Source organism: Candoia aspera, chromosome 4 (assembly GCF_035149785.1).
Source record: "Candoia aspera isolate rCanAsp1 chromosome 4, rCanAsp1.hap2, whole genome shotgun sequence".
Classification (NCBI taxonomy): Eukaryota; Metazoa; Chordata; class Lepidosauria; order Squamata; family Boidae; genus Candoia; species Candoia aspera.
Window position 1 is genome coordinate 3,238,193 of NC_086156.1, and position 119,244 is coordinate 3,357,436.

Below are 119,244 nucleotides of genomic sequence, written 5' to 3' on the forward strand. Positions count from 1 at the left end.
TCTGCAGATCGCACCCTTGTGGCTTATTCATCAAACCACTGCTAAACCCCGGTTTAAAAAGATGCAAGGACGCGGTCACATGCCGGGTCCAGGCCCCTCTAGCGACCAGGCGTCAGCCTGCTGGAGATGCCAGGCAAAGCCAAGGGGACCCCACTGGCACATCAACCCGATATCCAGGGCAAATGCCCAGTCAGACCCAACCCCGGCTGACATCAGGCCCTCCAAATCCCTTTTTCCTCTTCAAATCTCTAGGCTGCCCAGTGGGTTGCCACTGTGTTCTCTAGGAGGGTGTTTTGACCTTCCAGTCTGGTCTATACCCTTGAGATCTCCTAGTGGCCTCCCATCCAAGTACTTGCCCAGACTGCTTTGTTTTAGGACAGTGTTTCTCAGACTTGGCAACTTGAAGATGTGTGGACTTCAACTCCCAGAATTCCCAGCCATGGGCATTCCCATTTTTTGAGGGATGTGCAAAGATTGGATTTGGCAAATCAGCTTTCAGTTGGATTGTCCCAAATTGGAAGTGAACCATCAGGCTGAATTGGTTACCTGTGAATAAATTTGATGCATGCATGGAAACTTTTTTTCCCTGAATTAATTGGACTTTCTGAATCCATTCAATGCAACTATCAATTAGAATCTCCGGTTTAATTTGGATCCATGAATTAATTCAACTTGGATTATTTCAACAGTCTATTAAGCTGACCTTTTGAATTGTTCGGAGTTGCATGTTCCTGCACTTTTTTAACTTAACAAGACCAATATTACAACATCACTGGAATGAGACAGGATTCGTATTCAGCTCCTAAGGTGCCATTTTTCTTCTGACTCATGTTAAGGATTTTATTATTATTTTTTTGCTCCTGGTCAGTTTTTGTAGTGGTTTCCCTTTTGGAAAATCTTTGCAAGGTTAAGACCTTCATGTAGATGTGCAGTGCAATGGGATCTTATTTAAATACCTAAAGGTATAATGTGTACATTTCAAGTTCACAGCAAATTCCATCTTTGTTGATTGGAGGTTTCTGGCCAGGAGGGGAAGGAATCCATAAGCTTTTCCTTAAAGATTGGGAAAAATCCCTGTGGTGCTTCAGATAGGAAATAGGAAATATATGGGCTGTGCAAAACTTTGATTTGGAGATTTGATTCAAAAGCAATTTGATCAACTTTCCCAATTATCTGGACTTGAATAAAATATGTCTTTATCAGTCTAAACAGTTGGGAAATGTCTGGCAGCATTTAAACATGATTTTTCCATCCCACTAAAAGGACTTCTAATTGAGTCTCTTCCATGCTTCTTATATCTGATTTTCTCAACTGAATCAAGATTTTCTTGAATCAAGAAAAAGCTGAATAAGATTTTGCTTGATTATACATGTTGCTCTCTGGTTATAAATAATCCATCAGTTTAAATCCAGCCCCATTGTCTTCTTTCAAGAAATACTCTTGAAACATAAGCCCAAACCTGGGTTGTTTGTTTTGAACCACAAGCCACATTATGTGGTTCAGACGCCACACTAAATCAAAAATAAACCACATCATGGCTTAGCAAAGTGTACAGCTCAGGCCATGTAGCTTGTTGGATTCAACAGCTGGTTACATGCAGCAGGAGAAAGACACCCACAAGTAACTAGGTTTAATTTTAATGTTAACAAGGGTTAATTTTACTCCACCCAGGCCAGAGTTCTAGGTCACTGAGCATCACCTCCTTTCATCCAGCAATGCTTTCTCCGAAATGTGCTTGATGTGAATCTCCAACAGAAGAGAACTGGGAATGATGTGAAGGGGGAATTGTGTGTGGCTTGACTTTTTTCCTTACTGATGAACGTTAAACAAATGTTGGTTTGAATACAGGTCTCGGGATTGCACCGCCTTGACTGGGAGCACGCAAACATTTTAAGTCCGTCAATAAAGCTGAAGAAGAGGATCTAAGCAGATCTCAAGTAACGTTAGAAATGTGCTCTGCAAATGCCCGGGAACACATTTGTCGTCCACTTGTCACCAGGGGTGTTGCCTTGGGAACGAAATGGCTGGGGTCACACCCCACGGACAGCCAGGGGTTTTGAAGGAGGGCTAGCTCATATACACAACTGGGTAAGGGTGGCTGAGTTTGTTTGCTTCCTGTTGCGGCTTGCCATGTGACAGTGTTTCTCAACCTTGGCCGCTTTAAGAGGCCTGGACTTCAACTCCCAGAATTCCCCAGCCAGCTGGGAGTTGAAGTCCAGGCCTCTTAAAGCAGCCAAGGTTGAGAAACACTGCTATATGGTATGAATCCAACCTGTTTCTATTGTGCCCAGGAAAGATGGGATTAATCCAAAAAAGCTGGTTAAGCATGTTGTGTGAACGTTCCTTGCAAACTCAGAGCGAAGTGGAGAGCTATAAATGTAGTTGTGGTCATCATCACCATCATTGTCCGGGAAATAAAATGGACATTTATTTTGGCAACAGATTCTCTTTAATGCTCAGCGGGAACTTCATGGTCCTCTTTTGCATCTGTAAGAAGACTGTGCAGTGGGCTGAGTTTTCACGTAACAGGCTGTTCCTAAAAGCCAGTGAATAAAGTGGGCCATCTTGAGATTGAAACCCAATTAATTATGAAAGCTGTGTTCAAAAATGTCCTCATATTACAGGTAGTCCTCACTTAATGACCATTCATTTAGTGACAGTTTGGACTTACTTCGGTGCTGGAAAAAAAGAACATACGACCGGTCCTCACACTTATGACTATGTCCCCACAGTCGCATGATCATGATGTGGGCGCTTGGCAACTGGTTCTATTTTCAACCTTCCCGGCTGGCTTCTGTCAAGCAAAATCAATGGGGAACCACATGATTCACTTAACGACCGTCGCAAAAAGGTTGTAAAATTGGGTCGGATTCGCTTAGCAACCAAAATTCTGGTCCCAATTGTGGTCGTTAAGCTAGGACTACCTGTAGTCAAACTCAGCTTTCCTCAATGGGTTTCTCTGAAGTCATAATTGTATTGTAAACCGCCCAGAGTCCCTCTGGTCGGAGGAGATGGGCGGTGACAAACTTGATAAATAAATAAATAAATAAATAATAATTGGATTTCAGCTGCTCTTCTCTGTGGCTGGCTGGGGATGGTAGGAGATAATGCCCAAGATCTTAGTTTTACAGCAGGTGGCATTCAAAGAAAAGGAATCTTGCTTCGGTTTGGTGTGTTTAGGGCCCTTCTGCATAATTCAGTTTGAAAGTATGAATTGATTTCACTCCAGGATTGCTTTCAGCAGTCAATGATTAACCCGGCCTGGCTGGGCCATTCCAATCCATCCCACTTCTCCAAGATCATTTCAGCAGACCTGCCTGCGCCAGTTCCCTTTGGGTGAACTGAATCAGATCGAGCCAGACCGCAGCACGGTCCAGTTCCAGATGCCACCAAGGGCCAGACTCCATCACTGTCCGTCTTGGCTCCTTGCCCAGCCAACCTTGGCGATTCCAATCCAGTCTCACGAGGGAGACACTTCCAAATCAGACTAAGCCCAGCAGCCAGTGAGAAGCCCCGATCCGGTTTCCATGAGTCACAGTTCTGGCCCCTTCTACCTGCCTGTGGCATGCCAGGAATCCGTTGGCTCTGGTTGAGATGGAACAGCAGGGCACCCGCGTTAAATTGGCATCGGCTGCCCCGGGAAGGGAAGAGACATCGTCTTCTAAGCCACACATTACGCTTACGTGAAATTTGCAAAAGATACTGAAGGTGCTGCTTGTAAAGATGCGCAAGGCGGAGCCACTTTGGAGCCCAGATGGCCAGCATGCCCACTGCTGGGGCATTCTGAGCAGCGCATCAGTGCGCAGGTCCCAGGAATGTCTCAGAATTGGGCTTTGCAAAGGTTCAGATGAGAACGCTTTACAACGATTTGGAACGTAAAGATTAAAAAAAAACTGGGTTAGAGCCACAGATCGGCGGGAGGCCAGGTGTCAAAGAAAAAGTTCAAGCGCTCCTAAATTACCTCGACACTTTGGAAACAAAGAATCCTAGTGTTAGAGAGGGGGTCCACCTTGAGGTCATCTAGTCCAGCCCTGCTCAGTGCAGGAAATAAATTAAAGACTCCTAGACAGATGGCTCTGTAGCCTGCCCTTGAACCTATCCAGGGATGGGGAACACAACACCCTCTCTTGGTCATTAGTTCTTCTCTTGAGCAGTTTTTACCCTTGGGAATTTTTCCTTAATATTCAATTGGATTCTGTCTTCCTGTTAATGGAAAGCCATTTTCCTGTATCCTGCACCCTGGAATGAGAGGGAATGTTCTTCGGGGGGTGGGGGCATCTTTTCAAGGAAATGGAAGAGGGATTTCTTATCTCGCCTCAGTGTTCCCAAAGCTAAACATTCCCATTTCTTTCCCCCTAGTACAAGTAGTCCTCGCTTAACAAGCATTTGTTTAGTGACAGTTCAGACTTACAGTACAACAGTGCTGGAAAAAACAACTTACGACCTGTCCTCACACTTACGACCATCGCAACGTCCCCGCAGTCATGTGATCATGATTCGGGCGCTTGGCAACCGCTTTGCATTTATGACCATGACAGCATCCCATGGTCACGCAATCGCCATTTTTTATTTTCCCGGCCAGCTTCTGGAAAGCAAAATCAATGGGGAACCTCATGTTTCACTTAACAACCACTGCAAAAAAGGTCGTAAAATCGGGTTGGATTCACTTAATGACCGCTTTGCTTAGCAACTGAAATGCCAGTCCCAATTGTGGTTGTTAAGCAAGGACCACCTGTATTTGATTCCTTGATCTGGTTTTGATTTCTCTTTCTTACGACTTGGAGACTCCGTTTCTGCTGGCGCAGCCCCTGTGACATTTCCCCTTCTGGCAGGGCGGCGCCTTCTGCTGCTACAATCTTTGTGTGCAAATTTAGGTGTGAGCTTGGGGTGTGAGGCCCACACATGGAGCTTGGGCTTGTGAAAATACAATCCACTCGGTTGCAAGAGTGGAACTGAATCTAAGGCTAGATTTGATTGGGGAGAAAGAGGGGTGGGGTCTCAACCCACTTCAGCTCCACCTTTGGCCCGAAGCCTTATGAGGGGACCTGGCAATCTGCTGGTTCAGGGTCTCTTCCTTCACCACAGCCATCCAAGCTCCAGACGGAAGAGCAGTTATCTACACTGCAGGGCCGTTGTGGGTATTCTCTCGGCCGAGGCTACACCATGAGAATAACTGCAACGGATAACGCCGCCGGTCGTGGCCTCCCGACTCTGATTCAGACCAGCACTAAGCCGCAACGCATACATTGGGTGCTTTCTGCAAAATGGTTCCCACACTTTGGTGGAGGGGAAAAGGACAACCAAGAGGGCACCCATCCCTTTCACTTTCCTGCCATTTTGTTTCCTTCTGAAAAAAGCAGCAAGTGCGTTTGCAGTCATAAAAATGAGCAGGCCAAATAGTTCTGCCAAGCTCTTAAAGAAGAGGGTCTTCTCCTTCTTGTCCATTTATTCCCCACCCCGTATTCCCTGCTGAGAAGCAGAACAAGCAGAAACAAACAAGGGTTGTGCTTGCAGCAAGCATCCCAGGTAAGCGAGATCTGCTCTGTCTGGCTGTAAAAGTCCCTCCCTGTGAGTTTTCTGCCCGTCCGGGCCGTCATCCGCATCTCTGCAAGCCAGATCTAGCGGCTCAGTCTCTCCCCTTTTGCAAATGCTCCCGGGTGTGGAAGGGAAGGAGGGAGGGAGGGAGGGAAAAGGAAGGAAGGAAGGAAAAGGAAGGAAGGAAGGAAGGAAGGAAGGAAGGAAGGAAGGAAGGAAGGAAGGAAGGAAGGAAGGAAGGAAGGAAGGAAGGGGAGGAGGAGGAGGGGAGGAGAGAGGAAGGGAGAAGGGAGGGAAAAGGAAGGAAGGGAGGGAGGGAGGGTAGGAGGAGGAGGAGAGGAGAGAGGAAGGAAGGCAGGCAGGCAGGAAGGAAGGAAAGCAGGCAGGAAGGGGAGGAGGAGGCAGAGAGGAGAGAGGAAGGAAGGAAGGAAGGAAGGAAGGAAGGAAGGAAGGAAGGAAGGAAGGAAGGAAGGAAGGAAGGGGAGGAGGAGGAGGGGAGGAGAGAGGAAGGGAGAAGGGAGGGAAAAGAAAGGGAGGGAGGGAGGGAGGGTGGGAGGAGGAAAGGAGAGAGGAAGGAAGGCAGGCAGGCAGGAAGGCAGGCAGGAAGGGGAGGAGGAGGAGAGGAGGAAGGAAGGAAGGAAGGGAGGAGGAGAGGAGAGAGGGAGGGAGGAAGGGAGGGAGGGAGGGAGGAAATAAGGGAGGGAGGGAGGGAGGGAGTTTCATCGCTACAAAATAGCCAGCAACAAACAGAGCAAAAATATTTTTCCAGGTAGAAGGTCCAACCCACCCCCTGAACGACCGAAGGGATTTTCCAGGAAAATGCTGGAAACAAGGAAGACTTTTCTTTTTGTTCTCTCTAGCGAGTAAAAGTCCAGACGGTCATCTTCTGCAAGGTTTCCTTGCTAAGATTCGCTAGAGTGGTTTTTCTCAACCTCAGCACCGTTAAGATGTGTGGACTTCTTAAAACCTCTCCCCTCAACCAGACCCTCCAACTTCCCTTTTATCCTTCATCTTCTCACTTTCTGAAGCCCCAAATGTGGAACCCAAGCAGGGAGTCCCCTGCGAGCAGCCACATGTGTCCGGCTTGCCATAAAGGGTTTCCCCACCTTCCTTCCAGGTACTTTGACGTTTAACACCGTCTACCACGTTGGCCTGGGCTTCAAAACAGGGCCACCTTCTCTAAGATGAATTTGCTCCGGATTTAAAGTCTGCGTCAACGGCCTTCTGCCGATGAGGTCGGTCACACCAAGATGGGACTGAATCCACCTACCAGGAAGAGCTAACGGTGCTCCTGTCAGTTCCGAGATATTTTCTCCCTGAATAATCCAAAAATGCCATACTGTATGTTTCCCTTGGACACAGATTTCATGATATTTACATCGACAGAGTATTACCACTGATTCTCCTTAATTTAGCAATGTTTAAATATTGTTGAATATTTCCCCTTATGGACTTTTTGCGTCAAAATGAAAAAAATGAACTTGTGATTTCTGGTTTTGATGATTAGACAGGATGGATTATGGAAAGAAGAGAGTCACGATGTAACTTTAGGGAGAGAAGTTAAAATATCATGGTACTTATAACTGCTTTGAAGATATCAGACACCGCTTCTTTATATCTTTCTTTCCTTTCTATTTTTTTCTTTAACTTTTTTCTTGCACCTTTTGCTTTCTCTTTGATCCTTTTTCTCTTCTCTGTTTTATATTAGTTCTCATTATTTTCATTGATGTTGATTGTTTCTTTTTTAAAAGTTTTAATAAAAATTATATGTACAGTATAAAAAATAAATATTGTTTAATTTTTAATGGATAGGTGAGAGGGTTAGATAGTTTGTCAACCCTTTAAGATGGGTGGACTTCAACTCCCAGAATTCCCCAGCCAGCCATGCTGGCTGGGGAATTCTGGGAGTTGAAGTCCACCCATCTTAAAGTTGCCCAGGTTGAGAAACACTGCAATAAATAATTAAGCAAAAGTGTTGTGTTCACACACCTGCTAAGACACACAAAAGTTGCAGCTGTTTCTCACCTGATGGGATGCTTCCAGGTCCAAGCTGTGGCTGGTCCTTTCCCTGACAGAACATCATCTGGTGCTTTATGTGTTTGCAGCTTTCTTGAACTATGTGGGTGGATGATTAACCATTAAAGCAATAGATGGTGCTCACCTATTAACCCTAACTTGCAAAAAATGAATACAGCTTGGAGGTGATCCGTATTATGCTGCCGGCTGGATTCCTTTCTAGCTTAGTTCCTGGACCGCAGATGGGAATCTTTTCTTTCTTTTCTTCTGTTCCTCTGGTCTGCTCTAGAGGGATCCAAGTTGTTTTCATCACGGAAAAGGGGTAGATGTTCTTCCTTTGCTTCCCACATCCAGCTGAGCCCTTTTCTTGAGCACGCCGTTAAAGCTGCTCATACACCGGGGCAAGAGAACTGCCAGCTTCGAAAAGATGCTTGCAATTTGCAAAAATGCAAATTGTTGATAATCGTCCTTGGAGGAACAGAGAAGGACATCAGAGGGGAGAAGGGAAGGGGTCAGATAAGCCAATTGCATTCTTCCACTGCGTTTTTTCCCTGGACTGTAGAAGTGTGACACTCATCACAACCGCCTCCTGGGGAGTCAAAGCCCCCTCCTTGCCCTGCAAAGTCCATGACTAACCACGGCCTCCCATTCGCCTGCGCCAGGTAGCAGAGCCGCTGAGTTTCAAGCAGGGAAGGCACCCGGTGTCAATCATTTCAAGAGGCGGCCCCGGAGTCCAGAGGTCAGACCCTAAAGGATGAACTACCATCACACCAGCAAGTCTGGGACCTCTGGTACAGGAGCGTGAATCATCATCTGTTTCTTTAGGAAATGGAGACAGGGATTGGAAGGCCAGAATTCAGCAGACTTTGGGCTCCGGGATCGGAGCTAATGGCAGGTTGGACAACTGAAACCATAAGCCACGTCTCCTTGGCAGTGCCTGATTGGAAGATCTTCTCTAGAGCTGGCCGGTGTCTAAAGAATACTTCCAGCACAAGTTTTATTTATTTATTTATTTATTCAATATATATTGCCTCCCAACTCAAACTAGTGACTTCTCTAATCAAGAAGGAAAAATGTCCTTCTTGGATGGTCTGGGTGAGTCCAGATGGACGAGCAAAGATTATAAATTTGTTTTGGGTCCTTTCCACAGTGGAGACCTTTTCTTCCTTGATTCCTGAATTGTGCCTTTTTTTTTTTTCAGTCTTGCCTATTATATTGAACCGTAAGCTAACCGAACATGTGACCTTGCAGAATGCTTTATGCCACAAAAGAATAAACCAGGGTTAACATTAACCAAGTTTAGCAGGTTCACAAATGCTCTCTAATCTGTTTGGGCCCAGGAATGCAAAATTTTTCTCCTTATGTAATCAATCCTAATAAAATGTATCTTCACTGAGGGTGGTAGTCCCTAGCTGGCCTCAAAATTAAGTCAGACTTAATTAGTACTTGGATGAGAGACCACCAGGAAAAGCCCCAGGCTGTTGGACCAGGCTGGGACATCGAAGAAACATACTGGAACAAAAGAAGGACAAACCATCAGCATACACCTGTTGAGAAAAATGTCTACAAAGAAAAATCTATAAGTCACCAGGACTTTACATTCATGTTTATTAATGTAGAGTCACTGTTTCGTGAGATGGGCAGCCATATAAATTGGATGGATGGATGGATGGATGGCTGAATGAATATTTTTAGGCTCCTGTTTAGTCATCTATTTTATTTTTTTTCTTTGATTTATATGCTGTTTTTTTTTAATTAACACTCAAAGTGACAGTTTTCTCCACCATGGTAAAGAAGAGGTCAACTCACTCTCTCTCCCTCTCTCTCTCCCTCTCTCTCTCCCTCTCTCTCTCTCTCTAATCCAGTGTTTCTCAACCGTGATAACTTTAAGCTGTGTGGACTTCAACTCCCAGAATTCCCCAGCCAGCATGGCTGGCTGGGGAATTCTGGGAGTTGAAGTCCACACAGCTTAAAGTTGCTGAGGTTGAGAAACGCTGCTCTAATTCATGGGTATTTATCGCCCTCTTGTGGCAATAAATCATCACTGCAAATCTTATTCTCTATACTGTAGATACTATACAGCTTTTCACAAATAACCCAAATAAATTGGTTGCAGTGATGGTGGTGGTAGTAATAGTAAGAAGATTCATTTCTTCTTGCTGGCATTGTCTGCAAATATTATCGGGTGATATAACTCAGTGTTTCCCAACCTGGGCAGCGTTAAGGCATGTGGACTTCAACTCCCATTGGCTGGGGAATTCTGGGAGTTGAAGTCCACATGCCTTAAAGCTGCCCAGGTTGGGAAACACTGATATAACTGAACGTCTTTAATGTTTAGGCTTGTCCAATCCGTTGCTCCCTCCTCCCCACATACTGGGTAACCTCTCCCTCAAATTAACCTTGATTCCTGGTCATTTCATGGATACCACCCCTCTACTTTTCTTGGAAGCAGTTCCCCACTCTCTTCTCCCAGAGGAGAAAGTCATGTTTCTTTCCTGGTGGTCTCCCATCCAAGCATTAAGCCAACCCAGTCCTGTTTACCTTTTTGAGATCACCATAAATTGGCATGGTGTATTTGTTCCTCCAAGGTAGCAGTGTGTCTCCATGAGGGAGCTGTCCAAAAATCGCAAGCAGTTATATGATCTCATGGTGGTCTCCCATCCGAGCCATAGTCAAATTCAACTCTGCTTAGCTTGAGAGCTCAGCTAGGCCTGCCAATTGCTGAGAATGGAAAGTCAAATTCTTTCTCAAGCAGAACTCAGTGCCTAGTGAGTACATGGACACGTTTGCACAGTTTTCTTTATAACTGTATGAAAGTAGTAACAGTCTGCCTTTACCTTCTTCTGGGATTTTAAAAAAAAAAAATGTATTTAATAATTTCCAATTTCTCTGCAAACTGGAGACAGCATTCACCATGGGTTCTGATCAACGCAGGCCAGAATGGCACTATTTTCATTATTTGCGAATTCTATTTCTATTAAGGCAGCTTCAGCTTTTGTGTTTTTAGCAGCCTGCACAAATTAGATGGATATTTACTTTTGGATGGACCACAACCCAAAGATGCTTTCCTCCATTGCCAAGCCAGATCAGCTGTAACTCTGCACTTAATTTCCTAACTAATTTGCATTGATTAACTGTCACCTGGTTCTCCGAACAATCCAGATCCATTTTATGTTCTCCTTCTGTTTTCTTGGGTGATCAGGTGTTTGCAAAATCTGCAAATTGGATGTGCCTCTTATTTTCCAGTCCTTCAGTAAAAACATCGAAGAGTCACCAGCCACCTAAATAGCAACATGAAAAAACAGATAAAGATCTAGCTAAAGATCTGTTTCACAATGTGTTGGATTGACTCTCCTAATCCCAAACCAGGACATGTTACCTCCTAGGATTAGAGCCAGATATTGGCTCCAAAATCAGGGAAAAAATGCTGGAGACTTTTAACCAGGAGGTGGCAGACTGGTTTCATATATGTGTCTTTGCCGGCCCTTATTTGTAACTGGGAATCAGATGACTCGCTTTGCCCTGAGCAATAATTTGCTTTCTGCTATCCCATCAGTGATTCTTCCCCCAACCCCCTTGAAAGTGCTAGGATTTGAACCTGGAGCAGGCTGTAATCAGCTGTACGTGCAATAGCAAAAAAGATTGCTTTAAATCCTAAAGGATCCGTCCAGGATATCAGTCTGATGGACAGCAGGGAAGAAACTGAGATTGTGCGTTTTGCTAGCCCTTACATCTTGGGTTTGTCTGCCTGGGAAGCTAGCCAGCTTAGGAGCCCTCCTCAAAACTGCATCTTTGGGGAGGACCTTCTAAAACAGTGTTTTTCAACCTTGGCCACTTCAAGAGGCGTGGACTTCAACTCCCAGAATTCTGGGAATTCTGCTGGCTGGGGAATACTGGGAGTTGAAGTCCACGCCTCTTGAAGTGGCCAAGGTTGAAAAACACTGTTCTAAAGTTTGTAAAAAAAAAAAAAAATGCCCCAGACTTTTGGGTCTTCTTTGTCCTACCCTAACCCACACCAGGACTCTTGGCAGCCTGAAAATTCTGCAAACATGGAATACAGTATGGAAAAGGGGATCTGGGCAAAGCAGTCTGCCACAGGAAAATATCTGGCTCGATTTAAAAATGAAAACACAAAAGAATGTTAAGTTCCTAGTCCTGTTTAAACCCAAAACTTGAAAGGCTATGGAATAAGGAGGAATAAGATGTCCCTGGGAGATATATCTGTATCCTTGACCTCTGATATTCAGATTACTTTAAAAGCAAACCTCCTCCTTTTTTGCTGCTGAATGTTTATTTGGATTTATATCTTACTTTTATTTGGGAGTTCGAGATGGTATGCATGGCATTCCCTCCTATTTTTCCCACCACTCTGGGCTGAGAAAAAGTGTCTGGCCCAAAGTCACCTGGGAAGATTTGATGGCTGGTGGTGGATTTGAACCCGGGTCTCCCCACGCCTAGTCTAGCACCTCAGTTCCTTCACCATCCTGCATATTTGGGTCATTCACCTGCATGGCCATCCAGGTTGGGATTTGGGGAGCTGGGCAGCGAGGCCAGAATGCACTAAGCTAGGATGAATTGCATTGTTGGGGCACCTTTCTTCCAAGGACTTGAATACAGAATTCGGCCACAACACAACGACCCTGCGAGGTGGGCCCTTGAAAGGCTGTCCTTGGTGCAGCTGCATGAACCTTTGATGGAAAATGAATACGTCAAACAGCACAGCGTGAAGCAGCATGGCCCACACCTTTAGCTGAATGGGGTCCAAACTATTGCCAAGAAAAACAGAACTAAGGGCATATCAAATAAAAATTATTTAATATTATCATGAACCCAGACACTTAGGTTAGCTTACAATTGGGTGGTGTGTGAAAGGTGAAAGCTCCCCTGTGCAATTTGGGTAGCATTCTGCAAACTCCCCAAATGAGTTTTCGTGTTAACAAAGCCTTGTTTTAAGAATTAAGGTGCACAACAGATATCTCAGCCTCTAAGACTCAGCCTTCCCCATTCTTGGATTTCTGAGATCCTAAAGATGGCAAAGTTTGAACTTTGAACTAAGAAAAGACTTGACAAACGCAAGTCAACCAAATTCAAAGATGCACTAAAAAGGACTAACTGCAAAAAATACTGTATGCCACAGTGGAACAATCTAGTTACAGGGAATCCTTGACTTACGACCATTCGTTTAGCAACTGTTCGAAGATACAATGGCACTGAAGAAGGTGACTTACAACTGGTCCTCACACTTACAACCATTGCAGCATCCCCACAGTCACATGATCAAAATTCGGGTGCTTGGCCACCGGCATATGTATTTACGATTGTTACAGCATCCCGGGGTCACATGATCGCCATTTGCGACTTTCCCAGCGGGCTTCTGACAAGCAAAGTCAATGGGGGAAGTGGGATTTGCTTAACAAATGCATGATTCGCTTAACGACTGCAGCAAAAAAGTTTGTAAAATCGGGCATGACTCACTTAATGACCACAGCACTTAGTAATGGATGTTCTGGCCCCAATTGTGGTCGTAAGTCGAGGACTACCTGTACAGAGGTTGTGGGCTCTCCGTCTGTGGACAGCCACCTCTCAGGAATGGTCCGATTGCTTTTCCTGCACACTGCAGAGGGTTGATGATGCTTGGGGTCCTTCCAGGTCTGCAGTTCCGTGGGTCTATGATTCTATGACTGCAAGGAAATCAACGGTGAAAAAATTTCAGCTTCCAGATCTGGACCGCCAAACTCCAGATTACCAGCAGGGAGCAGCAAATGGTTAGGGTTTTCCATCTCTATTGCTGCCCCTAGTGGACATCCCAAAATGTGCAGGACAGGTCTGGTAGCCTTGGCAAAGATCCACCCCGATGGGCTTCTGCTTGGGAACAAGGATTCTTGGGAACTTTCCACTGAAGGCCGGATTGCTTCGACTCCTGTGACGGTTTGGGAAAGAACCACCGATTAGCAGCTGGCGCTCTCCAGTTGGACTCAAACTCTCCCATTCGGAGGTTAGAACATTCTGGCATTGCCAGAATCAGATGCTTTGGGTACAAAACTTTGCAGCTTCAAAACATTCTGGATTCCTTTGGACCTTTCCCAAATTTATACATCATTTTCTTTTTAAATTATTTATTTATTTATAAATTCCTTCTGTCTTTTCTCTTTCCAGTAGAAGGAGAAGATGGAGAAGATGAAGGAGAAGGAGAAGGGGAAGGGGGGGGGGGGGTACAGAAATTTAGAAAGGGATAAATGCATAATCAGAATAGTGATGCTTCCCTCAACACAAACTCAATTTTTGGTCACTTCATGGACATATCCAAGTAATTTCCTTGATAAGGACATACAAACTGCTTTGTTGTTGCCTGTTTTACATGCAGGGATTTTTTGGTTTTTCCATTTGTCCATCTGCCCTAAAGTCCTGGGTTGTCCTGACGGCCTCCCAGCCAAGTTTTAACCAGCCCAGACCCTGCTTAACTTCCAATCCCAGGCAGGTTATTGAGAAGCTGCTCCTAGCTGAGAACACATAGTTATAGTAACCCAAAATGCACAGCTTCTCTGATCCCAGCATACTTTCTGCCTCAGGAAGTGCTTCCAAACTTCAGAGGCTTAAAAAGAAAAAAGGAAAAAAGGGGAAGGAAAAATAGAAAAAGAAATCCACAAGAGAAAAACTATGCAAAAAGCCTTACGTCTGGGTCGGGCAAAAAACTTGCTGTTAGGAATCAACCTTGGGCTGCCCAGTAGGATTTCTAAAATCTGGGTCTGCTTTGGGTCCACTCTGTAGCAAAAGCTTCATCAAACTCGCCACAAGGAGGAAGCATCTGGACTCAGAAATGCCAGGGTTGAGAAATAGCAGTTTAAAAAACCCCAAAATATCCCAGCCAGCACGGGCACAGAGGATGCTTGTGAATACACTTTACAAAAAATACAAAACTCAGGTGTTTAGGAAAAATGAAAACTTGGTTGGGAAGGTGGAGAGTTGTCAGGCAATACATCTGATGGAGCCGCCCTGCAGAAAGCTGTTATAAAAACTTCTCAGATTGAAGCCCCTTTGAGTTTGAATTTAAAATCCGTAAATGGGCTTCATTTCTGGCACTCCAAATATTTCACAGTGCCAGTTGGATACTCATCCTGTTTGCCCAGTAATATTCTCAAACTGTGAGCTTTGCATAGCTTAGTGACCCTGTTCAGTAACTCTGCTGGGAGATGTTTTGAAAGAAGTATCATAGAACCAACCTGGTTGGTTGATTGGCATATTTGAACAGGAGGTCTCTGCTGCAACCCTTCATTGCAGACCTCTCATGCTGTCCCTTCCATCCTACCTTAACCACCCCCACAAAAACATAGGACAAATTCTATCTTGCCATCAGATTAAATTGCATCTTAAAGGTATCAGCTCCTTCTGCTTTAATCGGCTGGCAAATTCAAATGGGTCTTGCCTTCTTCTCGGGAAGAATGCCGATGGAAGGGGATTCCCAAGGCTTTGCTACAAGCTGTTCTCCAAATTATTATATCTCCCAGGATGAATTATTATATCTCCCAGGATAGCATTGCTGCGTCTTCCAAGCTGCAAACAGTGGCAGGTGGGCGATAAAAGCACAGCTTAATGCCATCAGGGTAAAGATTCAATCAGGGGTGGCATTCAGAGCAGGATGTTAGGCAACAGGCGTTTTCAAGAAGCAGATCAGAGCTGAAAAATCTCAGGAAAGAGCCAGCTGGCCAGCAAAGTCTGGGGAACACCTCCATAATTAAGTGGGGGGCATCACCAAGAAGAAGCTGCCCCTTCCGGGGCGTTTCTCTGTGGCTGAGTCGGAGGGCTTCACCCATCCTTGGCTCTGCAGAGCAAGACATGAAATGTGCCATTCTTAATGCCTCTTCTGCTTCTATTCTGCTGCTCCCAGGCCGCCACCCCCAAATAACGTGGGGCACAGCCTAGGAGTTTTTACACACTTCAAGGCTGCCCTTGGACGGCACAGAAATAAGCAGGGAAATGCATCTTTAAGACTTAAGGCCACCTCGCTTGCAGGCTAGGGCCAAGATGGATGAGGCGAACTCTTGGTGGTGCATCAGAATTTAAAACATAGTTGGCACTATCCCGGCCACAAGTGACGAGAGGCCCACTTGCTTCCTAAGCAGGATAGTGCCTGGTGCAAGGCCCAACGAGGTCGCTTGCGCCCCATCATGCATTCTGATGTCATCCCAGCTGTGATATCACTTGACACCCAGGGCCACAGATGCCCTGGCAATAGAGTTCCTTTTGGTACCTCTGGTGAAGGCAAGGAAGAGGTTCTCACTTATTCTGAGAAGGCCTCCGTTGAGGTTGGCAGAAGAAATTCACATTCTCTTTTCTTGAATATTGATGTCAGCCTTCCCAGGTAGGTAAAGGTAAAGGTTTCCCTTGACATGAAGTCCAGTCGTGTCCGACTCTAGGGGGCGGTGCTCATCTCCGTTTCAAAGCCGAAGAGCCGGCGTTTGTCCGTAGACACTTCCTCCGTGGTCATGTGGCCGGCATGACTAAACGGAACGCCGTTACCTGCCCGCCGAAGCGGTACCTATTCATCTACTCACATTTGCATGTTTTCGAACTGCTAGGTTGGCAGGAGCTGGGACTAGCAACGGGAGCTCGCCCCGTCACGCGGATTTGAACCACCGACCTTCCAATCGGCAAGCCCAGCAGCTCAGCGGTTTAACCTGCAGCGCCACTGCATCCCACGTAGACCAGACAGGAATCCCAACAGGATGAGCTAATTCCCCTTTATTCTAAAGCTACATTGACAGAATCTTGCAAGTCTGAAAGTACCAATCTCCCACCGTCTCCTTACAGCCCGAGAAACTGGGGAGGGTCCCTCCTGAGCCTCTTTCTCCTCCTGTTACGCAGCCGCGGGCTAAGCCCTCCCTTATCTGACCCTTCCCTGGGCAGCATCTCTTTGCCCTGTCTCCCAAGGTCTTTCCCACATGCCATTACAACTGAAGCCCGTTTTGCTAGCTATCCAATAATTTCACCTGCCTTGGAAATTGAAGGAACATTTTCACCACACGGGGCACCCAGCAGAAAGATCTTTCTCAGGGTGGAGGCATCATTTAATATCAGTAGGAAGTCGGTTCTTTCAAAACATCTGAAACCATTAGGCTCCTGACGCAGCACTTTTAGCACTAATTGAATGACTGGGGGCTATTTCGTTCAAGTCGATGAAGGTGTCTTCATTTTTGCCCACCTCCCGCCTGAAGTAATTTCCTGATTCTAAGTGGATTGTGTTTTGAAGGGACTTCTGAGTTTATACAGAGTTCTTCAACATGGAGTAATCACGGCTAGAGTTAAGCCACCCTTGGGCTGTTGTCGTGCCATAAATGTCATGGTTTAAGGCACCAGGCTAGAAACCAGGAGACTGTGAGTTCTAGTCCTGCCTGAGGCACAAAGCCAGCTGGGTGACTTTGGGCCAGTCCCTCTGGGAAGAAGACAGAGGTGAACCGCTTCCAAAAAAACTTGCCAGGAAAACTGCAGGGACTTGTCCGGGCAGTCACCAGGAATCAAGACTGACCCGAAGGTATGCACACACACATAGACTCTCACCCAAAATTGTCTAAGTATTTCATGTGAAAAGTGATAAGAAACGTTTTGCTTTTATCTCAGGGGAAGCCCAGCCTGGAATATAAATAATTGAGGATGGCTCACTCGTTCTTCCTGGCCCTGAAAAACCGGATTCCCACTTTCTTGCAGATTCTTGTGCATCCTATCTTTTAGATTGTAAGCCTAAGGGCAGGGCGGGGCTGGCCTCTCTCTCTCTCTCCTCTCTCTTTTTGTAATTCCCACCTTCTTGGGGAGACAATAATTGTCCCGGGAGTGGGGGGGCAGAGATGGGGTAAAGAGATGCAACAGATAAATAAGGAAATGGGGATCGACCACATGTAGCCGGGATAAGCTGCAATGTCTTCCCTGTCTCCGGATGTCCGTCCTGGCCTCGGTTTTGGAATTGCACATCCTGGGTATTGTGGGTCATTGGCGCAGGGGTGTCCTGACCCAGCTGAGGTCATTTGCCCAGCCCTGCCTCAACATCAGCACCGACCCAGCTGCCCCTGATGTTATCTCCCACCCCCATAATCCGTTGGGAGGTTGAGGAAGGGGATGTGGATCCAGGGTTAAACACCCACTTGCTTCTCCAGCCCCACAGCTCTGACTTTCCAAGAAGGGAGGGCTCTAAATGGGCCAGAGGAGAGGGGGTGGGGGGGATCCAATCATTCCATTGAAAAGTCCCCCCCCCCCGCAGACAAGAGGAGAAGAAGGGTGAAACGAGGTCAGCCCCCCTAGATCGGAAGGACAGCCTTGACCCACATCTGCGGTTCCTCCCCTACCCCGGGGTTGAACCCCACGCTTCCATACAGACTGAGTTTGCACAACACCCAAAGCCACACACACACCCCTCACCATGAAAACTAAGGTGTGCATTTGTGTAAAGGCAGCCCCAGGGTGCTCACCCAGCCTTGGCCCAGCATGTTGCAGGTACACACAAGGGCCACCCTGGGGGTGAGTGCTGGGAATTGTAGTTGTAACCCTGGCGTTCCCAAGTAAGGCAGAGTTTCTTTTTTTCTTTTCTCTTTTAAAGGGGAAGCACACACACACACACACACACACAGCATTCCCATAAGAGTTTGCCTGGTTTTCAGGGGAAGGGAAGGGAAGGGAAGGGAAGGGAAAGAGAAAGAGAAAAGGGACAAGGGAGGGGAGGAGAGGGGAAGGGAAGGGAAAAAGGGAGGGGTGGGGAGGGGAGGGGAGGGGAGGGGAGAGAAAGCTCTCAAGGGCCCGAAAAGAAGGGAAGGGGGAACACGCCCCCCCCCCCAAACTCCTGTCCCGGGACCAGCCAGCCAACTCAGGGCCTGCCTTTTGGCTCTTAGGGTGGACGCGTGTTTGGGTGTGCGCGGTCCAGGCTGGGAAAGGAGTGATTTCCCGTGCAAAGGCGGTGGAAATTCCTGGGCCTTTGAAAGCGGAGGCGCTCGCTCCGCGCGCTGTAATGCCGTAATTGCTCAGGATTTGCAGTAATGCCGGCGAAGCGTCCTCCGAAGCGGGCCTGCTCCGTCTCCCTCCGAGCCGTTTTCCCCTCTCCGCCGCCGGCAGAGGCGGAGGGGGCCCCTCTGAACCGCCAGCTGTCGCCGATGGGCTTTGTAGTCCCGCGCCTCTGGAGTATAGGGCGGCGCGCGGAGGCCGCTGGGTCCACCCCACCTGCGGCACCCGCCTCCACAAGACGCCCCCCCGGGGGGGCTCTGTGTTCACCAGCCAAGCCAGCCAACCTCCTGGAGGCTGCACGCGATGGCTGCTTTCCCACAACAGTTTAAACCTAACCCTGGGTTGAGAAATAGTACAGGGACGGGCTCTGCTGAAGAGAGAATAGCAGTTTCACGGGACAGCCTGGTTCTCCGGAGGCGAGAAGCCACGAACCGGGATGCCCGGCCCCGCGAAAGCCCCGGCTCCTTTCTAGCGGGTTGTGCGGACGCAACCAGTTTCTCTAGGCGACCCGACTGCCCTTTTAATGGCCCACCTTTTTCAAAAGGCGCCCTAAAAGGCAGAGTGGGGAAGGGGAGGCTTTCAGAATGAAACCAGATTGAATCCGAATCTGGACTGCGGTGCAAATTAAACCTCCGGACTTTGGCACCGAGCGCTGGACACACTGGCGAGGGGGGGACAGTGAGAATCAGCGCTGCCGGACAAAGACTCGCGGAGTTCAGCCGGGTTTCAGAGGGACTGTCGCTCCGGAGCCCGGACCGGAACCGGGAGCGAAACAAATCATAGAGGAAGGGAGGGAGGGAGGGAGGGAGGAAACAGAAAGAGGAAGAAGGAAGGAAGGAGGAAGGGAGGAAGGGAGGAAGGGAGGAAGGGAGGAAGGGAGGAAGGGAGGGAGGGAGGAAGGAAGGAAGGAAGGAAGGAAGGAAGGAAGGAAGGAAGGAAGGAAGGAAGGAAGGAAGGAAGGGCTGTAGCTGGGGGTGAAACCTTCAGCAGGCCGCGGATCGAAATCGAAAATGCTGGAAGAAAGACATCTCTCCCCTCCAGACATCTCCCCCCCCCCAAAAAAAAGAAGGAGGAAGACTGAAACGGAGTTGGGGCGGTATATTTCCCTATCCAGACAAGATCCTGACCCTTGAATGGAGCAAAAGATTTGAGAAAGTGAAATTCGAGTTGAGCCCGATAGATATTTCCGTGTGTGCATAGAGACACTCGTGTTTCTGCATGGGGGCCTCTAGACACGCGCGTGCATATATACGCGCCTAGGCATCAACACGTGTACCTAGATCTCTGCGCACACGCACACGCGTGGGTATATATTTATGCAGCTGTGCACACCCACCTCTTTTTCATTTCTTTCCCAAAACGCCGGTGATTTTCATGGGTCTCTTTTCTCCATGTGTGTATCTGTGCACGTGTATTTGTATGAACGTGTATTTGTATGAACGCCAGTCACGGGCCTTTGCAAGGTCGTGTGAAGTGGATTTTCTCCCGGGCCGGACAATTCTGTGCGGATTTGCAGGATCGCCCGGGGACTTTACTCCTATCCAGTGGTGTAGAGAACCTAGGATCACCCTTCCCATCATCCCAGCCGGAAAACCGGATTCAGGAGGAAAATGGGGTGGGGTGTCTGTGTGTCCCAGTTCTAACTTCGAAGCGTCTGATTCCACATTCTTCCAAGGAAACCTGCGGGTTCGGGGCAACAAGCTCACGACCGCTCCCCGCTTCGTAAGCAAACCGCATCTCTAACATCTGCCCGCGGGCCTCCCCCCCCCAACCCCGCCGTCCTCGTCCCCGCCCAATCCAGAGCAACCTTCCTCCTGTTTGGTTCAAAGAACTTAAAAGGGGCTCGATTCGGGTTCTAAGGGGAAGGCGGGGCTGAAAATAGAGTTTCCAGAGCCTTACTCCCAAATAAGAAAAGAATGGAGTCGGGGGGGGGGGCGGGTTGAACGACACCTCTCCGGCTCGGCTCGGCCCCGTTCGGAAGGAATCGAATCAAGTTGGGTGTTTCTGGCGGGTTGTGAAGAAAACTCGCTCAGCCCCGAACGCAAAGATTAACCGCCGCATCCAGTTCCGACCCCTTTCCGTAGTCAAAGCAGAGCAAAGCTAAGCGCGAGCGGGTTCGCCCCAGTCGGTTCTCCCAGGCCGGTAAAGCCCTCCTCCCCGCGGACTGCATTCACACGACCTGCTCAACCTGCTCCTTACTGAATTCGGGAAAAATAGTTTTGCCTCCTTTCTTTCCGGGAGCGCCAAGAGATTTAGGATTCTGGGCCTGGGGCGCCCCCAGAAGCTGCGTCCGTTCCCTGACCGGCTTCAGCGTTTCGTGCGAACGCAGCGCCCGAGCCGGCCGGGAGTGTAAAACGCGGGGAGCGGGCGACAAAGATCGTCTCCCGCCCGGAATGTCTCGCTTGGGCTGAGAACTTCCGGAATTTTGTTGAAATGTAAATATAAACATCCAGGAGGGGAGGAGGGTTAAAAACAAACAATCCCCCCCCCCCGATTTTAGCCACCGCTCTCTATGAACAGAGATGGACCTGCGGAAAAGAACGGAGGTGACTGGGGGGGTCTGGGGTTTTTAAAACCAGCCAGCCTTAAAATGACCCCCATTTTATAGATAGATGGCTAGTATATAGACTCCCCCCCCCAAGTATTTTAGTGGCTCCATCATCGCCTTCTTCACATTCTCGAAAACCTACTGAACACTCTATTTTTTCCTTCCTTTTAACCCCTTTCTTTCATTTTCTCCTCTATCTCCCCCCCTCTTTTTTCGCACCCTGCTCAGCTCCCACCCCCACCCCGGCTTGTGGGCCAACATGTCTTTAATTGGGTATTAAAACAGCATCTCCTCGGAAGTAGCTCATTCGCTCTTCTGCATTCTGGACGGAGGCAGCCTCGACGCTTCTCCCCTATCTGCTGATTGGTCTTCTCTCCTAACCTTTCTGAAAACTTTTTCCCCTCCCCCCCTTTTGCCCCCTGTTAAATATCTGCTTGGCTGCGACCAGAAAGATTCCCTCTCCCCCCCCCCCGCCAAAAAAAGGGGTTGATTTATTTCTCTACTCTTTCGCGTGAAAATTGAAGAAGAGAGAGAAACGCTCCGAGGAAGAATCCAAGGGGCGAGACGGAGAAAGAGAGAGGGGAAAATAGCTACCTGTTGGGGCATATTTTATTTTTATTTATTTGCAGGGGGTGCATTATTTTCTCCGCTACCCCCTTTCCTTCTCGGGCGTTGAAGGAGAGAAAATTGCTGGAAACCCCGTATTATTATTATTATTATTATTGTTATTATTATTATTATTATTATTATTATCACCATCACCATCACCATCACCATCTTGATCCTCCCCAAACTTGCAACTTTTTGAAACCAACTTTTCCAGGCGAAATGCTCTTTTTAGGATATCTCCTGTTTATTGGCGGAATGACTCGAGTGCTTTCGAGTTATCCCATCTGGTGGTAAGTCATCTTTTTTATTCCTTAATATTTCCGGGCGGGGGCGGCGGGAGGAACCGGGTAACCTCCTTTCCGACGAGGCTCGCCTTCCCAAGGAAAGGTGGGCTTCGCCGCTTCTCGTTTCTAACACGTAGTGGGGATCTGGGTATCACTTGGCGGCGGGAATTATGGTTCCTAAGAGGAGCTTTAGGAGCTGGCGTTTTTTTGCGTCTTCCATTTCTCTGACTCGCTGTTTATTTTGACTGGGCTGGCTCTGAGCTAAAAAAGGAAGGAAGAAAGAAAGAAACCTGAAAAGGTGGGGAAGGGGATGAGCGGCAGACGAGATGAGAGCTGGTTTTTAAAGGAAGCCTGCTTTGATGCTGCCTTTGCCAAGAACAAAAGGCACTGAGTGAATTAAATAGATAAAGATAAAAAGCCAACGCGAGCTGCTTTTTTAAATTTTTAAGGTGATTTTAAGTTAGTCGTTTGGAAGGAAAAGAGGGGGAGGAAAATTCTTTCTTTTCTCTGCCCCCCCACTCCGCAAGATTATTTCTCTTTATAGAAGCAAAACCGAAGGTGTAGAATAATGTGGCTTTTGGAAGGAGGGGAAATCAGAAGTGGAAAAATGGAAAAGATGCCCCCCAAAATGACCGAGCTTCTGCGCCTCTTTTCCCTCCCCTCTTTACGAGATTATCTTTTGGTTTCTAATGTGCGCCGAGTCCTTCTCACCCTCTCCCGCCCCCCGCAAAAAAAAAACAGAAAACAGAAAACCCAGCAGGGGAATGCAGGATCTTCTTGAAAATGGCTTTGCACTTCCTTGGTAAAATGTTGAGAATAAGCGGCGCCCGGGCTTGTTTTTCTGCCTCCTGGCTTATAACTGCAAATAGATGGGGGGGTGCGGGGCGGGGGGGGGGACGGTGGAGAGAAAGCCAAAGGACGTGCGGCTTTGGTTGAGAGCTTTATATTACTCGCTGTAAACGGGGCGCAAAGCGGTTCTCCCTCCCTCGGAGACGGAATTCCTGCTTTAAAGCTTCCTTCTTGCGATCCAGGGGAGTTTCGATCGTCCTCGCTCTCGGGGCTTGGAGGAAAAGATGCGGGGAGGGGGGGGGGGCTTCTCTATGCCCCTCCCACCCGCCTGGGTCTGACCCCAACCGCTTTCAGCTTGGACCCCGGGCTCCGCGCAGCTCTCCAATCCGGTTCCGTCCAACCTGTCGGGCAGCTTGCTTTAGCTTGCCACCCTGGCCGGAATTCTGCCCGAGACTTTCTTCCCTACCCCGGCGCGGCGTCGGGGCGTTTGCCAGGCTGGGAAGCCGCCCCTCCGCGCCCCTGCCCGCCTGGCAAATTGGCGGCGGCGAAGGCGAGCGAAATTGGCCTGGCGGGGCGGGCGGCTGCGCTGCGACAGAGAAACCGGGTCTCTCGGCCTCTCTGCAGCCCGGGAGGGGAGCAATCCCGGTGCAGCTCCGGAGGACCTTCTCAGGCTGGGGTCGGGCGGCAGAGCCCGCTCCCTCCCGGCGTCCAGCCTGCGCGCTTCCCTCCTTCCCTCCCTCCCTCCCTCCGACGACTCGCTTGCCCGGCTCAGGCTCCGAAGGTTGCCGCCTCGCTCCCTTCGCAGGACGAACCGGGCGAGGCAGAGGCAGGCTTGCGCCCGCGCGGGTGGGGGCTGGCTGGCTGGCTGGCTGGCGGGGCGGGCAAGTTGCTGCAAATCGGTCGGTCGGCGGTAATTACAGACTTCAGGGAGCCGAGATGAGAAAGGGAAGGGAGGCGAGCTCGCTCCGGCTAGCTGCAGCCTGGCGGGGGAGCCCCAAGCCAGCGGCGCCCTGCCAATCTCACCCCCCCACCACCCATAAAGCCGGGCCTTTCTAAGGACCTCGCTTCCTGGGGTCAGGGAATGGGCGGCAGGAACGTGAAAATCCCACCTCCGCAAACACGTGTCTCCAAAGGTACTTCTCCAAGAAGCTCGCAGACACAGCGAGGCTGGATCGGTTGCAAGGAGCAGCCGGGTCAAATAATGTAGCTCGTCTGGACTGGACCACTTTCGTTTGCGTGGGGGAGGGGGAAGGGGAAGAGCACAGAGAAAAGGTGAACCGCACCTTTTTTCTTGCGCGCGACCAAATCGCCTTTCGAGGTAGAGATAAAAGTGGGGAAAAACCCCTCCGAATTTCCCCCCCCCCTTTCCAGCTTCCTGAAATGGTACAGTCCGGCCATAGCTTGGCCACTTGATAGGGCGGCATATAGAGCCGGGGGTGACCGTGTAAAATTCACCTGCCTCCTCTTTTATCTTTAGATATACTTAGGTGAGCTTTGTATCAGTGTTTTTCAACCTAAGCCACTTAGACTCCCAGAATTCCCCAGCCAGCATGCTGGGAGTTGAAGTCCTCATATATTAAATTTTTTAAAAATGCTTCATATCTAAGGCTTACTTGCTTTCCCAGCGCGCCACCCTGTTTCCTACCTGATTGGGCCCTGTTCTGGTTCAAACATTAATGGTGACCTGCAGGCGCGTTTCAACTTAACCCACTGGTTATTTTAAAGGGCTGTTGACTAAAGCATTCACACGTTAGGGCACAATCAACTCAAGTTAGCCGCCCAATGTGCCAGAAAGGGAGAAGCGCCTTCCTTCTATTCTTCAACGGCCTCCCAGAAATGATACACGTGTTTTCACATCTTTAGGTATAAGAGGCATAAGAATAACAGTTCAAACACACACTCACACCCATTTATGAGAAAAAAGGTGGCTTGGGTTATGTGCACGCTGATAAGAACAATTTTTTTGTGAATGATGCGTTTGCACAATTAAAATACAGGCGGTTGCACCTTTCCGGATAGGACGATGGAGAAAAAATATAAAATTCATGCGTAGGGGGAATTTAAGTGTTAAACTTTGCACACTCGCAGAAACCCGTCGTGAACCCTAGGTTTCAAAATCCGTAATCATCTTTTTACCCTTTTTAAAAGTGTTCCCCTTAAGCCACTTGCTATTTAAAGTGTCCGCACCAGGCCGCCTTAAAGAGAATCCTTGGAGACGAATTCGGGTTAAACACACCCAGACGGAACAAATGGAAGCAAACAGGAGCGAATCGCAGAGCTTTTAAACTATCCTGGCGGCGCGGGGAGCGGGGGGAGGCTAATAACCGGGCATTTTCCGCCCGGCTTTGCAGATCTTGCACGCTAAGGGTCGACAAACGCCGGATTTAAGTGCCCCTCCTTTTGAAAGCAGAAGCAGTTCAGCTTCTTTGCAGCTAAAGGGGTAGAACAGGAGTTTCGGAGAAAACAGGTTAACATACTGTATTTGGATTTATTTGCTTTTGTCGGGGGCACCTGCTTTCGTCCATCGCAGGTGCCCGCTGCTTCGGACCTGTTGCTAAGGCTGTCAGAGAACGGCAGACCCTGGGTGTGCAAGATGAGTGTGCAATTAAATATACTTTCCATCTGAAGATCAAGATACACCTCTCAAATTTTTACTGGCTCACACACACACACAAACACACACAGCAGTTCTGTTTTGAAACACACACCCCGACCTCCGTCCCATAATTCATATGTTGGCTGCAGGTTTAATTCAGGGGGCGTCACTGGCCTCAATGGGACCTAAGTGAGGATGGCCTTCAATGGGTCCACTCCAAGGATTACAGTTGGATCCAACCTGTTGTTTAATAATTGGGGGGAGGGGGGAGGGGGGAGGGAGGGGATGAAGCCTGGAGAAAGGCAATTCCAAGATGAGAAGGACCCCCCCCCTTCCAATCTCGGTTTCTTCCCATCTGGGTGGACTTCAGATGGGTGGACTTCAACTCCCAGAATTCCCCAGCCAGCCATGCTGGCTGGGGAATTCTGGGAGTTGAAGTCCGCCCATCTTCAAGTGGCCCAGGTTGAGAAACACTGGTCTAAACAAACAGATGTTGGCTTCACCTAACACCTGTTCATCCTACATGAGAACTGATCCCTGGCCATCAACTGCAGGCAGAACTATGGATGCCCCCACCCCAGCTGAACCTGGACTAACCTGTTGTGCAAATCTAGCCACCCTGCTGAGACTTGTAAACCCAGTGTGTGCCACACAATCCAGGAAACTTAAGGTTAGGGTTTTGCTTTCTTTTAAACACACTTGCTGTCTTTGTATAACCTCCGATGCCCGCAGCCAGTGGTGCTCCTCCGTCTTGGGGGCTTCGCGGGGTGGCCTGGTTCACTCCAGTGGTTTTGAGAATGGCTGAGTCTGGCCCCATCGGCTGGCCTCCCCCTCCCCACCCCAAAGGAAATCAATTCAAGCCCCCTGCCCTGGATGGCCATCCAGCTCTGGGCTTCCAGTCGCTCTCCTGGATCCAACTCACGCTCCAGATTTAAACTAGCTTATGCCATCCATTGAAGGAGAAAGAAGGATAGGCTGGATGTGAAATATCTCAGCTCCTGGACACTATTTGTCTCCATTATATATTTACATACATAAATATATTTAGGCCCCGATTCTACTTATATGTTCCCTCTCTCTGATTCTATCCACCTAAATATAGTACATTCACATATATTATTTATTTCAACTTGGGTTCTGGTTTGATTCAAACATATTTCAACCTCAGTTCCTATTCATATATACTTTATATATATCCATGTTATTTATTCCAGCTTTCTCATCATAGTAGCCCTTTAACCTCACAGAGCTTTAATTATAAATAATCACTAGTTCACACAAGACATTTAACCTAGTTACTTAATGCATGTAATGTTTTATGTGCTCACAACCTGGTAACCCAGTCAAGAACAGCCTTTCAGGTGCACTGGTTTATAACAGCACCCTTTTTTTTTCATTGATTGATTGGTTGATATCTTGCCTTTATTTTGCACAACTCACGGTGGTGTATGTAATCTTCCCTCCTCCTATTTCCCTAATACAACAACCCTGTGAGGTGGGTTGGGCTGAGCAAGAGTCATCTGGGTGGCTCCGGGCATGCGTGTGTTGTGAGAAGGGGGAAATAGGCTCAGCTGGTGAATCTTTTATTTTATTTTATTTTATTTTATTTATTTATTTATTAGTTAAATTTATATTACTGCTTATATTATTGCTTTACACTTTTTTTGACTGTTGTGTGTTGATTGAAGTTTATCCCCCCGGACAATGGGATCAAAACTTCGGGAAACTTCCCATCTAAATCTCCCTGCGAAGTGATCCGTAAGCCAAACGGATTGGGTATTCAGACAGGATAAAGGCATGATTTTTCAGCGCGGTTCTCATTATGATCCACTCAGAAGTGAATCTGATTCGAATCCAGTCCAGTTCATATCCAGATTGCACCCTGGTGGGGCTCCTTGGTCAAGTAAACCTGCATTGTTAACTGGCCACGAATAAGCTGGTCTTTGGATGGATTTGTTTCAGATGACGAGCTAGGTTGATTTTGAAGCCGCAGTTCTGGCCGGCCCTTTGGGAAAAATGGCTCCCTCGGGCCTCGGTGCGACTTACTTCCAGGTAAAACCGCATCGGATCCGGACGGTGTAGAGTTTGATTCAAGGCTGAATTTATCCCATAATCCTCAGCCCCGATTTACTGGCCTCCAGGTGTACTGGACCAACGCTCCTCATGACCAAACAGATGTTAACCAGCCTGATGGGCCGAGGATGATGGGAGCTGAAGTCCAGTCTGGGTAGAAGGTGGTTAGCCCCTGAAAGGTTGGGCGAAGAGGCGTTTGCTCAAACGGCCGTCTGCAGGCGGCATGCATTGGGGTCCCCGATACCGTTGACACGACCCGTAAGTCGCTGATTTTTTTGACACTCCGCTGCGCGGTGACGTCATCGAGCGCGTGACGTCACTTGGCCCCGCTCGCCTTTGCGATCGACCCGCTAGCTAAACCCCACAAGGCGCTAGACCACGGGATCCACCCCCGTCGAGCTAAGTGTGTCGTGGGAAAGCGGGGCGTAGCGCTCTCCCCAAGCTGAGCCTGGGAGTCGTGTGAACGCACAGCCGTTGCGGGCAAACTGGGATTCACTCGGCAGGAAAGGGCCAACAAGCCCTCCGGGTGCCCGAAGGGTTGTTGGACTACCCCACTTTCGTTCCCCGTGCTCCACAAGAGCTGCATTGGCCAGGACCGGGCGTTTGCTGCCTTGCCAATCAAGTTTTAACCAAAGGGCATGGGTGCGTTGTTTTAATTTCATTGACTTTAATCGGAAGGGGAGAAAAAATTCAAACCATTCAGGGCTGAGCCCCAACGGACCGTCCAACCAAGCGCGAAGCCTCTTTAATCCGGATTTAGACGCGGCCGCCTTCCACCGCGCCCGAAAGAAAGGGGGACCACTCGGTTTCGCCGGCCTCTTCGCCCCTTTCCATCACTCTCCTCTGCCGCCCCCCCCTTCCATTCTTTGAACGAAGGAGGAGAGGCATCCGGAGTCATGCCTCTTTGGCCTTATCCCAGCTTTAGTTTCCCGGTGGGGGGGGTGTCATCCTCCCAGCGTTTGAATCGAGCTTTGGACCCCAGGAAGGCCCTACCGATGTGCCCGTTTCTGGGCGCTTGGGGGCCTTTAAGTAGCATTTGGCGGAGCATAAAGGCCGCCCCAGACGGGGCTGAAAATCTGGCTTGCTTGAAAGTATGCTAAACCCCTCCCCGCCCCCCCCGCAGGAGTGAGGAGGCTACAACCCCCCATCGTCCCCAGCCAGGGGGTAGAGATGATGGGAATGGTTTCTGGGTTGCAGGAAACTTTTTTTCAGACGTGAGGGCTGCCCCCCCCCCCCATTGAGACAGCTTCAGAAGTAAGCATCCGCAGCAATTGATGGTTAATGTGCATCAGCTTTGGAATGAAAGCTCTGTTTTGCACATAGATTGTAAATAATGTGGGAACGTTTTGCAGGGTTGTTGTCTTTTTTGTTTTTCTCCCTTCTCCCTCTTCCTTCTGCTTTTTATTTTCTTTTTAACGTTGATGCCGAGGCATTCTCAATACAGATATATCTAGGTGATTTCCCCCCCCCCTACAATTTAGATTTTTAAAAAAAACCCACATCTAGCTGGCCCCCACTAATGTCAAGTCTGCCTTAATCCCTCGCAATTGGTCATTTTGCCTCAGTGAGGGCTAGAGGCTTATGAACAAATATTCCCGGAAAAGGCAATGGCGACTGTCTTCTGTCTTGCTACCGAGAAAGGACAGGGATATCTCGTGAAGTCTCCAGGAACTGAGTTGAGGGTGTTTGTGTGTGTATGTGTGTCCTTTGTGTAGGTATGCAGCAACACTTATCCAACCAAGGCTGAGATTCCAAAGCTAAGCAGGGTCACACCTAATTAGAACTCGGATGGGAGACCACAAGGAGATTTCAGAGTTGTAAGGCTGGGAAGCAGGGAGTCCACAAGGTATGGTCAGGAAAGTTAAGATGGTGGCCGTGACTGTGGGACCAAAGCTCCACCCATTTTTTTATGGCTACCTCTGAGCTTCAGTCAGACCATTATGGCCCCCATCTTGACATTCCTGCTGAGAAGCCGCCTCCCCACTCCAAAAAAATCAGCAGGAGTCAAGCTCAACTAAAAGAAGATGTTATTTTACTACGTTGATTCCAGCCTTGCATTGCAGCCTGGATATAAGTGTGCCGGGCAAAAGCCACAATCTGAAATGCAACATGTCTTGCGCATGGGTGGCCAGAGACCACATCACTGCAAAGCGCAAGGGGACGGGGGTGCCTGAAGCCCGAGCAGTCCATTTCTACCAAATGATTTAAACCCGGATGGGAAAAGAATTTAGTGTAGGAAACCTGTCCCTGGCGGAGTGGAATTCCGGAATGCTCACCCACCTCAGTGGGCAGCTATGCAAGTTGGGAATAAAAGATCTTTTCCCCATTTCTAGAGCTGCAAACGTCAGTGAAACAGGACAGGAGAATTGGAATGACAGGACATTGACCTTTCTGGTTTGAGGAACCAAGTTAATGAGTTATTGACCGAGGCCCAGGGATTCTGTGCAGGACTGGAATAACCCCGGGAGAAAGCTACAGGGGAAAAAATGCTGGACTTAAAGAGTCGAGTGGGATCTTGGAAAATTCAGCTCCTCGCAGGATTTTCTGGTAAATCTGGAGAAAGAGCCCACAACCTGACCCCCCCCCCCAACATAGGAAAGGGTGGATTCCAAGTGTCAACTGCAGGCACCTCTAGGCACAGTTCCGGGTCCAGTCCAACATGTCATTGTCCAGTTTACCATTTTTGTAAAATAATAAAAGTGCATGACAGTCCCTAGTGCCTGGAAGAGAAACAGACAGATTAGTGGGGGGGGGGAGGTGGAGGAATGGAGAGATGGAGGAAGGGAAGAAGAGGGAGATGAGGGAGGGAGGGAGGGGGAGATGATGGATGGATGGATGGATGGATGGGAAGATGAGGATGCAGAGATGAATTGCGGGAGAAGGATATGGAGGGAGGGAGCAAAGAAGGGGTGGGTGGGTGGGGGTGGGTGGGTGGGGGGGGGTGGATGGAGAGATGAAGGAAGGAAGGGGGAGGTGGATGGAAGGATGGAGGGAGGGAGAAATGGAGGGATGGACGGGTTGAAGGAGGAAGAGGGAGATGGTTGGATGGATGGATGGATGGATGGAGAGATGAAGAAGGAGATAAGAACAATCTTAGCTGTAAAAGATACCTAGACAAAACACAGAAAACAGTAGCAACACAACTACAGCGAATATAAAAATTATGCAAATACAATACCCTGAAAGCTACAACCCTTACAGAGGGGAAGAGAGAAAGAATGGCGTCTTGATGACATCTGTTGGCAAGAAAGCTGGACAGATGTTATGCTGACCAGGCATCTTTATTTTGTTGACTTCTTCCCCAAATGCTGAGAACTAGAGCCCTGAATTGACCAAGAATATGTCTTTAATTACCTTGAACAAAACCTTTAGATGTTTCCTACCAGAATCTGCTCCAGCAGGACCAGGAAGGATATTTTGCTCCTCAAAAGCAAAAGATGACCCCACTTCCCATTCTTCCACACTGGCAATGGGGCACTGCAACTTGTGGTTGTTCCCCAATGCTTTGCTGCCACCTGATTGCCTTCTTCTGCCTGATGGTAGGGCTGGCCTTCAATTCAGCATAATAACTTGAAGTCCTTTGGTGTCATGACTCTTCATAGGCTTTGCCTTCTCAGCCGATTATAGAATTATGGTAGAAATCTTTCTAAGATGTCCATGCAATTTTCTCTGGTGGCATCCAATCATGGATCACAAGACCAGAAACTATTAGATTCAACCCCATTTGCATACAGTAGGGGAAAAAAGTAGGATTCTGTTCAAGAAAAGGTTGGCCTAAACTAGATTTCTCAATCAGGATTCTTGCCAAATGCTTCCTAAGCTAAAAGCTTCTCTGAAAGAAGAACGCAGCAGAGCTGGAGGGGTTTCTGAAGACTCTGATCTGGGCTGAGGTGTGAGGAAAAGGGGTTGTTTCCTGATGACTCAGGTTCCTTCAGTGCTATCAGTGAAATATTCAGAAGCAAACAGTGTTTGCTGAGATGATTTAGCCACAGATGTTCCCAGGGGAGCTAACAAAATGTCAAATAGGGAAAGTGTCCTGTACTTCTTTCTTAGGCTGTTTCAGCTTCTGTACCTACGTTTAGAGTGCAGTTCAAACTTGTGTCAAATAACTGGGAGCGTGTGTCACAAAGGGAAGATCGTTTGCAATGTTGTGGTTGCATAATTGAAGTTTCTACTTCAACTGGCAGACAGGCTCTGCAGGACAGGAAAGAACCTTCTATGGTCTGGCCACAGATCCCAGGGAAAGGGTTTTGAATCTTTGGGGTCTGCCATTCGTCAGTAGGCTAAGCCAATGTGATAAATACATTCACTAAGATTGTGCAGGAGAAGAACCAGCTGTGGTACTCGCAGAGGAGGGACAGATGTTCTCTTCCTCTAGGACAGTGTTTCTCAACCTTGGGAACTTTAAGACGGGTGGACTTCAACTCCCAGAATTCCCCAGCCAGCCATGTTGAAGTTGAAGCCCACCCATCTTAAAGTTGCCAAGGTTGAGAAACTCTGCTCTAGGAACCGGCCTCCACTAGAGTCCAGATTTGATCCACTTTCTTTAAATGGACTTGGTTATCTCGCAGAGCAATTCACCAGATCCTTAAAGAAGGTTTAGAGGCTTTGAAAGGATCAACCACAGATTAGGTTTTACTTTTGGGGGTGGGGGGGTGTCTACCATGGTGGAGAAAGGAAATGAGTCCTTTAGGAAAGCTTTGAAGACCTGGATGTTCCCCCAGGCATTGGGAGCAGGATGTTAGATGAGGTCATCCAGCTAGGTGTTGCTGTGTCCTGATTGTGTATCTCATTGTGATCTGTGGTCGTTTATTGTATTTTTTTATTTATTGCTGTATGCTGCCTGGAATCACAGCCATCTAAATCCAATGAATCCAATGAATTAATGAATAAGAGGGAACCATGATTGTCCTGTCTCACCCTGGGAAGATAGAAGAAGTCTATTAGGGTGCTTCATCTGAACTTACATTTCCCAGATGGCAGCACTGGGCCAATCTTGGCTGACCTCTAAAAAGCTAAATAGGATTAGACATGGTTGGTACTTGACTGTAGCGTTGTGGGCTAGGCTAAGGAGTTGAAAAAGATCCCTGAGGAAGGTAACAGCACACCATGTCCATATTGTTGCAAGAAAGCAAGTGGCCATGTCCGTGTATCGCCCGGGGCTGAGCTCAGTTCGAAAGAGGCTTTACCCTTAACTAAGTTGGCTGCCCATAGGAGACCTTTTCTTCTGGAGAACGTCAGGCTCTGCTTCTGGGAGGAGGAGTAGGGTCTTCCCAGGAGTAGGGGCTCCGATCAAAATCCAAATGCACGTTCATTTCCCCCTCTGGATATCTGGCTGTGTTTCAGAGTTCAGTTCAGCCTATAGAAGTAGACCAATATTAATGAATTGTTATTGGCCTGGTTATCGTTATATGGGTATTTCACGGAGAAGAGCAGGAGGAGGAGACTAGCTGGGGAGCAAATGCAATCTGAAAGACATTTAGGATGTAGTTTTTAGGCAATTTAGACATTATGGTGTATCGTTAGCAACTCGGAGTGTCCACACGGCGTGTTGGTGGATCTATCTACTGGGGAACAGTTAGCTAGTCTTGCTATGTGTCTGAAAAATGGGGATAGCCACATTCTCCTTAAGAAGGCTATTGCATGTCCTTGTTTATCTGAGGGACCCCTAGCAGAACCATCCATCCATTGGCTGATCTAGAGGAACCACATTAAGCACTGAAACTCCCAGCAAGGACAAGGCAGTTTGGATCACGAAGGAGGGCCTCAACCTTTTTCCGTGCTCTCTGTGGTCCTGGTTGATGTTGTCCTTCAACTGGGGAGAAGGAACGTGGGCTTTTCCAAAAATATGCCACTAAACTGGACAGTAATACCCCTGATCAAGCACCCTGACTGGAGAGGGTATGATGTAGAGGCTCAACGTTGCATCCCCTGCCCTTCACCCTGATGGCCATTTCATAACCGTCAGGGAAAGCTTCTCAAGGTGAACTTGCAGAGATGAGATGGAGATGGAGGGTGGATGAGCTTTTTCTTGACACTGAAGAGGGGGAGAGTTTTCATCCTCCGCCAGTGGGAATGTAAAGTAGTTAATAGCTGTCTTCAGTTGATGTTGGCAAGCCGACAGAATGGGCCACCTTCATTGCTATTATACCAGCTTAACTCTAATAAAGTCGTATTAAGTTGCAGCCAGGAGGGGTTCTGTGCCAAGCAACCAGCTTCCGATCTATGCCAGTCTTCTGTGGTTTCCCTCAAATTCCAGCACTGCTGGGACCTGGGGATCTCAAGGAAAAACAAGAATGAGCAAGAGGTCCCACCTTTTTCAAGCAGTCAAACATCACGCAGGTCCTTTGTGGAGACCCAGCCTGGCCATTTCTGTGTGAGCATGGTGATGCTAAGGGTGAGAGGGTGCAGGGACTGTCACAGGATGAACTAAAGGGGTAGAACTTGCCTGGTAAGTGAGCAACTCTGCTTTTGTCTTTTTTTGGACCAAAGTGTCAGGTCCCATGGATGCCTCAGCAGAAACACTATCCAGGTCTATGCCCTGAAGTCATCTGTGTTTATCTTTCGTGCATGGCCATCAAAAATACACCCCCTCGTATTTGAGGAACTGGGGGTCTTCTTGACTTAATAACACACTTTTCCCACTTGGGCGCTCTCTAGTTGCAACTTGGAGTATACTGCTAAGTTGAGAAGACTTGGGTGGGGGCTGAGTGCTTGGAGAAACACAGATATCATTGACCGCAGAGATCCAGGTGCTTAGCATGAGGGCCCAGCGCTGTGGATTGCATCAGTCTTTTAAATTAATGGGTGCATGCAGTGAGTAAGGAAGATTACCTTGATGCAAATGTGCAAAAAAGGGGCTGAAACATTTTTTAAGTCCGGAAGACTGAGATAACATTCAGAAGCGGCTCAGGTGACACCTCCCTTATTCACAAGAGTATAAGAAGGGGGAGGAGGCGCAGCACAGTCAGACTTGCAAAATTCAGTTTTTCTGGCCAATCTCAATCAAAGTACGTTTAGCCTTCCTGTGGAGTTGATTTCCTGGTCTGGTTTGCCAGTGAAGTTGATAGGGAAGTTGGCTTCAAGGAATAGAGTCTGGAAAGCAAGCTCAGTCCTGCAGAAATGAAGCTTCCTTTATGGACTTAGGCAAAGAGTTGCATTAAGGCAAGTTTACTTCCTTGGGCTGTAGTTGTCCTGTCTACAGGAACACACACACACACACTTAGGGATATCATGACCAGAGCCAGATGCAACATTCATAGCTTGATCTTAGAGAGGTTCAGGGTCTCTCCCAAACATCTCCAGTTGGCCAGAATGCTGGCCTAAGGGTTCCCATCTATCCAGATGGATGTCTGTGGGGGCTTCCCTTTGGAACAGCCTCCCCACTCCCCACCAAGGAGAAGGGGCCTCTCGTTCTTAAGTCCTTCCAGAAGCTGGTTAAAAACCTGGCAGTTCTGGAAGCCTTTGGGGAATGGACTCTGGTGTCATCAGCACCAGGATTAGTTTTAGTAAATTAAGACTGACTGTTTGTATTGAGTGGAATTTTGTATAACATGTTATGGTTTGATTTAGTGTTGATTGATTGATGGATTAAGTGCCATCAAGATTTCACGTTCGTAGCTGCAAATTGCCTTGGATCCTTTAAAGCCGTGTTTCTCAACCTTGTTTGGCCTGTGGCCCCCTTCCCACCTTTTTTTTCTCCTGTGGCCCCCCTGTCCAGGTCCCATGACCAGACAGACATGGGACACTAACTAGTGCATTTTCTGGTGTCACAAGACAGTATTTGTGGCTGGCTGGGGAATTCTGGGAGTTGAAGTCCACGCCTCTTAAAGTTGCCAAGGTTGAGAAACCCTGGTCTAGATAATTTCGGTCTTTCACCCAAAGTGTAACTCGTCCCTTGTGCTGTTGGAAATTGGAAACCGCTGTCACAGATATGCAAATGACCAACTTCCATTTGCCTTCAGTGACAAAGGGGAAGAAATGGTTTTTACTGTAGTGGGGGCTCTTGAAAGACAATGATGCTGTAAAAGCTGTCCATGAAAAATAGAAAACTTTATAATCTGCTGTGGGTAGACATTTGGTTTCTGGGCATCTTTTATTTCCGCATTGTGTGCGTCCGCGTGTTTTTTTTTAATCCGTTCAATTGTTTCTGATTCTCAGAGACTGCCTGGACACGTCCCTGCAGGTTTCTTGGCAAGATTTCAGAAGTGATTTGCCCTTGCCTTCTTCCTGGGGCTGAGAGAGAGGGGCTGGCCCAGGGTCACCCAGCTGGCTTTGTGCCTAAGGTGGGACTAGAACTCACGGTCTCCTGGTTTCCAAACTGGTGCCTTAACCATGACACCAAACTCCTTCTCATGTATATGTATATGAATATGTATATAAAACAATTTGTATGCTGCCTTGGGTGTCTGTGGGAGTTGCAAAGTTTCAAATGATGTCACATGTAGCATGACATTTGCACTGGTTGTTGTGAAGCACATAATTCTTATGCTTTGCACAATGATGTTGTGATATGTGGGACACAATTGCACCAATGCCTATGCACGCCATTCCATCTTCAAATTTAGACGACTTACAATACATGGGACATAATCATCATAACTGCTGCAAAGAACAAATGGCCATGTAGAGCATCGGTCTCGTTTTCAAGCACAATGCACAAAACCTTGGAATGACATCGTTTTGTCAGCTGCCAGTCTCAGATGGTCTTCACCAGCCTTGTTGCTGTTAACAGGAATCAGTGGGTCTGGATATCCAGAGTTGGAGATGAATGACAGCAAATACTATGCCAACCCAACTGGAATTTTGCCCATTTACGCAAATTAATCGATGCACACTTATCTGTGACAATCAAAACTTTAGAGCAGACTTTTTGGAAAACAGAGAACAGCCTTATCCTCTACGTACAACAGACAATTTCCACCCTATAGCCAGGGTGGTGTAATGGCAAAGGGGCTGGATCAGAAGTGGGAAGACCTGGGTTCTAGTCCCCATTCCTGGGGGATTTTGCGACATTCAGCCCAGCCTACTTCACAGGGTTGTTGCAGAAAATGAATGGGAAAAGGGTGTGCTGCAGGTGCTGCCTTGAGGCTCCTGAAAGCAAGATTCAAATCTAACCAATAAAACAACTCAAAAGAATTGTTAATCTGGTTAGCAACCAGACAGATAAACGATACATAGATAGATAGACAGACAGACATGCACACATAAATTGGGTTAAAGCTAGAGTGTCACACAAGGTCATGATTAAGCATGGGAGATGTCCTTTGCATGGTGACACATGGCATTGTTGTGGTTTCTAACAGTTGTGGTTTCTAACAGACGTCTGTCAGGTTTCAGTGGGGGCTGTGCAAAGGTACAGCCACCATATTCAACCATTTCTAGCATGAGGGCTAGAAACCTGTGCTTTTTTTCAAAGGGAAATGGAAATATCTCCTTCCTTCCTTCCTTCCTTCCTTCCTTCCTTCCTTCCTTCCTTCCTTCCTTCCTTCCTTCCCTTTTCTTCCTCCTCCTCTCTCCTTCCTTCCTTCCTTCCTTCCCTTTTTTTCCTCCTCCTCTCTCCTTTCTTCTTCCTTCCCTCCTTCCCTCCTTCCTCTGCCCAATTCACCCAGCTCCATTTGCAAAGACCATCTCTGTAGATAAGCGGAGTCTGCCGGGATGGGCTGCGGCATCCTCTCGTACTGCAGAGAAAATTTCAACGGAGGCAAGTCCTTTCTTATCCCGAATTGTGATGGCTGCTGGTGCGATGGCTTGGCCCAGCTACACAGGCTTTGCTCTCTCCTCCAGCCTTGCTTCAGAGCTTTGAACTCTCTCCAGTTCTCGTCTGCAGCTTTCTGGCAACGGCACAGACGTGGAAGCGAACACTAGCAATCCCAGGTGCAAATGTGCAACACTTTTCCTCCAAACTACTCCAGGGCCTGTATCTACAAAGGGGCTCCGGGGGTTACGAGAGGGGCACTGATGTCTATTGCATATGGCAGAAGAATCCAGGCCCAGGGGTTTCATCAAGATGGTCTTTCTCCTACTTGTGTGTCCTTCTCCGGCCACCTACCTATTCATTCATGCTGGCTGGGGAATTCTGGGAGTCGAAGTCCACACGTCTTAAAGATACCAAGGTTGAGGAACCCTGCTTTAGAGAAACTGGGATTGTTTCAGAGGAGGGAACAAGGATGACCAGAGGACTAGAAAATCAACCTGATGAAGAGAGGTCGAAGGAACTGGGCATTGGGGGGATATGATAGGACTCCTTAAATCCCCCCAGGGAGATCCCACGGAAGATGATGTCCCAGAGAAAAGGACAAATAATGGATTCAAGTTGCAGGAACACAGGTTCTACTTGAATATTAGGAACAAATAAAGATAAGATCAGTTCAACAGTAGAACCAGTGACTCAGAGAGGAGATGGGCTCTTCTTCACTGGAAAGGCTCAGGTAGACAGGGCCACAACTGGGGGGGGGGGCAAGTGGGGCATGTGCCCCAGGCGCCGCGCTGGGGAGCACCAAAATGAGCGTGGAATCCATGTTTGCCCCAGGTGACACAGACCCTAGTTGCGGCCCTGCAGGTAGAGGCTGGCAACCATCTGCCCAGGATACTTAATTTGGGTTCCTCCACCAAGCAGGGGGTGGACTGGATGGCTTCAAAGATCCCTTTCAGCTCAGTGAGTCCCTGATTCAAGATGGTGGTTCAGCTGAACAGCTTGATCCCAAGCAACGGACATCCAGATCTCCCCATTTTCCATCTCTATCTCTCTTATTTTCCCAACCTTTTTCCTTACCCCATAGAATTACCCCAACGTCATGAGTGTGGCATCAGAGGAGGATTTGTAGGATGGGGAAGGCAAGTGTTTTCAATGCCAACTCCCCTCCTTCTATCTGGTTCTACTCTTGAATACAACTTATCCTTGAATCTACAGTAGTTGGTATAAATTACAAGTAATGTGGGATAGTAGCTAAACCAGTGTTTCTCAACCTTAGCAACTTTAAAGGGATGCAGTGGCGCTGCGGGTTAAACCGCTGAGCTGCTGGGCTTGCCGATTGGAAGGTCGGTGGTTCAAATCCGCGTGACGGGGCGAGCTCCCGTGGCTAGTCCCAGCTCCTGCCAACCTAGCAGTTCGAAAACATGCCAATGTGAGTAGATGAATAGGTACCGCTTCTGTGGGCAGGTAACGGCGCTCCGTTTAGTCATGCCGGCCACATGACCACAGAGGAAGTGTCTTCGGACAAACGCCGGCTCTTCGGCTTTGAAACGGAGATGAGCACCGCCCCCTAGAGTCAGACATGACTGGACTTCATGTCAAGGGAAACCTTTACCTTTACCTTAATGTGGGATAGTAGCCAAACCAGTGTTTCTCAACCTTAGCAACTTTAAGAGAGGTGGACGTCAACTCCCAGAATTCCCCAGCCAGCACAGCTGGCTGGGGAATTCTGGGAGTTGACGTCCACCTCTCTTAAAGTTGCTAAGGTTGAGAAACACTGAGCTATCTGTTGGAACTGGATGAGAAAAACCCAGGTTTGTATCTATGATGGAAACAACCTAGAATATGTGACTTTGGGCCAAACCTACTTCACAGGATTGTGTAGAAAACGGGGGGTGGGGGGAAGGATGCTACCTTCAGCTGCAGGAGGAAAACTGAGGAATTTAACCTCAGGGTTCCAGTAAAATCCTGAGCGTATCTCACAAGCTGGACTCACAACCGAACGAATGAGGTTCATTCGGCAGACTTGATTTGGCTTGAAAAATAAAACCTACAATCTCATGGTTGTACTGGAGCCGAGAATAAATTTTTCCTGCGTTTGGGCAACAGGGGATTGCTTCCTGTTTATTTGATGTTCACAGTCAGGGCTCCTAGGAAAAAACTTGAATTTCAGGAATTCCAGTGGCAAGCAGCGAATAATATGGAGGGGGCGAAATTGTACAATCAGGCTGTCCATCATGAACCCACCTTGGGAAAGCTACCACAGTGTGTGGTCACAGCACAAAAAGGGTTTCACAAGAGCTTCTCTGGAAATTTCCAGCCCCACGTTGAAAACACCCAGAAACCTGGTTTCTCAGGAAAGCATCTAAATGGGGGATGCTTATCTCCAAGTGCCCCAAACTTTGTATACTTCCATCATTATCAGGTCTTTCAAGAAGGACCCAAAGGGAGAAATAGCTGTGTTGACAAGATCATGATGGATGGCAAGGTCTTTGCTTGAGGCTGTTTCCACCTCTTTCTGAAATCAGCTAGATAGCAATAAAGAATTTGTATTTTACTTAGTTATCAAGATCCAGGAGTCATCTCAGGAAGATAAGAACTGGTGTCTTGTATTTGATTTGGGATGCAATGCTGTTGCATTAGAAGCTGGCAGATGTGGTTCACGTCTCAAGATGGATTGACAAAACTCCTGATCTTCCTTGGGTCTTGGTTTAAGAATCCCTGGTCAGAAGGTTGCAAACCTCACCAGCAGTCAACTGCAGAAATAGCCTAGGATCCTTGGGAGAACATCTCCGGAACATGTTGAGATGTCCACCATCTTCAATCTTCATCTGAATTCAAGTACATTTAGTCTATGGGATCGAATGAGAAGAGGACTTTGAAATGCATCTTTTCGGGAATCTCTTTCTGGAAACACTGAAGCATCTGGTTGGACAGATAAGGCCTTCACATTTACCAGTGGCTCTTTGCTTATTGGTCAAGAGGTTTGATCAAGGTGGGTTAGAAGACAGGAGGCAGAGCCTGAAAAGATCTCAGGAAGCTGGCAAATTAGAGGTGGAGCCTGAATCAAAATCTTCCAGAATTGATTATTTGCTAAATGTGACATCTGTCTAATCTCTGGATTAGAGACTCACAGGAAATCTCAGGGCTAGACAGGAAACTGGACAAAACATTCCTGGAGAAGACAATAGCAAAGCACTTCCAACTTGCCAAGAAAGATACACACACATGTCCATGTAATACCCAGGAGTCAAGATCAACATAAGGGAGACTTTATGGGTCCATCGCAGGTTGGGGAACCTAGCCAATCTTGGCTGATCTCAAAATACTAAGCAGAATCAGACAGAATAGACCTGGATGGGAGGCCACCAGAGAACCTGGGGGTGATATACCAGCCTAAGAAGCAAAAAGAAAGAAAGAACAACAACCCAAGCAGTAGAAGGCCCATGGCCAAGTTCTTCCATTCTAGTGCCAATGAAATTACCAGAATCTGAGCAAAAAAATTTAACCATTTCTAGGAGTGGCACTTCAGATACATGCAGGAGAACCTGGAAGGTGTAAGGATCCTAATAAGCAGGTTCCCTTCTACTGGGATTCTTGGGGTTGATATGGAAGTGCAGGAAGCCAGGAGTCTGCAGAACCTGGGGGAGATAGGAAGCCTAGACCTCGGTTTCTTGCTTTAACCAAGTTTGGAACACTTACTGATATATCAGCAGAGCAGCCCCGTGGGAGGCTTCCGAGAGCGATGATGAAAAACTGTGGCTTAGCTTAGAAAAGCGGAGATGGAACCAGCACTTCAGATGACTTCTGCTTTGGATTTGATTTCACATTCCATAAATGGGAGTCTTGATGGTTGAAATCAATTCTGTAGTCAAATATCAGCTCTTTCCTCCCTTCCTCCTCCTCCTCCCCTTCCTTCCTTCCTTCCTTCCTTCCTTCCTTCCTTCCTTCCTTCCTTCCTTCCTTCCTTCCTTCCTTCCTTCCTATTCCCTTCTCCACCCTTTCCTTCCTTCCTTCTTCCATCTATATTCCTTCCTTCTTCTTTCTTCTTTCTTCTTTCTTCCTTCTTCCTTCTCCCTTTTCCTTCCTTCCTTCCCATTCCCCTCTCCACCCTTTTCCTCCTTCCTTCCCTCTTCCCTCTCCTCCCTCCCTCCCTCTATATTCTTCCCCTCTTCCCCTTCCTTCCTTCCCTCCCCCCTCTTCCCTCTCCTTCCTTCCCTCTTCCCTCTCCTCCCTCCCTCCCTTCCTTCTTTCCTTCCTCTCCCCATTATTTTCCCCAGGCAGTTTTCAGAAGCAGCCACCTCACCAACCCCGTTGACAGGCAGTCCTAAGGAAGCAGCGTCCACATAGCAGGAAGGCTTAGCTGACCACAAGCTGTGGGGAGTGGCAGGGGCTGGGGGCATTGTCTTCTTCTGCTCTCCCAGGCAGCTCTTTATGGCTGGGCCCGCTCAGCAGATTGCCCCTTCGATCTTGAATCCACTCAGTCCCCCCCAGGGATGTTTTGCAGCGGCAAGGTCCTGGCGCTTGGGCCCTGATCTCTTTGGTGGGGGGCGGGGGGTTTAAAAACAGGTTTTTGGGTTATGGGGGTGGGAGGAGGGGAGAGGTATGGGCTCAGGAGAAAGTAGGAAGATGAGGTATGTTGAACGAGAAGGATTTCTGATTGCATCAGAAATGATCTGACGCAAAGCAACTTTCAGAAATGCAGGAAACAGCCCAGGGTCTGCACCAGGCAAGCCTAAGCAAAATAAATGGGTATGTTGTTTGTGTGATGGATTTTATCTGCATTCAGCAGTTGGGTGAATAATTTGATTAGTGTCTCAGGCAGTGTTCACACAATGTGTTCAGTGTTCACACAATGTGTTTAACCTGATCAGAGGTTAGGGAAGGGGGGGGCGGGAAGGCGGAGGAGGCGAAAAAGAAAGAATTGAACACTCTTTTCCCATAAGATACCAATCAAGGCTAATTTAAACCTGGTTTAGGTTTTTGTACATTCATGTGTTATGTAAATCCAGCCCTTGGGTTCCCTTGTGGTTCCGTACGTTGTGCTAGCCCAGAAAGCTGGGTCATCCAGGAACTAGGGTCAGCATATTGTGGGAATGCAACCATAGAGTTGGATGGTTTCCCAAGGGACATCTAGTCTACCCCCATGGCAAGGCAGAAAACTTCTGAAACAGCCTCCCACATAGATGGATGTTGGGCCTCTAATACAAGATCATCCTTTGCTTCCCAGTCAGTTGTGTGAAGCAATATGTGTCATCTGGATATTATTCTTGACATGGACTCAAAATCCTTCTTTCTCGCAATTAGAATCCGTTGGCTGGTATCTTGCTGATGAGCTCTGGACCAACTCAAGTTCAAAACTTCAAAAGCAATCTGGTTGCCCCTTTTCCGATGCAACAATAATTAGATTATTAGAAGGATTATCAACCAAAGGATTCCTCAGGTTTCTCAATCATTTCTTCTTCAGGATTAAAACAATACCTTTTTCCAGAGGCTGAGCTTTACCCCATGGTCTTCCTTCCCTGGACTTATTTGCCAATAACTTAGAGAGGGGCACTGGGCTCCAGCTGAAAAGAGAAAGAAACAGAAGAGAATTACATTTTGAGCTCTGCAACAAATCAGGGGTTTGATCATCCCTTTTCTGAGGCCCAAATTTGATTCAAAGGCAGAAGCTTTCGTGAAAGACCAGATTTCATGACCAGATTACTTTTGAAGTTTTGAAGTTGAGTAGGTCCATAGCTCATCAGCAAATGCATTCCCCATTTTGAATCCACTGCACACCGTTAGCTCACCCATCTCTTGCATCACACCCATCCACTAACCAGATGGTGGATTTCATTATAATAAAATGGGACCAATCACCAGAAACACAACTGAGGAGTCTTTTTAATGCCGCTGAAGGAATGCACCGTGGCCTATCGTTTTTGTTTACTTGAAACTTTTCCCCTGAGATGCTAGTCTTCTATATGCAGGGATTTTCCCCAATGTATGGCGCAACCCATTCTCAGCTGCCTTTCTCTTTGGTGATGGCTCGGCTGGTTCTTGGTTTATTAGTCTGTTTGCTGGATTATGCCCCAAGCTCTCTTGTTATCAAAGTCTGCGCCAGGGGCAGCTAGGGTTCCTCAAATGCTGAAGAAAGAGGATTTCAGTAATTAGGGGCAAATTTCTGGTTTGCCCTGAATTCCATCCACCCACATCCTGGGAGAATGTTGAAGGCCTCCAGAGCTATGCATTCAAACAGGATTAGTCTGACAAAGCACTCCATATAAATCAAAATTATGTTCCTTGAATTGCATAGCTTACGATTTAGATATGGCGAATTCTCCCTATTATCAGGGAAATGGCGCTTTCCATCACCAGTGTCCGGGTTGTGAGTGCAGTCCTTACGAACGGTGCGTTCTCTGCGGGAGTTATCAGCAGGCTTGGAAAAAACGTGGAAGTTTGTAAATCTACAAAAAGCAGTTGAAGGGGACCCCACAATACCACAAGGGGATGAAATGTTAGCAACTGGGTTCAGCCCTGCTGACCACTGGCCTGTTGCTTCAATAAATCTCCCAGAGGGCAATATGTGAGCAGAAAAACAGTGTACAGGTAGTCCTCACTTAAAAACCATTCATTTAGTGATGGTTCAAACTTACGACGGTACTGAAAAACCCTACTTACGACTGGTCCTCACACAACCGTCTGAGCTTCCCCATGGTCACATGATACAATTTGGGTGCTTGGCAACCAGTTTGCATTTTTGACCGTCACAGCTTTCCACGGTCATGTGATCGCCATTTTCGACCTTCCCAGCCAGCTTCTGGCAAGCAAAATCAGTGGGGGACCCTGTGGTTCGCTTAATGACCACCTGGTTCACTTAACACTCACAGTGATTCGCTTAACAACCACCGCAAAAAGGTCATAAAATTGGGTCAGATTTGCTTAATGACCACTCCGCTTAGCAACCAGAATTCCAGGCCCAATTGTGGTCATTAAGTGAGGACTACCTGTATTGTAGGAAACAGGTTCAGAGATAGTTCGTATTCTCACTTGAAACACAGAATTATAGCCTGAGTATTATCACCAGCCTCTTTTTTGCCATTCTATTTGCAAGGGGGAGATCTTAGGAGATAAATTTTTAAAAGTTGAATATGCCCTGACTCAATATGCTGGTTGGGCAGTAGGGTGAATCTGAGGGTCGCTGAACTTCTCACCAAGGAAGTCTGCAAAAACTGTAGAATGTTTTAGTTAACACAGAAGTCAAAAGACTTACATGGGTCTATAAAACAATGTAAAGCATCGAGAAGATAAAAGAATTTTCCCCTCCTTTCTTGTAATGCTCACACCCACAATGAAACTGGGAGTAAATCTGGAGCGGAGCAAACCAGAGGCCTCCAACATTTTTCATAGAGTTCATAATAACTCCCTGGGGAAATTTGCTGTTTCATCAATGAGCATTGGCTTAGACAATTTAAAAAAAAAGATTCGACAAATCATGGAAGTGCAGAAAAGGTGTCTCAGCAATCATTAACCTCAAGATAGAACCTCAAGGTTCAGGGGCACTCTATCTCGGATACCTGGACCGGATGTGTTGGATAAAGAACGAGGGAAACTGTTACCTTTAGAATAGACCCTGCTTCTAAGCAAGAGTGCAGTGTTTCTCAACCTTAGCAACTTTAAGATACGTGGACTTCAACTCCCAGAATTCCCCAGCCAGCCATGCTGGCTGGGGAATTCTGGGAGTTGAAGTCCACGTATCTTAAAGTTGCTAAGGTTGAGAAACACTGCAATCGTGTGCGGGCGAACAGTGCAGCAACAGAAAGACAGGCTCAGTGGACCAGGGTTTTCTCCAGCAAGTTTCTCCAAAGCGCCGGCATTCCTCAGCCGAGCCTTGAAACCAGGGTCTGCTTCTCCACGCATTCCACAGCAGGTAACCATGGTTCCATCCCTGGGAAATGCATGCCTTAAAAGGCCCTCTGGAGTCTAGCGGCGTCTTGCAGATCACAGCAGGGTATAAATGCAATCCGTGCACGGCCAAATAAATCTCAGGCCACCCCATTCGCGGGGGGCTCCCCAGCAGGAAGAGGGAGCGACCCCCTCGACGGCTTTGCCTCTGTGTGCATCTCTCCTTCTCTGTCTCTTTCGTTCACCCTGGCTTTTTCCTGCATGTTGCAGAAAAATAGCTCGGGGTGAAGGCCTGCTCTTGTACATTCTTTATTAAGCAGAAAAATGTTGTCAAAGTATGGAGGCAAAATGCGTGGCCCGAGGCATCGTGTGTAAAGGAAAGCGTCTTCAATCCTTTGCACGGGCTTGTTTGAAATCTGTGGCAGCCACGGATGGAGGTTTAGCATTCAGCTTGGAAGAGGGGAGGCTGTAAATCATCTCCAGTTTGGTCAAGCAAGTGAGACAGTGTGGAATTGGGCAGGGGGGAGGGAGAATCCTGCAGGGGCCCAGTCTTTATCCCTGGTCTTTGGCAGAATGCTCTTCCAGGGAGATAAATATATGCACATCCAAGCACCCAAAAACCTAAGCACCGATATTGCATTAAGGACCCTGTGTTTGTTCCTGCAGGAAAAAGAGCCAAGGGTTCTGTGGCCCCTTCAAGACTAGCAAAAAGTCTTTGCATCACATGGAAACCTGGGTTACTCGCCAACAGTTTTCTGGAGGGCACGTGGCACGCCAAGCAATCGATTTAAGTACTTGGGCTGGGCAGGGTCTGTACGAGATAGCTGATGAAGAGGTGATTGGCTAGTCCGTGGCTCGGTGTGGTGGGCAGATCCTCCACAGTGCTAATACTTTCCTGTGCTTCATAGATGATGGTCACCAAGCCTGAAGTTAGGTTGATCATGTTAACAAGGCCAGAATCAGGATTCGGGGTTGGAAGGAAAATCAAAGGGAGGGTGGCTCGTGGAAAGGTTCGCCCTCAACTGTCTAAGCCCGGGCTTCCATAACCTAAGATGAAATCAAGACCAGTTTGAGACATGATGCCCACAGAAGGCAGACTTTGCAGGCTGATGTCCCTCTTTAAACGTCCTTGAACAAAACAGAGCAATGACATAAAGTCTTGCAAGAAGCATCCCGTTTCTTCCTTACAATCCAAGCATCGTGCAGCTGCCAGGACAAAATTAGGCAGATCAGAATTAGGTGTTGTGGCTGCAGATCTGCAGATCCTTCCCTTGGGACTTCCAAACCCCCGTCCCACCTGACCTGATTTCCAGCTTTTTTTCAATGAACTGGGAAGCAGACCTGTTGCAAAGCAGCGTTCTGATCTCAACAGCTTCTGTATTTCCAAGACATGCCTTTGGGGTTGCATTTGGGCCCCATAGATATTCTTGGGAAAAAGAAAGAGTGGGGAAGCTGGGATCCACTGCTTTGTCTGAGAACGTGTCCATCTTCCAAGGAAAGAAAGACCATGGGCAACCAGGGATGGGCAACAACAATCCAAAATTGTAGGTGAGCAGGACATGCCAGGGCCATACCGGCTAAACCATAAATTACCCAACTGTGTTTTAGCACAAAGTGTTAATGTTTCAGGGTGTCATGCAAGGCAGAAAGTTGAATAAATTGAATAAATCATCATTAAATGAAGGGTGCGTGCCTTTGCTGTGCCATTACAACCACAGAGTGGGCAATGGCAGGCTGAGAAGTAGCTGCTGGGGCATCTGAAGGACGCTGCCTAGGTAGAACTGGCAGAAAATAGGAAAAGGTAAGATAGGACTCAGAATCTGATTGCAGAAAAATGATGTCAAACTGACCCGGTTTGAACTTTATATATAGCGAAATGAAGTACTATACAGGTAGTCCTCGACTTACAACCACAATTGGGACCAGAACTTCCATCGCTAAGCAATGCAGTCATTAAGTGAGTCACCCCCAGTTTTACGACCTTTTTGCCACAGTCGTTAAGTGAATCATGCAATCATTAAGTGAATCTGGCTTCCCCCATTGACTTTGCTTGTTGGAAGCCCCCTGGGAAGGTCGCAAATGGTGATCATGTGACCCTGGGATGCTGCAACCATTGTAAATATATGCTGGTTGCCAAGTGCCCAAATTTTGATCACATGACTGCAGGGAAACTACGACAGTCATAAGTGCGAGGACCGGTCATAAGTCACTTTTTTCAGTACTGTCATAACTCTGAATGGTTGTTAAACGAACAGTCATAAGTCGAGGACTACCTGTAAAGGTACGTGAGAATGACCTTGGGCAAAGAAGGAAGAGCAACAGACTGGACAACTGGTGTGTAAAAGGTATCTCAGCCCACTGAAGGAAGGAGGGCGTGGGAAGTGTTTCAGAAGGGACCCTCTCTAATTTTCTGGAGAGTAAAAGGAGAGGAGGGGAGAAATACTTTCAGTCTTGCAAGATTCTTTTAATGGAACCTTATGATAAAGACAGAACTAGTACCCCTGGGTGTGCTTCTGGTCTGGACTACCTCGCAGGGCTAACAGCTACTTGGATCACATCACTTTTGACCCCGAGGGTGGAATCTGCTTTGAAATGCTTCCTGTCTTTTTTAAAAAGTCCTTTAAATAGAAAACTGGTAAAATACACCCTCTCCCAATTGCTTGTATGTCCCAATTGCTGTATGAAATCCTGGGCTTTTTAGCCGGGTTTCAAAATGACAGCTCCTTCTAGGGTGTGCTGTCTGGGCTGCAAAGAGCCAGATGAGCAGTAGATGGCAGCAAAGAGACAAAAAGAATTGTCATCTCTCTGGTCCCATCTTGTGGCCATTCCTGGTGAATATTCAAATGCTGTGATGTGTCTATACCTACAAAGATCAGAATCATGCAAGCCATGGATTTCCCTGTGACACTTGATGGAAGGGAACGTTGGACTCTGAAGAAGCAGGAAAGGAAGACTATGGACGCTTTCGAACTTGGGTGTTGGAGAAGGCTCCTGAGAATACTGTGGACAGCCAAGGAAACAAACCAGTGGATCATCAGACAAAGCAACCCCGAGTTTGAACTTGAGGCACAGATGACCAGACTCAAATTATCCTACTTTGGACACATTATGGGAAGACCCAGCTCTCTGGAGAAGGCTCTGATGCTGGGAAAGGTGGAAGGAAAGAAAAGAAGAGGACGGTGATTCACCAGCAGAAGGTGAATGGACTCAGTCGTAGTGGTGATGGGGGCACCCTTGGAAGACCTGAAGGACCAAGATTGTCATGGAGAAGATCTATCTATGTGGTCGCTAGGAGGCAAAAACAATTTGATGACACGTAATCAATCCAGCCAGCCAGCCAGCCATCCATCAGTGGTCATTCCTAGTTTTGCAGCCTAGATATGTTTTTTTTAAAATTATTATTGTATGGAGTAGCAGTTCTGCTATGTGGGGCTGCTGGACCTCACAAGGATTTCCCAGCAAAAAAAAAAAAAAAAAGCAGCACGAACACCTAGATATGGTAGCAGGACCTCTTATTCTTCCGTCTTCTTCCATAACTGCAGATGTCCTCTGGGCCCAAACCAGACATCATTTCAGAGAAGTTTATAGAGATACAGACACGGAGATATAAAAATGGGAGGAGAGCTTTCAGGATCTGTAAACCGCACTGCTGTCTGTCTACTCATGGATGCAACTCACTTAGCCTCCTAATATTGCTTGTGTATGCCCACCACCATTGCTGGTTTGATTTGCCCCCCCACCCCATGAATGCCCCTGCTCACAACTACTTTAAATTTGCTCATGACCCACTGTTTGAGATACTCTAGCTTCCTATGTAATGCAAAGCCAGCCAATTTTGGGTTACAGGTAATTCTTGCTTAACGACCACAATTGGGACCAGAATTTTGGTTGCTAAGCGAAGTGGTCATTAACCGAATCCGACCTGATTTTACAATCTTTTTTGCAACAGTTGTTAAGCAAATCACCATGAGCGTTAAGCGAACCATGTGATCGTTAAGCAAATCACACAGTTCCCCCTTGATTTTGCTTGCCAGAAGCCAGCTCAGAAGGTCAAAAATGGCAATCATATGACCACAGGACACTGCCACGGTCATAAATGTGAACTGGTTGCCAAGTGCCCAAATTGTGATCACGTGACCATGGGGACACTGTGACGGTCGTAAGTGTGAGGACAGGTTGTAAGTCAGTTTTTCAGCACCGTCGTAAGTCCAAACTGTCACTAAATAAATGGTTGTTAAGTGAGGATTACCTGTATTCAATAACCCCCTCTCTTTTTTGAAGAAAAATGGGTTAGGGCGACGTGCAAGCCCAGTGGGAATTTAGGTCCGCCAAGAAGAACGTGGCAGTCCACATTGGAGTTTAGCAATCTTGGATGTTTTTAAAGTATCTCTTGAGAATGCAAAGTCCTCAACCTCACCCAGTGCTAGCTTAACAGCTGTCCATTTGGCACCGGATCAAATATTTGGAGGCAGGGAACGGGCACGGATGCCTGCCATTTATTTTGGTGTGAATCAGAATTTGCATTAGCTATGGACTCCTGAAAGCCACCCGCAAGTTCTCCTGTGTGACCCAGCTTGAAGGAATGGTCAGCATCTTTGCACACTTAAGTGGGAATTTCCTTCCTGTTGCAGAAGAGAGATCTCCTCTCACTCTGCCAGAGTTTGAGAGAAAAACAGGCCAGCCAGGTTCAGACAAAATGCTAGTCTGAACTAGTTTAGGGTTGTGTTTTGCTAAACCAAGCTTAGAGTTTAGCATCTTGTGCAATCCCAGTTCATCGTTGTTTATGGGATCTTGCATTATTATCTTATCTGTAGTTTTGTCAGCTTTCCTAGGTAGACCAGACAGGAAAGACGACCAGGCAATTCTACTTTATTGTAAGGCTAAATTAACAGAATCCTGCAAGTCTGAAAGGACAAATCTCCCCCCACCCTGTCCCCTTTACAGCCCGAGAAGCTAGGGAGGGTTCCTCCTGAGCCTTTTGCCCCATCCATTATGCAGCTGAGGGCTATGCTCCCTCTTATCTGACCGTTCCTTAGGCAACGTCTCTTTCCCCCATCTCCTTTACAGCCCAAGAAACCAGGGAGGGTCCCTTCTGAGCCTCTTGTCCCGTCCTCTATCCAGCTGCAGGCTATGCCATCTCTTATCTGACTGTGCCTTAGGCAGCATCTCTTCACCCTGTCTCCTGCGGTCATCCCCACATACCATTACAAGTTTGCATTCAAAAGCTCGTACCCGTCTTTCTTCCCTGAAAGCGAGCCCAAGAGCACAAACCGATTCAGCAATGTCAAATGCCATTTTTTTAAAAACCGAGCAGACAAGCAAGCAACAAATGCATGTTTAAAGTCAATTTAAAATCCCATCCTTCAACCTTAAGGCAAAAGGTCTAAATATGTTCAAGGGCTGTTACTGTTTCGCCGAATCCAAGTGCCAGGTTTTTATACCATGGCCAAAAAGTTTTTATCCCTTTGCTGCTCAGCATTGGTCAACAGGAGAAATGGCCCAGAAACCTAGTCAAAGAATAACCGGTGAAAAGTACCATGTTGGGCCCATCCACTTGCCAGTGGCAGAGATTGTCACATAGCTCCTCAATCAAAGGAACATAATGTAACAGGAGAAAGCCATCCTTAAGCCAAGTCTTAAGCCAAGTCTTAAACTGTAAGTCACACACAAATTAATGTTTGGAAACAAATCGCTGCCCAATGAAGCTGAATTGAAAGGGTCCAAATGAATACCTCCTACTGCATTTTGCACCCCTGAAACTTTCCTGGTATTTGTTTTCCTTTAAAGCAGCAGGACTGATGTGTATTACAGTAACTTAATCTGGCTGCTCCTGCAGGAGGAAGAAACGTGGCAAATGCATTCTTGCCTGGGAGAGTTGCAACTGGCAAACCAGCCGAAATTAGAAAATTTACGGCATCCAATTTATTTATTTGTTTGTTTGTTTTTCAAATTTCTATCACCGCCCGTCTCTCCCGGAAAGGGGAGTTAAGCTGCTCATTTCATTTTAAATCAGATTGCTCACCCATCTGCAATGCTGCTGTCTTATCAGTTTAAGAAAGCCTTCCGTTTAAAACTTTTCATCACTTTTACCCAAAGAATGGAGGTGTCTAAGATATTCCCAGTGTAGTTTTACTCTGCCTTGGTCTGCCTTCCTCTTCCTGAAGGAGCCACTGAATCTGACGCTCAGCCATTAAGCAAGTGTTTTCTCAACCTAGGCAACTTGAAGATGTGTAGACTTCAACTCCCAGAATTCCCCAGCCAGCTAGGTTGAGAAACACTACATTAAGTCACAGTGAGACCAGATAGTTATGAAGCCAGGAAGAACAATTTGTTTCTTTCAGGTGAAACTCAGGTTGAATATGCATAACACACTTAACTAGGTTAAAAACTGCAGCACTCATAAAATGCTACATGAGGTTAGAGTTACCTTTCATGGGTAGGCAGTGCTGGCTTAGCATGACAAGCAAATCTAGCTTGGTTGGTTTATGGTTCAGTGTTGTCATAAAATCACAGACTTGGAAGGGACATTAGGGGTCATCTTTCCAACCCCTGTGAATTTAGAAACCTGGTTAGATATGTTATGTGGATCCCCAGCTATAATGCAGGCTCATTTTAGCTTAATGTGTCAAATAGACCAAACCACCCGCATTGGTGAATCCTGGTGTATAGCTACATGTGTTACAGGTACCCAGCCAGTTGTGACTTCATTTAACAAACCAAGTTTAAGCACCCCATGGCTCGAGATAGGGGAACCTAGCCAATGTGTTTAGGTTGTGGTTCTGAAAGGCAGTAAAGTCCTTCCAGATCTTGGGTTGACTGGCCATTGACCCCTCCTGGATAGGAAGGATCATAAACTTCTGAATGCAACTTAACTTTAGTAGACCTTCAAGTGTCTCTTGATTCCTGGCATGATCTTCCTTACCTTGTTCCTGCCTTCTGCTTTTCCTAAAGTGTTCTGGGTCCTAATATCTCCTGGCTGTCTCTCACCACTCCTGATTCCCTGCTCCTGCTTCACCATTGGTTTGGGTCAGCTGATTTTTAGGTTGAAGAACTATATAGACAACGTGCCCCTGACTTCCTAGTGCAGTGTTTCTCAACCTTGGCCACTTTCAGATGGGTGGACACCCATCTGAAAGTGGCCAAGGTTGAAAAACACTGTTCTAATGGGTGATGGGCACAGGAAATGGGAGGCAGATCTTCTAGACCCTGAGTAGAAAGCAAGAAAGAAAGGTCAGAGGCTATGTTGAAGTCAACTCATACCTTCTCAGAGGAGATGGCTCCACCTTCATTGAAGAGAGTAGAGTCCATCTTTAATTATCCTTCTTCTTATTCTCTAAGGAACCTGGTTGTAAAGCTTCTTACATAATCTTCCAGAGGGGGCCATGATTCCCTCAGACCAAAGAGATGGTCCCATCTGTCAAACTGAATGCCCCAGTAGCTTTGACTGAAGGAGAAGGAAGCTGGAGGGGAGGGGGGTTGTTTCTTCTTTCCAAAATAAACACACACAGGGATCTTGGCACAACAAGTGTGACGACCCACCACTTCTCTTTCTGCAAGTCAAAGCTGGTGTCTCCACACATTGTGAACGAGCAGCTGTGTACTAATGGATCAACAAATGGCAGGGAGCCAGGGGCTTTGGGGAAAAATCATTAATTGATGTTGTGCTGATGAGATGTTTTGGGGGTCTACATGTCCTTTAATCCAGGTTCTCAAATGCAATCTTCCCACCCCTCTCTTGCATGCGTTTATGGAGGCCTTTGCTGCAAAAGAATATGCTTAGCTTCATCCTGATGTCTTGGGCCAGGCTTCCATTCCTCCATGTCTGGGCCTACTAAATATGGGGTTACTTATCAAAATAGGGAAAGGGGATTATTGGTGGTTGTCTATTTGGCTGTCCCACTATTGACTATTCCCCCTTCCAAAATCTCCTTGGAGAACTTCTATTAAGGGATGAAATTTGTGGAGACCACCATAACTGTAAAGAAAATCTTCTCCCAACCAAAGATGCTATGGAGAACTTCTATTAAGGGATGAAATGTGTGGAGTTCATCCTGGTCCTAAAGAAAATTCTCCCCCACTGAACTCTGGGATAGAAAGCTTCCATTAAGGAACTAAAATAATGGAGGCCACCATGATCCAGTCATGTCCCAAGGAGAACTTTCTCCCACCGAAAAAAGGTTCATCTTTTTTTGGTGGGAGAAAGTTTGGTGGAAGTCCTCTTCATGGGTAGTCTAGCAGAAGAGGAAAGGTCACTCATGTCCCACCTCATGAAAGGTCTTAACATTAATTGATAATTTTCTAGTTAGTGATGTTGGTGGGATCCTCCAGTCCTGGTACACCATGAGGAAGAGGATGAGGAAGAGACAGGACACTGATTTGGGGGTGCCTCCCAGCGAGCATCATCATATCTTCCACTAAAATAAGAAGAATCACACAAAATTTCTCCCAAAGACGCATTTTTTTAGCATGACCCGGCATTTAGCCATTAGTTTCTGGACCCGTTCCATATTAATTTTGAGCTACTCATGGTTTGCCATAAAACTTCCCTGGGAGTATTTTTTTTTGGAATGAACATTCCCATGTGCTTCAGTCATCCTTAGTTCTCCACTAAGGGCTTTCCCCACTGGTATCTCACCACAGGGCAAACATGTCCTGGCATATGTCTTTTTTTCTGATGCATCTCGTAACCCATGAGGGAGAGGCTGAGGTTCTCCTTAACCTGTTTTGATGTTAAAGGAAGTTGGGAGTTTTTTTCCTCCGTTCTCCCAACCAAGCCTCAAAGGTTAGAAAATCTGCAAGGCTTGGTCCTCCATTATCTTGGGGGGAGACAAGACTGGGAGGGGTGGGGAAGCGAGGCAAGAGAAGATCAAGGAACAGGGAGGGCACAATTTGTGCCAGGATGGTTTCCTACCAACACAAGGGTGGGTGGAGGGCTCTGCAAGTCTGCCATGAGAAAAGGCCCTGACTGAATCCTTTCCAGCTGCAGATTAAAGTCTTTGCAGGCAGCAGAAGGAGGCCTGGTGGGGTTGTTGTTGTTGTTTTGTTTTTGGTGCCACTGCTGCTGCGGGAAACAGCTGCCAACAAATCCTTGGGTTTGAATTTAGAGAACTTCCAAGGGATCCTGAGAATTTGGTGGGAGGAGAGCTAAGATTCAGGGGTATCCTCAGGTGAGGTGGAAAAAGTCAAGACGTTGCGATGCACATGAAAAAGGGGTGGGGCTTTGTTGGTGCCATCTGGGCTTTTTAAACCACACTCGGGGGTCACCCATGGGATGGGAGCCCTTTCACTTTCCAGATGTTGTCCAAGGACTCAGCAATTCCAAGGAGTTTATAATATTGGAGAGTATCGCATGTACCGGGCCTATCTCCCCTGGGGAGTCTGTAATCCAAGATCATAATAAATGTCTGTCTGTCTGTCCATCCGTCTATCTGTCTATTCATCCTTCTATCTTATCTGTCCATCCATCTTCTTTCCTTCCTCCTTCCATTACCTACCTTCCTTCCTTCCGTCTTTATTTCTCTGTTCCCTCCCTCCCTTCCTTCTTCCTTCCTTCCTTCTTCTCCTTTTCCCTCCCTCCCTCCCTCCCTCCCTCCCTCCCTTCTTCTCATTTTCCTTCCCTTCCTTCCTTCTCTATTTCTCTGTTCCCTCCCTCCCTCCCTCCCTCCCTTATTCCTTCCTTCCACTCTCCTCCATTCCTTCTTCCCTCCCTCCCTTTTGGTGATTGTATGGATAGATCCATGCAGTTTTATTGACATTGTAGGAGCTGTGTTCTTTTATGTTGTGGTGGCAAAAAATCAGAAGGAACCCAGTTGCACCTTTGCTGACTGACAATTTTTATTAAGACCTCAAAGCGACTGTTTTGGGAAAAAACAGGACTTTAATAGCCGTATTGAGCAAGAGGTTGCCATTCTCAACTGCCTCCAAAGGATTCAGGCTATCTCTGAAGGCCTTAACCAACACAATGGGGTTTTAACACATTATAATGGTTCTTTGATAAGGCGTCTGGGGCAATCTGCCTCACATGGAACCTGCATCTGCAAGCTTTCTCCCCCTCCCTTCGTCTCCACCTCCTTCTCCCCCCACTTTAAATCCTACACCAGTCTGGCCCCTCCACGCATCTGATGAAATGAGCTGTGGATCACGGAAAATGATGCCTTGTAATGAAATTTGTGACTCGGAAAAGGGGCTCCCCCACTCCTGATTCAGTACAGAAGGAATTTCCCACTGCTTTCCTCTAGGATTTCTTTTTGACTTCCCAGCCTAGTTTATAATTTAAAATTTCCTGGTGGTCTCCCATCCAGACTAAGTAAGTCTAACTTTGTTTAGCTTTTCAAGATCAACTGAGGCATTAATTGCCACAATTCTTGCAGCCACTTTTTTTACATTAAGAGACTTGATTAACTAAGAAATAGATCAGTGGGAAATGAGAGAAAGGTAGACCATGTTCTCACAACACATAATTTCTGAATTACTGTAATGAGCTTTGCACGTTATCTATTTACTAACCATAATCAATGAACCATAAACTGACTGAGCAAGCTGAGTTTGCATAACACACTAACCAACCCATAAAAAAAAATCCAACAAGGTTAAACTTACAGTAGTTTAATATGCTGAATGATGTAGCCGTTAAGTTTGCAACTCAGTGGTTAAGCCTATTGTGGGAATACCACATGGTTCTCACATTATTAGCTGGATCAGGGTCTGCCTTACTTAAAACCCTAGTATTTTTTGGAAAAAAATAGGGCTTTTCTCCCAAAAGATGGTTGTATTATTTAGCTTGGCTGGTTACTAACAGAAAAAGATAAATCTTCATTTCAGCTTCTCTCATTTTTAAAACCTTTGTTTTCTCGTTTGCTTTAACCTATCCCTGCACCAATTTCAGAACTGATTTTAAAAGATTGAAAATACGTAGGGGTTTTTTTTTTTTGGTGTATAGCCACCCACTCTATTCTGCACTATATGATTTTGGCTTTAAATGCAGATGATCTGTAGGTTTCGCTATAACGTGATGCCTTTGGAACATTGCTTTCACTGAAGCATGGCTTGTGCATGCATTTCATTAATTGGGACATCCTTGAACATGTTTTTGGATGGGAAACCTGCAACATTTAAATTCCGAGGTGGACAAAGGAAACAATGTCAGCCACCTTTGAAAAAGGCAAACCGGAGATAAATTTGCATTAAAATGCCAATTACATTATTTGCCCTCTTGTCTCTAATCTAGCCTTCCATTTGTTGGGCTATATTTTTTGAAGTTTCAATTTTTCCGTTTTTATCTGTTGGCGATTTAGGTTTTATTGGGGCGGTGGCTTATTTTATTTGCTGCCAGTTTTTTTTACTTTTTTCCTAACTCTTTTCCTTTCAATGCATTTCTTCTGGCCCTTTGCACCATTGGTAGGCAAGACTACCCTTTGTGGAAAGACGTGCTTGGAGCAATTTTTTTCCAAGGCAGATTATCACTAACTTACTGTTTCTCAACCTTGGCAACTTGAAGATGCGTGGACTTCAACTCCCAGAATTCCCCAGCCAGCTGGGGAATTCTGGGAGTTGAAGTCCACGCATCTTCAAGTTGCCAAGGTTGAGAAACACTGCGCTAGATCAAATCCTGAACTTGACTTACAAGTTCCTTTGAAAAATTTGGGGAAGCACCCGACAATTCTCTTCCACTTTTAAGATTCAAGTGCCTTCAATTTGATCTTCGGGACCATCGTTCTGTTTTGGAAAACACTGGTGCTTTATTGAAACGAAGATCCCTTTAATCCGCTTGAAATCCTGGAGTGATGAAAGCTGAAGCTGGTTCTCTGCCACCGAGTCACCCAGACAAAGCAATGTAGGAGGAGTGCCATGTTAGAGTCTGGTGGCCGAGTGTCTCGGAAGCTTTTAGTACAATCTGTTCTTTGGGAAAGGGCCATCAAACTCCTCTCGATTTATCACCATGTGAACCTCTCCTGCAGTTGGGGAAGGAAAAGAAAAAGATAAATCCCAGGAACAGGAGGGTTCTCAAGGGACTAGAAAGCTCCCCCCCCCACCACATTTATTTGATTTGATTTGATTGATTTGATTTCATTTATGGCAAGGGGGGATGTCTTCTCTCCTCAGGCCACCATAAAGCCTTTGGAACGTCCTCCGTGTCTTATAATCTTCAAGGGGAACCACATTTCTTCCTCTGAAGTCAGCCAAGTCAGCCATTCCTTTTTGGGAAGGACATTGTCCACCCAGAAGAGAAATTAAGGGGTCTGGAAGGAAAAACTAATGGTGGGGGACAAATGGAGGGGTTGGATATGTTTAGCCTAGAGAAAAGAAGGTCGCAGGGAGAATCTCTGAAGTTTGTCCTGTGGAATATGGGGCAGAGTTGGCCAGAGCTGTTAGAGAAGGCAGGACAAGGGATGATGGGTTTACATTCTGGATGGACATCAAGAAAGTTTTCCTAACCATAGGAGCAGCGCACCAGTGGAACTCACTGCCTCAGGAAGTGATGGACTTCCCTTCCCTGGAGGGGTTTCAAGAGAGGTGGAATAGCCGTCAGCCAGGGGATTCTTTCACTGATCGGGGGGCTGGTCTAGATGATCTTCCAGGTCCTTTTCAACCCTAAATTCTATTCTTGTACATCTGGAAGAATGTCCTAATACAAAAACTGTTTCAGCAAAGGAACAGTCTATGTAGGAGGTCATGGACTGTCCTTCACTGGGGGAGTTTAAATAAAGGCTGGGTGGCCATCTGTTGAGGGGGCTATAGTGGTGGATTCCTCTGCTGGGAAGGGGTTGGACTAGATGATCTCCAAGGCCCCTTCCCACTATAACCTTCTATGAGTCTTATAATTCCTTTTTGGCCTCAGTTCACCCTTCAAGCTAAGCCACAGGGATTTATTTGGATATTGAATGAGCACAGATGTTGAATGAGCACGAATCCCAGCTTGTTGTTAACCGTCTGACTCCAACCCAGTTTGTTTGGCCTTGCATTTATAACATTTAATTGACAAAGAGTAAAGAAATTGTGGTGTTCGTAGATCACATCAAGAGCCCTCCAAATCCTTCAGGGCTCTGCTGCTCACACCAGCTGAGAGGCTGGAGTGAATAATTACAATTTCAAAAGCAGGAGAGGAAGATATTAGCTTGAGAACTTTCTTCCCACAATGTGTTAAAACCCACGGACATCAGAAGGTTGCAAAAAGAAAAAAGATTTTTAGCATTTCCCCCAAAGAGCAGAACTGCTAAAGAATTTGGGATTTACGCTTCAGCAATATCCAGACAATTGAGGTTCCCCCTCCCAGCTGTACAAGAAGAGAAGATGCTTTCCTATTTCAAGGGACCCAAACAGGCAAACCAACGAACAAAAATTACATCCAGACAGACTGAAAGCCAAACACGGCCCAGATGAAGTGTGTCTGTTCTGGCAGGGGTGCAGCTTTGCAGGGATTTGCGAGAAAAAAGGGAAGTGGTGTGATAAATCTGGGCGGCCGCAGGGCGTTTGAAGCAAACGGTGACTTAAGTTTATCCTTTAAAGTGCCTGCAAACTCCTTTTTGTTGGGATCTGGTTAGGTGAACACTTTCATCTAAGACTTCAATGGAGATGTTGGACAACTGGAAAATTAAGACGCTCCCAAAATTGCAGGTACCACCAAGGTCTGTGTTAAAACTGATGCCTTTGGAGTCCTACAAAGAATTGGTGGACTTTGGTAGGTCACCTTCAAGCCCAAATGGCTTGAGTCCTGCAGGCAGAGACGTCTGGCTGTGTTGGATGTCTGGGGTTGTTCTTTGTTGCAAGCGTTTATACCCATAAATATTATACGGGCATCTGCAAATTATTCGTCCTAGGAATAACAAAACGCCACCATCACCATTCATTTTTCTGGATGTTGAACGGAATTGGGGGGGCGGTTTTCTTCCTGATGCCAACTGCCCCCAACTTGCCCCTGTGCAGAGCCGATCCTCCGAACCCAGTCCTCCACCACCAGCGTCCTCAGCCAGCTGCACTGGTTGTGGATGATGGGAGTTGCAGTCCAAACCATCCAGAGGATCCCAGTCACATGCTCTGAAAGAGCTGCTGTTCGACTTCCTAGCAAACTCCCACTAGGGAGCTAAGCCAGATCAAGGGAGGTGATGATGATGGGTCCTGCAAAGCAGTCAGAAGAAATTGTTCTGCCTGGCCCTGGTCTGTCTTCTCCAGACCTGTCTGCTCTTTGGTTGAGATTTCAAGAGGGATGGACATTTCATGGCTCAGTTCATCTCACAAGGTTAGCCAGGATAGAGAAAGACCTAGCTAAGACCTTGTAAAATAAACTAAGTTTGGCTGGTGGTGATCCCTATTTCTGTAGTGGTTTAACATTTGGTGCCAACCCAGGCTGTTCGCTTAGCAGCTGGGGCTGTGCATTGAGCAAGCCCAGAAATGGGTTATTATTTTATCTATTTATTTGTCATATTTTATTGCATTTATTGCATTATTATTGCATTAAGCTATTCGTTCTTTTATTCATTCATCTAATTTACTAACTAGTTCCCTTTCAGCTGTCATCCCAAGGGGTCAAAATAGCACAAGCGGGTTTCCCTTCTGCATTTTACTGTCACAACAACCTTGCGAGATAGGTTAAGGTCAGGTATTCCAATGTGCTGAGTGGCGGGCTGAGGTGCAGAACTACAGTTTTCCCAAAGTTAGTCTGAGGCTAACCATTATTTCCACTATTTTGGGGCCCCTAAATTCCCTGGGGGAGCTGGGGGTGTCGACGACCGACAGGAAGCTCTGGCGTGGGCTGGTCCACGAAGTCACGAAGAGTCGGAAGCGACTGGACGAATAAACAACAACAAATTCCCGGCCCAATTAATCTTCGGTTGGTGTCCGTTGTGACACTGCCCAACACTGAAACTGGTATAGTCTTCAGGTGTGTTGAGGAATGATGTAAACATGCCTGTCATTCCCTGGAAATGCCAGCTCACCCTGATTTTATCTCTGACAGCCAGGAATTGCCCCAGGCTAGAAGGAACATCGTTTCCAGCGGCAGGATGTTGACTTCAGTGTTGAATTGCCAATATTTTGTGGATGCAACCCCGCTATATCCTTTCTTCCTCTTTGCATTGCTTCGGAAAATCATGAATCAGCAAATTACTCATTAGCCACTCACATTGCTTTTGGGAATGGGGCTGAAAAATAGAGGATCTGCCCATTTTAAGGTGTGTTCCACTTAGTCTGTTTTATTTCTGGGCTTTCTACTTATTTAAGCTAATACAAACCTCCTCTACAAGTTCAACAATTTCCAAAGCACTGTAGAAAAACTAAAATAAAGCCAAGTACCATAATAATAACAAAAAATAAAAAATCATTTCCCCATATCGTGGCACCAGAGAGATGGGGTGCTCACAGGCATTGTAGTCCAATTCATGTGGATGGCACCAGTTTGGGGTTTGCAGGTGGCAGCTGCTAGTTAGGCCTGCTTAGAATTTGGCGGCAGACCACTAGGAAATTTCAGGACTGAGAATGGACTAGAAGTTGAGAAAACATCGCAGAAGAAGGCAGTGGAAACATTTCCATATTGTTGCCAAAAAAACTGGATGGATGTTTTCGTGAAGTCACCGGAAAATGACTTTGTTCTGAATGGGTGTTTTCTAATAGAAATCGATAGTCATCAGAAGGACAAAGAAATGGTATAATGCATTCACAGGCTTTTATAATAAAGAGGGGGGAAAGGGTCCCAATCTTGAAAAGCGTGGGAAGGAAAAAGGCTGCAGTGTTCGAACTGGCTGAAACCAGTGACAACATAAGAACATCAGCCGTGCCCTGCTGGACTGGACTGGACACCTGGCCCATCTAGTCCAGCTGTCTGTTCTCCCAGTGGCCCCCAACGGCCCAACGAAGCCCACAACTTTCCCAACGGATGGCCTCCACCGGCCAACCCACCGCCATCACAGCCAAGAGCCATTGATCGCCACGATGTCCATGAATTGGTCAACTCTTCTTTGAAGCCAGCCGAGCTAGTGGCCAGCCCCACATCTCGTGGTACTGAATTCCTAAGTTTGATTACATATTGTTTATTTATAAAGCCCTTTTGCCTGTCTGGATTCTTCTCGAATCCAATTTCGTTGGGTGACCTCTGGTTCTAGCATCTGAGGAAGGGAAAAGAGCTTCTCTTTGTCCATTGGATCCACACCCTGCATAGTTAAGAAGTCTTTCATGAGTTGCAAGCAACAACAGGAAATGGCACACAGAGCATTGTGATCCTTTCCGGGATCAGATCTCCAAACAAACCTCCAAGTATATTTTAATGCCTTCAGGTTGAATTGTGGAGCTTGAAATAAGGAAGGACATATTTTCGAGCTGACAAGGAAAAGAAAGATAGACACAGAGCCCTTTTGACAGAGGAGAGTATTTTATTTCAAGAAGGCCTTGCTCTGAAGGGGAGACTGATCCAAATCCAGTGCAAAGGGGAAAAAAGTCGTACATCTTGGACAATCAGGGTTTGATTCATCCCTTGGCTGTTGAATTGCAGATATTTAGATCACTTGTGCTCAAGATTTCCCTCCCTGTAGCGCTTCTCAACCTCGGCCACTTTAAGATGTGGGGACTTCAACTCCCAGAATTCCCCAGCCAAGGCTGGCTGGGGAATTCTGGGAGTTGAAGTCCACACATCTTAAAGTGGCCGAGGTTGAGAAGCACTGCTCCAGTGTATAAAATTTCTGTTCAAACTATCATGACTTTAAACGTGCCTTCAGGCAACTTGAATGCAAATGTGGGCCTATTTTGCCTTGTTTATTGGGGGCAGGAATTGATCGTGCATTTCCTTTGGGGGGAGGGGACAAATGTAATTGCCATCACCACCCCACTGATAAATATATAGATACATTGATGTATAGATGTATATATAACCATTCTTGGGGGTGGCTCGCACCCCAGAGTCCCTCCCACCAGCTTGGAATTTTATAGCCTCTTGGATTTTATATGTATTTATTGCATTTTATAATCATTGCAATGTGTCTGATTTTTATGAGATTTTAATGTTTATGGCCGTGGTTTGATTTTATTGTAAACTGCCCAGAATCCCTCTTTTGGGGGAGATGGGTGGTAATTAAATCTGAATACTAAATAAAATAAATAAATATATTGATGTATAGATGCATAGTATATTCCATTTGCCACGTCATAAATGGCTTGCCCTGAGTTTTTTTTTTTTTTAAAGGAACCCAAACTCATTGATCTTGCTAGGAGTTGTCAAAACACCTTTCGCCCCCTCACCATGAGCCTCTGATTCACCCCTTCTGAATGCACAGCTGGTTGCTCTGAGTTCAGCATTTCGTGTTATGAAATACCGTCCTCGTTTTCTTCCATGATTGGGTTCTTTCAAGCCTTTCGTTATCACCGGAGGGAGAGGGAGTGGGGGACGGTTCGGTGTTGCTGAAGTGTCCCTGAGATGGCTCATCATTTTTTTTTTTAAAGAGACACCAAACCCTCAATGGATATAATCATTTTTTAAAGTCCCCCCCCCGCGAAACAATCACAAGTTAGCCTCATGAGAGATGAAGTCTCTCAATAAATTAAGTGAATAAATGAAGCGATATTCCCTGCCCAGTGAAAGAGAAACAGCATCTCTTCCCTTAGCAAGCTGGTCCCCAAACGAATGACCAAACTTGGACATGATGTCCAGGCAAATATTGTGGTTTAAAGCATTGGTCCACCCAACACCCTAAGGCAAGGTCTGCTTCCCCACAATATGCAGTGTCACAAATGACCTGGTCCTCTTTTCGGCCTCACCTAATGTGTTGGTGGCCCTCAAATCCTCCATGTGCCAGGAGGTCACATGAGTCCAGAGTAAATTCTATCAGGCCCCTGTACAGGTAGCCCTTGCTTAACAACTGCACTTGAGCCCGGAATTTTGGTTGCTAAGCAAAGCAGTCATTAAGCAAATTTGACCCGATTTTATTATCTTTTTTGTGGTGGTCGTTAAGCAAATCACGTGGTTCCCCATTAATTTTGCTTGCCAGAAGCTGGCCAGGAAGGTAAAAAATGGCAATCACGTGACCGTTGGATGCTGTGGTGGTCATAAATGCAAACTGGTTGCCAAGTGCCCAAATCCTGATCATGTGACCATAGGGACACTGCAATGGTCATAAGTGTGAGGACCGGTTGTAAGTTGTTTTTTTCAGCACCGTCATAAGTCTGAACCATCACTAAATGAATGGTTGTTAGGTGAGGACTACCTGTATCTCAGAAGCAAGTCCTTGATCACAAGGTTGGACAGGAGACTCCAACAAGCCCTCAACAACTTAAGGTTCTTCTTGTGGTGGCCATCAGATGGGGACTTCTTCTGGGGAACCGGTTTCCCACTCTGTCCTTTTCTCTTCTTTTTAAGGTCCTTGGCTATCGGCCATCAGTATTCCTCTCTGGGAACCCAGCCCATCCTCTGTGGTAGCATTCCTGGTCTAGTGCCCAAGCAGCTTCGGTTCTGCCGGAACTACGTGGAGATCATGCCCAGCGTAGCCGAAGGGGTGAAGATTGGCATCCAAGAATGCCAGCACCAGTTTCGTGGAAGGAGGTGGAACTGTACCACAGTAAATGACAGTTTGGCCATCTTTGGACCTGTGTTAGATAAAGGTGAGTGTCTAATTTGGGAGTAAGAGTCACTGGCTTTCCAAAAGAAGGAGGGATAATGCAAGTAGGATCTCAGGGTGGGCAGGAAAAGTGGTCTTCGTAGAAATACATGTCTTCATCAGCAGGGAAGGTGGTGGTAGAAGATGCCTCTTGTTCCTTGGATCGTATTGCTCTGCAGCTCCATGGAAAAGTTTTGGCTGAAGCTGTGTGACCTTCTGGAGTGTTCATAAGCATCGTCACTGCTTAGATATAATCGGATACGTAGAAGTTTCTGGCAAAGGGTGCGTCTGGTGAGACCAACAGAGGCCACCTTAAGCATTTCAGGAAAAGGAATTAAGATCTGTGGGTCTTAGACAGAAGGCACCATCACCAAGACCCAAAGGTAAAGAGGCTGAGGGCCAGGGGGGTCCAGACAGGGTGACGGGACATCACGAGAACTTTAATTCTCTATAGATTTTGAAAACCACCAGCCCAAATAAAGTTCAGGGCTTCATTTAGTCAGCTTTGCAGACTATATACCCCACCTCACCCACCCAAAAGGGACCAGTTTCCATCTCTTTTTTCTTTTTACGTTTTTCCCCAAGTTAAAGTTTGTGGTGAATGTCTGGTGAAACCATGCACTGCATATCTAAGCTATAATGTCTGTTCTGAAGATTGGGCGAACCAAGTTATGATTGTTTATGGGTGCAGGAAAGGCCAGGGAGGTTCAAATCATGGGGAAAGGTTAGTGCATGAGGTCTGTGCCAGGGAAAAAAACTCGGAAGGTGTTTTTTAAAACAATAAATTAAACTATCAGTGTGCTCTACTTAAAATATTAGGATACATAAATCCTAATCTAAATGTATTGTCACCTCAAAGAATGCCCTAATGTAAACCTTTAGAACGGAACTATCCGACTTAGTGAATATTCAGAAACCTTCAACAAGAATTAGGGATGCGACTCAAAAGTAAACATCATGTACAGTTAAGGTAATCCATCATTCTGAAATATGTATCAAAAAGGCAGAATGGAAGCCGTTCCCTTTCAGGACTGGGCAAGGGATGGTCCCAAATTTTTGGTACATGCCAATCCCTTAGGCTGCCCCACGTGTGCTTTGGATTCTATCAGGCCTGATTTCTTTTTAAATGTTGAGGTCAGGAGCCACCATCCTGCAAAAAGAATAACCCATCACTTCAGAATGAAAGATTGCCCACCTTCAAGAGAACTTCTGGTTTTGTCTGGCCCAAACGGTAGCCTTTTAGAGTGTAAATCCTTCCCTCCTTCTCCTCCTTGTCTATCTTCTCCTTCTCCTTCTCCTCTCCCCTCTCCCCTTCTCCTTCTCCATCTTCTCCTCCTTGTCTGTCTTCTCCTTCTCCTTCTCCTTCTCCTTCTCCTTTTCCTTCTTCTCCTCCTCCTCCTCCTCCTCCTCCTCCTCCTCTGTCTACTGCTTCTGCTTCTTCATCTCCTTCTTGTCCTCCTCCTCCTCGTCTATCTTCTCCTTCTCCTTCTCCTTCTCCTTCTCCTTCTCCTTCTGGTTCTCCTTCTGGTTCTGCTTCTCCTTCTGCTTCTGCTTCTGCTTCTGCTTCTCCTTCTCCTTCTGCTTCTGCTTCTCCTTCTGCTTCTCCTCCTTCTCCTTCTCCTTCTGGTTCTCCTTCTCCTTCTCCTTCTCCTTCTCCTTCTGGTTCTCCTTCTGCTTCTGCTTCTCCTTCTGCTTCTCCTTCTCCTTCTCTTTCTCCTTCTCCTTCTCCTTCTCCTTCTCCTTCTGGTTCTCCTTCTGCTTCTGCTTCTGCTTCTCCTTCTTGTCCTTCTCTTCCTCCTCCTCGTCTATCTTCTGCTTCTGCTTCTGCTTCTCCTCCTCCTCCTCCTCCTCCTCTTTTTCCCAAAGTAGTCAAGCAAAATGTATAGTGACGGGAGGCCTGTTAGGGGTGGGGGGTGATGCTATTTCATAACTGAGGAATGTTGTCCCTTGAGGGAGAATACAGGCCTCCTCCAGGTCTCCTTCACCCACAGCAGCAGTGGGCTGAGCAGGGGGGACGGTGAACAAGGATTAAACATCTCAGGCACATTCTCCACAGTGCCCTCGGGGGGGAAAACATATTTCTGCTCACAAGGAAAGGGCTGGATTTCAGCAATGCCAGCCTTCATCCCCAACTCCCGCATGTCCTATCAACCATGTTCAAAACTGAACAAAGGAGAGCTTCTTCCTTGCACACTCCCCCACACACAGACCCAGAGAGAGGTGCCTTTGGCTTCAAGTGAGAGCTTCCCTCAACTTGATGTCCTCCAGGAATCTTAGAACTGCCATCATCTCCTGTCAGTCTGGCTTGGGGGGAAGATAAAGGGGCTGTAGGACCTGCTCAGTCTGGTCCTGAGCTTCACCCCATCACCTTGACTTCCACTAAGAGGTTAATTGGGGAAACAGAAGGGTCCTGGTATTAACAAATGGGCAAGTGGGGCTAAACTATTCTGGCTGGAGAAGAAGGAATGAAACATTTGGGATACTGAGCATCATATGCAGGGGGCGGGGGCCGAATGACACAGGAGATACAATACTTCCTCAAAGGGCATTTAACTAGGTTATTTTATTTTATTTTATTTATTTATTTCACATCTCTGTCACCGCCCATCTCCCCCAAGGTTAAAGATGCAGCAAGGGCACTGACACAACAGGCTATGCTTGGTTAGCATTAACCTTGTCAGTCTGCTTGTGGCTTAGCAGGTCATGCAAATCCAGCCACTTTGGTTAGTGGATGGTTCAACGTATTCATGTACTCATAGAGTGGGAAGGGGTCATAAAGGACATCTAGTCTAACCCTCTGTGAATCCAGAAGTCTGGTTAGAGGTATCGCATCAAGCCAGCCATAATGTGGTTTGATTCTAGCTTACCTTGCGTAGACACTACTGCTGTGGTTTGTAAAGGATGCTGTATAGATTGTGAAACCAGCTGGTTGTGGCTTCTTGTAGAGGTATGTGGGAATAACCTTGGGAGACCAGGCCAAGAGGTGCTGCCTAGGGAATGGGTAGATAAGGGGGAGCAGAGCCCACAGCTGGATAGTGGGTGAGGCAAGAGGCTCAGAAGGGACCCTGCCTAATTTCTCAGGGTGTAAAGGAGACGGGGGGGAGAATTGTATTTTCAGACCTGTCAGATTCTGCTAATGTAGCTTTACAATAAAATAGAGTTAGCTCATCTGGCGTCTATCCTGTCTGGTCCACCTGAGAAGGCTGACACTTCTTAAGCACCCTGTGGCTTGGTGTGATATGTGTGAATGTGGGTATTATCAGCTGAACCTGGGTGGCAAGGAAATGTTTCATTGTGACCCTGCGGAAGGTCCTGGTCCAGCAGACACTTTCATAGGTGTCCTTCTTCCTCCCAGACACCTTCATGGGAAGTGTAGCTATGTATTTATATGATTTATATGGCCACCTATCTCAGCATAGTGACTCTGGATGGCTAACAATGCATACACACTTAACAAAGCCTAATTTAAAAATAAAAAAGCCATAGGAATTTAAATAACTAATTTAATTACACACACATACACACGGTGTGTCTGAGGCTTCCAGTAGACTAACTCAATCTTAACAACAGACACCTTAGCCTGAGGGAAATACCGCGTCTTCAAGGCCTTACAGACGGCTAACTTTTAAAATAAAGTTTAATAACTTTTAATAAAGTTTGATGATGTTTAATATACTGAAATGAAGAGAATGAAACTATCTACAGGAAAGAAAACAAACACAGATTAAAAACATAGTATCTACACTTCCATTTTTAAAGACATAATTGCAACTTGATCACACCGGGTGATATAGAAAGTTTTCCCCTTCCATCAGTAGAGAGCCAGTTCAAAAGCAGAACAAACCCGTATCATCAATCCAAGATTGTAAATCTGGGGTGCCTTGTCCTCCCTCCCTCCCTCCCTCCCTCCCTCCCTTTAAAAAAAATCCCCTTCTCACCCCGATGGGTGGCATGTGTCTCCCTCAGCCTCGGGCCCTCCACCAGAGGCCTGGGAGTTTGAGGGTCCTGCGCAGGATCTGAGCTGATCCTAGCACTGCACTCTTCTGGACAGAGAGCTCTGATGTTGTTCCTGGGATCTGTTGGAGCCCCTCTCCCAGCATGGGGGTCACAGCCCTGGGTGCCCCTACCACCACTGGGACCCCTTTGGCCTTCACTTTTCACATCCTCTTCAGTTCCTCCTTCAGGCCCTGGGCCTTCTCCAGCATCTCATACTCCTTCTTCCTGATGTTGCTGTCACTTGGTCCTTGTCTACATCTATCACCACTGCTGTCTTCTGGTCCTTGTCTACTACCACGATGTCTGGTTGATTGGCCAGTACCTGCCTGTCCATCTGGATCTGGAAGTTCCACAGGATCTTAGCCCTGTCATTCTCCACAACCTTCTCTGGAATCTCCCATCTGGACTTGGGAGGGTCTAGGGCTGTGCAGATGTTCCTCTGTGTGTGTGTGTGTGTCTGTGTGTGTGTGTACACATACACACACACTATGGGCTATGTTGGTAAATTCCTAGTTCTTCATTTAGCAATATATTCAAACTTTGGGGTATAAAGTTCAAAAATGCATTCACATCTTTAAAACGTATTGATCTTTGTAACCACATTAACAAACTTAATTATATTAAACCAACATGGGGTGATGGTGGGGCAAGCCCATATCATATGAGAGCCAATGTGGTTCCAATAGAAGAGAATCTCTGTAGCTCAGGGTTGAATGGCAGAGACCTTGGTGCCCTCGGAGCTTGGTTGTTGGCTTTCAGACATTGCATGACCCAACTAGGAAACATCATCAGTACTACCACTGATCAGTGCACTGATGACATTACCTAGTTGGGTCATGCAATGTCTGCAAGCCAACAACCAAGCTCAGGGAGCCCCAAGGACTCCATAACCAATGTGGTGTGGAGTGGGGGAGATGGGTTTTAGTTGTCCCCAACCACAAAATCTCCCTGGTGGACCTGGGGCCAGTTCCTCCCAAGAGCCTGGTGGTCCAGTGGGGAAGGTGCAGGACTAGGAGTGGGGATACCAGCTTCTCATTTTTAGAACATAAAGACATTTCAAAGATTGATAAACAACATGTATTTTGAACCCATTCTTTAACATCCACAATGCAGATTTCTTCCCCTTTCTGTAAAATAGCCCCAGGCCCCAAAGAGTTAAAATTCTTTATAAAGTGGCAAATCTGCCCTCCTGGCTGATGACAAAGAAGGACCAAGATAGAGCCAGAACTGCATACAACCATAGTGGTGTTCTCCAGCTGGCCCTCTCAAGGGCAGGAGACATCTCAGGAGCCTTGGAAATCCCACAGATAGTGGTTCTTTCCATAGCTGGGCACTAACCACCACTGATGGAGCAACTTCATGCATACTGAAGTTGCTTCCTCAATGGTTGTCCTGTTGAATTTGGTGGAATGTCCATTCAAGGGTGCCTGGAAGTTCACGCCACAATTCTTGAGATGTCCTCCTCACCCAAAGTAGAGCTACTGGAAATATAAGCGAGCGATGAATAGTTCTTCCAAGATCTTTTGCAAAACTGGGTGGCCAGACTTACTGACCATATCAAGAAGCACCTTCTCCCTCTACGGAACAGCAGGACATCTCTCTGCTTCCGCAGGTGAAGCTCAAAAACAGTGACAGAATCCTGTAGACCTTTCCGAAGCAAAATGCCGTGCTCTCTTGGTTCCCCTTGAGAGAAGCTCTGATTATTCAATTAAACCTCTCCATTTACAAGATGCCAATTGTTTCAGGGTTCTTTTAAGGCCACCGTCCTAAACGTTTATTAGAAATTCCTGCCCTCCAAAAATGCCAGCCTTTTAAAAAGTTGGCAAAGGACATAATTAATCCAGGATAGAAGTTCTCGCTTCTCCACCCCACCCAGTCTTTTCACTCCAAGTCAATCACTTGCCATGTATCTAAACACCCCTGCTTTTCAGCCCTTCTCAGCCCACTCATTTCAATGGTTCAAAAGGAAACCACTGGTTTTCCCTCGTACCAGTCCTTCCCCGTTTGCTCCCCTTCAGTCCCCCCAGCTCTCCCCAGCGCTGGCAGTTGGGCTGGGAAATGAAGCAGAGCCTCTTCTAATGAACTCCAGGATGGTGGACAAGGAAAAGACTGAAGTCACCTAATGAAGAAGTGGATTTTTACTCCCCAGCTATTGTGGTGCAAATGTGTCCGCCCGAGTCCCTATTGTTGGACAAGCAGTAAAGAGGGTCAGCATCCAGGGTCTCGGCTCCAGTTAATCAATCTGATTGGATTAGGGTCACCGCGGTCCCTAATAGTGTCAAAGGTCGTGCCCAATGGGATTAAAAGCTTTGTCAAAGGGGAGCTCCCAGCTCTCCGAAGGCCCCAGACGACACTTGTCAACGAGCTTTTAACACTCTGCTCTCTTCTCGGCCCGTGTGTTTGTAGCAATATGAGAGGAAGGAAGGCAGGAGAGGAGGGTGCATCCGCCACGCGCACCGATTCGGATGCACCTTTGCAACGGGTATATGTCGGATGCATGCTGGGCAGCTTGGAGCACTGCAGCTGGGGAATGTCCCTTTCTTGGGCTCAGAATAGTCCTTTTCTGGAAACGCCAGCAAATCTGATCAGGACTCCTGAAGGAGAAGAGCAGGAATGGGGTAGGTTATCTTGCAGGAGAAATTCACCCTTGGTGATTCTCCATTACAGCACAGAGAAAGTGGAGGGTTTCTTTAGAGTACAGTGGTGGTCCCGTGATCTGAGCAGTGCACTGGCCCCCGAACAACATCGGCCCTGATCCTCTGGAACAAACCGGTGGACCACGGGTGGACATGCAGCTTTCTCAGCAGATTGATCCAAGGAGCAAAACCAAAACCAGAAAATTTGGTTGGCTCTGTTCTGAAGAACCAAATAAGACAGCCTTTCTCAACTTTTTGACTCTGGAGGAACCCTTGAAATATTTTTCAGGCCCCGGGGAACCCCTGCACATTCAGGCTCAAATAGAGGCCAGAGATTCCAAAATTATTATATTTTTTTCATGGGAAGGCCTGTCTATATGCATTAACAGTGTCCTTAAACTAAAAATAAAGAATGAAACTTGCCTCTTTAATGTGAAGTTGCCCGAATTGGAAATAATTTTTTAAATAAATCTTAATCTCCCAGGGAACCCCTAGAGACCTCTCGCGGAACCCGAGGGTGCCACGGAACTCTGGTTGAGAAACCCTGAAATAGGAGTTTGCAGGGGAAAAATGCCTGAGGCTGAATCAGGAGTATCCACAAGGTACAGTCAAAAAAGTCAAGGTGCAGTTGAAGGCCTGCCTGTTTTTTTGGTGCATTGCAGGGACTCACCTCAAAAACAGGGGGAGCTTCGACTGCACCACTGTGGCCAACATCTTGATTTTTCTGACTATACTTTGCAGTCACCCGACACTGAATCTTTGTGTAGTTCTTTAAAGAGCCTGGGTGAACTTGATAATCAACTATTATCGGTGGTTGGTGGGGCTGCTGGAATGGATAGGAACAAGGGTGGGCCAGATACATTCCCTCTTGGAAAGGCCTAGGAGAAGAAGATTGCAATGCTCCACAAATGTTCTTGAGTGTGATTTGCTGCTCGTGGTGGGTCATGGCCACTTAGTCTGTGCATCATCTGAGGGCAGATGCTCACTGCTTTGTGAGGACGCTGAGCAGCATGGCAATGAAGCCTTACAGGGAGGGGTGAAAGAAATCGGGTGTTTTGCTTGAGAAGAGACTCCAAGGGGGTGTACAATAGTCATTTTCAAATATTTATTTTATGAAACGTACATGGCCATCTATCTTCCGCACAATAATCTTAGGCAGCTTACGATGAAGGCAATAAAAGATCACATCACAGGACAAACATCTGGAAGGATGCCCCATTTAAGAAGAGCAAGACCCGTTCTCCATTGTTCAGGCGCAGAATCATGGACCTAGAGAAAGTGGCAGGAAAGCAAATTCTGAATGAATATTAGAGAACAAAACTTCCTCAAGAGTGGAATCAATGACCAGGAGAGGTGCTGGGAGGATGATGATGGTGATGGTGATGGTGATGATGCTATCCATTCAATCGTGTCCAAATCTCGGCGATTCTATGGACCAGCTCTCTCCACATTTTCCAATCTTGTACAGCTTCATTTAGTTGTTTTATGCTCTGGCTGGTGTCAGCTTTGATGGTGCCTAGCCATCGTGTTTTTTGGTGGCCTCGTTTACTTTTTATGCTGACCATTCTGAGCATAACTGCCTTTTCCAGTGGGGTTTGATCGCATGACATGGCTGAAGTAAATAAGGCAGAATCTTGTGATGTTGCCCACCAGTGATATGTCTGGTTTTATATGCTCCAGTACTTGTTTGTTTGTCACCTACACTGGCCAAGGAATGCCCAGGAGCCTTCTCTGACACCACAGGAGGCTGGTGGTATATCTGGGCGGGCAGAGAGCCATCTATCTGGGTTGCTTTCATCTGGATTCCTGGACAGAGCAGTGGGTTGGTTGATGGCCCCAGAGGTGGCTTCCAGCTGTAGTATGCTATAGTCCTTTCACCAGATCTTCTACCTCCCATCACATCCTCTTCTTGGATTGCTGCTGTTGTTGGCCTAAAAACCCTACCACAATTTTATGAACCCCAAGAGGGTGCAAAACCTGATTTTGGGCCCAGAGTTAAGTGGGATGCTGTTAACTTTTGGAATATATCCCATAAGACTCCATCAACCATCATCTGGAAAAAGTGGAGGAAGCCACTGTCTCTGTAAGGGCCGTTGAATCCTTCGAGAACATCGGGGTGATGGCCCAGTGTCAAAATGGCTCTCCTTCTGGAGATCAATCAAGTGAAAGCAGTGTATCCTTCCTTTGCATATAGCCAGAAAAGGATCTCGATGGTGGGGTTGGGCCTTTCCTGGCAACCACCAATTCAATAAAACATCTAAGAACTCTGCCAAAGGCCTCAGGCCTTCAACCCAAGCAGTCCTTAAGTCTCAGGAATTTCCCTTCCTATAAATCATAGGCCTTAATCATTCCCAAAGTGCTCCTGTTCAGCCCTTGACAGTTCCATAAAACTTTTGGAGACCTGTCAATGTCAGGAAAATAGCTGGGCCAGGCCCCCAATTCTAAGCAAAAGTGGAAATGCAGGAAGATTCAGTCAGTTTTCTTCATCGTTGAGCTACTGAAGGTTCTCTCAACTTGCTGGGAACTCGTTCATTCTTCCAAGCTTTTGAAAGAAAATGCCCATCCTTTGCTCTTTTCAGATCCAAGGAAGTTGAGAGCATGGAAAGCAGATAAAGCTATCCCTTTTCTCCCTTTCGTCTCCCCATTTTCTCCCCAAATAACAGTGACCCAACTTGATGCCTTTTGCAGCAAGGTAGTTCTCACTAGAGAAAAGCAGGCTTGCTCGCTTAACATTGCTAAATTGTCATCGTGGTCAAGGTCTCTTCGATTTGTGATTTTTCCAGTTCAGATTTTTTTAAAGAATCCTTCTTTCCTGCTTCATGGCTTCTGACAGGTCTGAAAATGGACCTCTCTGATTCCCTAAATAAAGTCACACTTAAACCTAGGATTAAACCCAGATCTCTCTCCATTTACATCTGTCCGTTCCATCCCATTCTCCATTAATTTTGCAGTTTCGAAAACATTCGCATGAAAATGTGTAACTATTGAAGATACTGTACTTCCTCATAAAGCATGCATTTATAAGCATGCTTTTCTGTCTGCAGCTTGTTCTGAAATGCTTTTTTAAAAAAAAAATTAATTTATTTTATTTCTCAAATTTATACTACCACCCATCTCCCCCCAAAGACTCTGAGTGGTTTACTTAGTTAGTCAACTAAAAATTAAAAACAGTAATCACAATAAAACATAAAACATAATACAATACAATATAAAAATGCAGATAGAAGATAAAAACCAGATGGCTACAAAAGATCATAAATATAAGGGGAGCATTCTAAGGTACCAGCCATCTCCAGGAATGACTCCCCACCCCACCCCAGGCACAGCTGCAGAACCAGGTCTTCAGGGATTTCCAGAAGGTCAGGAGGGATGGGGCTAGCCTGACCTCCGGTGGCAGAATGTTCCAGAGGGTGGGTGCCCCTGCAGAGAAGGCCCGCTTTCTGGACCCTGCCAATCAGAGTTCTTTAACTGACGGGGTCCATAGCATGCCATCTCTGCATGACCGGGTGGGATGGGTTGAGGTGATGGGGATGAGGCAGTCCCTCAGGTAACCTGGCCCCATGCCATGGAGGGCTTTAAAGGTGATAACCAACACCTTGAATTGGACCCGGAAGCAAACTGGCACCCAATGCAGCTTGCGCAGCAGTGGTGTTACATGCGCCAATCTTGGGGTGCCAAAAATAGCCTGCGCGGCTGCATTCTGGACCAGCTGAAGCTTCCAGATACTCTTCAAGGGTAGCCCCATGTAGAGCACATTGCAATAGTCTATGTGGGAGAAAACAAGGGCATGAGTGACTGTTTGAAGGGCCTCCCAATCCAGGAAAGGGTGTAACTGGCACACAACATGAAGCTGTGCAAAGGCCCTCCTGGCCATGACTGCCACCTGCTCTTCGAGCAGGAGCCGTGAGTCCATGAGGACCCCCAAGTTACGCACCGGGTCTGTCTGAGGCAGTGCAACCCCATCCAGAACTAAGGATGATAACTTCCCGGATACTGTGGAGCCGTCAACCCACAGCCACTCCGTCTTGCCAGGGTTCAGCTGAAGACTGTTCTTCCCCATCCAGACCCCTACAGCCTCCAGGCACCGAGAAAGGGTAGTCACCGGATCACTTACTTCACCCAGGATGGAGATAAATAACTGGGTATCATCAGCATATTGATGATACCTCGCCCCGTGGTGATGGATGATCTCACCCAGCGGTTTCATGTAGATGTTGAAAAGGAGCCGAGAGAGAACCGAGCCCTGTGGCACCCCACAAAGGAGGGGTCGAGGGTCGGAACTCTCCCCCCATATCACCACTGACTGGGACTGGCCCTGGAGGAAGGAGAACCAGCATAAAACCACACTGCCCACCCCCAGCTCCCTGAGCCAACCCAAAAGGATACCATGGTCGATGGTATCGAAAGCTGCTGAGAGGTCAAGGAGAGCCAGGATGGATGCACTGCCACCCTCCCACTCCCACCAGAGATCGTCCATAAGTGCAACCAATGCCGTTTCCGTCCCATAACTGGGCCTGAAACCTGACTGAAAAGGGTCTAGATAATCCATTTCCTCCAGGACCCTCTGGAGCTGCAAAGCCACCACTTTCTCAACCACCTTCCCCAGAAAGGGGAGGCGGGAGACTGGACGAAAATTGTCCAGAACAGTAGGGTCCAGGGATGGTTTCTTGAGGAGGGGGTGCACCAGTGCCTCCTTAAAGGCAGCTGGGAACACCCCCTCCCCCAAGGATGAATTCACCATCGCCTGGACCCACCCACACGTCACCTCCCGAGCTGCCTTCACCAGCCAGGAGGGGCATGGGTCTAGATGACAAGTGGTGGCATTGACAATCCAGAGGATCCTGTCCACTTCCTCAGGTCCAACAGGATCAAACTGTTCCCAGATAACAGGGCAAAGACGTTCCCTTGGCATCCCCCCAGACCATGCCCCACACTTGGAGTCCAACTTGGAACGGATCCGAGCGATTTTATCCTGCAGATGCCCAGAAAACTCCCCCACGCGCCACTGGGCCCACCTTCCCCAAAAGGGAACGATCTTAAACAGGGCCACCAGACAGCATTCCACGGATGCAATAAGAGCAGAGAAAAAATTTTCCTTGCACACAGGTGGTTTTGGTTTTGGGTTTTTTTCCCCTTTCCTCTGAGTCAAGAACTGGGTTGCAAAGTTGGGAGAGTGTGAAAGAATAATTGGATTTCCATTTTGCGATTCGCAAAGCTTGACTTCCTAAAATATCCTTTATGGAGCTGTCTTATCTCCATACTCAGAGGAAATCATGAAGAAGAAGTAGATCATGGCAAGGAAAGGCAGAAATGGGCCTGCGAGGATAAGATAAGTTTTGAACAGACGGACTTCATTTCCAGCTGAAAGTCAAGCCTGCATCTCGTGGTTCCAAGGCAGCCTTCCACAACCGATCTCCAGATGTTGGACTTTGGCTCCCATAATTCTGAGCCAAACATGCTGATCGGGGATAATGGGAGCTGAAGTCCAAGTGGTGTGGAAAGTCATTTTCATTGCTTGCTTATCATCCTTCCTTCTCAAGAATCCTTGGGCTTTCTGCTTGCCAAGGCACTAAGGAATGGCCAGCCAGAAATACTGAAAGTAGGACATGAACTTGAAGTAGAAGCCAACTCCAAAGCTGGTTAGATATTGAATTATAATGGATCAGGGTTTTTAGAATGTATTAGTCCTTTCAAGTAGGCTGGGTCAGGAAATAAATTCCACTAGGACCACTGGAATGCTACTTTATTATTATGGATATAATAACAGAATTTTGAAAGCATTACAAGGATTCTACCTCCTCCCTCTTATACCCAAGTGAATCAAGATGGGGCAACCTTGAGTTTCTTTCTCACTCCCTCCTCACTTTCAGGGCTCAGCTGATGTTTACGTCACGGTTGTTCAAAGCCTTTTTCAAGGCCATTTCTGTACTCCTCTACAGAACTGAAGGAGCTTGAAGTTCAAAATCCCCCTGATTCTGGACTGCCTCCATCATCAACAGAAATGCAACAGTGTGGTTGCTACACCTGTATTCTGTTCTGGATCCCAGCCAGCACCTTTAACACTTGACCAGTGCAAAACAGTTTTTCCCTGGACATAAACACTGGAGCAAACTCTAGTGGTTCCACGTGTTTCTTTCAGGCTGTTGTAAATGGCATCGGAGCAAACTGAAATAAGAAGTGGCAATGCAGTTGCTACTGGGGAAGGGGCCTTGGACCTAAACGGGTCTTAAGAAGAACCAGCTCTTAAAAGAACTGGTTCTTCTTTAAAAAGGATGGGCCAACGGTGAGTCATCAGATCTGGAGAAGTCTTCAAGAGGTCAAGAAGCCTGCCAGATAATCTAGGGGCAGCTTGATTAACTGTGATGATCAGTATTAGTAAAGTCAGATAGCAGGTAATAGCTGCAAGACTTTATACTTGTACCGATTGAGTGATTAATTGAATGATTATGTGCCACCAAGTTGGTGTCAACCATTAGCAACTACATAGATGGACCTTCTCCAGGAGGACCTATCCCCAACCTGGTCCTTCAGGTCTTCCAATGATGCCCCCATCACCACTGTAACTGAGTCCATCCACCTTGCTGCTGGTTGTCCTCTTTTTCTCTTTCCTTCCACCTTTCCCAACATCAGAGCCTTCTCCAGAGAGCTGGGTCTTCCTATAATGTGTCCGAAGAAGGATGATTTGAGCCTGGTCATTTGTACCTCGAGTGAGGACTCTGGGTTGATCTGTTCAGCGATCTATCGGTTCGTTTCTTGGCTGTCCATGGTATTCTCGGGAGGCTTCTCCAACCCCCGAGTCCAAAATTGTCAATATTTCTATCCTGCTTCTTTAAAATCCAACTTTCACATCCATAGAGTGCCTCCGGGAAACCATTGCCTGCACAATTCCAATCTTCACAGGGATAGTTATCCTGTCTCTCTGTTGTTGTACAAATTGGTTTAAAAACTGCATGCATATTCAATCTTCTCTGCTCACACGCACGTGGTCAAACTTTCTGCATGTTTCCCCTCCCATCCACACCTTGATTGGAAAAGGGCTGGCCAAAATTTAAGGAAATGTGGATTTCAAAGCACAACAGTTTCCATTCCTGTTTTGGTTTAGAAGCAGGAGTTAGGTATATTCAAATGCAAACAGAAGTCATTTCTCTTCCAGCCTTACATGGTGACACCTGAAAAGTGTCCAGCACTGTGAAAGAAACCTCAGGTTGCATATTTCCAATCTGGGAGGACTAGGAAAAAGTCCTCGCTGAACCTCAGTCCTGGCTCCCTACCCCCTTACCCCAAATCCTTTTTGTGTTTTTCTGCCTGCTCTCAGATGGATCTGGTGTCTAGCTCTTTTGTCCTTCAGTTGTAGAAAGGGCTGTCTCTTGAAGTCTTGCTGAATTCTTCCCATTTTCTTCATAATGCATTCCTGCAAATGTGGCTGTGGGTTTTTTTTCATTATTATTATTGATAATTCCAACACATGGAAGCTGACCCCATTCTTTATCATGCTGAAGTCGATGGCTTTGATTTTGGCTGTGGGGAGACAAAAGAGGAAGAGAAAGAGGGGGAGGAGGGAACAAGTCATTTTCCAACCTGTTTTGTTGGCAGACTTCTCCTGATTTTAATACACCCCTTGGATATTTGAAAATTCGCCCAGATATGGCATTTAATGAATAACACTTTAATTAAATTCTTACATAGGAAGCACGGAGCGGGAGAAATAGTTAGGCAGAAGACACAGACATTAATCACGTACCAATGAGTCAGCCTAAGGAGGGATACGTAGATTAACGTTGGTTAGGAAACACCCTTTCCTTTGAAGAAGAGGTAGAGGATGCTGGAGCACCAAGACGGATAATTAAAAGGAGAGATGGTATCAACGGACAATAATGGATAAAGTCAGGGATGGGAGGACTGGGGAAGTCAGCATAGGAAATCGATCAAAACCGCAAAGGATGCTATAAAAAACCCTTTTAGGGTTTAAGGGATAAGCTGAGAAGGAATTTGAGGATGGGTCTGAACATCACACCAAAGAGGAACGGGAATAAATTCCCCAAGAGAGAGGCCAGATTAGGATCTGCATGTTATTGGATCAGGACTGGGAGCTTCCAAAGCCAGCAGTGAATTAAGTCTAATCTCTTTACAGGTAGTCCTTGCTTAATGACCACAAATGAGACTGGCGTTTCAGTTGCTAAGTGAAGCATCATTAAGCGAATCTGACCTGATTTTGCGACCTTTCTTTGTGGCGGTCATTAAGCACATCACGTGGTTCCCTCTTGATTTTGCTTGCCAGAAGCTGGCCAGGAAGGTCGAAAATGGCAATCGCATGACCACAGGATGCTGCGACGGTCATAAATGTGAACTGGTTGCCAAGCACCCAAAGCACGATCACGTGACCGTGGGGATGCTGTGACGGTCCTATGCGCAAGCACAGGTTGTAAGTCGTTTTTTCCAGCACCATCGTAAGTCTGAACCGCCACTAAACAAATGGTCATTAAGTGAGGACGACCTGTTATTAGTTGCAGCCCCTGTTGAATAAGGCTGAAGTTTAGCGCTTCGTATGTTCCTCTCCTTTTCCTTTGTTTTCCTTTAGGCACTGGTCACGACATTGTTGGAGAGGGGAAAGCTATCCATGCCACCTCTGCAACATGTACGACACTGTAGGATGCAAGCAGAAAGATGATTTTGCGTCCGTCTGCTCTTGGGACTGCCTGGGATAGCCTTCTGTCCAATCTTCTCATCAAGGGTATCCACAGGAGGGTCAAGAAGTCCAAGACGGGGTTTTGATCATGCCGTTGCAGCCGCCATCTTGACTTTCTTGACCTTCGCCTGCGGATACCCCTGCTTCTTGTGTCCTTATAAGAAGCATAAGCAATTCTTTTGCAACAGCACGTTTGTGTCCAAGTCTGACCTCGCACCTCTTTATCCCTGCCAGGTCTCCACATCTTTCATATATCGGTTGATGGGAAAGTTACCTGGTGTCAGCTGGTGAAATGTGATGGGAGGGGGCTTTGTTTTTTAAGGGCAGCTACAGTGCACTGAGGTCCTGAATTTGATGAGAGCGATGGCAAGGGGACCAAGGGCATTTCCCCCATGAAAATGCACCCTTCCTTTCCCCCACCCCCAGTGCTTTCCTGCTCATTAGAATATGATCCAATACAGTGTTTTCCCTCCTTAGCAATGTCCAGGTGGGTGGACTTCAACTCCCAGAATTCTCATCAACGGCCACGCTGGCTTTGGAATTCTGGGAGTTGAAGGCTGGAAATCGCCAAGGTTGGGAAACGCTGAGCCAGTATCTCTTCCAGAAGCTGGAGAAGATAACTAAGTGTGACCCTTGTCTGCAGTGATTTCCCACATCACCATAGCCACTGGGATTAAATTCTCCATTCCTAGTTGCAGCCATGCGGACATTCCTGGGTCCAATCTAGCCTGTTTACTCAAGCAGGGCTGACATCACGCATCTTTGGCATGTCTGTTGCTGATGTCGGTGGTGGGTTGCAAAGAAGTTTCCAAGTAGGTTTTGGCAGTCTGGAGATCCTCCAGATATGTGCACTTCCACTCCCAGAATTCCCCAGCCAACGTGCCCATTGCTGAGAATTCTGGGAGTTGAAGTCTATCTATCTGGAAGACCCATGTTGCCTTGTTTATATATTTGCTTGTTTTTTAGATTTATAGACAGGTAGTCCCCACTTAACAACCATTTGTTTAGCGATGGTTCAGACTTACAACAGAGTTAAAAAAATGACTTACGACCGGTTCTCACACTTATGACCATCGCAACATCCCTGTGGTCACATGATCACGATTTGTGCACTTGGCAACCAGTTTGCATTTATGACTCATCCCACAGTCATGTGATCGCCATTTTTAACCTTCCTGGCCAGCTTCTGGCAAGCAAAATCTATGGGGAACCGTGTGATTCACTTAATGACCACGTGGTTCGCTTAACGGCCACAGTGATTCACTTAATGACCACATGGTTCACTTAACAGCCACAGTGATTCACTTAATGACTGCTGCAAAAAAGGTTGTAAAATCAGGTTGGATTCACTTAATGACCGCTTTGCTTAGCAACCAAAATTCCAGTCCCAATTGTGGTCTTTAAGCAAGGACTACCTGTATCTGTTTTCCTCCAGCAGCCCAAGGTGCCACATTCCACCAGAACCTGCTCCAGATCCAGGGAGGTTCACAGGATCTCAGGCTGGTTCCCTGAAATGCAAGCATTGCCACGGGGGCAGAAATGATGCAAACAATCACAGGCGCTGGAGGAGATTCATGATCCGAATGGAGGGTGCATTGAAGTCGGGCCCTGGGAAGAGGTCTGAGCATCAGCCATGTTTTGAAAGGGGTCCGGTCATCTGCCCCCTCCCCAAATGCAGGCTGTGACCTGCCACCTCTCAGTGAGAAATGCTTGCCTTTTAGGATGTGTTGGGAGGACCGTCCTTTTCATCAAATGCATGTTTCTTCTTGCTGGGGGAGGCAATAACATCAGTATATCATTAACTCGTGAAGAAAAGGGGCCGTAAAGGGGCACCTTCGCCCGCACCCCGCTGGGGTCTGCTTGGAGCACAATATCCCAGCGACCAGGAGATTAAGCGAAAGAGAAAAGCGAAAGTGCTTTTCACGATTCACACGCCCTTTCGATTGTTTTATTAAACCGTTTGAATAGAGATTTCCCTTTCGCTGGCGACAGGGCCCGGCCGATGCATAGTTCTAGGTTGCTATGACTTAGCTGGGTCTTGCTAATCAGTGGCAAAGGCAAACTTCATATAAAATATCTCCGGCCATTGTTGGCTTAACGCACCGTGACACTCCCATCACAAAAAGGGGATTCATTCACCCCAGCAGGTAATAAGGGCCAACTTTCCAACCCCTCCAAGCTCCGTTGTCCTACGGAGTCAAGCTGGGCCAGATGAAATCTTGCATTTCAGGCTCAGGTGGGCTGGGGTGGAAATCCTGTCCTTAGCCAACCCGGCCGATCTCAGGAAGGGATGTTCTCTACGGAGGGAGAGGAGGCAGGAACATTTTTGTTGGGGTTGTGTTCATTTGGTTTTAAGTTAATGAGAAGACACCCCCCACCCCACCTCTACTTTCTGGGGTAATCAGATCAAACTAGACCAGTGTTCCTCAGCAACTTTAAGATGCGTGGACTTCAACTCCCAGAATTCCCCAGCCAGCACGCTTTAAGATGCGTGGACTTCAACTCCCAGAATTCCCCAGCCAGCACGCTTTAAGATGCGTGGACTTCAACTCCCAGAATTCCCCAGCCAGCACGCTTTAAGATGCGTGGACTTCAACTCCCAGAATTCTCCAGCCAGCACGCTTTAAGATGTATAGACTTCAACTTCAATGGCTGGCTGGGGAATTCTGGGAGTTGAAGTCCAGCCATCTTCAAGTTGCCAAGGTCGAGAAACGCTGGACTAGATGACAGCTTTATCATGAGGAAAATCATGGAGGAAAATTTGCAGCGGTTGTTCTGCTCAATCTCATTTCTTGGGGTAGAATTCTGTCTACTCAGCATTAGAGAACTGAGAAAACAAGAGGAAGTCCTTCCAAGTCCTGCCCTGTGGCCAGATGCCCCATCCTTTCAAACGATCAAGTGGAGGAGGAGATGACCAGCCATTAACGCTCCCTTGCAAAAGGGATGGATGCGACGGGTAACCAGTTTGGTATGGTGGCTAGTGCGTTGGGCTGGGAAGCAGAAAACTCGGTTTCAAGGCCACCATCAGCCGTGATGAACCCATGGGGTAATGGAAAGTCAGTCATTCCCTCTCGGCCCAACCTACCTCGCAAGGTGGTTGTTGAGGGAAAATGGTGGACCAGAAGGGGAGGGGGAATGATCCTGAACATTATCCATGGCCTTCCCAGCTGAGCCAGGGTTGGAAATCAGAGCTCCTGAATTGCAGTTTTTCTCGGGATCACAACATGATCTAATTGCTTGTGACAATTTTATCTAGGCAGCTGCCACAAGCAGCAGTTCCTACTGATGCAGGAGCCAAGCTGTGCACTGTGATGGCATGCAAAGAGTCAGTTCTAGGCTTACTGGGGGGGAAAAGTCACTTTCACGGCAAAAGTGGACGACATGTACCATATACATACATACATTCATATATGACTGATAGTTCTTATGTAGATAAAAGACAAATATAAAGTAATAATATCTAAAGAAAAAGAAAGAAAGAGTGCAAAAAGCGAAACAGTAGAAGAAAAAGAGAAAGGAAGAAAGAGAAAGAAAGAATTGAAGAAACAAGAGCTAGAAAAAATAAGCAACTTCCGACCTTCTTTTCAACAGTTATAAACAAACTCATTGTCCCTCTTCCCTCTTTAATATGACACAATCCCTTCCGTTTCTCATTCAGTCCTTTCTTAATCACCAAATCCAGAGATCATTATTTCACTTTTTTTCCATTTTCAGCAAAAAGTTCATACATGTTGCCCGTCTTTTATAAAAGGACTTGTCGTTTTGTCCTGACCAAGCAGGTCAGTTTTGCCATTTCTGCTATCTTCACCATCCATTCCTCCTCCGTGGGTGTTTTGGCACGTAATAATGGCATAGACCTGAATTTATGAACGCTCACCCACCAGATTTTCCCCCTAGGAAAGGTTCAATTGCAAGAACGCCATGCGCACTCCCAATCTTCTGTTCCTAGACATTTTTTCTCCAATGACTTGGAGCAGCGTATTGCATAGCTTCTCAAAGCGTGTTTGAAAATGCCTCTCTTGTGAAAATTGAAAGGTTCAGCATGGCCCGTCATGGAGGAGTGGACAGAATTTGCTGAGATGGACAAACTGACCTCTTTGATTAGAGCAGTGTTTCTCAACCTTGGCCGCTTGAAGATACGTGGACTTCAACTCCCAGAATTCCCCAGCCAGCACTGGCTGGGGAATTCTGGGAGTTGGCTGGCTGGGGAATTCTGGGAGTTGAAGTCCACGTATCTTCAAGTGGCCAAGGTTGAGAAACACTGGATTAGACAAAGGTCCTTATTGACATTCATCAATGACTGGAAACACATTATGGACTTCTTGTGTAAGAAAGAAAAGGATTTTGTGACTTATAGTTTTGGTGATTAGAAAGGTTATAGAAAGAAGGGAATTATGATGAAATTGGAGAGAGTGGTTTGATTAGAATTGTATGTATAACTGCCAAGAGGAAGATCAGAAGCAATAGATAGATAGATAGATAGATAGATAGATAGATAGATAGATAGATAGATAGATAGATGATAGATACATAGATAGATAGATAGATAGATAGATAGATAGATAGATAGATACTGTAGATATTCCATGTTTTCTGTTCTTTTCTGTTCTTTCTGTTCTTTTTTCTATCCTCTTTTCTCTTTGTTTTTCCCTTTCCTTTCTTTTTCTTTTTCACATTTATTTCACTATTTATTTTTTCTTTCTTTCAATGTATTTCTTATTCTTTATGTAAAAGTCTTTAATCAAAACTCTTTTTAAAAAAGGAAAGAAAATGCCTCTCTTTCCCAACTGTGCAATGCACAAAGTTGGTGGCATGTTGGCAGGTCAGGTTTTGTGAGAAAAGAAAAAAAATGTTGGGTAGGGCCTGTCTCCTCGTCCGGGGCCTGGCCAAGGGCTGGCAGGAAGATTGGTGAGCTAAGAGACAAGGAAATCAGTGTCCTACTTTACAGAGGAGATGTCTGTAAAAAGAGCCATGAAAAATTGAAAGATAAAGATCCTTAAGACAGGCAAATCAAGCAGCTTGAGGTTGTCCCTGGTCACAATCTTCCACACCGTGATAAGATGCATTTCTACTATTGTAAATGAAACCAATTATTTCTCATTTTTCGTCTGTACATATAAGTAAGCATGCTCAATGTTACCCAGACTTCCCCTGTCTCTTCTACTGTGCTGGCATTTAAATCTCTTCTCTCAGCAATAAGTGCCAGAAGCAGCATTTTAAACTAAAGCCCTAAATAGACTGGATGTCGCACTCCACACTTCCCATTGCAGCCTATCCGACGCATGGTTGATGCTCTCAGAATAAGAAATTTGGGGGTGGGGGGTGGGCCTCTAGCTCTGCAGTTTGATAGGCCACCCCCTGAAGCTAGTGGTCCCTTCCTTTGTTTGCCCCCCTCCCCAAAGTTTTACAAATTTGCAGCTGTCTTTTAAACCTTTCTGTTTGAGGCTGGCTCTCAAGAAAGGGTTGGAGAAGAAGATTGGATTAGATTGGATTATTCAAAATAATAATTGGATTATTCAAAAATAAAGATCAGATTAGATTAGATTAGATTAGATTAGATTAGATTAGATTAGATTATTCAAAATAGAGATTAGACAAGGCTAGACTATAGACTACATTAGATGATCTGCTGCAGTGTTGCTCAACTTTGGCAACTTTAAGATATGTGGACTTCAACTCCCAGAATTCCCCAGTCCACATACCTTAAAGTTACTAAAGTTGAGAAACACTGGTCTATTGTATGATAAGACAATTTCCTATGTTAAATGAATGCTTGATGTGCATGGGGTTAATTAGAATCCATTGATTACTATTCACTCACAAAGGCCTGAGAACCAGGGACTAGTTGTGTGATCTCCATGGCTAAACCTTCACTAGGGAATAGTCTTCTCCTAGAATCGTTGTGGTCTTGACCCTGTTCTCCTTTTGCAAATCTTTAAAAACCTGCTTCTTCCTAGAACCGCCCAGACCAGGGTGGATTATGATCCTCTTCCTGATACTGGATTTTTGCTTTACAACTGAAGTTGGGATTTGTTCTGATCTCTTATACACACACACACACACACCATTGGTTGGTTGATTCTCATGTTTCTTAGCCTGTTGTCCCTAATCCTGATATTGATTGATTGATTGAATTTGATTTTGATTTAATGCACGACCTGACTAGAGTTGCCTTGGTGACTCAGAGAGCAGGCAAGTTGATGAAGTAAATAAGAAATAAATAAAAATATTCTGCAGGCTTCAGTGGGATTTGCAGTCACACGGTACAGAGATGGCCATGGTGTCCATGGAGAACAAGGGGTCAGGGCTAATGACGAGAGCAGCATTGCCTCATTGCAGAGTTGTTTATCTGTGTTGTGACGTCACGCGCATGTAAGAAAGGGGTCGAGCATGCATCGTATCAGTTCAACCCTGCTGATGCCTCCAATCCTCCAGATGCCTCTGGAGAAGGCCGTCAATCTAGACAGCCTTGAAGGAAGACCATCCCTGTAAATTAATGGAGGAGAAGCGTGCCATGATACAGAACTCCTCCAGGATCAGAGGCCTGCTCTTCCATGTCAGATGCTCCAAAACAGGAACAAGAGGTGCAATTGTATCTGTAGGCTGGTTTGGAAGCAACCCAAAGTTTGAAGTTGGCCAGCGCCACAACAAGATCAGCCTTTGATCTGAAGCTGTACGACTCACTGTGTTCTTAAACACTTGCTATGTTGCCTCAGTAACCCAAACACATGTTCCACCTTCAGTGAACCATCTACATGTTTTCTTGGCAGGGATCTTGGCTTTAATAACTTTCCTGCAATTATTAAATGGGTTATTTATCTGAGGCAAGAATCAGGTGCCCTGAGGATGATTTCATACATTCAAACATGACAAGGCCTTATCAAAGAAGCTTCAACGGGGCTCTGAAACCCAACCGAGAATTGAAGGGGGTGCCCGGCAGAAGCTTGAAGTCTACGCAAGCCGGTCCAGACATTCAGTCGGTGTGTCCGAAAGCATCTCCCGTGTTCAGAGTTGCATTTCATGAGCTACCAGATGTTTCCAGCAGTTGCCCATCTTTTGAAAGACAGCCACTGTGAGACAAAGGATGTTTTTTTTTTTCATGGTCCAAATCGACACACAAAGCATTCAATCATAACCTTGGGTTTTGAGCATTTGATAAAAATTCTCCTGATCATGGCCAAACTTATAATGGTGGACCGGTGTTAACATGATGGACAACTCGCAGGACTGGGGTGGCCTCAATGGCCCAAAGGCAGCCACCATCTTGACTTCTTTGACCCCCTCCCTTTCTGCAGACGACCTCGCTAAGGATTTTTTTTTTAATTACCCAAATGCTCAAAGCAACAATCTGTTCCTACATCTCCCACCGATACATGGGCTGTGAAATCATGGAGGTACATGGAAAATTTCCTCCCCTAGAGACCGCTGCCTCTTGGGGCAAAGGGGAGAGAGAGGGGGACTATTTTTAAAAAATAATTGTTTATGATTTCAGAGGAACATGTCGTTCAGTAATCAAAACTATTAAACCTTGGCAAGGCACCAGGCTGAAATGGAGATTGTCCCAGGAAAAGAAGAGAAATAAAAAGCTTTGGAAGTCTTTAGTGTGCCTGTAATTTATGGGGAATGCCGCTAATGTGTGGGAAGGTATGCCTAAAGGCTGGAAGGGTGTAAAACAAGATGGGAGATGTAATCACCGTGCTTGGAACGCTGCTTTTGGCAAAAATATTGGGAACGTTGGAAACCAAATATTGATTCTGAATTGCTTTTTTGCTGGGGGGTTTTTTGAACGCTCAGCTCACCAAAGCAAATGTCTGCCTAGATAGGTCCCACTGGAGACAATCTCCAGGTCTGGCAACTCAAAGCTTTCTCCCAAATTTGTGGGAGCTGGTATCGGCATTGTTGTTCTGCATGACCCCTGGTGTCCCTGTTTTGCTATTTTTAGTATACAGGTAGTCCTCGACTTACAATCACAATTGGGATTGGAACTTCCGTTGCTAAGCAAGGCGGTTGTTAAGTGAGTCACACCCACTTTTACAACCATTTTTGCCACGGTCATTAAGTGAATCACTGCAATTGATAAGCAAATCACCGCAGCCATTAAGTGACTCTGGTTTCCACTAATGACTTCGTTTGTCAGAAGCCGGATGGGAAGGTTGAAAATGGTGATCACATGATCCCAGACCGCCACAACTGTCATAAGTGCAAGCCAGTTGCCAAGCACCTGAATTTTGGTCATGAGTGTGGTACTCTTGTAATGACAATTATATTCCTGAAATTTCTAAAGCAGATTAAGAACATACGAACTGTGCTAAGTGCAGTATTTTCTTAAATAATACTAGTGTTAAAACAGTCTTGCTAATTGAGTCAGAAAATCTTGGCAAAATTGGTATATCCTGGTCAAGCGGGATTTAAATTAATCATAAAACCTGTTGCCCTAAGTTATAAGAGGTGGATTCTGCTTAATTATTATATTGGAAGGAGAGAAGGCTTTGGATAACACCTATCTGCAATACTTCTTTTCCCCCTTAAATTGAGGGATGTTTAAAATGGATTGACTCCTTTATTCTCCCAAAACACAACTGAGGAATAATAGGATTTTAGCCATGGTTATCTTATACTCATTTCTCTTTATTGTCTGACTCATGTTAGAACATCAAGATTTATCATTTGGTGCACGCAGGTAAAACAAATGGGCTGTTTATGAACAATATATGGATCAAGCTGAATTTTCCAAACCAGACATAACAGGATTAATTGAAGGCTTGGGGCCCTTTTATCAAGTACTGTTAATTAATTGATCCATTCTGGGGTTATTAAGTTGTCAAATTTGTGGGTTGTTATACCTGGGCAGTTCTGAGAGTGCCTGAAAGCACTCGGGCTGAGGATGTTTGCCGAAAGATCACAGATGATTGAACTGAATTTAAATAAACAGTCAATCCTTGATTTGGTAGATTCCCACTTAGCAATCTTAGATATCTACTTTTAGACCTCACCCTCAAATAACAGAAAAGTCCACTGTTTGGTAAGTTCATTCAGAGAATTCTAAATAAAGGCCTAGATTTGGATTTTACAGTCCTCCCTTCCCACCAGCTGGTTATTCAATCAAGGCTTTACTGTGTTACTATTAAACACAGTAAAATATTCTGATAAATAGACCTCACTTAAACTTGAGTATTTGGAGGGGTTTTTAAAAGGATATTTGCCGTGCGGTCACTAAACGAATGGTTGTTAAGCGAGGATTACCTGTGGTCTCTCTGTCTTGTATGTTCATTTTTGCATTTTTTTATGGTTCCCCAGGATTTGCTTATACTCGAAAGGGGGGGACAAAAGAGCCTCCAAATTTGCCATCCCCTCTGGCTTCCGCTGGCCCTTTTCCATGCCGAGCCTCTGCTTGAAAACATTTCACGAGAAGCAATATTAGGGCAAGATACTTGAGTGAAAGAAGAGGGCCTCCTTGATTCACATAACTTACTTCATTTGCCGAAAGCCAGCCTTCAACTCTCCCCTACCAATTCATCCCAGATCTCTGCAGGGGGAATCCCAACGGTGGCTTGGGTCGCGCAGTTGCAGCCGCCATCTTTTTTGACCCCACCCCGGTCCTGACCCGGCCTAAACCCAACTCCAGCCCAACCCCTGGGCTGATGTCCTCCATCATGTTCCCTCCATCCCAACTTCCAAACATCGTCAGTGTGGCTTTTCTCAGATGGAACTGCATCTGGTCTGGAGGGTGATGAAGACACCTCATCTTCTGGAGAGAAGGAGCAGAGGGAGTGGTCCGTTGCCCTCTTGGCCAGCTTGCCATTTTTCTACCTCAGATGAGGTAGGCCTGGCAGGGAGGGCCTGAAGAAGGTGACTTCTGCTGGTCCTAAAGCCTATGCAGACCCCGAATCTTGTCCTCTGGGGTGACGAGGCACCAACTTGCGAACAAACGGATTGGAGGTGGCGTCATAAAAGCGTCTGGAGGTGCAAGACGTTCTCCTCCTCTGGTAGGTCTCATAGGGGGACCTTCGTCTGCAACTCTCCTGCCTCATGGTATTCCCGCGGGGTCATTAGAGCTGGATTTGGCCCCCTCCGCAAAAGGACGAAGACAAGAGGCTCTGAATGGCTTACAACGTTTGAAAAAGGCCGTAAGATCCTTAATCCTAAAAAGGAAAGATAATTACACCACCCAAAATCTGCAGTAACCTCTTTGAAATCACTTGCTGCATATTGCAAGAAATACCCAAATATTAAAAATGAAAATCCCCCGTAAGTCTGAAAGTTTCATCCAGTCTGGAGTCTGACTGACGCCTCTCTGTATGATTCACTGATTTACCTCTAGCGGGAGTGGGTGATATAGTTACGATTTAATACAGGTAGTCCTCACTTAACGACCACAAGTGGGACCAGAATTTCAGTTGCTAAGTGAAGCAGTCATTAAGCGAATCCGACCCGATTTTACAACCTTTTTTGCAGCAGTCGTTAAGCAAATCTCCACAGTTGTTAAGCAAACCACATGGTTGTTAAGCAAATCACACGATTCCCCATTGATTTTGCTTGCCAGAAGCTGGCTGGGAAGGTCAAAAGTGGCAGTCACATGACCCTTGAATGCTGCCACAGTCATAAATGCAAACCGGTTGCCAAGTGCCCAAATCACGATCATGTGACCGGGGGATGCTGCAACGGTCATAAGTGTGAGGACTGGTTGCAAGTCAGTTTTACCAGCACTGTCGTAAGTCCGAACCATCACTAAACGAATGGATATTAAGTGAGGACTACCTGTACCCTGAACTGGGTGTGATTCGCTGCTTCCAGGATAAGCACAGAGGTGCAGCAGCTCTGAACTCCCCTGCAAGGGATACTCCTTGCAACATGAATATTGGCCCTACCTGCTGGGGATTATGCGAGTTGAAGTCCAACATAACTCGAGGGCCTGAGGTTAGGGAGGATTGCTTAGCTCTCCACGAAACCTGTCTAACAGCCTTTTGGAGTTGGCTAGGATTAAGCAAGCATTTCCTGCTTCTCTACCTCATTAATTGCTTGCTTCCTGAATTAATCCATTCGGGGGTTCACATGATCCATGGAACCCTACACTAACCAAACAGACTGGGCTGAACGCTAACCAGGTTTTGCAGGTATTCTGAACGCAGCCACCAGAACCCTAACTGATGTGCTTCCGATGCGATGTCAACACAGGCAGGGGATAACTTTAGCGCTGTATGGCAACCTGCTTTGGGTTTTACTTTGTGGTGCGCGTTTTTAGCCTAGCTCTTGTGGGGGAAGAACCAACGGCATGAAACAAAAATAAATACAAATGGAAGTTTTTTTGTAATTACTGCAGCTCAGGAGAGGTGAAGGGAAATCTCCTTTTCGTTGTCATCAGCCTTAAAGGGCTGTCGCTGGATGATCAAATGTCCAGCATGGTTATCGAACAGCTTTCTGTGCTCTTAAGCAGATGGCTGGGTGCATAAATCGGTGTTTCTCAATCTCAGCAACTTCATGATGGGTGGACTTCGATTCCCAAAATTCCCCAGCCAGCATGAAGTCCCCACCATCTTAGTTGCCAGCTTTGAATAACATGGCGCTACAGCTTTGGGAGGCTAGTAATTGCCCAAGGAGGCCAAATATGAACACTGGTCAAAGAGGACCCATTCTGTGTCGAATCCGAGAATTTTGGGAGTTGAAGTCCATACATCTTAAAGTGGCTGAGGTTGAGAAGCACTGGCATAAATGAATTAATCATATAGGACCTGAGTCTGGCAGGTTTCCAACATGGCAGAACATCTAAGAATCCTGAAAGACTGTTTTTAGAAGAAGCCAGCTAGACCTTTCTCTGTGGGCCTTTTTATACATAATGGGCCTGACGAGCTTTGCCTGGCAGTTCCACTGGCACATCTGGACATGATAAGAGCTGCCTTTCCACTTATTTCAGGGCAGACATGCCCCTTCTGGCCATCCTCCAGATGTGTGGCCTTCAACTCCCAGAATTCTTGAAAAGAAAATCCTGGGAGCTGATCTTCCCACATCAGGCAAGGTACTTCGGAGTCCAGCTACGTTAGAAATCCTGCCAGAAATTCAAATGCCAGCTAACTTTGAGCACCGCACCAGGAAGATCAAAACAAAGGGGGTTTTAGGGGAATGCCCCTAGAGGGTTCTGCCAGAGCAGCATTTTTCAAACTTGGCCACTTTAAGGTGGGTGGACTTCAACTCCCAGTATTCCCCAGCCAGCATGAAGTTGAAGGCCACCCATCTTAAAGTGGCCAACTTTGAAAAACACGGTGCTGCAGCGTCGGGAGCCTAGCCGTTGCCCAAGAGGCCAAATATGGACACTGGTCAAGGAGGTCCCATTTTGTGCTGTAGAGCAGGGTTCTTTTGGCAACTCTAAGCTGTGCGGACTTCAACTCCCAGAATTCCCCAGCCAGCAAAGCTGGCTGGGGAATTCTGGGAGTTGTAGTCCGCACAGCTTAGAGTTGCCAAGGTTGAGGAACCGTTCTGCAGAGATTCTTCAGAGCAGATTAATTTCTCTTCCAAGATCTTTCTCTTCCAAGGAGACCTACTGGTACCCTTTTCTTGGGGGCTTCTAGCTCCAAAAACCTTCAAGGAACAAAGCTTTCACCAACACCTTTGACTGATTGATTGATTGATTGATTGATTGATTGATTGATTGATTGATTGATAGAGTGATTGATTGATTGACTGATTGATTGATTGATTGATTGATTGATTGATTGACTGATTGATAACAAGTCATTTTTGACTCCTAGTGACCACATAGATAGGTCTTCTCCATGACGATCTATCCCTAAGCTGGTCCTTCAGCTCTTCCAAGGGTGCCCCCATTGCCGCCATAACTGAGTCCCTCCACCTTGCTGCTGGCCGTCCTGTTCTTCTCTTTCCTCCCACCTTTCCCAGACACATCCAATTGCACCTACAGGGTTCCTCAAAGCCAGCCTTTCTCAACCTTGGAGGAACCCTTGAAATATTTTCCAGGCCTGGGGGAGCCCCTGCACATTCAGGCTCCAATAGAGGCCAGAAGTGACAAAATTATTCTATTTGTTTCATGGGTAGGCCTATAGATATGCACTAGCCATGTTCCTAAACGGAAAATACAGAATGACACTTACCTCTTGAATGGGAAGCTGCCCGAATCTGAAATAATTTTTTAAATAAATCGTGATCTCCCAGGGAACCCCGAGGGACCTCTCGCGGAACCCGGGGGTGCCACGGAATCCTGGGGGAGACACCCTGCTCAAAGCCTTGCATTTCCTAGAGGGGGGCTTTGATGTGCAGGGAGGGGAGTCTGCCAAACGCAGAGGCTTTGTGCACCCTTGTTTCAAAAGCTCTGCCTTCCCACATCCTTCGGCCCACCCCCACGCCCACCCCCAGCCAGCCAGCCAGCCTTCCAGAAGGCCTTCTTCCAACATCTCAAGTCGTGACCTGCTGGTTGCTCTGCTGCACCTCTCGAAAACCACCCAGGCTGGCTAACGAATATGCCCCCAGCATTCTCCTCTCTTATCTCTGTCAAAGCGCTTACATTTTTATATGGCATCTTAATAACCCCTCACTTCCATTATAAGTGCGTGCTGCTCATCCTGTTTCTCTCTTCTTCCCCCGTCCACAAAGCCTGAGGCACGTTCACTGGAGCTCAGAAGGGTCAGGTCTGCTCTTAACCATCAGGGGCAGGGAAGGTGAGAAGCTGGACGATCTTGAGATGCTGGGGGTGGGCTCCCTCTCATGTTCCCCTCCCCTCCTCAAAGCCACAAGGAAGGAAAGCTCGTTTCACAGATCTGCTGATGGTGCCAGCAAGCAGGCTCCAAATCTGAATCCCCAAATTGGACTTTCTACTGGTATGTCGCTCTAGAGCAGTGTTTCTCAGCCTTGGCAGCTTTAAGGTATGTGGACCTCAACTCCCAGAATTCCCCAGCCAGCCATGCTGGCTGGGGGATTCTGGGAGTTGAGGTCCACATACCTTAAAGCTGCCAAGGCTGGGAAACACTGCTCTAGAAGGCTGTAATTCATTTCCAGCTTCTACGGTATAAATGCAAACAAGAGAATGAACAGCCCCAGAAGTGGTGACTTGTGGACCGGGCGAGCACTACAGGCAGGAGTGTCTGCAGAGTGTCGTACAAAAAGGGGACGGCCATAGCAGTGTGATCAAAGCACCACCTGTTTTTTGGACCACACCTGCCCAGGTCCACCACAAGCAGGTGTGCAAGTTGTGCACTGCACAAAGGCACCATGACGGGGGGGAGGGGGCGTTTGGGTGTGCAAACAATGGGAATAGTAGGGGAAGAAGCCCGTCCCATTACTACTCTGCGCATCTGCGCATGAGCTGGAGAAGAAAAGGGAGACCAAAGCATTAGGAAGCCACAGCTGCCACATGATGCACAAAGGTGCCTTACAAGTCAGCAGGGCTCCTGACTCTGCACACCCTGCTTGCCCAGAGGAAAATGGGCGGGGGGAGTTTCAAACTCTGGGCCAAATTTTGTTGTTGTTGTTTATTCGTTTAGTCGCTTCCGACTCTTCGTGACTTCATGGACCAGCCCACGCCAGAGCTTCCTGTCGGTCGTCAACACCCCCAGCTCCCCCAGGGACGGGTCCGTCACCTCTAGAATGTCATCCATTCACCTTGCCCTTGGTTGCCCCCTCTTCCTTTTGCCCTCCACTCTCCCCAGCATCAGCATCTTCTCCAGGGTGTCCTGTCTTCTCATTATGTGGCAAAATACAAAAAGTATTTCAGTTTTGCCTTTGATATCATTCCCTCCAGTGAGCAGTCTGGCTTTATTTCCTGGAGGATGGACTGGTTTGATCTTCTTGCAGTCCAAGGCACTCTCAGGATTTTCCTCCCACACCACAGTTCAAAAGCATCGATCTTCCTTCGCTCAGCCTTCCTTATGGTCCAGCTCTCGCAGCCATACGTTACTACAGGGAACACCATTGCTTTAACTATGCAGACCTTTGTTGTCAGTGTGATGTCTCTGCTTTTGACTATTTGATCGAGATTTGTCATTGCTCTTCTCCCAAGGATTAAGCGTCTTCTGATTTCCTGACTGCAGTCAGCATCTGCAGTAATCTTCACACCTAGAAATGCAAAGTCTTTCACTGCCTCTACGTTTTCTCCCTCTATTTGCCAGTTATCAATCAAGCTGGTTGCCATAATCTTGGTTTTTTTTAGGTTTAGTTGCAAGCCAGCTTTTGCACTTTCTTTCACCTTCATCATAAGGCTCCTCAGTTCCTCTTCGCTTTCAGCCATCAAAGTGGTATCATCTGCGGGGCCAAATTTAGAGTTGGTCAAAATCTAAGTCCATTCTACTGGCTGCCTTCAAGTCCAGCAAGACAGAATCAAAGCTGTATTTTGAGAGCTTCATTTTCTAAAGCTTTGGTAGAAGGATATCCATGCCCTCAAACACTGGGTTAAAGAGGGAACCACAGGCTTCCTGTGCAGAGGGGGTACAACTCCATCAACGCGGCTGAGAAATGCTCAGCTTCCCCCAGTAAAAGCACAAATGTGCCCAGATTTTCAATGCCACTCAAAGCAATGTGCATTGTCATAAAGCAGGGTTTCTCAGCCAGGGTTCCGCGGCACCCTAGGTTTCCGCAAGAGGTCACTAGGGGTTCCCTGGGAGGTCACGATTAATTTAAAAAATTATTTCAAATTCAGGCAACTTCATGTTAAAGAGGTAAGTTTCATTCTTTATTTTCAGTTTAAGAACACTGTTCATGCAGATATCCAGGCCTACCCATGAAACAAATACAATAATTTTGTCACTTCTGGCCTCTAACTGAGCCTGAATGCGCAGGGGTTCCCTGAGGCTTGAAAAATATTTCAAGGGTTCCTCCAGGGTCAAAAGGTTGAGAAAGTCATAAAGGGATGGAGAATTAATATTTCTCTTTCTTTGTAGCCTGGTATTTTTAAGGTCGTCATCATCATCATCATCATCTGCCTTTTTTATTACATAAGAACAACTTAAAACACTAAAAAAATTGGTAAAGATAAAAACCCTCTTGAGCTGAGCTTGAATCTTGCGGGTGACAGCCCTGCCGTTTTCTTGGCAGCCTTTTGGAAGGGCCTTGCGATTGGCTGCTTCAAAGGTATATAATTTCCTAGACCAGAGTTTTCAAACTTTTTCAGGCCGCAGAACCTGGTGGTTAAAAAATATATATCCTGGGATCCCTGCTCAAGAGGCGGAGCTCTAGTGATAGAAAATTGGTTGTGTTCGAGTGAAAGGTTTTTGTTTTTTTTTGCCTCTTACAGAACCCCATCAAAAACTCTGTTCTAGGTCACCCTACTGCAGTTGAAGTCCACTCATCTTAAAGTTGCCAAGGTTAAGAAACACTGTCCTACAGCCTTTGCATTTCTCGGTGTCTCCAGTGGAAGTAGATCCATTCCTCCTTCACTCTTAGGAGATCAGCCAAGGTCAGCTTGGATTTTGGCCACCAAGTTGGGCAAATCAATCTCCTTCAAGTTAAGCTTGAATCCTGATGCCTTTATAGGCACAACCAAGTCCTTCTCTTGGCAACCGCACAGAAATGATTTGCCACTGCCGTTGTGTGGGAGTTTGTTTGACTGCCGAGCATTTCCTGGTGGTCTCCCATCCAGGTCCAACACAGAGATCAGCCAAAGCGGGCCTGGTGTTGCCATCTGACGCAGCTTCCCAGCCAATTTTTTCCCTTAGACTTGACAATTCTCTCTTTTTCCTATTATATCAGTTAAAGACGCATGCTACATTCTTAAGAAAGAAACCAGAGTACGTAACTTTTACCTTCCATTTGCTTTCAGTGTGAGTTTAAGGCAATGTCTGAACAGGACTTTGTGGGTTAGGATTTTTAAGAGTGAAGATATCCTTCAGGGGGAGATGGATTTATCCTTGGCCAGATTCATAAGCGGATGCTTGCCCACGCCATCTCATCGAGACATTGCTGCTGTGTGTGAATGGATCCATCCTAGAGAATGAGCTGGTTTATTTAATACAAAATCAGATTTTTAAAAATCATGCTTTGTTAAACAAGTGGTCGTGGTCTGGCTCAGACATAAGTCACAATGGTTGTGTCACATTCACTAAGGCCAAACTAGCTACCGCCGTTACAGTTAAGCATGTAGGATGTGTGTGGATTTTCTCATGGAACACATGCCTGAGATGGTATGATTAAAACAAAAATCCTTATTTCTGGAAGCTTCGGGACTTTGAAGAGGCTGTGGACGTGCAACCTTTAACGCAAACGTTGGGAATGGCCTGCTAAGGTAGCATATTTGGATTTTGGTTTATCTTTCCCCAGGTCTGAAAAGAACAGCCAGCGGGCAGGTGTGAATTTAAAGATAGCATAAAACTGCATTTCCAGTTTGGCTGATAAGTCAGGTCAGCCTCCTGGGGAATTTCCATCTCCTACCTTGGAACAGTGCATCGCTCCTGGACTATAAGAAGGACAGTTCCCCAAACTATTTTCCTATTAAGAACTTTTCAGATTATCAGAATTTTTTTACATCATCAGTTGCCCTCCATAGGTTTGCACAACACCAGCAGTCCCCAAAGAACCTAACCCAGGTTTAGCATGTTGAACAAATGCATTGGCCAGCTCTATAGCTGGTCTGGAGGGCAGGATGGAGACAAGGGCTAAAATGATAAGGAAGGAGGTTGAAGCTAGACATCAACAGGGATTTCCAGACTACAGTATATGAACTGTCAGCCTGTGGAGCAGGCTGCCACGTGAACTTGTGAATTCTCCTTTGCTGGAGATCTTCAAACAGAGGCTGGATGGTCATCTGTCAGAAATGTGAATCCTGGACAGAGCAGGGGGTTGGACTAGATCACCTCTATGGCACATTCCAACTCTGTGGCTCTGTGCTTCAGTCAAGGGACTTCAGTCAGCAGAAGCTCAGCAGTCACAGGATGCTTTAGATTTCTGTGCTCCGCAGGGGGCTGGACTAGATGACCTCTATGACGCCGGCCAACTCTAGGATTCTGAGATTCCTTCTTGCCTTCTTAACTCTATTGCCTGCTTTCTCGGCCAGGATGCCCCAAAGAGCAGCATTACACATTCTTCCAGACTAGATTCCGGTTTTAGAAAAAAGGTGAGCATCCCCACCACCAGTAGAGAACTCTGTTTCAGAACAGGTAGCGCCAGGCAGCCCATGGGATTTCCAAAAGGCCTAAGGGCTGCTCTGCGCATTTCCACGTCCTCTGACTTGTTCCTTGCTATAATCCCCAGCCAGAATGGACAACAGCCAATTGTTCAACGCACCTGAAGGTCAGCAGACTGGGAAGGTGGGCACTTGCAATGTTCTGCCAAGCCTCAGTGGTGGGCCACAGTGTTGTCTCTCTCCCCCCAGCTACCAGGGAGTCGGCCTTTGTCCACGCCATTGCTTCGGCGGGTGTGGCCTTTGCCGTGACGCGGTCCTGCGCGGAAGGGTCAGCCACCATCTGCGGCTGCGACACCCGCCACAAGGGTCCTCCCGGAGAAGGCTGGAAGTGGGGCGGCTGCAGCGAGGATGTGGAATTTGGGAGCATGGTTTCGCGGGAGTTCGCGGATGCGCGAGAAAACCGGCCGGACGCTCGCTCGGCCATGAACCGGCACAACAACGAAGCTGGACGGACGGTAAGGACGGTGTCCTCTGCTTTGCACTCCCTTAATGCTGTCCACAGTCAGTGATAAAGCTTCCTTCGGATGGAGATCGACACATAGGCGCATGTGTGCTGTTGTCCTGGCAGGGACACCAAAGCAGTAAATCCACTTCCAATACCTCTTGCCATCCAGGTTTGACTCTGCTTACCTTTGTGATCAGCCAAGGTTAGCTGCAGGCTGCTCCCTAGCTGGGCCTTCAGCGGAGTTCAAAGCAAAAAAAAAGAAATTATGGTCTGAAAATAAGCAATTGTTAAGTATTAATATTAGGATTAGGATTATTAACCTCGCTGCAACACAGCTGTTCTGCTGATACCTTTCACTTTACAAACCCATTTGGGGCAAAAAATGAAGCTGTGAACAGAGTTGGATGGTTTGCCCAGACAGACTGAGGAGTGGAAATTCAGTTAAGGGGTATTGGCTTTTATCCTGACTCATCTGAAGGGGCTATAGACCAGTGTTTCTCAACCTTGGCCGCTTTAAGATGTGTGGACTTCAACTCCCAAGTTCCCCAGCCAGCATGTAGACAATAAAGAAGATGATCTTGATTGTTCCCTAGGCAAAAGAGGCTGAAACATTTTTAAAGCCCAGAACGTCCAAGTAACATTCACAAGTGGCTCAGGCAGACACCTCCCTCATTCGCTGGAGTATAAGGAGGGGGGGAAGCTGCAGCACAGACTTGCAAGGTTCTAGTCTTATAGCCAATCTCAGTCAAAGTAGCTTAAGCCTTCTTGTAGAGTTAATTTCCTGGTCTGGTCTACCTAGCAGGGCTAACAGAGTCTGAGATACCCAGACCAGTTCTAATACTGATGCACATGGTCGACTAATGTTCTCCCTTCTCCTTCTCCCTCCCGCTCTGTTTTCTTTTTCTTTCCTCCTTTTCCAGTCCATCATAGACCACATGCACCTCAAATGCAAGTGCCATGGGTTGTCGGGCAGCTGTGAGGTCAAGACCTGCTGGTGGTCTCAACCAGACTTCCGGGCCATCGGAGACTACCTCAAAGATAAGTACGACAGCGCGTCGGAGATGGTGGTAGAGAAACACCGGGAGTCCCGCGGCTGGGTAGAAACGCTGCGACCCAAATACAATTTCTTCAAAGCGCCGACGGAGCGGGACCTGGTCTATTATGAGAACTCCCCAAACTTTTGCGAGCCGAATCCCGAAACCGGCTCATTTGGCACCCGGGACCGAATCTGCAACATCAGCTCCCACGGCATCGACGGGTGTGACCTCCTGTGCTGTGGCCGCGGACATAACACGAGGACTGAGAAGAGGAAGGAGAAGTGCCATTGTATCTTTCACTGGTGCTGCTACGTCAGCTGCCAGGAGTGCATAAGGATCTATGACGTTCACACATGCAAGTAAAAATGCGACCGCCCTCCCTTGTAGGGGGTGACCCAGAGGCGACTTTCTTTTAGTGGGGAAAAACGACTTCTTGAGATCGAATGGAAACAAACAGAGAGAGAGAGAGAGAGAAAGAGAAATGGGTGGGCTAGAATAGGTCTGATTTCTTCTTGATTGTCACATCTGGACGTTGACTTTGCAACCGCCATCAGCTGGAGAAATGGACAAACCAGTCCTTCGCTCTCCCTGTCGTTCTAGGAGAGGAGACGATTGTTCCTCTAACTAAACACAGAATTGGGCAAGGGATGCTCTGCAGCAGTCCCCTGGGGTGTCACCTCTTCCTTCTTTCAAACCATAAGGCCGGCCTCCTGTTCTTCAGTAACCGTTGGGCCTCTTCCTGAAACCTGGCCCGTTTGTGAATTCTGAGCACAGAAGACATTTCTACGCGAGGATCCTCCTGTTACGGGACCGCCTGTAAGCCAGGATTTCAACTGGTGGGTTCTGATGTATAGAATTGAAAGTGGTCCACAGGTCGGGGTCCATAAAGGCTCTCCCTTAACTTCTTGATGGAACTAAAAGGACTTGAAGATGACCCTTTGCTCTGTGGACCAGCCACGTGTTTCTCCCAAACTGGTTGATACAGTGTCTTGTAGCACATGGGAGGTGATGTTCCCAACCCACACTTCTGTCCTTTGAGGAGACAATCATGCTTGTATGGGATGCTGGACAAAATACAGACCCATGCACGCAGGCACACAGGCTGACCACATGTCAACAGTGTGCCGAACTCTCCTCGGCCTGGAATAGGTTTTGAGAATAAGGCACATTTTGTGGGTCTATTTCTCGTCAGGCCACAAGGAATGGTATCACGGCGGTGGACTCTTTAGCTAGCCTTGGACACTGCAGATCCAATGAACAGTTCCTTTGTGATCGATGCCTTACTGTATGGTTGAAACAATATTGTATTGTAGTGATTGAGAGAGGGGGAATCAGGCCCTTCTCGCTGAATATTCTTCATCTTCATCCAAGCCATGCAAGACATGAAATAAAATGTTGAATTGACGGTCATCACCATCACTTGGTGGGATTCTGATTCAAAGAAAAATGCCCTAAGGCTATGTGCCGATGGTCCCGTGTCTAAGTGCTTTTTCCACATTTTCACACCTTGGGTATTCAGAAAAGCAGCCACTTTATAACCTGTTCCTTTTTCATGCAGGTCACATTTTAGACGAAAACTCTTCCTCCTATCTACCCTAACAAGATCCTCCAACCTTGACTTTCCAGAGCAAAAGAATCCTTTCACATTGCTTGTCACATGAGCTGGGGTGGTGAGGCATTTGAAACGCTTTCCGAGATGTTCTCATTTTTCTTGCAGAAACATCCAGGGAGTTGGTTCTTGTCCTGTGCTGTCAGCCCCGCTAGGCAGACCAGATCAGGAAGTCAACTCCACTGGAAGGCTAAAACTACTTTGATTGAGATTAGCTAGACTAACAGAATCTTGCAAGTGTGATTGTCCTGTACCTCCTCCCCCTTCTTATACTTCAGTGAATGAGGGAGGTGTCTGTTTGAGCCACTTCTGAATGTTATCTCATTGTTCTGGACTTAAAAAATGTTTCAGCCCCTTTTTTGCACATTAGCATCAAGGTAATCTTCCTTACTCTCTGCATGCACACATGAATCTAAAAAGACTGGTGCAGTTGACAGGGCTGGGCCTTCACACTAAGCACCTGGATCTCTGAGGACAACGATATCTGTGTTTCTCCAAGCACTCAGCCCCCACCCAAGTCTTTTCAACCTAGCAGTATACTCCAAGTTGCGACTAGAGAGTGCCCAAGTGGGAAAAGTGTGTTGTTATGTGCCACACCACTCAAGAAGACCAACCGTTCCTCAGATATGAGGGGCATGGCCAGAATTTTTGATGGCCACGCACAAGAGATAAATACGGATGACTTCAGAGCATAGATCTGCTATGGAGTCCAAAGAAGTCCATCCAGTCTTCCCAAGTGTTCCTGGATAGTGTTTCTGCAAAGGCATCCAAGGGATCTGACAGTTTCTCAAAAAAAGACAAAAGCAGAGTTGCACACTCAGCGTGGAAGTTCTGCACCCTTGTGTCCATGCACATGGTGTCACAAGGCACCTACAAAAGGGTGGAGCTTGCATCGCAATGGTGGGGTGTTCCAGGGAGGGACCAATGTCCTTCAATGTCAACGTCAATATGGCTAAACACCATCTCCACAGGTGCATTGACCCAGGGAATGGCTAATTAATTGCCAGTCTGATTGCATAAATTGAATCCCAGGAACCAGGTGACAAGATCAGAACAGTTGGCCTGCCCTCTGTTTCTCCAGATTTCTATCGGGGTGGAAGTATGTTTCTCAGCCTATTGTGGGAAGTTGCCCCTTGCATCCTCCCATCCTCTCCTGAGATGTGAAAAGCAATCCTAGAATGCAGAACATCAAGGATCATCAGAAATGGAAGCTTTATCTCCATGCACTTGGACTTTCCAACTTGTTTTAGGTCCAGTGAAGAGAGTAATAGTTATCTGTCCTAACAGTGAGACACATGCTGAGACGAGGAGTAGTTCTCTAATGTTGATTACTGCTACATAAACAGAATCCTAACAAACTGAAGAAGCGTGGGAAAAACCCAGACATATAAACCCCAAAAGTTAAGGCGGGCCTGATCTGTGTCTCTTTGAATGGCTGCCTAATTCCTCAGTGCTACGCATGAGCTTTACAGCCTGGATGGGAGCCCCTTCCTGCTCGCCATCCTTACTCATGACAATATCTCCTGTAATAGTTAAGATATAGACCATCAGGCCGTACATTTAGTGGGTTTCTGACCCCCTAACTAGGATCAATCTTCCAGAATACCAAATTTACTACATGAGCCACAGGTTTATTCATCCATGTGTTTCCTGTGTCTGGTGAACCTCTGAAATAATACGCTGCAGGTTAAACCACTGAGCTGCTGAGCTTGCCAATCGGAAGGTTGGCGGTTCGAATCCACGTGACGGGGTGAGCACCCGTTGCTAGTCCCAGCTCCTGCCAACCTAGCAGTTCGAAAACATGCAAATGTGAGTCGATTAATAGGCACCGCTTTGGCGGGCAGGTAACGGCATTCCATGTAGTCATGCCGGCCACATGTCCACGGAGGAAGTGTCTATGGACAAACGCCAGCTCTTCGGCTTTGAAACGGAGATGAGCACCGCCCCCTAGAGTCGGACACGACTGGACTTAATGTCAAGGGAAACCTTTACCTTTTAAAACCTTAGGAGTTTTGAACAGACCAGTAGGCACTGGATGGTTTCATTTCATCCCAGGCCACAATTCAGCTGTTTCAGCTAAGATGTGGTGGGGGCAGGGAGATGTATGAAAGGGGTGGGCAAATTTCAGGAAGAAATTTCAACTTTCTGTCCATTTCATCCTGTAGCATTTACCTTAACACTAGTCTAAACTAACATCAGCAGGAGCTTTATTTGACCATTGTCAAAACCAAGAACAAACTCAGTACCAAAGTCCCCTCTGTCACTATTTGCAAATGGGGTAATTGACCAGGAACATTTGATGCTCAGTAATCTGTCTTCCTCTAGATCCATGAAGATGTGAGGCCAGTGGACATCTGGCTGTATATTTCAGTTCTTCCAGTTGTCTGCAAATATGGTCTACGGGGACTCTAACAAAATCCCAGAAAGAATCACTCCTATATGCATTATTTATTCTCTGCCCCTTTTTCTTGCTTGTCCCTGAACTAAGGGAAGAAGAAGGACCAGCTAAGCTGAAGAGGTGATTTCTTTTACTCTCTTAAAAGTTCTGCTCATGGCTGGTCCCAGAAGCACTTAACTTGGTGGATGGGAAAGGTAGACAGACACATATTCCAAAAATGAGAAGAATCCCAGTGATGGGTTCAATACAAATCCAGGTGAATCCTACTGGGGAGGTGTTTGAGTTACATCTGGGAGAACTTTACAGAGGTCCTTAATTCTCCTCCATGAAAGATGGGACTTGGGAGAAAGATGCCCTGTCTGAATTTCAGCGACACTGGGAAACAATAGTAATTGTAGATCTTAGAGAGAGAATAGCTGATCCTTAGGGAATCCTTGGAGAGCATTTCCAGGAAGGGAAGCATTTGAGGTGAATGTTCTGCTCCTTCCAGGGTTCTCAGATCCAGTTGAAAGGATGGAAAGTCTAGCAAACATTTTGTTTTCACACCAGGGCAGAAATGCAGCTACAGGCTGATCTTCAGGAACAACGATAAAAAAGAATGGACTTTCAGTGTGGCGTTTTTTCTCCATCTCCCTTCTGGATTCCTTATTCTAGCATCTCAGGAGGCTTTCAAAAGTCCTCAGAGAAGTCTTAGAAGCATTGCTGGGGAAGGATTCAAAAGTCTCTCTATTAGTTCTATTTTCCCAAGCTCGACAGCTTTTATTTATTACTATTTATTGGCCCTTAGAGTCACCCCCACTGTGCCAAACAGCTGGGTTCCCAACCAATATCTCCTGATTCAGAAATAGTCTAGAACAGTGTGGCAACTTTAAGATGGGTGGACTTCAACTCCCAGAATTCCCCAGCCAGCAGAGCTTGGGAGTTGAAGTCCACCCATCTTAAAGTTGCCAAGGTTGAGAAATACTGGCCTAGAATGTGTATAAGAGGTCTCACTTCAGCATCATCTCTGAAGGGTCCCCTGGAGATGATGAAGACGTCCTCCCCACCACCAAGACCACCATAGTCTACCTGCCCTTTCCTAGCAATCCAGATCTCATTTTCTTTCTTAGATTTCATGATCCAAATTTCTCACATCCAACTGGAAATAGTCCTAAACCAAGAGGCTAACCTTTCTTGTTTGAAGTCTGCACAATGCATTGAGCCCAGAAGTTCCAAAGCTTCCAACCAGCATAGCCAGTGATCATGCTGGCTAGGAATTATGGGATTTATGGTTCCCAAGGTAACAGGAGGGTCACAGCTGTGGTCTAATTCATAGAGTTCATTCAAACAGAAATAATAAACCTGAAACTTGACTTCCTTCCTGATAAACCGCCCAGAGTCCCCCGATGGGAGGAGATGGGCAGGGACAAATTGGATAAATAAATATAAATAAATAAAATAAAGGGGCAGATTGTAATGGTATGTGGGAATGACCTCAGGAGATGGCGCCCAGAGACGCTGCCTAGGGAATGGTCAGATAAGAGGCGGCTTAGCCCGTAGCTGCATAACACGGGAGGAGAAAGAGGCTCGGGAGGGACCCTCCTCAGTTTCTCAAACTGTAAAAAGAGACAGTAGGAGATTTGCACTTTCAGACTTGCAAGATTCTGTCAATGTAGCTTTACAATAAAGTAGAACGAGCTCATCTGGTTGTGTTTCCTGTCTGGTCTACCTGGGAAGACTGACACAGGTTCAGAGAAGAATCTGCTCAAACAGGAAGTCATGTTCACCAACCGTGCTTACCCAGGCGATTAGACACTTTGCACCAGCATCCACAGAACACGTCAACCATGATACAGAAATGTTGTTTTAATGTCTTGTACACAAACCCCCAAAATGGGCTAATTCCACCATCAGATTCCATGTGTTGTGTGACCCCAACTAGACGAAAGATTATATCATGAAGAAGGCTGGTCTTTTCCAAACCCTTCCCCCAGACATCTTTTGCGGGGAGGAAACTTCTGAATGGAGAACCTCTTGATCGCGAGAGACGCTCTCTTTAACCTGAAGTGACACGGTTCTGCCATGTCAGCAATAAACACTTAAGAGTTCAGTTACCATGTAAGAATTGGTTATCCTTGGCATTCAGCTCTGGGGGGGTCTAATCTAGCCCATTGCCTTCAGCGTAATTGTTTTTGTAGCGGCTGTGGGAGAATGTGAATGAGGCCATCCAGATGTTTCCAGAAGGTGATTTCATTCTGGGCAGAGGGGAAAACAACCTCTACACCATTGCCCCAATTCACATGACGCAAGTCAGGGGTTATTGAGAAGGTTTTGTTACCCTGTGGGTGACAAAACTATAAATCCTCCCATGTTCCTTTTTGGAAGCTGACTGGGTTCATGGGTTAATCTTATTTCCAGGCCACTGACACGTTGGCGTTCTCAACTCCCAGCTAGAGAAACAGCCAGTAGGTGGGGTCTGTGCCTCATCGCCAGCCTATAATAATCATGTCATTATGCCTAAAGGCAGAGCCGGCCTTGCAGCGAATCCACTAAATGGGCCAAACGACCCACGGATTGAATGCAATTTTCACAATACAGTTAACTTGGTTGGGTGTTGGGCTAACCCAACTGTCATACAGTATGGCCCAGCTTCTAATTAAAGTGTCCGGTTTACTCTTGTACATTTGATGGGGAAAGACAGCCCCTGTCCTTACCTGCCACCAACATTCCTGATTGATTGATTGATCTTCCACAAATTCTAACTCAGTTCAACTACTGTGCATGTGCAGTAACCTGAAACCCATTAAAATGCTCCACTGGTCACTGAGCACATGTACACAGATGTTGTTGTTTATTCGTTTAGTCGCTTCCGACTCATCGTGACTTCGTGGACCAGCCCACGCCAGCGCTTCCTGTCGGTCGTCAACACCCCCAGCTCCCCCAGGGACGAGTCCGACACCTCTAGAATATCATCCATCCATCTTGCCCTTGGTCGGCCCCTCTTCCTTTTGCCTTCCACTCTCCCACAGATAAAACACTGCAAAAAAGCCATCCTCTTGGCAGGATTATACATCCAGCTCTATCAAGGTTATTTTGGAGCGGGGTTCTACTAGTGTACAGGAACACAGAGACCCTGCGGGATGACACTATAAAAACTAGCAGCAACTATTTTTCATCCAGTCACATTAAGATTACTTTTCTACAGGGTTTCTGTTTCCAGGGCATCCTATCTCCCCCACCCCACCCCACCAGGCCCACTCCAGTAACGTAGGTAGAGTGGGAAAGATGCAACTGAAGTCTGAAAGCTGAAGCAAACTCAGCCTGTGCTAGTCCCAGAATTTTTAGGTATTCTGCTAGTTGAAGCAGCATTAGGAGGAAAATAAAAACCAGCTGAAAGATCCAGGAAAGAAGAAAGGAATTGCAAGGGGGGCAGAGGCTCTCATCTAACTGCAAATTGATTCCGTTTTGGGGACAACCCTCTAAGTGGGTCTTCCATGCTAAGTCTTTAACAGGAACAGGAAAAGAATGCATAAGAATCTTCTAAGACGGTGCTTCTCAACCTCAGCCACTTTAAGATGTATGGAGTTCAACTCCCAGAATTCTCGGATTCAACACAGAATGGGGCCTCTTTGACCAGTGTTCATATTTGGCCTCCTTGGGCAATTACTAGCCTCCCAAAGCTGTAGCACCATGTTATTCAAAGCTGGCAACTTTAAGATGGTGGGGACTTCATGCTGGCTGGGGAATTCTGGGAATCGAAGTCCACCCATCATGAAGTTGCTGAGATTGAGAAACACCGATTTATGCACCCACCCATCTGCTTAAGAGCACAGAAAGCTGTTCGATAACCATGTTGGACATTTGATCATCCATTTGAATTCTGGGAGTTGTAGTCCACCTACCTTAAAGTGGCCGAGGTTGAGAAACACTGGCCTAAAGGGCTGTTGCACAGCAGAGACTTTTTCTCCAGTTCCCCAGACCAGAACCAAGAGGTTAAAATAACAGAGAAGGAGGTGTGATTCTAAGACTTGCTAAACCGATATATGGATTGTGTTCGGATTGCTCTCTCCTTAGAAACGTGCAATTCTTCTAACTGACAAAAAATCAGTGCAAAAGGAGGGCACAACCGAGATATCTGGGTAGCTCACTCTTCTTGTTCTCCTCCACGTCCACCGTTTTCCCTGCCTGCTGGAAGGCAGCCTCGTTTTTTATTTATTTATTCCGTGTCCAGGTCAAACTTTGCCCTGCCAAAATGTAGCCACCTCCACAGCTTTGTCATTAGCTTGCTCATGACAGGAGGGAAGCCCTGCCCAGCTTTTGGAAACAGCCCGCTAAACAGATTTGACGATCTCAGCCTGAAGATCCGCGACGTGTGTGTTCCAGCCTCAGCGCAGGTATTCAGCCAGTGCGCGTCCGTCCCTAAGGCGATGGGCCGGGCTGGGGTTCACCTGGGCGCAGGGTGACTGTCAGGAGGTGGAAAGCGCAAAGCAAGCTTTTCCATGGCAGGAGATGAAGAGAGGTCAGCGCCGCCCGTCAGCAGACCAGCTTGGAGCAGAAAGGACGCAACAGGCCTGCCTGGCTGAAACCGCTGGCAGCAGACCGGAGCGTTGACACATCCCTTGGGGGCCTCCTTCCCCCACACCTGGGTGGCCACAGCCCGGAGGCTGTCTCAGTTGTCCGGCTCAACACAGGCCTGACCGCTGGTCCTGCTCAGCCATCATCGCCAACTTTGTTGGTTGTGTCTCTCTTGACCTTCCTGCAAGGCGGTCCGGGCACGACAGAGAAGGGAACCCCGTTCTGTCCGGTCAGGCCTTTGTGATTCTCGAAGCAGGGTGAGAAGCAGAGGCTGGGGTTAGGAAGAGCGGGGTTTTGCCCCGAGGACCCCCCTGCTGCAGCGCCTCTTGCCCAGAGGGTCCCCCCTCTTTGCAAAACACAGCTTGGGTGGTAAAATCTATGCTAGGAATGACTGGGGGAAAGCAGCATTTTGTGGACGTTTATTGGGCTCAGAAGCAAACCAGCTTTGGGGCTGGGAAGGGCCGGGATGGGAGACAATCAGGAAATCCCAGGACTGGAGGCTAGACCCGGAAGTCCAAAACCATCCAAGGAGAACCAGTGGCACCCCCTTCCATACTCCACTAGAAGAGAATCTCTGTGGGTCAGGGTTGAGCTGTGGAGTCCTTGGGGCTCTCTGAGCTTGGTGGTTGGCTTGCAGACGTTGCATGACCAGACTAGGTAACAGCAAGAGACGCATAGCGATAAACCACATTTACACACTATTCAAAAGAGACAATAAAAAAGCTAAGAAGGAAACCAAAATACATCTTCTCCAGCAGCCGACACCCAGATAAGCAGGGATTCACACCAGGCAGACAATCAAGCGGAAAACAATATCCCAATCAAGGTCTGCCAAGGAGACAAACAATCAAGCAGGCAGGTAGTCAAGCGGAAAATACTCTAATCAGGGAACAACCAAGGAGACAAACAATCCAGTGGATAAAAAATCAAGCAGAAAACAATGCCCTAATCAAGGAACGACCAAGGAGAGAATCACACCCCCACCAACACAGGCAGAGCAAGCTACCCTATATCAACAGGGAGCAAACCCCCACCTCCCTCTCACGGATGATGTTACCTAGTCGGGTAATGAAAGGTCTGCAAGCCAATAACCACATTCAGAGAGCATCAAGGACTCCACTGTCCATACTATTCTCAAGAAAATTACATCCCCCAACATCCCTAGGGAGTATGACCAGTCACAAGAGAGGTTAGGCACTGAAATCCCAGCACACCTGGAGGGTGACAGGCTGTCTTCTCTGGGGACTGCAATAGCAATTCCCATTATCCCCAGCCAGAAGATATTAGAAGCTATTTGGATGGCAGCAGCGTGGGGAACTCCCCCAGCAGTGGCTTTGCTTCCTGGGCCTCCTGAAAACATCTCCTGAGGTAGGTGGTCTGATTCTTAAGCAGGGAAGGGTCACCCATGGCTTCTGCCTTGGTTTTTCGATGCGATGCGCTTTAACCATTTAGACTGGCGGTGCCTTTTTTTCAGATTGGTCGGGCGTTCACTTTTAGACTGGCTACGCCTTAGTCTTTAGATTGGTTGTGCCTTGATTTTTTGATTGGTAGGGCCTTAGTCTTTAGATGGGTTGCATCTTCGTTTTTAGATGGTTGCCACCGCCCTTTAGATAGACTGTGTCTTAGGCTGCAGATTGGCTGTGCCTTAACTTTTAAATAGGCTATGCCTTAATCTTTAGACTGGTAATGCCCTAAGTATGGGGAGACTGAGTGGTCCCTTCCGACAGCTGGCCTAGGAGTAGATCTGGAGAAGACGAGGGGGGAAGAAACCCACATTTTTCTTGCAAGACTGGCCTGAAGGTAAATGCCATGTGCCAGCCCTGCTTTCACAGGGGGTGTGCCTAACAGCATCAAGGGGGGACATCAAAGGCTATTGATGAAGCTTTATCCCCCCCCCCCATGGTGTGATATTTGATTGGGGGGGAACAGGAGCCATCCCCCTCTGCAACCTGTATGGGGTAAGGCTCAGAGATGCTTTTTCAACTGAATTAGCATTCTGCAAGGGAGTTTCCATCCGGCGGAGCTGCACCACCCACCCCAGAGGGGATGGCGCATGGGGGCAGAGGGTCTGCTCCCCAGTTCTCACGGCCTGTCTCCTCTCCTCCACCCCCCTCTTCCATTTCACAGCCTCTCAAGTACCTGCTAACCTGGCCATTTCCCTCCGGCCTCCTCTGCCTCCCCCCGCCTCCAAAGCCCACATCCCAGATGAAAAGGAGACCCAGGGATTCTGGCAATGCAAGGGGAAGGGGGGGGAGAAACATCTGCCGAAACCCCAGCCATAAAATTCTTTTCAAGGGCGGGTGGAAGACAGGGAGGGAGGCGGTTTCTCATTTGCAACTGCTAGGCGGGGGGGGGGGGAGGCAAGGGAGGTAGGGGAATAGGGACCTTGTGGGGGCTTGCAGATCTTCACTGCCGACATTACACAGAAGTTCTCCTTGGTGTCTTGGGCCAGTCCCTCCCTCTCAGCCAAGCCTACCTTGCAGGCTTGTTGTAGGAGAATTGACAGTGATACAGAAGCCTATATAAATATAGATATATAAAGGCAGGAAGGCTGATGACCTTGGGGCAGTGTTTCTCAACCTTGGCAGCTTGAAGATGGGCGGACTTCAACTCCCAGCCTTCCCCAGCCAGCATGAAGCTATCCTAAATCTACCTCTCGCATCCTTGCCTCCTGCAATAGTGTTGGACTACAAATCCCAGCATTCTCAGCCAGCATGGGGTTGGGGAACGCTGGCTGAACGTGGAGGTGTGTTTTCTGTATTCAGGACTTGGAGAGCCTTTGAATCATTGAATCCTAGTGTTGGAAGAGACCTTTGAGGTCATCTAGTCCAACCACGTGCTCAGTGCAGGACACCCTAAAACCTCATTGAATCTTAGACTTGGAAGGAACCACATGGAGAAAATATTTTAAAAATACACTCTGAACTCACGTAGCCTGAAGAATCATAGCTGCTCTGCCAGCTTTTGGTCAAACAGCATCTAGATGGCATTTCTCCAAAGTACCAGTCAGGACATGCCTACAACTGAACGCAGTTCCACCCCTAAATCAATCCAAGGTCAAGCAAGGGGCTAAATCCCCTTTGGTAGAAAGCTAGCAAATCAGGGTTCTTCCTGAGAGGCTAGCTTTTCATTTTCCATGGAACTGTTTTTATCTGAGCCTGCCTCCTGGAGCATCACACGGGAGCTTATCCCAGTGCACGAATGGGGACAAAGCTCTGTAAAAGTCGGGAGTCCAGTGTTATTATTTCTATGAGATAGACAGACACCCCATTTTCTAGGGCAAAACAAAGTAAGGATACTTGGTGGGAGGGATAAATATGTGCGCAATGCCGTTTTATCCCTTTCCTTCCCAGAGGGATGCTTGAGAAAACTGCCATGGTCTCTAGAAACAACTTCATGAAGAAGGAAACGAGAAATACTCTTAATTCCCAGAAGATTAGTTACAGCATGAAGTGAAAGGCCCAGAACGATTTAAAGCAGTGTTTCTCAAACTTGGCCACTTTAAGAAGTATGGACTTCAACTCCCAGAATTCCTGGCTCACTGGGGAATTCTGGGAGTTGAAGTCCACACATCTTCCAGAAACACTGGAATGGGGAGATCTGTAAACTGGTAGATTATTAAAGGCCAAACCTGATTATTCCAAAGGGTGAGTTTTTCCTTTCTTTTCCATGTCCTGAGATCCCAGGAGGCTAAAATATCATGGTGGCATTTTTGGAGAGATAGATGTCCATCTCTGTCCCTTGCAGTGAGTTTCCCTGCAGGATAACTGGTACTATAAAAGAGAAATTGCACATAGAAATTAATTTTTTGCAATATTTCTATGCAATATTTGCAATACTTCTGCTGCTTGATTCCATTCTTTCCTGCTTCTAGCATCTCTGTGGACCACAATCTTAAGTGTCATAAGAGCATCAGATGCCCAAAATTTCTGTCTCAGTGGGGTGTGCCAGGCCTTCTCTTATCCCAAAAGCCACTCAGTGGCTATGATTTTAAAACAATACAGTCTCTTTTGGTGTCAGCCCTTTGAGGTAGGCCAGGTCAGCAAACAGATGCCACAAGAAAAGCTAGAATTCTCCTTTTTTAAAAACTTATTGTTCTGCTTATTGTTATATCGTATTTTTTCCTTTTCATTATGTTGTTATAAATCTTAATGCATTGTATTGTTTTGATACAATGATGTTCGTACAATATTAATTGAAAATGATTGACATTCTATTATTTGGAGAATTCTTCTTTATTGATCGAGGCCAGATTCTCAGCCTTTTTGAATCTGTGGCACAATATTGAATACAGTTCTGTGGCACGCCAGAAAATTATTAATGGTATATACATATTTTTAAACGTGTAAGACATGGTTCGAGGGGACGTTATACAATTTCTTTTAAATGTCTGCACTGTATTGAATATATGGATTATACAGAATATACATAATGAAAAAAAAATGAAAAAAATAACATAAGACAAAAATCTTGTGGCACATTAGAATCGAGCCCATAGCACATCTGTGTGCATGACACACTGGTTGAGAACCACTGATTTAGGCTATAATAACAGGATTTTAAAAGTCTGGCAATGTTTCCCCTCCTTAATATAGCAAAGAAACTCAAGCTGGGAAAATCTTGACTTTTTCGTTTTCTCCTGTTTTCCTGGGCTTTGCTCAAGTTGTATTCTGTAGCATCATATGCAAATTCACAGTTGATTGATTGATAAGCCCAGTTAATATTATGTTGTGCATAATGTAACCTGATTTACATTCCTGAGTTTTATTACATACTGGTCTTTAACCACAATAAATATGTCCCCCTCCCACCCTGTTGCAATGCAACACAACACTGTAATGTCATCAGAATTCCTGCGCACATCACTGGTTGGCAACAACATAGAAAAATCTGTATTGTTTTCTTAGCAACATTATGAAAATGATTTGCTATGCCTTTTTCTGGGATTTTTCTGCCCAACTTCCCCTTCTAGTGCATAGCAGAGCAATTTCCTGGTGGTCTCCCATCCAGCTGCTAACCAGATGCTGCTGCTTAGTTTTTCAAAGCCAGCCAACACCAGCCATGGGGTGCCGTCTGCTGCGGACCCAAAGGGAGACTGCAGTTTGAAATACAGGCAGTCCTTACTTAACAACCATTCGTTTAGTGACGGTTCAGACTTACAACTGTTGAAAAAATGACTTACGACCAGTTCTTACACTTACGACCGTCACAGCATCCCTACAGTCACATGATCACAATTTGGGGGCTTGGCAACCGGTTCGCATTGATGACCATTGCAGCGTCCTGTGGTCACGTGATCGCCATTTTCGACCATCCCAGATGGCTTCTGGCAAGCAAAATCAATGGGGAACCATGTGATTTGCTTAATGACCATGTGGTTTGCTTAGCACCCATGATGATTTGCTTAATGACCACCAGAAAAAAGGTTGTAAAATTGGGTCAGATTCGCGAAATGACCACTTTGCTTGGCAATCGAAATTCCTTTCCCAATTGTGGTTATTAAGCAAGGACTACCCATACCTGCATCATTGAATAATGACCCAGACAAGTCAATTTTCCAAGATAAAAATCAGCTTTTTGGTTAGGCGAAAACGGAAAAAGAAAAATTGGATACCTACTGTTTTGCCTCCTTCTGGATGATGCAGTGAATTTTGCATAAAGTAGTAAATACATTGGGTAAATATTGTGGAAAACAGTATTGGTGCCAGTCAGCCACTCATGACTATTAAAATCCCATCCTTTCCCGTCTTTCACAGGGCCTGAGGAAAAAATGCTACTTTCCAACCCATTTTCACTCCATACCTTCTTTGAAGCCGGGAGCTACAAAAACATCTCTGCTAAATCTTTTTCTGAAATGAAAAATAAAACAAAAGACGTTAGGGATTTGGTTTTCAGCCAGCATGTTGACAGAGATCTGACACGCTTTTAATGATTCTGAATTGCATTGCATTGCCAAACATTCCTGGGATTGTTTTATTTAAGCACCGATCCCCCCTCTAAATTATTTTCTTAGCCTAATTAACTTCCAAGTTCCTTCTGGGACTTCTGGCAGAAGAAAATGTAATTTTTGTCTTTTTAGTGTATGGGAAAACATAAAAAAGATGCAATTTTTCCCTATTAGGATTACATGGAATATTGTAACAGAGATAGATGGATGGATGGATGGATGGATGGATGGATGGATGGATAGATGAAAGGAAAGAAGGAAGGAAGGAAGGAAGGAAGGAAGGAAGGAAGGAAGGAAGGAAGGGAGGCAAGGAGGGAGGGAGGGAGGAAGGAAGGAAGGAAGGAAGGAAGGAAGGGAGGCAAGGAGGGAGGGAGGGAGGGAGGAAGGAAGGGAGGCAGGGAGGGAGAGGGAGAGGGAGATAGAGAGATAGAGATAGAAGGCCAAAGGGGTCCCAGTGGTGGTAGGGGCACCCAGGGCTGTGACCCCCACGCTGGGAGAGGGGCTCCAACAGATCCCAGGAACAACATCAGAGCTCTCTGTCCAGAAGGGTGCAGTGCTAGGATCAGCTCAGATCCTGCACAGGACCCTCAAACTCCCAGGCCTCTGGTGGAGGGCCCGAGGCTGAGGGAGACACACGCCACCCATCGGGGTGGGAAGGGGATTTATTTATTTATTTATTTTTAAAGCTCCAGGTCAGTTCCAGTAATATTAGAAATCAGAAGAAGAGGGAAATGTATGGGTGCATAAAAAGTAACTTTCTGCACCATAAATTATCCGTTGCAAACATTCTCACAGCCCTTCTCAAAGAGAAGACAAAAAACTCTTAAAAGGACAGAAAATATTGCACCAGTGAAATTACAGCTACGTGCACCTTGGGGAGCAAAGATTTCAGCCGGATTTGCCGCGGTGAGAAACCGAGAGAAGCAGCAAATTGGGTCCCCTCTTTATAAACCCCGAGACGGGAATCCTAAGTCTGTTGTCTTCAACCATGGGACCCAACTGGGTTTTGAAAGTGAATCCTCTCCACTTTGCCCCCTCTGCAGGGAGGGGGGCAGAATGTAAACTGCTGCTCCATTCGCGTTTGCAAATGTGGGTGTGAGGTACGATTAAGAACTGATCTGCTTCGTAGGAGGGGAAGAATTCCTAAATGGGCTCCCTAGAGGCAGCGACTCCCTAAACATTGTTTTAAAAAAAATAAATTAAATTAAATTAAACCCCCTTTCCCTTCCGACGTTGCCTTCCAACTCGGCCTGGGAGGGAAAGCTGCGTACAGTATCAATCTAGGTCTATAATGGTGTAATTTAGTAGGTGGGTCTGGACTCTGGTGGTGATATTGTACAAGCATGAATGAGGCTGCCCACTCGGGCTGCGACGCACCGCTAGGATCTGCTTGGTTCTATTCAGACTTGGCCTAATCTGTTTCATTGCTTCTCTGCCCTAAAATTCCCTTCCCAGTAGTGGGTTTTTCTTTGGGTTTTGTTACCGTTTCTTAAAGACCTCGGCTGGCCGCTGTGCCTGAAAGGAATCAAATTATTAAAGATTTTGTGGAAAATCCAAGGAGAAGGGGCCCATTCTAAGAATGATAGCATTGTGCCTCTGGGGAATGTTCTCAGCTTCTGTTGGAGACAAATGGTCAAGTCTGCTTTTCTCGTCTTAACCCTTTCAATAGAAACAAAATAATATTTAGCTTAGCACAAAATACACTCTTCCCCCCCCCTTTCTGGGGGGGGGTTTTCTAATCCTTTATCACCCATACCCCCTCCAACCAACTTTACTTTTTTTTTTTTTTCCAACGACCAACATGGATTTGTGTCTTCTGGAAGTTTTCCTTTGGAAGCCGGCCCAAAGGGCATCCGTTAATTAGGATGTAAAATGAATAATTGAGCCCAGAACCAGGAAGGACAAAGGATGGGTGGGTGGGTAGGAAGGAAGAGGGCTCAAGGAAAAACCAAGAGAAATTAATTGTTCGTGTTTGGATGTTCGTTTCTTCCCCGCACCTGGATGCGCTGCTTAATCTAACCATCAGCGGCAAAATTCCCCAGGCCAATCTCCTTGGAATTAATGTAAATTTGTACATATTTAGTAAATTTGTTCATATTTGGAGATTGCATCGATGCTTACAGCTGGGAAGCTTCTAAACCAGTATTTCCCAACCTTGGCGACTTCAAGTGTGGACTTCAACTCCCAGAATTCCCCAGCCACACATCTTGAAGTCCACACATCTTGAAGTCGCCAAGGTTGGGAAACACTTTTCTAAAGAAAATCCTTCATTCTTGCAAAATAGGTACCTTTCATTATGACTTACTCAAAAAGAGGTGTGTTAATCAGCCTTCCATCTTGCACCCCTGTTCGTACAGGTAGGAGTGCTTTGAAATTTCCATGGCACCCACAGAGGACTGGAAAATTGTACTGTAAAATAACAAATCCAGTTGTGTGCAAAGTGTAGGGAGCAAGTGGGCATTTTTAGGACAAACAGGACCACCGCCACCCCTTTAGCTACCATTATTTCTACCATCTAGCTTCTCGTCTGGTCCCACATTTGTGGAAGTCACATGAAGATGTCCAACAAGCTGGGATTGGAAAGTCTGTTCAACACGGCCACCCTCTTTTCTTCAAGATGCCCCCATTGGCTCGCTTGAATGAGTTGGGCTTGGCTTGGCTTGGCTTGGCTTGGCTTGGCTTGGCTTGGCTTGGCTTGGCTTGGCTTGGCTTGGCTTGGCTTCTTTTCTTTTCTTTTCTTTTCTTTTCTTTTCTTTTCTTTTCTTCCCTTTCTTCCGCCTAGCGACCGAGGGCTCACCAGCCATCACAGATGCCAGAGTTGGCACCGTGGGCCCGTCCTGTCTTTCAGATTCTGCTGTCTGCAAGAACAATGTCAAGCTTGCCCACATGGGGAGCAGATAACAACATGTTAACATTGGTTCATAAGCTGGGCTTGGCCGCAGAGGGAATGCCTGTGGATTTGGGTGGAAATTGTGGGCTCTCGGGGCCACAACGATGTTCCTTATGCGACGGGCAACACAATTTCACGGCCCACGATTGCCGGTGGGGTGGGGTGGGGGGGAAATGGGGGCAGATGTGCCTACAGAAAGCACATGTTGATTTGCATGAAAGCTGATTTTCTCTGGCAGGCCCATCCGCTTTTCCGAACTAAGCTATGCCAAGCTATGCTGGCTGGGGAATTCTGGGAGTTGAAGTCCACCCATCTTGAAGCCACCAAGGTCGAGAAACTGGTCTAGACAATTTCTCTGGGACACACACCAATGGCACATCATCTTATAAAAATTCTCTTTAAAATGAAAACATGACATCAATTCCAATCCTTTCAGCTACATATTTTCCCATCATCTGTATATTATAACCAAACTTTTTAGCCCACTTTATCAACCATTCTTTCACTTGCTCTGGAACTGTCCCATGGCCTTGAAGTACAATGGGCATCCTTTCCCGTGGGAAAAGAAGATCAGATGAAATTTCAGCAGCTGAAGATGCATTTCCAGGGCTAAGGGGGAGGAGCATCGATGGGAGGGTCAGAAAAGGCAAGATGGCAGCAGGGATTGCACCATCTAACCTCTGCCCCCTTTTAATGTAGACTTTGGCACGTAGAAAGGGGTGTGGCCTTGGTGGTGCGCTCACAGCTTCCATCTTGACTTTTTTGACACACCTATACCCACCCTGCAGATACCCTGCCTCTGGGGACCTTCCGCAAGGAGTTTTCAGAGTAGAAAACTGGGCAAAAAATCCCTTCCCTGTCCTAAGATGGATACCACTTAGAAAATTTTGTCAGCAGCTTGCTGGGGCTCAAATCAAAGTTTCAGATGGTTCATCTGCTTAAAGTCTGTGAGGCTTAAAAAAAACAAAACAAAGCACAACGAAGGTGTGTGCTTTGCACTAACCACAGGCAATCTCTCCAGCAACAACAAAAAAGAGAGGAAGGGAGAGAAAGAAAGAACTTCTTACATTCAGTGCCATAATCATAAAGCATGGGATTAGGAAGATATTTTGAACACCACATCTGTCACACGAATGGCAAACTGCACGTTTAATTGCTGTAATCTTCCTGTTTCTGTTTTGATGGCTGAAAAGGAACCCAGCCGTTCTTCCTCAAAGCAAAGTCTCTTCTGACACTTTGAACGGGTCCGTTCCAAAAATGGAAAATAGCTCTTTTCGATGTGCCGAAGTCAGCTAAAGCAAATCTCTTTTGTGCGGTGGGGTGCCCTCAGCTGCACATGCACAGGTGAAGGATCCCGTCAGTGTCCACAGAGCATGGTCAAAAAAGTCACAATTGGCGGCAGGATGGGGCGGTTGAAGCTCCATGGCAACACTGTGCATTGCATGTAGAAAACAGGCAGAGCCTGAGCCGCCCCATCCTGCCAACACTCCTTATCTCACAAACTTGCCCCATTCATTGGGTGCTGATCTTGACCAGCAGTGTTGCTGCTGTGATGGTTGTTTCCAGCTGTCCACTCCATGACTGTATTTCTTGGCAACTCCTTTTGAGAGCCTCCAGGGCAGAACTTCACCAGATCTTCCAAAGATGTAACAATTTGTTTGCAGACTCGCCCAACGGAAGTCCTCTCCAGACCCAAGAGGGAGATCTTAGCAGGCTTGAGGAACCTCAAGTTTCATCAAACTAGGAAATGCATCAGGGATAAAATCCTTAACAAATGTGAAGGATCCTAATGGAATGCCAATGTTTTGGAAGGCAGAGGAACACGGAGGGATACAAGGAATTTGGGAAGAGGACCCGGTTGAAATTCCTGAGAAGAGGAACGCCATCCAAACGTGGACCTGTTGTCGCAAGTACTGTGCTCCTGGCCTACCTTTCAGTCGGATTTAATTTGGGGGAACCATCTGGAGAGGTTCTGCAGTTGCAGAATGGCACATCAAATGGTAAATTAAATTATGGCCAAGCTCTGGGGGAAGCCATGGGGAGTGTTCCCACCTGCCACAATCACTTCCTTCATAAATGAAAATGATGTTGGGGAGATAAAGCATTCAAATTATGATGAGGTGAGGCTGGCTGCGACCCTGCTGGCCTTTCAGAAGGCCCTTAAATCATGGTTTGGTCAACTGGCCTGGGGATCCCATGGAAGAGTGGAGCCTGCTAGATGGTTGCATGATGGCTACAGGCAGTCCTTGCTTAACAACCACAATTTGGATGGGAATTTTGGTTGCTAAGTGAAGTGGTCATTAAGTGAATCCAACTGGAATTTACAAGCTTTTTTGTGGTGATCATTAAGCGGACCACCTCAGTCATTAAGTGAACCATGGGGTTGTTAAGCAAATCACATGGTTCCCCATTGATTCTGCTTGCCAGAAGCCGGCCAGGAAGGTCGAAAATGCTGATCATGTGACTGTGGGACACTGTGATGGTTGTAAATGCAAACTGGTTGCCAAGCGCCCAAATCATGAACACATGACCACGGGGGATTCTGCAACGGTCATAAGTGTGAGGACCCGTCGTAAGCCGGTTTTTCCCAGCACTGGCATTAGTTCAAACCATCACTAAACGAATGGTTGTTAAGCAGGGAATACCTGTAATTAGAATGCAATCTCTTTTATGTTGTGGTTTTTTTGCTATTTTTTTAATCTTTTTAGTTTGTTTTGGTTGTGTTTTAATGGTTTTTTTAATGTATTTGGATTGTTTTATTATATACACTACCCAGAATCCCTACATGAGATAGACAGCTATATGTGATAGAGAGAGAGAGAGAAAAGATACAGAGAGATGATAGGTGATAGATAAATAGAGAGATGATAGATAGATAGATAGATAGATAGATAGATAGATAGATAGATAGATAGATAGATAGATAGATAGAATATGTACAGTGACCATATGTCCTTAATTCTAAAAGACAATCCTTTATTTCAGAAAGCTGTCCTGTAGATTAATTTAATTTAATTCTTTATTTTCTTGGTTTTGCTGTTGAATTTTCCTTTGTACAGCAAAGTTATGAACATAAACAATTATTATGAGCCCCTTTCAGATTTGCCCCTTTTTTAGGCTGGCCCTTTATTTTTTTCCAAGAAACTGTGGTCACTGTAAGCCTAGGTGCAGGATGGTCATGAAGATGATCCACTAAGAGCGGAGGAGCCCGGGTTCAAGTCCATTTGCCTGCGGGGCTTTGGGCCAGCCACTCTCCCAGCCCAGCCACCCTGATAGGGTTGTGGTTGTGTGGGGGAAAAAATGGAGAAGTACAGTATTACACATCCTTGAAGGAAGGGC

General features: G+C 46.6%; 1 protein-coding gene across 1 annotated transcript; it reads left to right on the forward strand.

Annotated features, from left to right (window-relative positions):
* Positions 1-21,910: 21,910 nt before the first annotated feature.
* On the forward strand, positions 21,911-98,870 carry WNT3A (Wnt family member 3A). The gene is made up of 4 exons (XM_063301912.1): positions 21,911-21,981; positions 63,352-63,593; positions 97,215-97,480; positions 98,391-98,870. The coding sequence occupies exons 1-4, from the start codon at positions 21,911-21,913 to the stop codon at positions 98,868-98,870; spliced, it is 1,059 nt and encodes a 352-aa protein (XP_063157982.1).
* Positions 98,871-119,244: the final 20,374 nt, after the last annotated feature.

Coding starts and splice junctions, on each gene's coding strand:
- WNT3A (XM_063301912.1), top strand. CDS start 21,911: ATGCTCTTTTTAGGATATCTCCTGTTTATTGGCGGAATGACTCGAGTG. Junction 63,594..97,214: donor TGGACCTGTGTTAGATAAAG/GTGAGTGTCTAA, acceptor CTCTCCCCCCAG/CTACCAGGGAGTCGGCCTTT. Junction 97,481..98,390: donor ACAACGAAGCTGGACGGACG/GTAAGGACGGTG, acceptor CTCCTTTTCCAG/TCCATCATAGACCACATGCA.